Below are 142,223 nucleotides of genomic sequence, written 5' to 3'. Positions count from 1 at the left end.
CCGATACCTATGGCGTCTTTGCCTCCTAGATCTGGAGGTTGACGCAAAAAGGGAGCCCTTGCTTCTCCCACCCTGGCTGTGGGAGCTTCTATAGGAGCTCCTGTTGGACCTACCCTGGCTCCTAAAGTCGGTCTGTCTCCTAGAGAAGGGGCCTCTCCGAAAGGACTCGGGCCACTTAGGTTTTTCCTCTGGGAAACCATTATTTTTGTCGGATACTAGCTCTAAAATGCTATCTAGGGCTGGTCCTAACACCCTTAGGCCCGAAAAGGGGATGGAGCATAGTTTTGCCTTCGAAGCGTTATTCCCTGACCAGGATTTAAGCCAGACCGCTCTCTGAGCTGCATTAGAAAGAGTGCTGTTCCTGGCTGAAAACCTTACTGATTTGGCTGATGTATCTGGCAGGAACGCCGTGGCCGATTTCATGAGGGGAAGGGATGCTAGGATCTCGGTGTCTTGTTGGTTAGGTGCTCCTCCAACTGCCCCATCCATAAGAACATCAACCTGGTCACCGAGGTGGCTGCTATGTTAGCGTTAATGAGGGCTGCCGCCGTCTCCTATGTCCTCTTTAATAGAACGTCCGCCTTCCTGTCCATCGGGTCCCGGAGACTTGATGAGTCCTCGAACGGGAAGGCGGTCTTTTTGGTGACCTTAGCTACGGGAACATCGATTTTAGGAATCCTCTCCCAAAATCGTGTTTCCTCGGGGTCAAAAGGTAGTCGACTCTAAAAGTCACGGGATAGTACGAGTCGACGTTCTGCCTCCTTCCACTCCTCTAGGACCATCGTTTTGATGTGTTCGCTTACAGGGAACACAGTCTGTCTCCTAGCCACAAGTCTGCCGAACATCAGGTCCTGTCTGGATTGCGGCTTAGGAACTTCCTCGATCTGCATAGTGTTCCTCACCGCCTGGACCAACTCGTCCGTGTCCTCTAGCCTGAACAGGTATTTCCTGCCTTGGTCCTTCCTGTACGCCGAGATCTCTCCTTCCTTCTCTGGAGGAAGTCTGACCCTTCGATAGAGCTTGCTTCAGAAACTGTCTCTGCTTCCCACCTTGGATGCTTGCGGCTTGTCCCTGGACTCCGGGACTGCTGCCGTGCGAGGCTGGATCTGGAGGCTTGGACTTCCTCCCGTATCAGGTATCACATCTCCGAGAGGAGGAATGGTTCCTCATCTCTTATGACCCTTGATGTGCAGGGTCCAGAGGGTTTTGCTATGGGTGTCTGGCAGCTTTACCCTGCATACAAGGCATCTGACCGACTTGGATGTGGCCTTGGCAGGGTCTTTAGTCACTGTCGGGGGAGGGCTGCTGGGGTTCCCTTATCTTATTGATATAAGATAGGGATAGTCAGGTCAGACGTCCTGGGCTGCGGGGATGGCTGTGGGGAGGGTGGTCTGCGCCAAGCGCACTTACCCCTCTATTCGCCGGAGCTTCTGCATCCATTACTGCCGAGATCTGCGATTCAGGGCAGACGCTGAGCTTCTGGAGCACGCGCTGTGTTTCAAACCCGGCGCGTGACGTCACTGGCAGTGACGCGCGTCTTCTCGCGATATGGCGGGATTCGCACCGACCGCTTCGTGCCCAGACGCTAGCCCGAACTGTGCCTCTGAGGGCGCTCTGTTTGTGAAGCCGGCGCCCGCACCGCCAGCTGCCTGTGGGGGACCAGCTTTCGACTGCCACGGCGGCCGCTGACTGGAGCCGAGAGCCTCCCACTGGGAGGAGCGGCTCCCTCCAGGAGCGTCGTCCTGCTCCTGGCCTTTGAGGCAGAGGGACTCCCCACCGGGAAGTTTCGGCCCCGGGCGTCATGACAGGGGGAAGGTTTGGACTGGCCGCCCGATCCTCCTGGGCACCCCGGTAAGCTCTTGAGCAATCCTCTTGCGTGTCCCTCCATGCAGGGACAGGAAAGACACTGAGGGAAAGGGGGTGGGACGGGACCTTTTAACCTCTCGTGTGCTTTCCTGTCCCTGTAAGGAGGAGGAGGACGTCCTCCATGGTGCTGTCAGGTGGACGACCTGGAAAACAGTGTTACCAAGATGACCGCGATCCAGAACAAAAGGATATGACACTGTATCAGAGTGGGAACAGTCAGCAATGACACAGCGCATGCATCGCATAGGTCACAGAGACGCCCACAAATGTTGGTCACTTCACCTCTAGTTTCTGATCAGCGACCTAAAAGCTTCACCATTGTGATGCGATCTGTAAGAACAGGGGACGAAGACAATGAAGGAAATCATTCATGAGCCGCTCTGGATCTACCAATATTCTCTATTTTCCTGCTGAAAACGGAATCAATTTCAAAGAGAAAAATCTATACTGTGCATACACCGCATGTGACCACTAGGTGTCACTGCAGGACCACAAGCGCTCAATGTCAGGCGTGTGCGCACAAGTCCATATGTAAACGTGCACGTGGGAAATCCACAGTGGGTGGAGCCACACTACAGCGAGAACTTCCACGTTTACATTCAATTCCACGGAAGCAAAAAAACAGCTGTAAAATTAGTAATTTATTTACAATGGCGCCACCCAGGCGACAGACGCCAAACGCTTCACATCTCATTGCATTCGCATAGTAAACATATATTAAGGCCCAAGCTGCCATAAAGTGACATCCCGCAAGTGCTGCAAAATCTTTAGTGAAGTAAAAAAAAAAAAAAAAAATTTAACATAATTGACAAAAATAGAATTTTTTTTTTTTCAAAGAAAGAATTTCACCTCAAATTCTGTAGCTAAAGGTGACGGATCCCTTTAGTTATTTCTATGGTGAGTGATCAGATAGGTTGAGAACTATGGATTCGCTGTGGTTGGAAAAGCTGGTGATTACCGATATGGCCACCATTAAAGCACCTGTTGCACCAGGAGCATGGTACAGCATGAAATATTGGCAGTCACCCAGCTTTCCCAGGTTCTAGCTGTTATATAAGAGCACCATTCTAGAAATGCTGTTCCTGCAGATGGGGCATTTTTTGGGCTGGGGCAGGGCCTGGTAGCACTGGTAGCAGGAGCAGATGTGGCCACACTCCAGGAAGACGCAGGACTTCTGGCTGCTGAGGCAGATGGTGCAGGCGTTGCGTGCATCCTCCTCCTCCTCATCCCCTTCCTCTAACCTGGCACTGGACTCTTCGAATTCCCGCTGCAGCTGCTTGAGCCGTTGCCTCTCCTTGTGCCGCCGGTACTGGCGCCACAGGATGAAGAAGAGGGTGACGCACGTGGCCACCCCACAAATCACCACCAGGACCCTCCAGAGCCGGACCTGTGACTCCTGACGCTGCACCAAGGAGTCGAAATCCAAGCTGCTGAGGTAGAAGGGCATCCCGGCCTTGGGCGGCTGTAGCTTCACCATTTTGTTGTCCAGAACTAGCTCGCCCACGCCCGTCACGGTGGCACCAATCTTCAGCATCTCCTCTGTCTCCTGGATCCCTTTCGGCCTCTCGCCGGTGATGAAGTGTCCCAGGACGTTGGTGAAGGACTGCACCGCGGGGTGGAACTTCTCATACACCGTCTCCAGGTCCAACTCGGCCGCGTCCAGGGGTTTGATGATGCGGATGGATGGGCCAGGGGGGTCGTTGTCGCCGTCATCTCGTGTCAGGTCGAATGGCACGGAGTTGGTTCTCTGGTGGATGACTTTCTCCTGGTCGCTCCTGTAGGAGACACAGATCACTGACTGGCTTGGATACAGCTTTCCCAGACTAGAGAAAGGCTAAACTACATCCTACTGGGGAAGATGTGCTTTTTACAAATCTGGGAAGGCTGGGTGACAACACCTGTAGCTAATATAAGGGGATACAAAAGCACAGAGCTGCCTAGACTTGTGGCTGCTTCCCTATGGCTGCATATTTGCCTTTCTAGTCACTGGTAAAGCTGGGTAAAGCCTCCTCTATGGGTATAAGGCAGCCTCATCACACGAGCCTGGCGACTCCCCTGCCTTTTCCTAGGAATATATCCCGTTTCTGGGGGACAAGTAATTGTTCTAGTTTCCAAATGACTTTTGCAATTCTACATTTACCCGTCCTGAGTGTAGGAAAGCTGGGTACTAATCGATGGGGGCAGTAATAAGGGAGCTACATTACGGTCATCCAGCTTTCCTTAACAACTGAATGGATCATCTGCAGTAATGCACCTTCTGCTCCACCTATGGCTGTTTGACTATGCAGCTTTACCTTTCAGAGGCCTATGAGAGCTGGGTGAGTATCAATCACAAAGATATATTGTTGTCAAACTACTTTTTCAAACTCCTGAGTGGCCCATTTGCTGTTGCACATCCTTTGCGCCATGAACTGGTCTGACTGGAGAGTCTAGAAAAGCTGGGTCGCTTCAGATATGGGAGCGGTAAAAACCATAATGGTTACCAGCCAGATTAAACAGGACTCTTAAAGGGGGCTTTGCCCTCAGTGGTCTTGTGACTTCACCTCCAATGGCTGATCTGCCTAACCAGGTATTAGTTTGTGCTTTACTTTCCTTTTAGGACTCCTGGAAAGCTGGGTGACAATGTTGGTCTGTGCAGTTAATATATGCAGTATAACTCGGCATATTTACCTCTCCGGATCCTGGGAAAGCTGGGAGGTGTCAGCTGAAGTAGGTATGACAGCAGTTTTTAGCTGTTGGCGTCGAGTGTGGCGCCCGAACCAGGAGACAGCACAGGAAGCTCCGTCAGTGTCGCAGCAGAGCGGTGATTGCACCGGGATGATAGGTGATGTCGGAGGGGGGGAACTTACCAGAGGTGGGTGGTCCCGTTCCACACCATCTTGTGCTCCTTTAAAGAGAGTCTGTGGATGACGCCTCTGCAGTTCTCCACAAATTGACTGTGCAGAGAATCCTTCACCGACCGGACGACCCCTGAAAACAGAACAAAAAGTCACCGGCGAGGATGCAAAAATGGAAAACCGGAGTCGCATGTGCGACCCTAGAATCCCCAGACAATTCTGCACCATGCCGTCCCCTTAACATGGTGGATTAACCACTGACACTTCTCCTACCTTCGATTACTGCGTACGGGACGCACTTTCCCGGCAAATCCAGGAGGACGTTCTGTAAATCGTCATCCAGAGAGATTTTCTTTGCCCCCTTTAAAACACACACACACACACAAAAAAAAATCTCTTAAAGGGAAAGTGCCACATTAGCTAAAAACTCTAATCAAGAACTTTCATCTCCAGAGCTGACATTTTAAGAGGAATAAAAATATTGCATCAACCCCAAAGCGGGATAAGGGGAGAAAGAAATGGAAACCTCCCGGGTCTTAGCGGGTGATGGCCCGAGCCTGGGGGGGCTGCCGACCACCTCTTACCTTCAACGTCTGCACCCGGCGATATTTCTGGCGGTAAACCGAGTAGAAGATGGCAGTAATGGCGGAGCTGGAGGCCAAGAGGAGGATCTGTCCGAGGGACGGCCGCCCGTTACCCTCCATCTCTGCGGAAAAAGGTGACATTAAACAGACGGTTACGGGCACACGTCCGGTCATGTGACCCCAGCTGACCCCCTACTCACAGGCTGCAGGGGTCAGGCTTGACAATATGGAGGTCCTAGATGCAATGCTCCAATACTGTAACCGTCAGAGTTGTCATAGGGACATAAACCCATTGGTCAGGAATGACCGCATAGATAAGGTACAGCATTGCTTGACAACTGCCCCCACACTGGGGTATTAAACATGTAGGGTCCTCTATGTTATACCTTAACCCCCACAGGCAGCAGGACTCCCCCAGACCCGGAGTACAGGATTCACCCACCAACAGTCCAGCACCGTCCGGCCCTGTCTCCCTGCCACACTACTTCCTGCTCATGCGCAGCCAGCCACTGATGACGTCATGAGCGGGCGGGGAAGCTTCCAGTACATAGGGCGGGACTACGAATAAGGTCCGCTCAAAAGAAGTCATGTGACTGTAGTCACTAGTTGTATATGGCAGACACGTGACATCGGTGAGGCCGCGGCGATAGGCAGAGGTGTGTGGTGGGGAGGAGAGAGGGGCGGTACGTGCGCGCACATTATATATATAGCTAGGCAGAGCCTGGTATGTACTTATAGTGTGTCTGTGTCTCCATCAGTGATAACGCTCAGTGTCACCTACAGCACGTCCTGCACCAGGGAAAGCTGAGCGACGACCTGTGGGGTCTGTGGTGCTGCACAGGTGTGCCCATTATATGACGGGTCTTGCAGGACGTCCCCAGTCTACAGCGGGTCTTGCGGGATGTTCCCGCTATTCTGATGGTCTTGCGGGGTGTTCCCGGTATACAGCGGGTCTTGAGGGATGTTCCCGGTATACTGATGGTCTTGTGGGATGTTCCCGGTATACTGATGTTCTTGTGAGGTGTCCCCAGTATGCAGTGTGTTTTGTGGGGTGTCCGCAGTGTGTTTTGTGGGGTGTCCCCGGTATATGTAGGGTCTTGTGAGGTGTTCCTGGTATACGCAGGTTTTGTGGGGTGTCCCCAGTATGCGGCAGGTTTTGTGGGGTGTCCCCAGTATGCAGTGTGTTTTGTGGGGTGTCCCCAGTATGCAGTGTGGTTTGAGGGGTGTCCCCAGTATACAACGGGTCTTGTGGGGTGTCCCCGGTATGCAGTGTGCTTTGTGGGGTGTCCCCAGTATGCGGCAGGTTTTGTGGGGTGTCCCCAGTATGCGGCAGGTTTTGTGGGGTGTCCCCAGTATGCGGCAGGTTTTGTGGGGTGTCCCCAGTATGCGGCAGGTTTTGTGGGGTGTCCCCGGTATATGTAGGGTCTTGTGAGGTGTTCCTGGTATACGCAGGTTTTGTGGGGTGTCCCCAGTATGCAGTGTGTTTTGTGGGGTATCCCCAGTATGCAGTGTGGTTTGAGGGGTGTCCCCAGTATACAACGGGTCTTGTGGGGTTTCCCCGGTATAGAGTGTGTTTTGTGGGGTGTCCCCAGTATGCAGGGTGGTTTGTGGGGTGTCCCCAGCATACAGCGGGTCTTGGGGGGGTGTCCCCGGTATACAGTGTGTTTTGTGGGATGTCTCCAGTATGCAGTGTGTTTTGTGGGGTGTCCCCGGTATATGTAGGGTCTTGTGAGGTGTTCCTGGTATACGCAGGTTTTGTGGGGTGTCCCCAGTATGCAGTGTGTTTTGTGGGGTGTCCCCAGTATGCAGTGTGGTTTGAGGGGTGTCCCCAGTATACAACGGGTCTTGTGGGGTTTCCCCGGTATAGAGTGTGTTTTGTGGGGTGTCCCCAGTATGCAGGGTGGTTTGTGGGGTGTCCCCAGCATACAGCGGGTCTTGGGGGGTGTCCCCGGTATACAGTGTGTTTTGTGGGATGTCTCCAGTATGCAGTGTGTTTTGTGGGGTGTCCCCGGTATATGTAGGGTCTTATGAGGTGTTCCTGGTATACGCAGGTTTTGTGGGGTGTCCCCAGTATGCAGTGTGTTTTGTGGGGTGTCCCCAGTATGCAGTGTGGTTTGAGGGGTGTCCCCAGTATACAACGGGTCTTGTGGGGTTTCCCCGGTATAGAGTGTGTTTTGTGGGGTGTCCCCAGTATGCAGGGTGGTTTGTGGGGTGTCCCCAGCATACAGCGGGTCTTGGGGGGTGTCCCCGGTATACAGTGTGTTTTGTGGGATGTCTCCAGTATATGGCAGGACTTGTGTCGTGTCCCGTCCCTGGTATACTTCGGCTCTTGTGTGGTGTCCTCGGTGTAAGGCAGATCTTGTGGAGTTCCTGGTATATGCCGGGTTTTTTTTTTGGGTGTCCCTAGTGTACGCTGGGTCTTGTGGGATGCCCCCAGTATACAGTGGATTTTGAGGGGTTTTCCTCGAATACGCTTGGTCTTGTGTGATGTCCCCACTATAAGTTGGGTCTTGCGGGGTGTCCCCAGTGGGACTTGTGGGGGTTTGTGGTTGGTCAGGAATGATCGAAGGATTGAGGTGATTTGTTTCCAGATCTCGCCTGAGCCTCACACAAGATCTGCTGCCATGTACACAGGACTTCTATAGAGCAATGTGCAGCCCAGGCCTCAGAGAGGGAAGATGCTCAGGATGAGGCCGGTGGTATTAATGATAGTGGAAGTGAGTCTAGTTGTTCGTTCCTGAATGTTCTAGGTAAGCTGGGTGACCACCTACGTGGTGGTCTTGTCACTGGGCTTTCGTGTCTGCCTGGCTATGGAGGGAGACAGCCTTAGTCACTGACTATTCTGGGAGCCTCAGCATTCAGGTATACACACTGCACTGATGGGTGAGATTATCGCTGGACCGCTGTGCTGTTCTAGTGACCACACCTTCAGCCGCCATAGACCCTATACTGAATCACGGACGACTCAGGGATAAGAATATTTACTTCTAAGCAGGGCTGTGGAGTCGGTAAGCCAAACCTCTGACTCCGACTCCTCAATTTCCAATGCACCAACTCTGACTCCCTCATACATGGCTTATCTTTAATTTTAAGTGATAAATTTACTGTAGTAAAATGGTAACGCCAGGCTTTTAATCATTATGATACAATAATCAAGCCATTTAGAACATAAAATATATTTATTGTAATGTAACTTAAGAAAAAAAAACTTGCATATTTACAATTTATTCTACACTATGCAGTAAGTGGGGGGAAAAAAACAGTTTTCAACAAAAACGTATTGAATAAAATTTGTGCAGTCTATGAATTTTTTTGCAGCTTAAGGATGGCTTGTTTCACTTGCATGGAGAGCTCCTTTGACCACATGTTTCCTTCACAGCAAAACCTTCCAAATGCAAGCACCACACCTCAAATCAACTCCAGGCCTTTTATCTGCTTAATTGAGAATGACATAACAAAGGGATTGCCCACACCTGTCCATGAAATAGCCTTGGAGTCAATTGTCCAATTACTTTTGGTCCCTTTGGAGGCGGGGTGGCTCATGTTGGGGAGCTGGGGCTCCTGGACCCTTCATCCAATTTTGGTGTGGATGCCCTCGGATGGAAGCTGGAGGTCTGACCTTCGGCTGCATCTGAATTGTTTTGTTTGGCATTCGTTGTGGTGATGTCTGGAGCCAGATTTGGAGGGGTGTTGTCTCTGTCCAAATATATATGGACCTAACTGTATATAGTCATTACAAGCAGAATGATCTATTTCACGTGTTTATTTATGTTAATGATTATGGCTTACAGCCAATGAAAACACAAAAGTCATTATCTCAATAAATTAGAATACTTTATAACACCAGCTTGAAAAATTATTTTAAAATCCGAAATGTTGGCCTACTGAAATATGTGTTCAGTAAATGCACTCAATAATTCGTCAGGGCTCCATTTGAATCAATTACTGCCTCAATGCGGCGTGGCATGGAGGCGATCAGCCTGTAGCACTGCTGAGGTGTTATGGAAGCCCAGGTTGCTTTGATAGCAGCCTTCAGCTCATCTGCATTGTTGGGTCTTGTTTCTCTCATCTTCCTCTTGACAATACCCCATAGATTCTCTATGGGGTTAAGGTCAGGGGAGTTTGCTGGCCAATCAAGCACAGTGATACTCTTGTTTGTAAACCAGGTATTGGTACTTTTGGCAGTGTGGACAGGCGCTGGAGAATGAAATTTCCATCTCCAAAAAGCTTGTCGGCAGAAGGAATAATAATAATAATAATTTTTATTTATATAGCGCCAACATATTCCGCAGCACTTTACAATTAAGCGGGGACATGTACAGACAATAAATTCAATACAAGTTAAGACAATTCAAACAGTGACATTAGGAGTGAGGTCCCTGCTCGCAAGCTTACAATCTACAAGGAAATGGGGGGACACAGTAGGTGAGAAATGCTTGTTAATTCAGGTCTGGCAATTATAATAGGGATTTTCATATAAAGCTGCATGATCCGGTCATCAACCCGTGTGTTTAAGTGCAATAGACAAGTATCAAGTGCAGTTATCATGTGCATGAAGGGTGTGGAGACAGATGAATAGTAGGGTGCAGATTCAGAATAATATTTGGAAGGAGGGAACAGGGCAAAGTTAGCTTGCTTAGTAGTTGATGTGGTAGGCTTGTTTGAAGAGATGGGTTTTCAAAGCGCGCTTGAATAGGTCAGGGCTAGGTATCAGTCTGATCGTCTGGGGAAGTGCATTCCAGAGAGCTGGAGCAGCACGAGAGAAGTCTTGGAGACGGAGGTGCGAGGTTCGGATTACGGGGGATGTTAGTCTTAGGTCATTTGTAGAACGGAGGGCACGTGTAGGGCGATAGACAGAGACGAGAGAGGAGATATAAGGCGGTGCAGAACAGTGGAGAGCTTTGTGGGTGAGAGAGATGAGTTTATACGGGACCCTGTAGCGAATAGGTAGCCAGTGTAATGACTGGCACAAGATGGAGGCATCGGTGAAGCGGCTGGACAGAAATATGACCCTGGCTGCCGCATTCAAGATGGATTGGAGAGGAGAAAGTTTGGTAAGAGGGAGACCGATCAGAAGAGAGTTGCAGTAGTCCAGACGAGAATGAATAAGAGCGACAGTAAGAGTCTTAGCAGTTTCAAAGGTGAGAAAAGGTCGGATTCTGGAGATGTTTTTAAGATGCAGGTGACAAGAGCGACTGAGTGATCGGATGTACGGAGTAAAGGAAAGTTCAGTGTCGAATATAACCCCAAGACAGCGGGCATGCTGCTTGGGAGTTATGGTTGAACCCTCCAGGGTTATTTCGATGTTAGGTAGAGTGAGGTTAGTAGAGGGGAGAAACACAAGAAGTTCAGTTTTAGAGAGATTTAGTTTCAGATAGAGGGAGGACATGATGCTAGAGACAGCAGACAGACAATCCTTGGTATTTTGAATTAGGGTAGGGGTGATGTCAGGGGAAGAAGTGTATAATTGGGTGTCATCAGCATAGAGACGATACTGGAACCCAAATCTGCTGATTGTTTGTCCAATAGGGGCAGTGTATAAAGAGAAGAGGAGGGGGCCTGGGACTGAGCCCTGCGGGACCCCGATAATAAGGGGACGAGAAGAGGAAGAGGAGCCGGAAAAAGATACAGTGAAGGAGCGGTCAGAGAGGTAGGAGGAGAACCAGGAGAGGGCTGTGTCCTTGAGGCCTATAGAGCGGAGCATAGTGAGGAGGAGCTGGTGATCCACAGTGTCAAATGCGGCAGAGAGATCCAGTAGAATCAGCAGGGAGCAATGACCTTTCGATTTAGCTGTTATTAAATCATTAGAGACTTTAGTGAGGGCAGTTTCAGTAGAGTGTAAAGAGCGGAAACCAGATTGTAAGGGGTCGAGAAGAGAGTTATCCGAGAGATAGAGGATTAGACGGGCGTGGACCAGGCGTTCCAGGAGTTTAGAGATGAAGGGAAGGTTAGAGACAGGTTTGTAGTTAGCAGTGCAGTTCTGGTCCAGGGATGGCTTTTTAAGTAAAGGGGTTATGATGGCATGTTTAAATGAGGAGGGAAATATACCTGAAGAAAGAGAGAGGTTAAATATTTTAGTCAGGTGAGTGGTGACCACTGGTGAGAGAGACTGCAGGAGCTGTGAAGGAATAGGGTCACTGTTGCAGGTTGTAGGCCGAGCAGAAGCGAGGAGCTTGGAAACTTCTTCTTCTGAAACAGGCTCAAAGATGTCTAGTGAGCTTGAGGTGTGGCAGGGAAGGGGATCCAGGCACTGAGGAGATAGGGCTGAGATATCCTGATGTATGTGGTTGATTTTTTCTAGGAAATAAGTGGCCAGATCCTCACCGCTGAGGTTGGTGATGGGGGCCTGTACTTTAGGTTTCAGGAGGGAGTTTAAGGTTTCAAAAAGTCGTCTTGGGTTGTTGGATAGTGAGGTGATGAGGGTGGTGAAGTAGGATTGTTTGGCCAGATGAAGGGCAGAGTTATAGGTTTTGAGCATGAACTTATAGTGGATGAAGTCTTCTGCTAAGAGAGATTTTCTCCACTGCCGCTCTGCACAAAGGAAGCATGAAGTGCTCGAAAATGGCCTGGTAGACGGCTGTGCTGACTTTGGTCTTGATAAAACACAGTGGACCTACACCAGCAGATGACATGGCTCGCCAAACCATCACTGACTGTGGAAGCTTCACACTAGACCTCAAGCAGCTTGGATTGTGGCCTGTCCACTCTTCCGCCAGACTCTGGGACCTTGATTTCCAAATGAAATGCAAAATTAACTTTCCTCTGAAAACAACACCTTGGACCACCTGAGCAACAGTCCAGTTCTTTTTCTCCTTGGCCCAGGTAAGACACTTCTGGCGTTGTCTATTGGTCACGAGTGTCTTGACACAAGGAATGCGACACTTGTAGCCCATGTCCTGGATACGTCTGTGTGTGATGGCTCTTGAAGCAATGACTCCAGCAGCAGTCCACTCCTTGTGAATCTCCCCCAAAACTTTGAATGTCATTTTCTTAACAATCCTTTCAAGGTTGCAATTATCACAGTTGCTTGTGCACCTTTTTCTACCACACTTTTTCCTTCCACTCAAATTTCCATTAATATGCTTGGATACAGCACTCTGAACAGAAACAACACACAGAAAAACCACATGACGACCATCAGTCCCAGATTGGAGTACAGTATTTGTTAATGCAATCAGATGAAGATAAGGGATGTTAGAGCGGTATCGGTGTGTGGAGTGGGACAGGGACAGGTTTTTGGGCATGTGCTGAAGAGATATACATTTATTTTTTTTTTTTTTTTAAATGTGATTTTTGTATGGGCAGTGCCACCACAATGGGACATACAGTTCACGTGGTGGTGCAGGGATGGTTATGTGAGAAAATTGTGCATACAATTAATTTGTGAATTGTGGTTCTGTATATAGGCTTGTGGAGTGCATCATGGATGTGGATGGGGTGCTGTGCAGGTTTGCAGTGGGACAGTGGGTGTCAATATGTCTGTATGGACCATATGGGTGCGGTGCGGTTTTGCAGTTGGACGGTGGGTGTCGGTGTGCCTGTGCGGACCATGCAGGTGGTGCTGGGGGGGCACCGGAGGTGTCACAGAGTAATCCGTATCATAAAAAGAAAAATGGCAAACAGCACTTGCGGGATCAGGGGGATGCACGCTCGCCGTCCAGAGACCCAACAGGACAACAGAAATCCCAATAGAATGAAGAGGAGCAGCATCCAATCCAGGTGAGAAATATATAAATTTATTCAGCCATGATAAAATGCAACGTTTCAACCACCAAGTGGTCTTTTTCAAGCATACGTATGCTTGAAAAAGACCACTTGGTGGTTGAAACGTTGCATTTTATCATGGCTGAATAAATTTATATATTTCTCACCTGGATTGGATGCTGCTCCTCTTCATTCTAGAGTAATCTGTATGTCTGCTGACCAGGAAAGCAGTGTGACGTAGACATACGGATCGTTCTGTGGCACCTTTGGTGTCTTTTGGTGCCGCTTGTGTGGTCTGCGTGGGCGTGCTGGCACCTGTTGTTCAGTTGCAAGATGCACTGCACTTTGTCTGTATGGTTTGTCCGGACATGTTGACACTTGCTGTTTTGTAGATTTGTGCAGCGCTTTATTTGCTTTTGTGATGCACTTTGCAAGTTTATATACAGAATTATAATTTATGAATTGTGTACACATTTTTTTCACATGGTTATTTTGCGCTATTGTGTGAGTTGTGTGTCCTATTGGGGTGGTACTGCCCATGTGGAAGTCATATATATTTTTTTAAAGATGTGTATTTCTTCAGCGTATGCATGGAGGCTTGTCTCGTTCCATATATTGATACCTGTTTTCATATTTTTGATTTTCATCTGATTGTATTGATAGATACTGTATTTTAATCTGGGACTCTTTGGTCAGACATCATCTGGAATACTGTGTCCAGTTCTGGGCGCCACATTTTAAAAAAGACATCAACAAACTGGAGCAAGTTCAGAAAAAAGCGACCAGAATGGTGACCGGTCTGCAAACCCTGTCTTATGAGGAAAGGTTGCAGGATTTGGGAATGTTTAGCTTGCGGAAGAGAAGACTGAGAGGAGACTTAATAGCTGTCTACAAATATCTCAAGGGCTGTCACATTGTTGAAGGATCATCTCATTTGCACAAGGAAAGACTAGAAGCAATGCGCTGAAACTGAATGGGAGGAGACACAGATTAGATATTAGAAAAAACTTTTTGAGAGCGTGATCAATGAGTGGAACAGGCTGCCACGAGAGGTGGTGAGTTCTCCTTCAATAGAAGTCTTCAAACAGAGGCTGGACAGACATCTGTCTGGGATGACTTAGCGAATCCTGGTTTGAGCAGGGGGTTGGATCAGATGGCCCAGGAGGTCCCTTCCAACTCTATGATTCTATGAATTTGTTTTGAGAAATAGTATTGCCTCCATCAGATCTTCCTTCATAGATGACCTAATTAATTTAAGGGTAGAGAACAACCTCTCTACCCTAACTTGGGTTGGTGGCAAAGCAGTAACTTCATGGGCAACATCTCTAACAATTTCAGGGTATAAAGGAATTGCCTCGTGCACAGTCAGTTTTGATGAACGATTGAACTCTTCTACTTCTTTGAGAGCAAGTGAAAAACTTTGCTGAAATATAGTCAATTTGTTTTCTATGGGACTGGAATCTTTTTTGTCGTCCACATACTTTTCTAAATCAAACTCCTCATCTGATGAGGATGAAGAAATTGCAGCAGCAGCACTGGCAGGACCTGAGTCCTCTTGTTCTTGGCTGTCCTGTAGCCCACTCATCCTAACTGCTACCTCAATCAGAGCTTCTTTTCCTTTAGTAAGCTGTTGATCATCCAGCAATATACGATGACTCGGGTCCACATAAACAGCTGCCAGAAGAATTTTATGTTCTAATAGCAGTGTCTCTCTCCATTTCATTGAAGCAGCAGTGTCATCCGCGATTAAATCTCCTCTTTGGGACAGGCAAAACAACAAGTTCTTCCACTCCTTTATAAAAATGCCAGGAGTTAAATCCTCAGCCTGTAACTTTAGTCACTGTAAATGGGTGATGAAGCAATTCCTTCAATTCAGCCACCTGTGTCCATTGACCTTTATGTAGTGTTAGCTGAGGATCGGCCATATATACAAGTGTTAGGCATCAGGTTTCTGCGTCTGCTCTGCAGGAATCTAGAGCCTCACATCCTGCGGTCTCCTGCTGTCTACTGCAGAGAAGATTACTTTGCAGCAGACCGCTCCAGAGACTAAGTTCCTCTGTGCTCCTACTGGGCATGCTCACAAGGCGATCTCCCTTTGGAGATCGGGAGTCATGTGCCCAGATCCTGCTCCAGATCTCATTGGTCCATCTCGGAGATCTGGAAGGTCCCGCACGGCTATAAAAAGCGCGCATGACCATTCGGCCATGTGCTAGTATAGACTATACTTGCTATGTGTGAATGGTGACTGACTTATTATGAAACCCCTTCCCTCTGATATTACGCATGTGGATAGGGAATTAGTTTAGCAGTCAGCGCCAGTCAGTGGCAAGCCTTAAGCCACTGTGCACACCGCACCGCTACCCTAGCATCCGACATTGCGCTTGCTTTCCAGCCTTGTCGTTGAGCGGCAGTGTCCTATGTCGCGCTGCAGTTGCAGCCCTTCTTGGCGCTCGCAGAAGCGACGCCGCACACACGGTAGGTCTAGAGGGACGCAGCTCCTCTGTCTTAGGTCCTGTGACCAGATACCGTGTGTGCATTTACCTGAGGCCTGTGTCACTAACAGGTTCAGCATTTTGTATGTTTTTGTTGCAGCATCTCTGTGTGTGAACAGAGCCCGCTCTGCGCACTCCGGGTGAAGTTAAACCCGTGTACATTATACCGCCATATCGGCATCTGTGTGTGAACAGAGCCCGCTCTGTGCACTCCAGGTGAGGTTGAACCCGTGCGCATCATACCGCCATATTGCACCTCTGTCATTACCTAGCAGCAGTTGTTACACCTACTGCACGTGGACCCTGAGCAGCGAACGCACTTTATTATTTATTTTTATTTAGTGCGTTCCGCCGTTCCTAACATTATACTAGCGCCAGGGTCTGGCTAGTGATGGCAGATCAGCAACTCCTTCAATGCATTCGCCAGCTAGAGGGCCGGTTGGCTACTCTTGAGAGTGTTATCGCAGCGGCGAAGTCTTCGGAGGCTGCTGTACAGGCGATCGCAGAGGCGGTTTCTCGTATGTCCATGTCCTCCCACGCGCCGACAGTTACCCGCCTCCCGTTGCCTGATAAATTTTCCGGTGATGTCGCCTCCTGTAGGGGTTTTGTCAGCCAGTGCTCTATCCAGCTGGAGTTACTGGCTGCGCGATTCCCTACGGAGCGGGCCAAGTTGGGGTTTATTGTTTCCCTTCTGTCGGGCAAGGCGTTGGAGTGGGCTACGTCACTATGGGAGCGTGGTGACCCAGAGGTTCGGACCGCTGCTCAGTTTTTAACAGCTATTAAGCAGGTCTTCCTGGGACCACCGGTCACGCACGAAACCTTTCTACAGCTACTGGCTTTGACTCAGGGATCCCTCTCAGTTAGTCAGTATGCCGTTCGTTTTCGGACACTGGCTTCCGAGCTGGAGTGGTCTGACAAAGCCCTCATCCTTGTGTTTTGGAGAGGTTTAGCTGAGCATGTTAAGGATGCTCTATCTACCAGAGAGGTTCCTGCAAGTCTGGAGGAGCTGATTGCCATTGTCACCCGCATTGATCTCCGTTTTTTGGAGCGCAGGCTGGAGCGTGCTCAATTCAGATGGAGGGTTACTCCGGCTCCCAACCTCTTTGAACCTCTGGAACCACCCGAGCCAGAGTGTTCACTCCCAGAGCCCATGGAGGTGTCTCGAGGCACGTCCGGCACTAAGCTCCACTTGTGGCTACCACTGTCAGCACTCTTCCCCAGGATAACGGGGCCCCGCAATGGCCAAACTCTGTGCTGCCGGGCAAGACCTTTTGTCCCCCCTCGCCTTCGGCCGAAGCTTCTCATGTAGACACGTGTCCAGGGCGGGTGGTCATTGTGGCTACATGCAGACCACAAAACTCCTGGCAGTGTCTTATTGGTGGCCGCACAGGGCTCGGGACATTAAAAAATATATTCAGGCATGCGCCTCGTGCTCGGGTTAGCCTCCTTAAACAGAGTGGAGACGTCCGCCTACACACCGCGGCGTTCCACTTCAACTTATGCTCCGGGAGGTTTTGCCACTCCCGTTGTTTCCCACGTGTCCCTTCTTGAACCTGGCGATCTTGCCACCTCTGATACCTTCCACGTGTCCCAGTTTTCCGTGTCACCTACCGGGACATCAGACTTGTCTTCGGACGAGTCTGAGGCCTGTGCCTCTGATGGGCACAAGGTGGTGGATTGGAAGGCTCAGATGGGATGGGGCCCTAGGAGGGAGGGTAATGTTAGGCGTCAGGTTTCTGCGTCTGCTCTGCAGGAATCCAGAGCCTCACATCCTGCGGTCTCCTGCTATCTACTGCAGAGAAGATTACTTTGCAGCAGACCGCTCCAGAGACTAAGTTCCTCTGTGCTCCTACTCGGCATGCTCACGAGACGATCTCCCATTGGAGATCGGGAGTCATGTGTCCAGGTCCTGCTCCAGATCTCATTGGTCCATCTCGGAGATCTGGAAGGTCCCGCACGGCTATAAAAAGCGCGCATGACCATTCGGCTATGCGCTAGTATAGACTATACTTGCTATGTGTGAATGGTGACGGATGTATGACTCTGGTGACTGACTTATTATGAATCTCCTTCCCTCTGATATTACGCATGTGGATAGGGAATTAGTGCAGCAGTCAGCGCCAGTCAGTGGCAAGCCTTAAGGCACTGTGCACACCGCACCGCTACGCTAGCGTCCGACATTGCACTAGCTTTGTCGTCAAGCGGCAGTGTCCTACGCCGCACTGCAGTTGCAGCCCTTCTTGGCGCTCGCAGAAGCGACGCCGCACACACGGTAGGTCTAGAGGGACGCAGCTCCTCTGTCATAGGTCCTGCTCCTGTGACCAGATACCGTGTGTGCATTTACCTGAGGCCTGTGTCACTAACAGGTTCAGCATTTTGTATGTTTTTGTTGCGGCATCTCTGTGTGAACAGAGCCCGCTCTGCGCACTCCGTGTGAAGTTAAACCCGTGTACATTATACCGCCATATCGGCATCTCTGTGTGTGAACAGAGCCCGCTCTGTGCACTCCGGGTGAAGTTGAACCCTTGCGCATTATACCGCCATATTGCACCTCTGTCGTTACCTAGCAGCAGTTGTTACACCTACTGCACGGTGGACCCCGAGCGGCGAACGCACTTTATTTTTATTTAGTGCGTTCCGCCGTTCCTAACAACAAGGAAGGGTTTCAGCTCAAGCAATCGTGCAATCATTAATTAGGTGCTGCCCCACTGAGTGGCTTGAACCACAATTACCCCCTTTCCAGCGCCTCTCTTCAAGATGGAATCAATTTTTGAGGATCTGGCAGCAATAGCCAATTTCCTCACTTTGCTAGTCAGAGTTCCAGCATGCCCCTCTTGCAGACTATCTCTTATTGCCAGCTGCAGTGTGCCCAACACAGCACATGTGATGAATAGGAAAGAGGTGTGAAGCAGCTTCAACAAGATTATCAAATTGTAAATAATAATTTTGCTGTTCTTCTGTAGTAATATCTGTTTGTTCCTCCGTTATGGGAACAGGACTGTGGCCTTCTATCTCCAACATACTGAATGTGAAATGTTCTTCTAGCTGCTATTCACCTTCATTATTCTCATTCAACAGTTTAATTGTACTTATCATGTTTGAACCATTATCAGTTACAATAGCAAGAACCTGTTCTGTTTTTAGTTCGTAATCTTGCGGAACTTTTTCCACTAAGGCCTGGAGAAACTGGCTGCTGTGATGAGCTTTAGTATCTTTTACTGCCAGCGTATTAGTAACAATTTTTTTGTTGTCACAAACGTATCAAACGTTGATAGCAAAATAGTTCACTCTGACGTGTGCAGGCATCCATTTTAAGAAACACAAAGCGTCTCTTGAGAGTCTTTACGATCTTCCTTTTGGTTAAGGGCTTCTTCAATCACTAATTTTCTAATACTTTCTCTCTCCAGAGAAATACTAAGTTTGTGGTCCATTTTGTCTATTAAGAGCTTTAAAAGCTGGTCGTGGAAATAATGTTAATGGTACACTGTCCTTCACAACAAGCTCGATGAGCTGTCTTTTAAACACATCTGCTGTCATTGTTACAGTAACGTTGTCACTTATAAAATATCTTATAACTGATGTTTAAGACACTCTTTCCTCCTCCTTTGCCTGGTGGGAAGTTCTGGTCTCTGGTTTCTTGGTGCTGCTGTGATCTTTTTCAATCACAGCTTTGTAAACTTTTGGGTGGCAGCGTTGCAAATGTCTTTTTAGATTGGAAGCTCTTGAAGGAGCATTTTTACCACTGTCTGAGTATACACTGATTTTGGCATCACAGCATTTGTTTTTATCTGGGTCACTTATACACTGACACACAAAATGGTTTTTTTTTTTATCTTAAGTCACTGTGAAATGCTCAAATACAGCTGACTTCATAAGATGCTTCTTAGACATTTTGTAATTATGTAAATTCGCTCTCAAAATTTTGTCCTGTAAAAAAAAATAAGGTATATTGTAATTCTCGCAAGAATAGGGAATCATGCACTGTATTGTTTTATTTTTATCCTAAACTATCTTCGCATAAATCTATAGGACAGATAAGTATAAAGTTTGTAAAATATGTTGTTAGATAGCTTTACTCTGAACTTTCAGTGTCAGGCTTGTCTCAGTGTACAGCTCACTAAATGCTTCACATCATATTTCTTCACAGCCTATGAAGAGTGGAGGAGGGAGTATGTTTGCCGAATCATATTCCAGAACACACACAAAAATATATACACACGCGATCAAAAGTGTTGGTACCCGTCGTTTAACCCCTTCACTACCAAGGGTGGTTTGCACGTTAACTCCCGGGCCAATTTTTACAATTCTGACCACTGTCCCTTTATGAGGTCATAACTCTGAAACGCTTCCATGGATCCCGGTGATTCTGACATTGTTTTCTCGTGACATATTGTACTTCATGTTAGTGGTAAAATTTCATTCAAATAACTTGCGTTTATTTGTGAAAAAAAACGAAATTTGGCGAAAATTTTGAAAATTTCGCAATTTTCCAACTTTGAATTTTTATGCCCTTAAATCACAGCGATACGGCACACAAAAAACTTAAATAACATTTCCCACATGTTTACTTTACATCAGCACAATTTTGGAACCAAAATTTTTTTTTGTTAGGAAGTTATAAGGGTTAAAAATTGACCAGCGATTTCTCATTTTTGCAACACCATTTTATTTTTAGGGACCACATCACATTTGAAGCCACTTTGAGGGGTCTATATGATAGAAAATACCCAAAAGAGACACCATTCTAAAAACTGCACCCCTTAAGGTGCTTAAAACCACATTCAAGAAGTTTATTAACCCTTTAGGTGCATCACAGGAATTTTTTGAATATTTAAAAAAAATGAACATTTAACTTTTTTTCACAAAAAAAATACTTCAGGTTCAATTTTCTTTATTTTACCAAGGGTAACAGGAGAAATTGGACTGCAAAAGTTATTGTGCAATTTGTCCTGAGTACGCTGATACCTGATATGTGGGGGTGAGCCACTATTTCGGCGCATGGCAGACCTCAGTAGGGAAGGAGCACCGTTTGACTTTTTCAATGCAAAATTGGCTGGAATTCAGATCGGACGCCATGTCGCGTTTGGAGAGCCCCTGATGTACCTAAACAGTGGAAACCCCCCCAAGTGACCCCATTTTGGAAACTAGACCCCCCCCAAGGAACTTATCTAGATATGTGGTGAGAACTTTGAACCCACAAGGGCTTCACAGAAGTTTATAACGTACAGCGGTTCAATTAAAAAATCATATTTTTTCCACAAAAATGATCTATTCACCCCCAATTTTTATTTTTCTAGGGGTAACAGGACCCTAAAAGTTATTGTGCAATTTGTCCTGAGTACGCTGATACCCCATATGTGGGTGTAAATGACTATTTGGGCGCATAGCAGAGCTCGGAAGGGAAGCAGCGCCATTTAACGTTTTTGGCTAGAATTGAGATCGGACACCATGTCGCGATTGGAAAACCCCTGATGTACCAAAACAGTGGAAACCCCCCACAAATGACACCATTTTGGAATCTAGACCCCCCAAGGAACTTATCTAGATGTGTGGTGAGAACTTTGAACCCCCAAGGGCTTCACAGAAGTTTATAACATACAGCTGTACAATTAAAAAATCATATTTTTTCCACAAAAACGATCTTTTCACCCTCAATTCTTATTTTTCCAAGAGTAACAGGACCCTAAACGATATTGTTCAATTTATCCTGAGTGCGCTGATACCCCACATGTGGGGGTAAACCACTATTTGGGCGCATGGCAGAGCTCGGAAGGGAAGCAGCACCATTTGACGTTTTTGGCTGGAATTGAGATCGGACACCATGTCGCGTTTGGAAAGCCCCTAATGTACCTAAACAGTGGAAACCCCCCACAAATGACCCCATTTTGGAAACTAGACCCCCTAATGAACTTATCTAGATGTGTGGTGAGCACTTTGAACCCCCCAGTGCTTCACAGAAGTTTATAACGACCGGGCGTGAAAATAAAAATATCGTATTTTTTTCAACAAACATCTTTTAGTCCCCATTTTTTTTATTTTCCCAAGGGTAACTGGAGAAATTGGACCCCAAACGTTGTTGTCCAATTTGTCCTGAATACGCTGATACCTCATATGTGGGAGAAAACTACTGTATGGGCACACATCAGGGCTCGGAAGGGAAGTAGTGACGTTTTGGAATGCAGACTTTGATGGATTGGTCTGCGGGTGTCATGTGCGTTTGGAGAGCCCCTGATGTAACTAAACTATTGAAACTCCCCACAAGTGACCCCATTTTGGAAACTAGAGCCCCACGGAACTTATCTAGATGTGTGGTGAGCACTTTGAACCCCCAAGTGCTTCACAGAAGTTTATAACGCCTGGGCGTGAAAATAAAAAAATCATTTTTTTCCGCAAAAATGATATTTTTGCCCCCAATTTTTTATTTTCCTAAGGGTAACAGGAGAAATTGGACTCCAAAAGTTGTTTTGTAATTTGTCCTGAGTAGGCTGATACCCCATATGTGGGGGTAAAACACTGTTTGGGCACATGGCAGAGCTTGGAAGGGAAGGAGCACCATTTGACTTTTTCAACGCAGAATTGGCTGGAATTGAGATCAGACGCCATGTTGCCTTTGGAGAGCACCTGATGTGCCCAGACAGTGGAAACCCCCCAATTATAACTCCAACCCTAACCCCAACACACTCCTAACCCTAATCTGAGCCCTAGCCCTAACCCTAGCCCTAACCCTAATGGGAAAATGGAAATAAATACATTTTCTTTTAGTTTTATTATTTTTCCCTAACTAAGGGGGTGATAACGGGGGGTTTGATTTACTATTTATGGCGGGTTTTTATGTTTGGCGGCTGTCAGACGCTAAAAGACGCTTTTTATTGTAAAAATAGTTTTTGCATCACCACATATTGAGAGCTATAATTTTTCCGTATTTTGACCCACCGAGTCATGTGAGGTCTTATTTTTTGCGAGACGAGTTGACGTTTTCATTGGTACCATTTTCGGGTACGTGACATTTTTTGATCGCTTTTTATTCCGATTTTTGGGACGCAGAATGAACAAAAACCAGCGTTTCATGAATTTCTTTTGGGTGGTGCGTTTACGCCATTCCGCGTGCGGTAAAATTGATAAAGCGGTTTTATTCTTCGGGTCAGTACAGTTACAGCAATACCTCATTTAGGTCGTTTTTTTATGTTTTGTCGGTTTTTTGCAATGAAAACAATTTTATATAAAAAATAATTATTTTTGTATCGCTTTATTCTGCGAGCTATAACTTTTTAATTTTTTTGCGGATGACACTGTGTGGCGGCTCGTTTTTTGCGGGACAAGATGACGTTTTCAGCGGTACCGTGGCTATTTATATGCATCTTTTTGATCGTGCGTTATTGCACTTTTTGTTCGGTGGTATGATAATAAATCATTATTTTTTGCTTCGTTTTTTATTTTTATTTTTTAACCCCTTCACTACCAAGGGTGGTTTGCACGTTAACTACCGGGCCAATTTTTACAATTCTGACCACTGTCCCTTTATGAGGTCATAACTCTGGAACGCTTCCATGGATCCCGGTGATTCTGACATTGTTTTCTCGTGACATATTGTACTTCATGATAGTGGTAAAATTGCATTCAAATAACTTGCGTTTATTTGTGAAAAAAACGGAAATTTGGCGAAAATTTTGAAAATTTCGCAATTTTCCAACTTTGAATTTTTATGCCCTTAAATCACAGCGATACGGCACACAAAAAACTTAATACATAACATTTCCCACATGTTTACTTTACATGAGCACAATTTTGGAACCAAAATTTTTTTTTGTTAGGAAGTTATAAGGGTTAAAAATTGACCAGCGATTTCTCATTTTTGCAACACCATTTTATTTTTAGGGACCACTTCACATTTGAAGCCACTTTGAGGGGTCTATATGATAGAAAATACCCAAAAGTGACACCATTCTAAAAAATGCACCCCTTAAGGTGCTTAAAACCACATTCAAGAAGTTTATTAACCCTTTAGGTGCGTCACAGGAATTTTTTGAATATTAAAAAAAAAAATGAACATTTAACTTTTTTTCACAAAAAAAATACTTCAGGTTCAATTTTCTTTATTTTACCAAGGGTAACAGGAGAAATTGGACTGCAAAAGTTATTGTGCAATTTGTCCTGAGTACGCTGATACCTGATATGTGGGGGGGAACCACTGTTTCGGCGCATGGCAGACCTCAGTAGGGAAGGATGGCCGTTTGACTTTTTCAATGCAAAATTGGCTGGAGTTCAGATCGGACGCCATGCCGCGTTTGGAGAGCCCCTGATGTACCTAAACAGTGGAAACCCCCCAAGTTACCCCATTTTGGAAACTAGACCCCCCAAGGAACTTATCTAGATATGTGGTGAGAACTTTGAACCCACAAGGGCTTCACAGAAGTTTATAACGTACAGCGGTACAATTAAAAAAATCATATTTTTTCCACAAAAATGATCTTTTCACCCCCAGTTTTTATTTTTCCAAGGGTAACAGGACCCTAAAAGTTATTGTGCAATTTGTCCTGAGTACGCTGATACCCCATATGTGGGTGTAAACCACTATTTGGGCGCATGGCAGAGCTCGGAAGGGAAGCAGCGCCATTTGACGTTTTTGGCTGGAATTGAGATCGGACACCATGTCGCGTTAGGAAAGCCCCTGATGTACCAAAACAGTAGAAACCCCCCACAAATGACACCATTTTGGAAACTAGACCCCCCAAGGAACTTATCTAGATGTGTGGTGAGCACTTTGAACCCCCCAAGGGCTTCACAGAAGTTTATAATGCCCAGGCATGAAAATAAAAAAATCGTATTTTTTCCACAAACATGATCAATTAGTCCCCAATTTTTTTATTTTCCCAAGGGTAACAGGAGAAATTGGACCCCAAAAGTTGTTGTGCAATTTGTCCTGAGTACGCTGATACCTCATATGTGGGAGAAAACTACTGTATGGGCACACATCAGGGCTCGGAAGGGAAGTAGTGACGTTTTGGAATGCAGACTTTGATGGCATGGTCTGCGGGTGTCATGTTGCTTTTGGATAGCCCCTGATGTACCTAAACAGTGGAAACTCCCCACAAGTGACCCCATTTTGGAAACTAGACCCCCTAATGAACTTACCTAGATGTGTGGTGAGCACTTTGAACCCCCCAGTGCTTCACAGAAGTTTATAACGACCCGGCGTGAAAATAAAAATATCGTATTTTTTCAACAAACATCATCTTTTAGTCCCCAATTTTTTTATTTTCCCAAGGGTAACAGGAGAAATTGGACCCCAAAAGTTGTTGTCCAATGTGTCCTGAGTACGCTGATACCTCATATGTGGGAGAAAACTACTGTATGGGCACACGTCGGGGCTCGGAAGGGAAGTAGTGACGTTTTGGAATGCAGACTTTGATGGATTGGTCTGCGGGTGTCATGTGCGTTTGGAGAGCCCCTGATGTACCTAAACTATTGAAACTCCCCACAAGTGACCCCATTTTGGAAACTAGACCCCCCACGGAGCTTATCTAGATGTGTGGAGAGCACTTTGAACCCCCAAGTGCTTCACAGAAGTTTATAACGCCTGGGCGTGAAAATAAAAAAAACATTTTTTTCCGCAAAATTATATTTTTGCCCCCAATTTTTTATTTTCCTAAGGGTAACAGGAGAAATTGGACCCCAAAAATTGTTTTGCAATTTGTCCTGAGTAGGCTGATACCCTACATGTGGGGGTAAAACACTGTTTGGGCGCATGGCAGAGCTTGGAAGGGAAGGAGCACCATTTGACTTTTTCAACGCAGAATTGGCTGGAATTGAGATCAGACGCCATGTTGCCTTTGGAGAGCACCTGATGTGCCCAAACAGTGGAAACTCCCCAATTATAACTCCAGCCCTAACCCTAACCCTAGCCCTGACCCTAACCCTAGCGGGAAAATGGAAATAAATACATTTTCTTTTAGTTTTATTATTTTTCCCTAACTAAGGGGGTGATAACGGGGGGTTTGATTTACTATTTATGGCGGTTTTTATGTTTGGCGGCTGTCACACGCTAAAAGACGCTTTTTATTGTAAAAGTAGTTTTTGCATCACCACATATTGAGAGCTATAATTTTTCCGTATTTTGATCCACCGAGTCATGTGAGGTCTTATTTTTTGCGGGACGAGTTGACGTTTTTATTGGTACCATTTTCGGGCACGTGACATTTTTTGATCGCTTTTTATTCCGATTTTTGGGACGCAGAATGAACAAAAACCAGCATTTCATGAATTTCTTTTGGGGGGGTGCGTTTACACCGTTCCGCGTGCGGTAAAATTGATAAAGCGGTTTTATTCTTCGGGTCAGTACGGTTACAGCGATACCTCATTTAGGTCGTTTTTTTATGTTTTGTCGGTTTTTTGCAATGAAAACAATTTTATATAAAAAAAATTATTTTTGTATCGCTTTATTCTGCGAGCTATAACTTTTTTATTTTTTTGCGGATGACGCTGTATGGCGGCTCGTTTTTTGCGGGACAAGATGACGTTTTCAGCGGTACCATGGATATTTATATGTGTCTTTTGGATCGCGCGTTATTGCACTTTTTGTTCAGTGGTATGATAATAAATCATTATTTTTTGCTTCGTTTTTTATTTTTATTTTTTAAGGGGTTCGCTAAAGGGGTTAACTAATGGGACAGTTTTATAGGGCAGGTCATTACGGACGCAGCGATACCAAATATGTGTACTTTTATTGTTTTTGGTTTTTTTTATTTTGAAAAAATGGATTTATTGGGGAATATTTTTTTTTTTTTTTTACTAATTTATTTAGCGATTTTTTTTATTTTTTATTTTTTTAATTATTTTTAACACTTTTTTTTTTTTTTACTTTATTACCTTGTCCCAGGTGGGACATCACTGTCCTGTGACAGATCGCTGATCTGTCACATCACAGATCACTGTGACAGATCAGCGATCTGTCACAGGCACTGCTGCAGACTTCCTCATGCCTGCGCTTTGCAGGCACTGAGGAAGCCAGCTTCCTCAGGCCCCCGAAGGCCCCCGTCGCCATCTTGGATTCGGGGGCCTGGAGGAAAGGAGCCCCCCGCAGCAGCGCTGCACATTGCGCTGCTGTGGGGGGCTCAGGGAAGCAAGGAGGGAGCCCCCTCCCTGCCGATGCTTCCCTTTAACCCCCGGTACACCGCGATCGCGTTTGATCGCGGTGTGCAAGGGGTTAACGTGTCGGGGGCGGTCCGTGACCGCCCCTGACACATTGTGCCGGGTGTCAGCTATGATAATTAGCTGACACCCGGCCGCGATCAGCGGCGCTCACCACGTGGTGACGTAATATTCCGTCCATGGTAATTAGGTCCATGGTCACATGGACAGAATATTACGTCAATTGTAGGTAAGGGGTTAAGCGGTTCGCTAAAGGGGTTAACTAATGGGACAGTTTTATAGGGCGGGTCGCTACGGACGTGGCGATACCAAATGTGTACTTTTATTGTCTTTTTGTTTTGTTTTTTTATTTTGAAAAAATGGATTTATTGGGGAATATTTTTTTTTTTTTTTTACCAATTTATTTAGCGATTTTTTTTTCTTACCTTGTCCCAGGTGGGACATCACTGTCCTGTGACAGATCGCTGATCTGTCACATCACAGGTCACTGTGACAGATCAGCAATCTGTCACAGGCAGTGAGGAAATCAGCTCCCTACAGGCCCCCGTCGCCATCTTGGATCCGGGGGCCTGTAGGGAAAGAGACCCCCGCAGCAGCGGCCTGTCTATGCTTCCCTTTAACCCCCGGTACACCGCGATCGCGTTTGATCGCGGTGTACAAGGGGTTAACGTGTCGGGGGCGGTCCGTGACCGCCCCTGACACATTGTGCCGGGTGTCAGCTGTGATAATCAGCTGACACCCGGCCGCGATCAGCGGCGCTCACCACGTGGGCGCCGCTGATCGCTGGGACATAATATTCCGTCCATGGTAATTAGGTCCAGGGTCACATGGACGGAATATTACGTCCCTTGTAGGTAAGGGGTTGATGACAGAAAAATCCACAATGGTCACAGAAATAACTTGAACCTGACAAAAGCAATAATAAATCAAAAATCGATGTAAATGAACGAATGGAAGTCAGACATTGCTTTTCAACCAGGCTTCCACAGAATTTTTACAAAAATAAAACTCATGAAATATGCCTGGACAGAAATGATGGTGCCCCTGAAAATAATGTGATAAAAGGGACATTTTAAATCGCGGTGTGTCCACTAAGTAGCATCACATGTGTCTACAATCTTGGAATCGGTGAGTGGGCCTGTATAGAGGGCTACAGATACACACCATGTCACCAAACAGCACAGTGATTATCATACTCAACATGGACCAGAGGAAGCGATGGAAAGAGTTGTCTCAGGAGATTAGAAAGAAAATTATGGACAAACATGTTAAAAGTAAAAGTTATAAGACCATCTCCAAGCAGCTTGATTTTCCAGTGATTACAGTTGCTCATATTCAGATATTTAAGCTCCATTGGTCTGTAGCCAACCTCCCTAGACGTGGCCGCAGGAGCAAAATTGATGACAAATCAAAGAGATGGATAATACGATTGGTAACAAAAGAACCCAGAAAAACTTAACAGATTAAAGGTGAACTTCAAGCTCAAGGAACATCAGTGTCAGATCACACCATCCGTCGTTGTATGAGCCAAAGTGGACTTAATAGAAGACGACCAAGGAGGACACAATTGTTGAAAAAAAATCATTAAAAAGCCAGACTGGAATTTTCCAAACTATATGTTGACAAGCCACAAAGCTTCTAGGAGAATGTCCTATGGACAGATGAGACAAAAATTTAACTTTTTGGCAAGGCACATCAGCTCTATGTTCACAGATGGAAAAATGAAGCATATCAAGGAAAGAACACTGTCCCTGAAGTGGCCTTCTATGAGCCCTGACCTAATAGTATTTAGGCATCTTTGGAAAGAGCTGAAACATGCCATTTGGAAAAAGCAACCTTCAAACACGAGATAACTGGAGCAGTTTGCCTTTGAGGAGTTGGCCGAAATACCTGTCGAGAGGTGCAGAAGTCTCATTTAAAGTTACAGGAATCGTTTGACTGCAGTGATTGCCTCAAAAGGTTGTGCAACAAAATATTAAATTAAGAGTACCATCATTTCTGCCCAGGACTATTTTATGAGTTTAATTCTTGTAAAAATTCTGTGGAAGCATGATTGAAAAGCAATTTCTGACTTTCATTTGTTCATTTTAATAGATTTTTGATTATTGCTTTTGTCAGCTTCAAATTATTTCTGTGACCATTGTGGGTACCAACAATTTTGACCACGTGTGTATGTCCTCATCGATCCTGTTACTGTATTTTCGAATTTGAGATCATAGAAAACAGTTTTTCCCCTTATATTCTATGTATAGTGTGTATAAGTCATCAGAACAGCTAATTTCTCCAAACATGAGCTAAGAGGAAAAACAAACTAAAACATCAAGCATACAGAAACAACATATACTGGGCTATTGATTTATGGACAGTTTATTGAAAGTTTAGATATAATTTAAGAAGTACTTACCTTAATCCTTATTTCCTGTTCACTCCAGAAGTTCTGAGATGAATGCAGGCATTCCTTCCCTGTTTGTTTATTTTTTTTTCCCCTTATTTGTAGAGGAGGCGCTTCACTACTTATCATGAACATAAACTGCAGCACAGATTCAGCTCAGCTAAAAGTCTAGACCTTAGATCAAGAATAGGACAGACATTTATAGGACAGTTAATAACTTTCCCAAATTCTCATGAAAAAATATTCCCCATTATAACACAGGATTCTCTTAACAGATATTCCCTCTGTCTATATTTACAAAAACAAAATTTGATTTCAGAGGAGCTTATAATAGATCTTACAGTATATTTTATATACTTTACCAGTTATTCATTGTTTTACTGTACTGTGATACGAGATTTCGTACAAGTGTTGTCTTATTTTTCTCTTTAACCCCTTCACGACCTTTGACGCCACATAGGCGTCATGAAAAGTCGTGCCAAAACGACCCATGACGCCTATGTGGCGTCATGAATTTAAAGCCCCCCTGCAGGTCGGTTGACCTAGGTCACTGAAAGGTCACCCGACCCGCAGATACAGGGGGCTTTGTTCTTCACCACAGGGGACGTGGCTTTGCCCCCACGTGGCTACTATCGCTCTGATTGGCTGTTTCACTTTTAACAATCAGAGCGATAGTAATATTTCATTAATGAAAATTGATGAAATATTACAATCCAGCCATGGCCGATGCTGCAGTAGTGTCGGACATGGCTGGAGACCGTGATCCGACCCCCCCCTCCCCCCATCGACTCACGGGGCCGATCAGCCCCCGATACCGACTGACGCGGCAATGTGCCGCCGCCGTCATCAGCTAGTTTCCAAAATGGGGTCACTTGTGGGGGGTTTCTACTGTTTAGGCACATCAGGGGCTCTGCAAACGTAACGACGACCGCAGACCTTTCCATCAAAGTCTGCATTTCAAAACGTCACTACTTCCATTTTCAGCCCTTACTTGCGCCCAAACAATGGTTCCCCCCCCCCCACATATGGGGGTACCAGTGTACTCAGGACAAACTGGACAACAACTTTTGGGGTCCAATTTCTCCTGTTACCCTTGTGAAAATAAAAATTTGCGAGCTAAAATAATCATTTTTTGAGGGAAAAAAATGATTTTTTATTTTCACAGCTTTGCGTTATAAACTTCTGTGAAGCACTTGGAGGTTCAAAGTGCTCACCACACATCTAGATAAGTTCCTTGGGGGGTCTAATTTCCAAAATGGGGTCACTTGTGGGGGGTTCCACAGTTTAGGCACACCAGGGGCTCTGCAAATGTAATATGACGCCCGCAGACCATTCCATCAAAGTCAGCTACTTCCCTTCCGAGCCACGACGTGTGCCCAAACAGTGGTCCCCCCCCCACATATGGGGTACCAGCGTACTCAGGACAAACTGGACAACAACTTTTGGGGTCCAGTTTCTCCTGGTACCCTTGTGAAAAGAAAAAATTGCGCACTAAAAAAAAAATATTTTTTATTTTCACGGCACTGCGTTATAAACTTTTGTGAAGCACTTGGGGGTTCAAAGTGCTCACTATGCATCTAGATAAGTTCCTTAGGGGGTCTAGTTTCCAAAATGGGGTTATTTGTGGGGAGCTCCAATGTTTAGGCACACAGGGGCTCTCCAAACACGACATGGTGTCCGCTAACGATTAGAGGTAATTTTCATTTCAAAAAGTCAAATGGTTCTCCTTCCCTTCTGAGCCCTGCTGTGCGCCCAAACAGCGGTCCCCCCCCCCACATATGGGGTATCGGTGTACTCAGAACACAATGCACAACAACTTTTGTGGTCCAATTTCTCCTGTTACCCTTGTGAAAATGAAAAATAGCGTGCTAAAAAATCATTTTTGAGGAAAAAAAAATATTTTTTCTTTTCACTGCTCTGCGTTATAAACTTCTGTGAAGCACCTGGGGGTTCAAAGTGCTCACTACACATCTAGATAAGTTCCATAAGGGGTCTAGTTTCCAAAATGGTGTCACTTGTGGGGGGTTTTCACTGTTTAGGCACACAGGGGCTCTCCAAACGCGACATGGTGTCCGATAATGATTGGCGCTAATTTTCCATTCAAAAAGTCAAATAGCGCTCCTTCACTTACGGACCCTGCCGTGCGCCCAAACAGTGGTTTATGACCACATGTGAGGTATCTGTGCACTCAGGAGAAATTGCCCAACAAATTTTAGGATCCATTTTATCCTGTTGCCCATGTGAAAATGAAAAAACTGAGGCTAAAAGAAAATTTTTGTGAAAAAAAAAAAGTACTTTTTTTTTTTCCGATCAATTTGTGAAGCACCTGGGGGGGGGTTCAAAGTGATCACTATGCATCTAGATAAGTTCCTTGGTGGGGTCTAGTTTCCAAAATGGGGTCACTTGTGGGGGAGCTCCAAAGTTTAGGCACACAGGGGCTCTCCAAACGCGACATGGCAACCGCTAAATATTCCAGCATGTTTTCCATTCAAAAAGTCAAATGGCGCTTCTTCCCTTCTGAGCCCTGCCATGCACCCAAACAGTGGTTTATGACCACATATGAGGTATCAGTGTACTCAGGAGATATTGCCCAACAAATTTTAGGATCCATTTTATCCTGTTGCCCATGTGAAAATGAAAAAATTGATGTTAAAAGAAAATTTTTGTTGTAAAAATTAAAATGTCCATTTTTTCTTTCCACGTTGCTTTAGTTCCTGCAAAACACCCGAAGGGTTAATAATCTTCTTGAATGTAGCTTGATGGGTGTAGTTTTTAGAATGGTGTCACTTTTGGGTATTTTCTGCCATATAGACCCCTCAAAGTGACTTCAAATGTGAGGTGGTCCCTATAAAAATGGTTTTGTAAATTTTGTTGTAAAAATGAGAAATCGCTGGTCAACTTTTAACCCTTATAACTTTCTAACAAAAAAAAAATTGTTTCCAAAATTGTGCTGATGTAAAGTAGACATGTGGGAAATGTTATTTAGTAACCACTTTGTGTCACATAACTCTCTGGTTTAACAGAATAAAAATTCAAAATTTTGAAAATTGCGAAATTTTCGAAATTTTTACCAAATTTCTGATTTTTTTCACAAACGCAAAAATTATCGGACCTATATTTACCACTAACATGAAGCCCAATATGTCACGAAAAAAACTATCTCAGAATCGCTAGGATCTGTTGAAGCGTTCCTGAGTTATTACCTCATAAAGGGACACTGGTCAGAATTGCAAAAAATGGCCAGGTCATTAAGGTCAAAATAGGCTGGGTCATGAAGGGGTTAAAAATTTAATAATTACAAAAAAAAAAAACATATTCCCCACAAACTGCATTGAACTACTGTACCCAATTTATTATACAGTTCTGGCAAAAAATTGAGACCACTGCACAGTTTTAAAAATATCAGCTTTCCATTCCAGTGTCAGTTGAATTCCAACCAGACTGCACCTCTTTCTACTTAATGTGCTTCTGATTAGGTGATCACCTGAGCCAAATCTTATTTAACCCCTTCACCCCCAAGGGTGGTTTGCACGTTCATGACCGGGCCAATTTTTACAATTCTGACCACTGTACCTTTATGAGGTCATAACTCTGGAACGCTTCCATGGATCCCGGTGATTCTGACATTGTTTTCTCGTGACATATTGTACTTCATGTTAGTGGTAAAATTTCATTCAAATAACTTGCGTTTATTTGTGAAAAAAATGGAAATTTGGCAAAAATTTTGAAAATTTCGCAATTTTCCAACTTTGAATTTTTATGCCCTTAAATCACAGAGATACGGCACACAAAAAACTTGATGAGTAACATTTCCCACATGTTTACTTTACATCAGCACAATTTTGGAACCAAAATTTTTTTTTGTTAGGAAGTTATAAGGGTTAAAAGTTGACCAGCGATTTCTCATTTTTACAACACCATTTTATTTTTAGGACCACATCACATTTGAAGCCACTATATGATAGAAAATACCCAAAAGTGACACCATTCTAAAAACTGAACCCCTTAAGGTGCTCAAAACCACATTCAAGAAGTTTATTAACCCATTAGGTGCGTCACAGGAATTTTTTTGAATATTTAAAAAGAAATGAACATCTAACTTTTTTTCACAAAAAAAATACTTCAGGTTCAATTTTTTTTATTTTACCAAGGGTAACAGGAGAAATTGGACTGCAAAAGTTATTGTGCAATTTGTCCTGAGTACGCTGATACCTGATTTGTGGGGGGGGAACGACTGTTTCGGCGCATGGCAGAGCTCAAAATGGAAGGAGCGCCGTTTGACTTTTTCAATGCAAAATTGGCTGGAATTCAGATCGGACGCCATGTCACGTTTGGAGAGTCCCTGATGTACCTAAACAGTGGAAACCCCCTACAAGTGACCCCATTTTGGAAACTAGACCCCCCAAGGAACTTATCTAGATATGTGGTGAGAACTTTGAACCCACAAGGGCTTTACAGAAGTTTATAACGTACAGCGGTACAATTAAAAAATCATATTTTTTCCACAAAAATGATCTTTTCACCCCAATTTTTATTTTCCCAAGGGTAACAGGACCCTAAAAGTTATTGTGCAATTTGTCCTGAGTACGCTGATACCCCACATGTGGGGGTAAACCATTATTTGGGCGCATGGCAGAGCTCGGAAGGGAAGCAGTGCCATTTGACGTTTTTGGCTGGACTTGAGATCGGATACCATGTCGCGTTTGGAAAACCCCTGATGTACCAAAACAGTGGAAACCCCCCACAAATGACAGCATTTTGGAAACTAGACCCCCTAAGGAACTTATCTAGATGTGTGGTGAGCACTTTGACCCCCCCCCCAGTGCTTCACAGAAGTTTATAATGCTCGGGCGTGAAAATAAATAATTCGTATTTTTTTCCACAAACATGATCTTTTAGTCACCATTTTTTTATTTTCCCAAGGGTACCAGGAGAAATTGGACCCCAAAAGTTGTTGTCCAATTTGCCCTGAGTATGCTGATACCCCATATGTGGGAGAAAACTACTGTATGGGCACACGTCGGGGCTCGGAAGGGAAGTAGTGACGTTTCGGAATGCAGACTTTGATGGAATGGTCTGCGGGTGTCATGTTGCCTTTTGAGAGCCCCTAATGTACCTAAACAGTGGAAACCCCCCACAAGTGACCCCATTTTGGACACTAGACCCCCCACGGAACTTATCTAGATGTGTGGTGAGCACTTTGAACCCCCAAGTGCTTCACAGAAGTTTATAACACTCGGACGTGAAAATAAAAAAATCATTTTTTTCCACAAAAATGATATTTTTGCCCCCAATTTTTTATTTTCCTAAGGGTAACAGGAGAAATTGGACCCCAAAAATTGTTTTGCAATTTGTCCTGAGTAGGCTGATACCCTACATGTGGGGGTAAAACACTGTTTGGGCGCATGGCAGAGCTTGGAAGGGAAGGAGCACCATTTGACTTTTTAAACTCAGAATTGGCTGGAATTGAGATCAGACGCCATGTTGCATTTGGAGAGCCCCTGATGTGCCCAAACAGTGGAAACCCCCAATTATAACTCCAACCCTAACCCAAACACACCCCTAACCCTAATCTGAGCCCTAACCCTAGCCCTAACCCTAAGGCTGTGTGCACACGCTGCGGATTTTGCTGCGGTTCCGCAGCGGTTTTGGCTGCTGCGGACCCGCAGCAGTTTCTGCTGCGGTGTACAGTACCATGATTCCCTATGGGAATCAAAAACCGCAGTGCAGACGGTGCGGAATTTTCCGCGCGGATTATCTGCGGTTTTCAATCCGCAGAAAAAATTGACATGTCAATTCTTTCTGCGGATTCTCCTGCGGTTTGCCATCTCCTCTATTGAGGAGATGAAAAACCGCAGGACAAAACCGCAGAGCAATCCGCAGGTAAAACCGCAGGTCTTTTGACCTGCGGATTTTACAAAATCCACGCGGATGAATCCGCACCTAATCCGCAGCGTGTGCACACAGCCTTACCCTAACGGGAAAATGGAGATAAATACTTTTTTTTTAGTTTTATTATTTTTCCCTAACTAAGGGGGTGATAACGGGGGGTTTGACTTACTATTTATGGCGGTTTTTATGTTTGGCGACTGTCACACGCTAAAAGACGCTTTTTATTGTAAAATAGTTTTTGCATCACCACATTTTGAGAGCTATAATTTTTCCGTCTTTTGACCCACCGAGTCATGTGAGGTCTTATTTTTTGCGGGACGAGTTGACGTTTTTATTGGTACCATTTTCGGGCACGTGAAATTTTTTGATCGCTTTTTATTCCGATTTTTGGGACGCAGAATGAAGAAAAACCAGCGTTTCATGAATTTCTTTTGGGGGGGTGCGTTTACACCGTTCCGCGTGCGGTAAAATTGATAAAACGGTTTTATTCTTCGGGTCAGTACGGTTACAGCGATACCTCATTTAGGTCTTTTTTTATGTTTTTGTCGGTTTTATGCAATGAAACCTATTTTATATAAAAAATAATTATTTTTGCATCGCTTTATTCTACGAGCTATAACTTTTTTATTTTTTCGCTGATGATGCTGTGTGGCGGCTCGTCTTTTGCGGGACAAGATGACGTTTTCAGCGGTACCATGGATATTTATATGCGTCTTTTTGATCGCGCGTTATTACACTTTTTGTTTGGCGGTATGATAATAAATCATTATTTTTTGCTTCGTTTTTTTATTTTTATTTTTTAAGGGGTTAACTAATGGGACAGTTTTATAGGGCGGGTCATTACGGACGCGGCGATACCTAATATGTGTACTTTTATTGTTTGTTTTTTTATTATTTCCAAAAAATGGATTTATTGAGGGAATATTTTTTTTTTTCTAATTTATTTGGTGATTTTTTTTTTAGTTTATTTTTACATTTTTTTTTTAATTTTTTTTTACTTTATTACATAGTCCCAGGTGGGACATCACTGTCCTGTGACAGATCGCTGATCTGTCACATCACAGATCACTGTGACAGATCAGCAATCTGTCACAGGCATTGAAGAAGACTTCCTCTTGCCTTTGCTTTGCAGGCACTGAGGAAGCCAGCTTCCTCAGGTCCCCGAAGGCCCCCGTCGCCATCTTGGATCCGGGGGCCTGGAGGATAGGAGCCCCCGGCAGCAGCGCTGCACATTGCGCTGCCGTGGGGGGCTCAGGGAAGCACGGAGGGAGCCCCCTCCCTCCCGATGCTTCCCTTTAACTCCCGGTACACCGCGATCATGTTTGATCGCGGTGTGCAAGGGGTTAACGTGTCGGGGGCGGTCCGTGACCGCCCCTGACACATAGTGCCGGGTGTCAGCTGTGATAATCAGCTGACACCCGGCCGCGATCAGCGGCGCTCACCACGTGGGCGCCGCTAATCGCGGTAGACGTACTATCCCGTCCACGGTCATACGGGCCCGGGTACCGTGGACGGGATAGTACGTCGGATGTCAGGAAGGGGTTAATGAAGGAAAATATAAAAAACCCTGCTGTGGTTTTCCCAATCCTCTTGCAATAGGAAAACCTGGATTGCAAAACAAGTGCTAGTAATATCCCAAAAGTAATAGGAATGAAAAAATAACTTTTAACCATGCCAAAGGAGTTGAAAAGAAAAGTATTGAGTGAGGAAAAGAAGGGCTCAATTCTGGCTTTACTAGCAGAGGGATACAGTGAGTGTCATGTTGTCTCCATCCTTAAAATTTCTAAGACGGCAATCCATTACAACAGGGTCAAGCATCAGACATTGGGGACAACAAAGCTACAGATCGACAGAGGACAAAAACGACCCTCCACTGACCGAGATGACCGTCATCTTAAGCACTGTCTTGCACCCACTGTGAAATTTGGCAGAGGATCGGTGTTGATCTGGCGATGTTTCAGCAAGGCTGGAATTGGGCAGGTTAATCTTTGCGAACGACTTATGAATCAAGCCGCATACAAGGTTATCCTGGAAGAACAGTTGATTCCTTCTGCTCAGGCAATGTTCCCCAACTCTGAGGACTGTTTTTCCCAGCAGGACAATGCGCCATGCCACACTGCTAGGTCAATCAATGTGTGGATGAAGGACCACCACATCAAATCCCTGTCATGGCCAGCCCAATCTCCAGACCTGATACCCATTGAAAACCTCTGGAATGTAATCAAGAGGAAGATGGATAGTCACAAGCCATCAAACAAAGAACTGCTTAAATTTTAGAACCTGGAGTGGCATAAGGTCACCTAAAAGTAGTATGAGAGACTGGTGGCAAGCATGCCAAGACGCATGAAAGCTGTGATTAACAATCATGGTTATTCCACAAAATATTAATTTCTGAACTCTTCCTGAACTAAAACATTAGTATTGTTGTTTCTAAATGACTATGAACTTGTTTTATTAGCATTTCTGCAAGCACTGCATTTTTTTTTTTTTTTTTTATATTTTGACCGTTTCTCATTTTCTGAAAATAAATACAAAATTTAGTGCTTGGAAATTTGAAGACATGTTGTCAGTGGTTTATAGAATAAAAGAGCAATTTACATTTTACTCAAAAATATACCTATAAAGAGAAACATCAGACAAACTGAAAATCTTGCAGTGGTCTCTTAATTTTTACCAGAGCTGTTTATTTTAGGAGTCGGACTCGGTCCGTTTTATACCGACTCCGACTCCACAACCCTGCTTCTAAGTTTTCCTGTGACTTTTTGACCTGGTGTAATTCTCTCTCGACCTGACTTGTTATGTAAGACCCCCGTCTGCACTGAACTGGGGTCACAATTTCTTGTATGTTTCTATTCCAGATCCCGGCGTCACCTCTTTTCCATTAATTTCCAGATTCTGCCGTCCTGTTGTGGAGTTGTTAATCAATATCCCGGCGCCGCGTGCGTCACCAGCCACATAGATAAGAAATCAGGTTACTGTGTCAGGACCCAGCAAGGGAGGGGGAGCGCGACAAAGCGGCCGCCACGTATCAGGTTTGTATTGTGTTCTCTAATTATGATTCTGCTTACAGTAAATATTTGACTTTGTGACCACAAATCCTGCAGCTCCGGAGTTCTTTGCCGCAGTCACCGTACGTCGCACGTCACACTACAGCTAAACCAACAATGGCTGGATGCAATATCACATTGCCATTTTTATTGCTGCTCGACGATCAGGCCAATTCTCAGCCCAGGACTCCCTTCTGATATATGTCAGAACAATTAAATCTGTGTTTTTTGTTTTTAATGACCACCACTAGGGGGAGCTCATTGTGTTGGAGTGATCTCTTAAAGGGAATCTGTCACCTATATTTAGTGATATCATGTAAAGATATCACTAAATTGTGCGTCCCATAAGGATTCTAGTCGGGCCTTTGACTCCCCCCGACCCCGCACCTTTTAGGCATAAATACCTTTTTTAGCTTGTTGTGGATGCATGCAAATCGCCACGGTCTGGTCCGATGGGCGTGGCTTAGGAGTCTTCCCCCCCCCCCCACCTCCTCGGCTTGCTTCACGTAATCTTCGTCTGTGAATACCACAGACACCGTTGGTTTCCGCGCTTGCGTAATGTAAAGGCCCCCGGCGCCTGCGCAGTATGCTTTGCCCGACTGTGGGCGAAGCATATAATCATTACTGCGCAAGCGCCGGTATTTTCCAGCACGGTCTATGCCCCGGAAGTGTGTCTTGCATGTGAAGACTTCCGGGGCATACAGCCATTGTATTAGGCTATGTGCACACGTTGCAGATTCTGCTGGGGATCCGCAGCGGATTTGGCCCTGCGGACCCCCAGCGGTTTCCGCAGCGGTGTACAGTACCATGTTAGCCTATGAAAAACAAAAACCGCTGTGCAGATGCTGCGGATTTTTCTGCGCGGTTTTGCCACGGATTACAATCCGCAGCATGTCAATTGTTTGTGCGTATTCCGCAGCGGTTTCACACCTTATCATTATGAGGTGTGAAACCGCAGATAAACCGCAGGACTTTTGTCCTGCGGATTTACCTGCGGATTTCATAAAATCCGCGCGGAAAAATCCGCAGTGCAATCCGCAACGTGTGCACATAGCCTAAGTTGTATTAGGTCTCTGCTAGGTCTATTCCATATATGGTCTTCAGTGTATCCAACTCACATTCCAAGGATCCCAGGGCGTAGTTCCAGGATGTAGACACCATCTTGCCACACCACATATATTACTAGCTTATGTAAGGTTAATAACTGATTTCATTAGCCATTTTCTCTTTCACAAATGTATACTGACTTATTATTGCAGCCAGCATTTGGTGCCCTCTAGTGGTTGTGGACAGTCACTTTACAGATGTTTCTTGCAGAATTAGCTCCTCTCTGTGCCTATGGCGACTTCAGGTACTGCTGTTCAACCCTTTTTCATACCGTGCTTTCAGAAGGAAAGCGGACAGTTTTTTTCTGTATCCTGTATACCCATTCACACGCCAAGGGAGGGTATATGGAACGGGCACCCATCTCTAACAGCAGCATTTTAAGTCACCCCATTTTAAGTCCGTTTGGGTGCATCCTACCAAGTGATCGAAGAGGTAACGATGGGTTGAAATTCCCAATTACTGCCATCTTGGTACTTCTATGAAGCCCAGCACATAACCACAGGCACAGGAGATGGTTAGTACTATATATATGCAGTGTATAATACAAGCGCTCAGACGATCGCAGGTTCCTGCCCCCTAAACACTTCAGTCTTTTTGCATCAGTCATAATCAGTCAAAGTGTGAAAAAAACGGATCCAGTGAAGATTGCAAGAAACTGATGCATCGGATCCGTTTTTTCGACGGATCTGTTGAAGCTGCAGCTTTTGGAATTTAAAATAATTTGCTGGATCCGTTTTTTTCACACTTTGACTGATTGTGACTGATGCAAAAAGACTGAAGTGTGAAACGGGTTTAAGGGAACTATGAAAGAAAAAAAAAAGTTGAAAAATAAATATAAATACAATTTTTAATCAACCCATTTCTCCAGTTAAAAATGAGGTAATTAAAAAAAAAAAAAGAGCTTATTTGGTATCACCGCGTTCATAATAGTCAGGACATATAAAATTATGTATCCCGTAACGAAGAAATTAGCAAGATGCTGTCATTTTTGCGCTTCACCCATAACCACACACTTGAGAGGGATCCAGCCAGGACAGGAAACCTACTGAAATAAAACGGTGGTACCTCTCCCCCGCTTCAGTTGGGTTTCCTGTCCTGACGGGAACCCTTGTGCTGAGACCCAGGCGGGTTGAAGATTTTATTATTTTTATTCCTACTTACCCACTCCTGCCTAGGTACTGGAAGAAGAAGCACATTCCTTCATGCCAGCCTTCAGGTGCTGGAGGCGGCATCCGCAGGTCCAGTGGGCCTTGGAGTATGTGCGGGCGTGGGCGGCGCAGACACGGGCCGGGTCTTGTCTTCTGGATCTGCTGTGCCGCTCTCCCATATCCGTGTTCCAGCTACAGCTTCATAGTGAGCAGGGTTTTCGGGGGCGCGCTCCGCTGACGTTACGGGTAAGGTATGCTGGCAATGGGCGTGTCCGAGTGACGTCTGAGGGGGTGCTCCGGAGGAAAAATGGTGGCGCCCTTGGTGAAAAAGCTGGCCGTAGCGCATGTAGACTTGGCGCGACATGGAGGGGCATCGTTTCGGGAATCGGAGGATGCGGTTCATGTATTTTTATGCAGCCGCACACTGCGGTCCGAGTGCCGGCGGCAATGCCGAGTATTGATGCGAGAGACTCGCATCACACTCGCAAGTGTGACCCCAGCCTAAAGCTAATGATCGTGTCTGATCCATGGATCCTACCAGAGATCCCTGACCTTCTTACCCAGGGACCAGTGTGCCACTCTCAAGTGAAGGGCTTCCATACAGCAGCATGGAATTTGAGAGGGCATTACTTAATCGGCAGGGGTTCTCACCAGGGCTAGTCTCCACCCTGTTTAAGAGTAGGAAACCGATTACATCAAGGATCTATGGTAGACAATTGAAGAGATTCCTAGATTTTTTTTTTTATTTTTTTTTAGGGCAGCCATTAGGGGATGCCCTGCTTGCGTCCATTCTAGAGTTTCTGCAGTCGGGGTTGGAACTAGAGTTAGCAGCTAACACTCTCAAAGTACAGGTATTGACCCTGGGTGCCTTGTATAATTGCAACCTAGCAGCAAATAAATGGGTATCTCGGTTGATAAGATTCTGTAATAGATCCAGACCGGTAATAGTCCCAAAAATTCCATCATGGGCCATGAACCTAGTTTTAGAGGCGCTAATTAGAGACCCATTTGAGCCCTTACAGGATTTATCTGCGAAGTTCCTCACACTTAAGACGGTTTTACTAGTGGCCCTAACATATGCCCGCAGGGTGAGCGATATACAGGTCCTGTCCATATGTCCCACTTACACACAGGTGTATAACGGCAGAGTTATTCTAAGGCCGGACCAGGCATATCTCCCCAAGGTGTTTCTTAAATTCGATAGGATCCAAGAGATTATTTTGCCATCCTTTGTAATAACCCTAGAAATCCAGGGGAAGAAAAATTCCATACTTTAGATATGAGAAGGTCCATGTTAGGCCAGGATCACACATGCGAGAAACTCTGACAAGTCTCGCATCTTAATACCCGGTACTGCCGCTGGCACTCGGGAGTGGAGCGTGCGGCTGTATGTATTTCTATGCAGCCGCATGCTCCGCTCCCGGGTGTCGGCGGCAGTCCTGGGTATTAAGAAGTGAGACTCATCCAAGTTTCTCGCATGTGTGATCCCGGCCTTAGAGTATATCTCCATGACCAGTCAGTGGAGAGAGGACCAGTCCCCTACTTGTAGCCTTTCAGGGTAGCAGAAAGGGGTATGGGTTATTTAGCAGTACCATTGCCAGATGGATCAAGAAGCCATTAGTTTGTTACACTCTGAGTGGTGCCCTGATTCCTGAAGGTATCAAGGCTCACTCCACCAGAGCTGTGGCTACCTCCTGGGCAGAAAAGGCGGAGGTATCAATTGATCAGATCTGTAAGGCCGCTAACTGGTCCTCACCATCTACTTTCATTAAGCACTACAGACTGAATCTGTCCTTCTCTGCTGACTTGACCTTTGGTAGAAGGGTGCTGCAAGTGGTAGTCCCTACCTAAGGTGTTTCAATTCTACAAAAAACTCTCAGGTGTGCTGTCATGGGTGAAGGGAAAACACCAAGGTTACTTAACGGTACCTGTTTTTTCCGGAACCCATGACAGCACACGTATATTCCCTCCCTTCTCGCTTTTTCGGTGTGCACTATAGCTTTGGGTGTCTTTTTTTTTTTTTTTTTTTAATAATGTGTTGTTGGTGTTGTGTAAATTAAACGGAGGTGCTCTGTACCCCAACAGAACCAGGGAAGAGGTACCGCCCTTTTATTTCAGCAGGTTCCTGTCCTGGATGGACGGAGCCCTCAGTTGTGCTGTCATGGGTTCCGGAAAAAATGGCTATCGGTAAGTAACCTGGGTGTTTTGTTTTTTTATCAATGTGAAAACAAAGTGACATATGGACCCCAAAATTGTATCAATACAAACTAAAGCTGTGCGCAAAAAAAACAACTCGCACCTAGTTCCCCGGAAACCCCCCATAGTTTTCATGTTTTACTTTTTTTTACAAAGTTTAGACATTTTAAATATAATAATAATAATAATAATAATAATAATTATAAATCTCTGAGTTTGGTATGGCCATAATGGCACTGACCAGGAGAATCATGTTGTTAGGTCACTTTTTTGTGTGCAATGATCGTTGTAAAATAAAAAATAAAGGTTTTTTTCTTTGTTCTTGTTTTTCAGTGAATTGTATGGTAAAATGAATGGCAGCATTAAAAACTACAACTTGTCCCACACGAAAAAAGCCGCCATATGGAAATGGGGATGGAAAAACAAAAAAGTTATGGCTCTTGGAAAAAAGAAAGGGGGAGAGGAATAACACAAAAGAAAAAGAGAAATAGGCGAATTTAAGGGGTTAAGGATTTGCTATTATGTGGTAATTTCAGGGTTTTGCTCTCCCTGGACAGATTGCCCCCCCAGTCGGATGTTTGGCCGTCTGCTGCTTTCTGAGGGACGACTGAGGAGCAGAATTTATTCAGATATTAATTTTTTGTCTCCTTTCAGTTTCCATGGCAACCTTGTGAAGTTCGTTACTTGACATCATTTTCAGAACTTCAGTTGCCGTAGAAACGGAACGCAGCTTATAAATATAGAAAGGTTTCTGATGCGGAGGCATTAGTATTCATCTGGTTGGAAGGTGAGGGGGATTAGTTGAATATTTAGCGCTGACTTCATTCATGTTATGACATTGGCGCCAATGTAACGATAACGGATGAATGAAACGTCATGTGACTGAGGGAGGCGGCGGGTGCACTCCCTCAATAACTGGGTTATGGAAATGGCCCCAGTAGAGGGGATCTCTGGTGATATATTTTACTGTTAGGTCCATATATATTTGGACACAGACAACATTTTTCTAATTTTGGTTCTAGACATTACCACAATGAATTTTAAACAAAACAATTCAGATGCAGTTGAAGTTCAGACTTTCGGCTTTCATTTGAGGGTATCCACATTAAAATTGGATGAAGGGTAGTTTCAGCTCCTTAACATGTGCCACCCTGTTTTTAAAGGGACCAAAAGTAATTGGACAGATTGCATAATTGTAAATAAAATGTTCATTTCTAGTACTTGGTTGAAAACCCTTTGTTGGCAATGACTGCCTGAAGTCTTGAACTCATGGACATCACCAGACGCTGTGTTTCCTCCTTTTTGATGCTCTGCCCAGGCCTTCACTGCGGTGGTTTTCAGTTGCTGTTTGTTTGTGGGCCTTTCTGTCTGAAGTTTAGTCTTTAACAAGTGAAATGCATGCTCGATTGGGTTGAGATCAGGTGACTGACTTGGCCATTCAAGAATATTCCACTTCTTTGCTTTAATAAACCCCTGGGTTGTTTTGGCTTTATGTTTTGGGTCATTGTCCATCTGTAGTATGAAACGACGACCAATCAGTTTGGCTGCATTTGGCTGGATCTGAGCACACAATATGGCTCTGAATACCTCAGAATTCATTCGGCTGCTTCTGTCCTGTGTCACATCATCAATAAACACTAGTGACCCAGTGCCACTGGCAGCCATGCATGCCCAAGCCATCACACTGCCTCCGCCGTGTTGTACAGATGATGTGGTATGCTTTGGATCATGAGCTGTACCACGCCTTCACCATACTTTTCTCTTTCCATCATTCTGGTAGAGGTTGATCTTGGTTTCATCTGTCCAAAGAATGTTCTTCCAGAACTGTGCTGGATTTTTTAGATGTTTTTTAGCAAAATCCAGTCTAGCCTTTTTATTCTTGATGCTTATGAGTGGCTTGCACTGTGCAGTGGACCCTCTGTATTTACTTTCATGCAGTCTTCTCTTTATGGTAGATTTGGATATTGATACGCCTACCTCCTGGAGAGTGTTGTTCACTTGCTTGGCTGTTGTGAAGGGGTTTCTCTTTACCATGGAGACTATTCTGCGATCATCCACCACGGTTGTCTTCCGTGGGCGCCCAGGTATTTTTGCATTGATGAGTTCACCAGTGCTTTCTTTCTTAGGATGTACCAAACTGTAGATTTTGCCACTCCTAATGTTGTAGCAATTTCTTGGATGGGTTTTTCTGTTTTTGCAGCTTAAGGATGGCTTGTTTCACCTGCATGGAGAGCTCCTTTGACCGCTTGTTTCCTTCACAGCAAAAAACCTTCCAAATGCAAGCACCACACCTCAAATCAACTCCAGGACTTTTATTTGCTTAGCCCCTTAAGGACCGGGGTTAGTTTCGTTTTTGTTTTTTGCTCCCTTTCTTCCCAGAGCCATAACTTTTTTTTTATTTTTCCGTCAATATGGCTATGTGAGGGCTTATTTTTTGCGGGACGAGTTGTACTTTTGAACAACACCATTGATTTTACCATGTCGTGTACTACAAAACGGGAAAAAAATTCCAAGTGCGGTGAAATTGCAAAAAAAAGTGCAATCCCACACTTGTTTTTTGCTAGGTTCACTAAATGCTAAAACTGACCCACCATTATGATTCGCCAGGTCATTGTGAGTTCATAGACACCAAACATGTCTAGATTCTTTATCTAAGTGGTGAAAAAAAAATCCAAAGTTTGCTGAAAAAAAAAAAAAAACAACACCATATTCCGAGACCCGTAGCGTCTCCATTTTTCGTGATCTGGGGTCGGGTGAGGGCTTATTTTTTGCGTGCCGAGCTGATGTTTTTAATGATACCACTTTTATGCAGACACGTTCTTTTGATCGCCCGTTATTGCATTTTAATGCATTGTCACAGAGATCAAAAAAACGTAATTCTGGGGTTTTGACTTTTTTTCTCGCTATGCCGTTTAGCGATCGGGTTAATACTTTTTTTTTATTATTGATCGGGCGATTCTGAACGCGGCGATACCTAATATGTGGGATTTTTTTTAATTTTTTTATTTTGATTGGGGCGAAAGGGGGGTGATTTGAACTTTTAGGGTTTTTTTTATTTTTAAACATTTTTTTTTTTTTTACTTTTGGCATGCTTCAATAGCCTCCATAGGAGGCTTGAAGCATGCACAACTCGATCGGCTCTGCTACATATGGGCGATGAGCAGATCGCCCATATGTAGCAGATTTACTCCTGTGTTTTCAGTGCCGACCACCGGGCGGCGCTGAAAGCCATCAGCCTGGAACAACCATAGAGGTCTCTGAGACCTCTGGTTGTCCAGGCAACATGACGCCGCCTCCCGATCACGTGACGGGGGTCGGCGATGAGCTCACTTCCGGCCCAGCGGCCGGAAGTGCTATTTAAATGCCCGCTGTCAGCTTTGACAGCGGGATTTAACAAGTTAATAGGCGCGGGCGGACGACGATTCCACTCGCGCCTATTGCGAGCACGTCAGCTGTTCAAAACAGCTGACATGTCCCGGCTTTGATGCAGGCTCAGCACTGGGGCCCTCATCAAAGCAGGGGAGATGTCTAACATTAAGGGGTTAATTGAGAATGACATAATGAAGGGATTGCCCACACCTATCCATGAAATAGCCTTGGAGTCAATTGTCCAATTACTTTTGGTCCCTTTAAAAACAGGGTGGCACATGTTAAGGAGCTGAAACTCCTAAACCCTTCATCCAATTTTAATGTGGATACCCTCAAATGAAAGCTGAAAGTCTGAACTTTAACTGCATCTGAATTGTTTTGTTTAAAATTCATTGTGGTAATGTCTAGAACCAAAATTAGAAAAATGTTGTCTCTGTCCAAATATATATGGACCTTACTGTATACACTGAGGGGGATATTGACTCAAATTTTCTGTCAAAAATGCCTGAAATGTTACACAGGAGCCTCAGGCCAAGGGCTGGGGGAGATGTCGGCATCGGCTCTGCTGCCAATAGCAACCAATTACAGCGCAGAGCCTTGTGAGGATAAAAGCTGAGCTCTGGTTGGTTGCTATGGGCAACTGAGGCCTAGATTTCTGATGACTTCCTGGATCCTCATGGTGGCAACGATTCTCTCATGGGATACATTGAGGCTGTGATAATGTTGGTAGTATTCATTCATCGAGTATTGCCTCATTATCATATACGAGAACAGTCTGTGCTCATACACCCATCAGCCATAACATTTTGGGGTGGGTTACCCGGTGCGCAGCACCTTTTCTAGTGGGGTGCCTCTGTTCACAGCAAATTTGGTGTGGGTGTCTCTGGTGCGTGGCAGATTTTGTGGTGGTGTCCCCGATGCGCGGTGGCTTTTGCGGTGGGGTCCCCCAATGCGCAGCACCTTTTGTGGTGGGGTCCTCGGTGCTCAGCTGCTCTTGTGGTGGTGTCATCGGTGCGCAAGGGCTTTTGTGAGGGTGCCCCTGGTTCCCAGCAGATTTGGCAGGGGTGCCTCTGGTCACAGCAGATTTGGTGGGGGTGTCTCTGGTGGGTGGTGGATTTTGTAGTGGTGTCCCCGGTGCGCGGTGACTTTTGCGGTGGTGTTCCCAGTGCGCAGGGGCTTTTGTGGGGGTGCCCCTGGTTCCCAGCAGATTTGGCAGGGGTACCCCTGTTCAAGGCAGATTTGGTGGGGGGTGTCCCTGGTGCGTACTGTATCTGGTGGGGGTGTCCCTGGTGTACGCCGGCCTGGTGTGCTGATTCCTGTTTTGCATCATGTGGACGTCAAGTGTCATTTTATCTTGGTAAGAGATGAGTGCACTATGGGAAGGAGGCAAATCAGGAGAGGCAAGTTGACGGGGCGACATTCTTTAAGGTGTTAAGATGACGTTCTGCGTGGATCAAAAACATGCTGCCTCCCTAAGGCCTCTTTCACACATCAGGTTTTCGCCGTCAGGCGCGATCCGGCGCTTTTGACAGAAACCGGATCCGGCGAAATGCAATGCCGGATCCGGTTTCCCCCCCATTGACTTGCATTTGCGCCGGATCGCGCCGGATGGCCATGCGTTTCATCTGGTTATCGCCGGATCCGGCAATGTGTCGCAATGTGTCGCGATCCGGCGTCTGGAAAAAACGTCTACTGTAACGTTTTTTGTCTACGGCGAAAAAGCCGGACACGCCGGATCCGGCGCGTCCGGCTTTTTCACACAATGAAAGCCTATGAGCGCCGCAATGCGCCGGATCCGTTTTTTTTGGTCTGAGCATGCTCAGTAGCTCTGCCCACAGGAGATATATAAAAGCAAGACAATGGGACCCTCAGCCACACCCAACATGCCACCCAAGACAGCAACCAGGCGCAGGTGAAGGCAGCAGACATCTGCAGCAGCAGCACCATCAGCAACACCCCAAATGGAGCAGCATGCTGAACGGGAGGGGAGTCCAGAAGCAGATGAGAGACGGTAATTATCAAATCCCCCATTCCTCCAAACTAGGGCCATGGAATATCAAGATATTCATTGGCCCTTTGTTTCTCTTTATTCAACAGCCGCCAAAGAGATGCAGCAGCAGCACCATCAGCAACACCCCAAATGGAGCAGCATGCTGAACGGGAGGGGAGTCCAGAAGCAGATGAGAGACGGTAATTATCAAATCCCCCATTCCTCCAAACTAGGGCCATGGAATATCAAGATATTCATTGGCCCTTTGTTTCTCTTTATTCAACAGCCGCCAAAGAGATGCAGCAGCAGCAGCAGCAGCAGAAATGGCATCACTGGCAGCAGCAATACCCACAGCCATGGAGTCTGGCCATCAACAGGACAGCACATCTTCTTCTGGGAGCCCTCCCTCGCATCGTCAGCGTTTGACGGTAAGTTTTTATTTCCAAAATCCATCATCTCTGTAATATATGTCTATTCATTGCCTTTTATTTCAAAACAGGAATCACAAGATGAAGAGGAGCTCCCAGAAGAAGAAGGAAGGGGTGGACAGACGCTTGGAGTGGGCTCACAATTCGTAAGTTTTTTGCATCAAACGCAGAAACACAACATCACACTACACACAACACATAGAAAACAATGTTCTGCAGACCACACACAGCAAACAAATGCCTACATCCAAACTCATAACATTTTTTGTTTTCTTCTCTAGTCTTCCCAATCTGGTGCTCGGCCAAGAGGTCCTCGCAGTGCCTCCCAGGGTCGTCGGCGACAGCAACGCGGCGGTCACCAGCGTGTAAGTATAAATATTTTTGCTTTGTTTTTTGGCACTTTTTATTTCATTTCTTTTGTGGAGGCTAATTATGTTATTTTTGTCTTTTTCTTTAACAGCCTTCACAGCGTGCTCCTGACTCTGACGGTGAGGATGGAGGGATTGATGTGGACCGCCTCATCGATCTCGTCAGAGAAAGGGAGCCGCTCTGGAATATGGCTGACCGCCGCCACGCTGACCTGATCATTACCCGACGACTCTGGGAGGAAATCTGTTCTCTCCTTGTGGGCCGCTGGGAGGACCTCGAAGCTCGGGACCAGATTTAAAGAGCGTAAGTATATACAGTAACGGTTGCTTGATGTAAACCAGTGTTTCCCGAACTCCAGTCCTCGTGGTCCCCACGGATCATGTGTTCAGGATTTCTATTTACTATTGAAATCCTGAAAACATGACCCCTGGGGACCATGAGGACTGGAGTTTGTGAAACACTGATGTTGTATACTAACCACTCCTTTCTTGTTTCAGGGAACAGAATTGTGAATCGGTGGCGGTCTGTGAGGGATCGTTTCAAGAAGGAGTTCAATAAAGAGATGCGGGCCCCGAGTGGATCTGGAGGACGCAGGAGCAAGTACAAGTACGCACAAGCCCTGTCGTTCCTCCGGGAAACAATGCTCACCAGAAGGTAAATATTACACACCACATGTGAAAAAGATGTAACTTTTTTTTTTCAGCCAGGGCCATACCATGTCAGTATTTTAATTGTTTTTTTTTCTCTTTATTCCACAGCACGGTGAGCAGCACTCGGGAGCCTGCACGATTGGACCCTTCTGAGGCGATCCCTGAGGAGACCGGCACCGAGGGACACTTCGACCGCCCCGGTACATCTGCACCTTCCCTGCCTTCCCACACATTCGACCCATCTGTCCCATCCACCAGCACAGGAGCATCGTGGCCGCCTACATTACATGAAGCTGCTGGTGAGGAGATCGCTTTCCCTTTACCCCACCCTTCTTCCCCTGCCGCCTCTAGTACACCTGCGGGTACTGGGCGGCAGCGGCAGAGGGGTCAGGAAAAGAGTTATGCGCAAGAGTTATTGCATCTGAATGCATCTTTCCAGAACTGTCTCAAAGTCTTGTCAGAGCAAATCTCCGCAGGCTTTCAGCAGATCAACTCCAGCATTCTGGAGGTGAAGACACTTCTGCAAACCATGCATTCAGAAGCAAAATCTTCGCCAAACCACACCTTTTTCAGGTCTGTTGTGGAGCGCATGGAAACGCTCTCTCCTGCCCAGCAGATGCATGTAATGCATTCGTGCCACGGTGCTCTACAGCAGGTTACCTCCCAACCTCCACCTCCCACCACTGTAGTTCCTCCACCTGCACCCCCTCCAGCCACTTTCCATCCTCCCCCTTCTATTACATCTGCACCCCCTCCAGCCACTTTTCATCCTCCCCCTCCTACTACATACCAGCAACCTCCCCAGTACCAGCAACCTCCCCAGTACCAGTCATCTCCCCACTTCCAGCAACCTGCCCCGTACCAAACTCCTTCCCCGTACCAAACTCCTTCCCCATACAACTTTCCATCAACATCATCTGCTCCTACAGTCCCTGCCCAACCCTCCACTCCACCACCCACCACCTCTTCTGCTTCCCACATGTCAACCCATTCTGTAGTTTTTTCCACACCTTCACCTCTAACTGTTCCTTCCCCACCACGATCCCAGTCCTCTCTCCACACACCCAGTGTCGAAGTGTCCCGCAGCCCCTCCAGCAGTATTTCCACCCCACAATACACAGATTTGTAATGTGTGTTTTTTAATAAAAATGCCCATTGGGTTTAAAACCTTTATTAAAAAAGTTTTTTGCACTTTAAAAACATTTTACAAAAAAAAAAAAAATTTTAAATAAAAGTTAAATTATCGTTTCACAATGGTTGTCTGTCTTTTCTTTCTGCGGCGAACTATGTTTAAAAAAAAGGTTAAATACAGGGTATTTCAAAGGTAAAAAGGTATTCAAAACCAGGTATAACTGTGGGTAAATTTTAGCTTTTTGCCACAGTTGTGTTCCTGGTTGTGTTTGAAGCAAAGTATTTCACCTAAAAAGTTGTGTTTATTGTTGGTGATTTCCTAACAATGTACACAACTTTTGTTAAAAGGTGAAATACTTTGCATAAAACACAACCAGGTACACACCTGTGGCCTAAAGCTAAAAATAGTAAGACCATGACAAGATAGCCAACTTTGGTTGGCAAAGGTATATACTGTTGGTCCAGAAGGTACACAAGTTTGGTTAGGGCACAAATCTTTCACACTCTGTCATCCTGCCAGTGTACTCTGCCTTGAGGGGCCACAAGGGTCAATTTTAAAAACCGGATCCGGCGTAATCCGTCGAAAAAACGGATAGAAAAACGGATGAACCGGATGAGACGGATCCGGTTTTGTCTGTCAAGAACAAGACGGATCCGGCAGAAAACCGGATCCGGCACATCAGGTTTTACAAAACATTTGCCGGATCCGGCATTCCGGCACGACGCCGGATCGCGCCTGACGCCGAAAACCTGATGTGTGAAAGTAGCCTAACATTGTACAGTTCCGTCGTCCTGGCAGTGGAGTCCATAATGGAATGTGGAGTCCGGACCACAGAGAGGGGGGAAATGCACAGAGTATGGGTGGTATTAATGATATGGCTAATGGTGAATATCAATGGTGTGGCATTTGCGGGTGGTGATTGCCCTGTGCTGAGGTTATAGTGTGTTGTCTGTGTTGTGAGACGTTCTCAGGTGCTCGTGATCCTTCCAATCAATAGGTTTCCATCATACAATGTCTCCTCGGAGATCACGTCCTACACAGATACAGCGAAGCAATTTTGTGGAAACTCAGGAGCAATAAATTATCTGATGGACATATTCAGTAAATCAATTATGACCTTTCCCTCAATGGATTCCTTTTCCGATGACCCTCTGCTGCTCCCGGCGGGGCTGTCACTCAGCTTTCCCAGACTCCTTATTGGCGAGTGTACCAAATAAAAACTGTAATAAAGTTTATTGAAAAGCTGACTGAGAAGAAACGTCTGCCAATGCCACTTGCACTCAGTGTCCTCCTGCGTTTCCAGACTCTCATAATGAATAACGCCTAGTGGTGCAGGAATTGATGCCCCCTGATGGGGCAGGTGGGATCACTAGATGCTGTAGTATCATCTAATGGTGTCAATCAGCTTTCTCTCTCTACAGATTGTCTTGTAGGGGAAAAAAAAGCTGCTTTCCTGAAGGGCAAGTGTATTTTTTTGGAGAGGGCACTCATTCTTAGGAATATTTGACATGAAAAAGTTGCATAAATAGCAATTCCGTAATCTGCATGCTGTGTGCATGTATGGGTAGCTTTCTGTTCTGGTGACGATTGGGGCACTGCCTGTGGGCGAGTGTGCGCGCCCGCTGCCTGTGGGCGAGCGTGTGCGCCCGCTGCCTGTGCAAATAACGGGGCTGTGGTTTTCTAGCAGCAGTGATGAAGTTGTAATAGCAGAGGTGTGTCAGAGGAAGAGGGAGGCAGCCACAGCCTTCTCCTCCTCACTCCTCCAGCATCCAGACTCCCTGCTACACAGCACAAGGCTCCTGCACTGGAGATCGCACCATGCTGCCCTGGAGGAAAAGCAAGTTTGTGCTGGTGAACGAGGACAAAAAGGGGAAGGGGGTGAGTTACTCTTCCCTGCTGTCCTCCTTCCTTCACTCCTGCCCTGACCTCCTGCCCCTGGAGCGCCTGGGCAATGTCTTCAGCAGCCGGAGGCAGAAGGTAGTCCTAAACCAAGAGGACCCATCATACACAGTGTGGTACCTGGGCAATGCCGTGACCCTCCATGCCAAGGGAGAGGGCTGCACAGTAGAAGCGGTCAACAAGATCTGGCAGAAGAGCGAAGCAGGGGGCTGCAGCACTAAGATGAAACTATCTTTGGGGTCTTATGGCATCCGGATGAGCCCCTCCAAAAGGGGCTCTAGAAAAACGGTCCATGCCTACCTCCTGCACCGTATCACCTACTGTGCAGCGGATGCCGGGCATCCCAAGATCTTTTCCTGGGTCTACAGACACCAAATTAAGAACAAGGCAGTGGTCCTGAGATGCCATGCCGTCCTGGTCTCCAAGGCAGGGAAGGCTAAAGCCATGGAGCAGACCCTGTGCCAGACCTCCATGGTCGCCTTCAACGAGTTCAAAAGGCTAAAGAGGCAAAATGACTTTAGGAGGGAACAGAAGGTGCTTCTGGGGGAGTCAGCGGTCCCCAAAATCCCCCTGAGGAAGATTCTGAATGGGACCTGCTCCTATAACCCACCTGTGGAGAGGAGCAGGACTGTGCCCAGGCTGAGCTCAATATTGGAGGAGGAGGAGGGTGGTGAGGAGGACTGGACGGACCCCCAGAGGGTGATCCTCCATCAGCATCTACACTGTGACATCATCTTGGGACTTGCCCAGGACCTCCGGAGACTAAACATCCAAAAAGCTTTGGCACAAAAACTCTTTTACACCCCAGGCACACAGCTGTCCGACTGGAAGCGCCCCATGAGGACTATCTGCTGAACCCCTTCCCGAGCACCTCCATATCCCAGTCTTGTCCAGACCACATGTGACACAGGGACAGTCATGCTCGGACACCGGGGCAAAAAGTCAACTGCCTTGTATCTAATTACCCTGGCTGGAGCAAAGTGGCTTGATGCCACCCGCTGGCGCTCTGCTCCCTCCCTGATGGTGGGCACAGAATGGGCTTGGTCCTCATAGAAGGTGGTGACTTCTTGCTATGTCAGTGAGGGCTGATAACTGCGAGTTAATTGTGAAGGCTGCATTGTTAACTGACCTCTGTCTTCCCGGCTGGTGGTCCCCATAGACAGACATAACATTCAGTGGCCACCTCGTAGTTTCTTTTGCATATGCCCAGGAGTCTTGTCATCTCAAGAGGTCAGGAGCAGCTGAGGCTGTTCACTAAAACAATTGCCTTGGTGCAATCAGTGGTTTCCAGGAAGCGTTAACTATGGGAAATATCTGATTATAACCTGTGCCAATAAACCGCACATCCCAGCATTTGTGTCTCTTGCGTAAATTCACCCGCGACCCGGTCTGTAAATTAAAGGGACGGTATACCTTCTGCTTGTGAATAAGTTTGTCTATTGTTTCCTGTTATCAGCCGTTTCAGGTTGTAACTTATGCTCTTGCTGTGCCCGATGCTGGTGATGTGATGACGGCTTCTTGGTTTTATTCTGTTCTGCAAATTTTAGATAGAAATGAATAAATTTCTGTTTTATCTGCACCTGGGAAAGCTGGGTGACAACCAATATGGCCATCTTTTCTGCTCACATTCTGCCACGACTTGAGCTCTGACCTTTGGATCGCTGCTGCTCATCTGCTCAATTATATGCCCCATTTTTAGTACCAAGGATGGGGAAGAGATTTATCCTCAGCTTTTCCTTAACGTTTCCAATGCATTGTGGAAACACCGTTCATATGCATTGGATGCTCAAAATACACTTGAGTCCGTTACGGTTGATTAGAGTTTGGGAAAGCTGGGTTACATAGAATCATAGAATCATAGAATCGTAGAGTTGGAAGGGACCTCCTGGGCCATCTGGTCCAACCCCCTGCTCAAAGCAGGATTCGCTAAATCATCCCAGTTAGATGTCTGTCCAGCCTCTGTTTGAAGACTTCCATTGAAGGAGAACTCACCACTTCTCGTGGCAGCCTGTTCCACTCATTGATCACTCTAACTGTCAAAAAGTTTTTTCTAATATCTAATCTGTGTCTCCTCCCATTCAGCTTCATCCCATTGCTTCTAGTCTTTCCTTGTGCAAATGAGAATAAAGTTGATCCTTCTACAATGTGACAGCCCTTTAGATATTTGTAGACAGCTATTAAGTCTCCTCTCAGTCTTCTCTTTTGCAAACTAAACATTCCCTACTGGAAGCTGTAGTTGCAGCCGTGATGGTTGTGGCCTTGATTTGCCAAACCCTCAATAAGCAAATTACACAGTGACAACCCGAGTGAGAGCAATAATGGCAGCAATAGTGGTTGTCAGACAGCAAAGGTTGCAGCTCAGATTTTTTATTGTTTTATTATATGTTTCTATTTTATTTTTTTATTTTACCATTATTATTCATTTTTCATATTATTTATAGGTTTTCTGGGAATTTTTCTTCTACTTTTGTCCTTTGAGTTGCTGGTGTGGATTTTGTGCCTGCAGTAGAAATTTTTCCTTCCGTGTGACTGTAAGTGATTGTTATTAACCCTGCGCTGATTGTCTGTGATGACATCACGCTGCCGCTCTCATGTTGTGTGTACACAATGTACACAAAGGAGGATTGTCCGCGTGACCCCGAGCTCAAGTACAACACCAGACTCCAGATTCCCATTCACACAGGTTATAAATATAGAAAGCCTCTATTTTTGCACAATCTCTGCTTGCTGTCGCTGATTGCAACAATCTCATATCCAGAGATTTGCGCTGCTTTCCATTTATTGACAGGATGCAGAGGTCTTTAAAAAGTGACAGTATGAATAAAATGAATTGTCTTGTGTGTTTGACATTGCCACAAAGAGCCCTCCAATGTAAGAAAGAATGTGTCAATTCAATCCCTTCAAGAATAGATCTTGAAAATGATGCAACCGTATTGAACATTTGCTTTTAGGGTCACATCCTAGACCTGAGCCCCAGATAAATGTCACTGATGACTCTGACATCTGGTGACTGCAGACAGGATCTTATCATGTATCTCTGTGTACAGGGAGCTCCCCCTAGTGGTGACTGCAGACAGGATCTTATGTATCTCTGTGTACAGGGAGCTCCCTCTAGTGGTGACTGCAGACAGGATCTTATGTATCTCTGTATACATGGAGCTCCCCCTAATGGCGGCTGCAGACAGGATCTTATCATGTATCTCTGTATACAGGGAGCTCCCCCTAATGGCGGCTGCAGACAGGATCTTATCATGTATCTCTGTGTACAGGGAGCTCCCCCTAGTGGTGACTGCAGACAGGATCTTATCATGTATCTCTGTATACAGGGATCTCCCTCTTGTGGTGCCTGCAAACAGAATCTTACTATGTATCTCTGTATACAGGAGCTCCCCCTAGTGGTGGCTGCAGACAGAATCTTATCATGTATCTGTCATGGGCTTACCGTGGCAGTGTGGAGCCAAAAGACCGCAGCGTCTGATTGCTCTTACTCCGGCGCTGAGAAGAAGCACTTTTACTTCTTTTTAAATGTTTATTTCTTCTGGCAGAACAGGGGTTAATCGGCCATGTTGGGAATCCCTGTGCTCATAGCTGAGCTCGGTTAGCCACTCCTTTCCCCTTTATAATCTGGGCTCTGTTAATAATCCTTGTCAGAGCTAGCATTTGCTGCATGGCTAACAGAGGGAGAAGAGCACATATGAGGAGAGTTGGAGGAGTTATCTGTGACTGTTGCTTGGTTTGAATGGGTGGTAATTCCTTATCCTTCTCTATTTTGTTTTATTCCCATACCTCCACACCCTGGTGCATTCCTCTGTTATATGTGAGTGAATATTTTGTATGCCTGGAGTTTTCTGTTAACCCTTATCTGTGTTGCCTTGTTTGTCGGGTTGGTGTACTACGGTGCACAGTAGTGCCCCCTCTTCCCTGGGAGGGGGAAGAGAACAGATGGAGGGATAACTCAGGAGATAAGACATCTTCGCCATCTGGAATATCACGGGGAGCAGGGCACGGCCTAGATTTAGGTACAGCGAAGGAGCCCCTGGTCCCAGGTCACCTGACAGTTGTGTTGTGACAGAATCTCTGTATACAGTTAGCTCCCCCTAGTGGTGGCTGCAGACAGGATATCATGTATCTCTGTATACAAGGAGCTCCCCCTATTGATGGCTGAAGACAGGATCTTATCATCTATCTCGGTATACAGGGAGCTCCCCCTAGTGGTGGCTGCAGACAGGATCTTATCATATATCTCTATATACAAGGAGCCCCCCCTAGTGGTGGCTGCAGACAGGATCTTATCATGTATCTCTTTATACAAGGAGCTTCCCCTAGTGGAGGCTGCAAACAGGATCTTATTATGTATCTCGGTATACAAGGAGCTCCCCCTAGTGGAGGCTGCAGACAGGATCTTATCATGTATCTTTGTATACAGTGAGCTCCCCCTAGTGGTTGCCACAGACAGGAGCTTATCATGTATCTCTGTATACAGGGGGCTCCCACTAGTGGTCACTGCAGACAGGATCTTATCATGTATCTGTATACAATGAGCTCCCCCTAGTGGTGGCTGCAGACAGAATCTTATCATGTATCTCTACCATCTGTATTTATCCTATCGCAATGTCTTAAGGTACTGTCACACTTAGCGATGTACCAGCGATCCCGACCAGCAATATGACGTGATCAGGATCGCTGGTACATCGCTAAGTGGTCGCTAGTGAGCTGCCACACAGGCAGATCTCACTAGCGACATTGCTGGGGACGGGGATCGCTACTTACCTGTCACACCAGGCGATCCTGCGTCCTCCCGCCCGGCTCCACGCGTCGCTCGTCCTCACAGCAGGAAGCGCCACAGGAAGCAGACGACGAGAAACAGTCCAGCCTGTTCTCGCGCCATCAGCGATAATCAGCGGGGGAGCCGGTTGTAGGTAAGTATCAGACACAGAGATATCGCTAGCAATATCGCTATAACGTCACTAGTTATAGCGATATTGCTAGCGATATCTCTTAGTGTGACAGGCCCTTTAGTCATGAAGGAGCCTTGAAACTTGTTAAGGAATGAGGTTAATGTCCAAATTTGCCCCCAAAAAACAAGTAGGAAGTGATCACACTTTTGGATACATTGTTGCTTGAGAAACACATTGAATACATTGAATTCTTAATCCGCCTGATGTCACCAGTGTTACTATGACAACAAGTTACAATTTCTATAGTCTCTGCAGAAAAGAAAAACGTAGAAGACGCTGATCAATGAATGGAGGGAGGGAGAGTTCTAACCCCATGTCCTAATACTCCTCTCCCCCACCTGCCTAGGAGGAAAATCAGTATATGTAATAAGGGCTCCCTCCAGGCCGATTCTGGCAGGTCACTGTGTCATGGCAGCCGTTAGCTGGAGACATCTGCACTTCCGTACAGCCAGTGCCCCTTCTCTTCCTTCACTATATTTCAACCAAAAAATAGTCATTCCTTTCATTTCTGTTCCTGGGAAAGCTGGGTGACCACCAGTAGCCAAAGAGGAGTTTACATATTGAAGACCTTGCTGTATACCAGGGCCCCCCCCTATAAGACCAGTCACATAGCGGGAGCACCCTCAAGACGCCCGCCGTATACTGGGAGCATCTTCACAACGCCTGCCGTATACCCGGTGCATTTCAAAAGACCCACCGTATACCATAACCAAAAAAGGGGGGCCGTTGTATACTGGGAACACCCCACAAGACTGGTATACCGAGACAACCCCCACAAGACTTGCTGTATACTGTGGACAAAGCATGAGACCCTCTGTATACCAGAAACATTCCACGAGGTCTGCCGTACACTGGGGACATCCCACGAGGTCTGCCGTACACTGGGGACATCCCACGAGGTCTGCCGTACACTGGGGACATCCCACGAGGTCCGCCGTACACCGGGGACATCCCACGAGGTCCGCCGTATACAAGGGACACTCCATGAGACCTGACATGCACCGTAAATCTGTCATCTATGTAACGTTACTGAGAACTTATGGCCACAGGTCCAGAAGTGTTTATAACTGCTGTAGAGAAGACTGCCTCTTCATGCTTCACAGGTTTGCAGATTTCCCACCCAAAGAAACACAAAAATGATCAGACAAGAGAGTAAAGGCACAGGCTGACACCAAGACCATTGGGAGTCATCGGTTGTATAAATTGCTTCAAACTTGGGGTGCAGATACACTTTGAACATTTGAACCCCAGAATTCTTTTTTTTTTGTTCCCCTGCACCAAAAGAAATTGCCCCCAATGGTTATGATTTTCCTGTTGAAGATGAAATGTAACCCATGCACCACCGGTGTGCTGGCCAAGCACCATTATACTGTGACAGATGGTATCGGAGGGTGGGTCAGAAGTCACTGTGTCCATGAACCCCACTTTCCACCCCCCGTTTTTTTGGCTGTAGCACCCCGAGGTCATTAGTCACAACATTTCAGCACAGATGTTGAATTCCTTTAAAATATTGTCCTGTAAATCCACTTCTGGAACTTGGCCACGGCGGTATACACCCCAGGATATTTGGGGTTTGCACAGCTGTGACCCCAGGATACAATGCCAAACACTCGCCCGTCACAGACGAGGGGTCCCCCGGAGTCGCCCTGTAATGAAGAAGGTGATAAATTACTCAAAGTGTCCGTAATACATGTCCACATAGTGAGGGGTTAAAAGGGGCCGAGGGGTGAAACAAATGTAACCAGAAGTACTGGACAGTACTATTATATAGGAACAGTACCTCAGTATTATGTGTGGACTAGATGGCAGTATTATTTATGTACTGTATGACAGTGCTAGATATGAACCTCTGTATGGTAGCATTATGTGTGAACTGGCTGATACTGACATCTAGCACTAAATGGCAATATTACTTGGGTACTGTATGGCGGTATTACGGTGATACTGACATCTAGCACTATATGGCAATATTACTTGGGCACGATATGGTGGTATTACAGCTGGTACTGACATCTTGCACTATATGGCGATATTACTTGGGTACCGTATGGCGGTATTAAATCTAGCACTATATGGTTATATTACATGGGCATGGTATGGCTTTATTACAGCTGGTTCTGATATCTATCACTATATGGTGACATTATTTCGCTACTGTAGCACGTTTCTATTTTCTCCCATATAGAGCTGATTGGTTCTCCTGCCCCCTGCAGGCCGAGCAGGGGTATGACTGTTACCTGGCAGGAGTCTTTGCCCCCATTGTTATAGCCGGCACAGATCATGTTCCTGGTGATGTGTCCGGAGTACGAGGCGGAGCTGTTGCACAGTCGCACGGGGACGATGGGTAGTTTGACGCTGCGCAGAGTGTCAGAGGCTTTGCCGCTGACTGCACTGGTGTAGCCCCAGCCGGATACCTGACACAGGCGACCCTCAGTGGGCGAGACCCCCTGGGCTGGAAGAGGCACTATGGACACAAAGGAGTTGTACACCGCGGCACGATTCAGCTGTGAAAACAAATGGCGATGGCATTACGTTTCATGCATTTACATTACTCCTAGTCATCATTAAATATTTGCTCTGGATTCTGGGGCGGAAACCTCTGTTCTGTTCTGTTGCTTTGAATCTTCGTCCTTTACACAAAAATCACAGAAATTTCTGCAGCAAAATCTGCAACTTGGGAATTTACATGTTGCATATTTGGTGTGGAAAACCCTCAATGTTAATAATACAGAACCAGAGTCCATGAGAAGCCAACAAGTCTCATCTAAGCTTTACTGACAACTTCTGTACAGAAATAGAGCTGCAGAGTGTCTAGTGTGTGTGTCGATACCCTGTGTGCGGCAGTTTTTTGTGTGGCTATACTGTGCGTGTCGGTGCTCTGCATGGGCATGTCCATGCTCTGTGTGCGCGTGTTTATGCTCTGAGCATGCGTGGCTATCCTCTGTGTGAGGCTATGCTCTGTGTGTTTGTGGCTATGCTCTGTGCAAGTGTGGCAATCCTCTGCATGGCTGCGCTCTGTGTTCATGGCTATGCTGTATGTGTGTTGGTGGCTTTGCCCTGTGAGTGTCTATGCCCTGTGTTGCTATCTTCTGTGGTCTGTGTGCGTGCGGCTGTGCTCTATGTGAGTGTGCACACGGCTGTCCTCTGTGTGAGTGTGCACACAGCTGTGCTCTATGTGCGCTGCTATGTGAGCAGCAGTTGGACATTGTATGACTTTCTTGTTGCGGTGTCTTGTGGGTCGCAGTGTGACCTATGTCACACGCAGTGTTACATTTGCTCACCTTGATCAGCATGATGTCGGCGTTCTTGGAGGATGAGCTGTAGTCGGGGTGACACACGAGCTTCACGGGCCGGAAAATCTGCTCCGTCCCTTCGAAGATGGACAAGGAATATTCCCCGGCGACGAGCACCATCTGGTTCTGTCTTTGGACACGATGAATGATTACCACGGTTTATACTTAGATCTGTCTAATGTCACATCGGGAAGACTGTACAGGTTCTGGCCTCTAGTCACATCCAGAGCTGCATTTACAGACCAGCTGGCTGCACCTTGGGCTCAGCAGAAATGTCACTATGGTTTACAACCACCATCAGGGGGCAGCAAAGAGATGAAGTACAAGATTTGTAATTGCAGCTTTGGAAGTGACTGGAGTATAATGACAGCATTCACTGCTTTATAGATCGGGGTTCAGATCACATCCCCGCCCGCCACCAGCAGCCATATTTTCTCCCAACTTTCCTCTACTTACTCGATCTTGCAGTGGGCAGCGGTGAGGACCCAGAACCTGCTGACCAGCGACCCCCCACAGAAGTGGAGCCCAGTATTCCTCCTCAGAGACACCAGGAACCGCGTGGAGTACGGCGACACTGAATACCCCCCGATAATACGAGGCATGGTCTTCTTCCCCCCACCTGGAACATCACAAAACAATCATTACTGCAGTGTTCCCTCTTCTGGTCTCGTAAGCTGACAATCATTGCATCAATAACATATAATGGAAAGTGCCACAGATTCTGGTGTTTTATGTTTCTATCGCGCACTCTTTTCAAGATCTCTGCTTGCTGATAGCTCAAGAGGCTGAAAAAACTAAAAGGCCTCACAGCTGAAGGTTTGTCACAGTTATGTCCAGTCTGCACAATTCTCTGTGATACATTTACTGCACTGACACATTGTAACAACATCAGCCTTGTCTTTGCACCAGTGATACAGCTGAAAAGGAGCAGACTAAATACTCTAAATGGTATCTAAACTGCAGGGTAAAAGGGATGGGACCCGTCCTCTGCTCGGTGTCAGTGCGGCTCTAGTAGTACATTCATGCACCAGAAAGCTCAGAATGAGCAGAAGGCTGAGAAAATGAAGGTAAATCTGCAATGATCATGAGTCATGGCTCTGGGATCTATGGGGGTCCCTGAGAAGCCCTTTACACGATTTTCTCAACATGTTACGCTGCATTTATTGTAGTCTCCTCGGACCCTTGTGACAATCCATCCTTCTCTGTCGCAGATTCTGTGCCGCTCAGGATTCTTGGAAGTGCAGGTGATGAGCCAAATCCTGCCTCGTGTTCCTGGAAATCCCCATTAAGCTGATTATTCGCTCGCTCATGACCTGTCCACCCTAGGATGGGACAGCGCTGGCAAGGAAATGGTTAATGATGGATTATACTGCATGTAGGGAACGGGTTAATGATAGACTATATTGCAGGTAGGGAACAGGTTAATGATGGACTGTATTGCAGGTGGGAATGGGAAGGGGTTAATGATGGACTATGTTGCAGGTAGGGAATGGGTCAATGATGGACTATATTGCAGGTAGGGAACTGGTTCATTATGTACTATACTGCCGGTAGGGAACGGGTTAATGATGGACTATATTGCAGGTAGGGAATGGGTTAATGATGAACTAATGATGAACGCAACCCACCAACCTACTGTCGCCTACCCCACCATCCTGTAGCATGTAAGCCTGAAAGGGCGGGGTCTTCTCTACACTCTGTATCAGTCTGTCATTGTTAAGGCCCCGTCACACATAGCGACTTACCAGCGATCCCGACAACGATATCAACGTGTCAGGATCGCTGGTAAGTCGCTATGTGATCGCTGGTGAGCTGTCAAACAGGCAGCTTCACCAGCGATTAGCACAGCGACGCCGCGCGCGGCATCGCTGTGTTCAGCGCTGATTCATGTCAAAAATAGAATTAAAATAAAAAATATAGTTATTCTCACCTTCCGACTTCTCGCGCAGCATTCCCGCCTCTCTCCACGGTCCGGTCCCAGTAATCCTTTGCGAGAATTACCGCGATGATGTCCGTTCTCGCGGTCATTCTTGCAAAAGATTACTGGGACCGGGAGTGTGGAGAGAGGCGGGAATGCTGCGCGGGAAGTCGGAAGGTGAGAATAACTATATATTTTTTTTTTATTTTATTGCTGATCACTGGTCTCCCGCCTGTCACACGCAGCGATGCATGCTGGCCAGCGGGAGATCAGCGACCAAAGAAATGTCCAGAGATTTCCCAGAGCAATCAGCGATACCGGCAGGGGGGCCGCTCGCTGATCGCTGTCACACACAGCAATCTCGCTGGTGAGATCGCTGTTGTGTCACAAAACTTGTGCTATGTGTGACGGGGCCTTTAGTTTGTTTACTGTAAGTGATATCTGTAATTTGTATGTAACCCTCCTTCTCATGTACAGCACCATGGAATCAATGGTGCTATATAAATAAATAATAATAATAACTATATTGCAAATAGGAAAGGGGTTAATGATGGACTATATTGCAGGTAGGGAACGGGTTAAAGATGAACTATACTGCCGGTAGGGAACGGGTTAATGATGGACTATACTGCTGGTAGGGAACGGGTTAATGATTAAAAATTTTGCAGGTAACCAAACGGTTAATGGTGGGCTATAGCAGGGGTAAGGAAAGCGTTCCTGTTACAGTTAAGGAAAGGGTTAATGATGGGGCATATTGCAGGATATTAAAGGGTAAATGAATGACCGGTTAATCATGGACGATATTACAAGTAAGTGATGGGTTAATAATGATTGCCACTATTTGCTCAGATATTTCTCAACTAAAACATTACCGAGGCCCCTCCCTGCTGCACCCCTAATATACGGCTGACCTGTCCGGGGATCGGTCATCCATCGCATCGGAGACCCCCAATAATGCTCTAGCAAGACGGGGTCATCATGACACTAAACTTTCCAAATGATCTTCCTATGGTAGAATCACAAATGGCCGAGTCCATGAGGGAAGACCCCCAGTAATCTCTGCGATGGACTGTCACAATGCAGTTCCGGAACACAGCAATGCCCCCCACAAGTACACCCTTCACTGCTCAGTACCTCTTTCTTGCCCCATAAATCGCCGCAGCGCGCGCGGTCGCATAATGTATAGTCCTCGTTATAAGCAAATGGCGTCTGAAAACAGACAATCGCTTAAATAGCAATTACCCGACAAGGGTGGGACTGGTTCCCCGACACAAGCAGATGTGATATCATATAGATGGCAGTTGCCCCCATCTCAGGAGTAGGAGAGGTCCCATCATTGTAAGGAAATTATAGCAATTCCCCAACGTCCGTTCAGGAAACTCACCGATCAGTGCAGGAAGTTGCAGGAGGAACAGGAGCCGCAGCTGGTGACAATCCATCGTATAGTGATGGGCTCAGAAACAACTCGGCTTGTGACCCACACAACTCTGCCGCTGGTACCCGCGTCCTTCCCTGGTCACCATGGCAACGCTACAACCGGGTAGAAAGGGCTATTATGTGCCACAGAGGAGGCAGCTCATCTTACCCCCCACCCGGCAGATCATGCCATGGAGCTGTAGGTGGCATCTCTGGTTTCGCTGGCACCTGCCGGGATAACAGGAGACGGTTCATCACCATGTCATGTGCATCCAGGTCGTCACCCGGACATCCGAATCCTGACAGCTTGGAACTGTAAAATCTCTGTTAACTTGGTGAAAACTGGGTAACGGCTGAAGGAAAACTCTGAAGCACCAGAAGGGGTGTAACTAATGTAAAATATCGTCTCCCCCAAAATCAAAAACTCTGAAGTTATTTTACTTACCTATTTCATACTATTCAGCCATTATTGGGAGAGCTGTGTGACTACTATGGCCATTACTTCAGCTCCCACCACATGGGGTTAATCACTCCGCTTCCCAGTCTCCGAAAAAAAAAAAAAAATGTTGCAGTTGTAGAGTCTGTGCAACTCCTGTAAATAGCTGGTTGTCCTGCTGAATGTCATATAATTCAGGCTGTACACTGTTCCTAGAAAAAGGAAGAAGATCCCCCTCAAACTTCCAGAATGTTTTGGCCACTGATGAACCCCCTGAATATCTGCCTTTCCAAAAAGTTCTTCATGTTGGTGGTGGCCTGTAAAACTCCTTCTCTGTGCGTGCCACATGCTGTGTCCTCCCAAAAGAGCTTACCTGGTTGTGGGTAAATATGGCGTCCGCAGTGCCAGCAGGGAGGAGGGCGATGTAGGGAAAGTGTTGCAGAGGGCAGAGGCTGTGTCACTGAATATAGGGGTCACTCCAGGAATGAAGCTCTGCTGATACTTGAGAGCCAGTTAAGGTGGCACCCTACATCTAGCAGTCCCTGAAAGGGACACTTCCACATAGAGAATCACAAAACTAGGAGCAACATGTGAGGTCTGAAATTGAGTGTGAGAGAGACTGGATCCTGAAACTTAGTGCAGCTTTTTTAATTAAAGGTAATCTCTAACATTGTGAGAGAGATGGCGGAGTGGTGCTTTAATATTGTAGAATATTCTGGTTCTTGTTAGTAGAGCGCTTCCCTACTTACGACAGGCAGTAGTGCACATAAAGGACAGTTCAGCAATTTTACTTAGATGTGGGAGAAAAGGTTGAGGATTCTATGAGGCAATGAACTTGATGGTTGTATGGTCTGTCACAGGGGAATTAACTGTCTTGATGGTTACATGATCTTATATTGGTAAGTTGATGTGACACACTTCTATCTGCTGGCAATGTCTTCAGCAGCACCTCCTGCGCTTTGGCATGGTCTCCAGCTCACACAACCGGCATGTTGTAGCAGCAGTGTCCTTTGGTCTCGCAGTTAAATGTATCGGTCTCTCACATTCAGACACCGGTCTCCAAATCGTGAGTCCTGTTCACACTCATCAGCTTTCAGAGCCGTTCCTCCTGTCGGCAGCTAATCTATTCCCTCTTGGAGTGCACTCATCCCTTATAAACTGAGTGGCCTCTCTCGTGAATGTTGGCAGCGGCGCCCCCTGCTGCATATTTCCTGCTATATGGCCGATGATGACACTTTCTTGCTCTGCCACTTCCTGTTTAATTTCCTTCATCACCAGCATGAGTGAATATACGGCAGGTGATCTTGTATATACATCGACCAGGTAATACACCCAGACGGATGAGGAATGACAAGTCCCGGAAGACTATAGACAGATCGGTTGCATTACATGTTGAGTCACAGAATGCTGGGAGTAGTAGTCCGGCAGCAGTGGAGGTGCTGCAGATTAATCTGCTAATAACGCCAAGAACAAACAAAAGCCTTGCACCATCTAGTGGCCATTTTCTTCCTCTGTCCCCTTAAATGCGTGTGTTTGTTACTTTGTAACATACTGCGTTAGTTTGCTTCCTGTTAATGATTCTTTTTTTTGGTTCTGACCCGGCTTTCTTGAAGTCCTGCACATCAGGTATGTACCTGGGGGCGGCAGCGCTGTGCTGCTGGGCAGGTTTGCGCGTGAGGCCCCAGTAAATGCTCAGGTACTGGCGTGCTGCCCGCGGTGTCGGTGACCCTGAAAGCGATGGGGCTCACGTTTGGCGTTGACTAAACCTGAGTTTGCACTTTTTCGTGTTTACATGATCTGTACTAACGACCCGACCTCTGTGCCCCTAAATGTATGGCCACCAGGGACGTCAGCCCTGGTATTAGAAAGCACAGAGGCCCATACTGTCCCTGCCCCTGAGCCCCACATATACGTGTTACTAACATTACCTGGCCTGGAGGACACCAACATTTACTAATAGACCAATATAATACCACCATTTAAGACTGAACAATAATACCGCCATACTGATCGTTAACCAAAACCTCTATGCTAGAAGGGATATCACCGCCGTACAGTGAATGGATAATAGTAATATCAGGTCTACACCAGTGCTCTGCAGACCATACAGTGGGTACAGAAAGTATTCAGACCCCTTTAAATTTTTCACTCTTTGTTTCATTGCAGCCATTTGATAAATTCAAAAACGTTCATTTTTTCTCATTAATGTACACTCTGCACCCCATCTTGACTGAAAAAAAAACAGAAATGTAGAAATTTTTGCAAATTTATTAAGAGAAAAACTGAAATATCACATGGTCATAAGTATTCAGACCCTTTGCTCAGTATTGAGTAGAAGCACCCTTTTGACCTAGTACAGCCATGAGTCTTCTTGGGAATGATGCAACAAGTTTCTCACACCTGGATTTGGGGATCCTCTGCCATTCTCCCTTGCAGATCCAGCTCCGTCAGGTTGGTTGGTGGACAGCCATTTTCAGGTCTCTCCAGAGACGCTCAATTGGGTTTAGGTCAGGGCTCTGGCTGGGCCAGTCAAGAATGGTCACAGAGTTGTTCTTAAGCCTTTGTTATTTTAGCTGTGTGCTTAGGGTCATTGTCTTATTGGAAGGTGAACCTTCGGCCCAGTCTGAGGTCCAGAGCACTCTGGAAGAGGTTTTCATCCAGGATATCTCTGTACTTGGCCGTGTTCATGTTTCCTTCAATTGCAACCAGTCGTCCTGTCTCTGCAGCTGAAAACACCCCCATAGCATGATGCTGCCACCACCATGTTTCACTGTTGGGATTGTATTGGGCAGGTGATGAGCAGTGCCTGGTTTTTTCCACACATACTGCTTAGAATTATCTCCAAAAAGTTCTATCTTCGTCTCATCAGACCAGAGAATCTTAGTTCTCATAGTCTGGGAGTCCTTCATGTGTTTTTTTAGCAAACTCTATGCGGGTTTTCATATGTCTTACACTGAGGAGAGGCATCCATCGGACAACTCTGCCATAAAGGCTTGACTGGTGGAGGGCTGCAGTGATAGTGGACTTTGTGGAACTTTCTCCCATTTCCCTACTGTATCTGTGGAGCTCAGCCACAGTGATCTTGGGATTCTTCTTTACTTCACTCACCAAGGCTTTTCTCCCATGATTGCTCAGTTTGGCTGAACGGCCAGGTCTAGGAAGACTTCTGGTGGTCCCAAACTTTTTCCATGGATTATGGAGGCCACTGTGCTCTTAGGAACCTTGAGTACTGCAGAAATTCTTTTGTAACCTTGGCCAGATCTGTCACAATTCTGTCTCGGAGCTCCTTGGCCAGTTCCTTTGACCTGATGATTGTCATTTGGTCTGACATGCACTGTGAGCTGTGAGGTCTTATATAGACAGGTGTATGCCTTCACAAATCAAATCCTATCAGTTTAATTAAACACAGCTGGACTCCAATGAAGGAGTAGAACCATCTCAAGGAGGATCACAAGGAAATGGACAGCATGTGACTTAAATATGAGTGTCTAAGCAAAGGGTCTGAATACTTATGACCATGTGATATTTTTTTCTTTTAATAAATTTGCCAAAATTTCTACATTTCTGCGTTTTCCATCAAAATGGGGTGCAGAGTGTACATTAATGAGAAAAAAATGAACTGTTTTGAATTTACCAAATGGCTGCAATGAAACAAAGAGTGAAAAATTTAAAGGGGTCAGAATACTTTCCTGTACTGATACTGTAAGATATGACATAAGGTTCCCTGAGTATTACACTGCAGATGAGATTTTTGCCTGTCAGCAGCTGCGACCCCCCCCCTTCTTCCCCCTCAGTTCACACACACAACCAGTCTAACCTGAATTACCAGCGTGGGCTCCTTCCTGCCTCACGGCGGGGGTCCCTTTTGTCTGTTCTACCATGTGTAGCTACTTTCATAGACAGTAATGGGGATCTAATCATTTGTTCATAAAACGCGCCGCGTTTATTGTAAAAACATGAACATTACATTTCTGCGATGTGCGTCGACCCAGCTTCCTAGCCCATGTTTTTCACGGTCCAAGCACCCACAGAACCGGAGAAACAGATTTCTCCTGAACCATGTAAAGTAATTACTGCGTGTTTGGTTTTGAATTAATGCCAGCGACGAGCTGGAAAATATGATACTATGTGCGTTTCTGTACGAGGTACCCTCTGCTAATTATGGCTATTAGAAGTTTCAGAACCAGATTCTAAATCCAAGAGCAGGGGAGGACCATCGCCAGACAGCCCCTTTTGTGATGTCACTAGCCCAAAGCTATAAGGCATTTTCCCCTAAACCTTCATTCATTCTAACTGGAGATTCCGTTCTGATAGGATCTCCAATGCAGGGAGACGTCTGGCCCCGCCTCCCCACATGGTTTGCCTAAGACCATCTAAGCAAATATAAGTTTGATTTCTGCTTTTAAACCTTTTATTTTATATTTGCATTGTACATATCTTAATGTCTCAACTTTGTAAAACCTTTTTTTAGCTTTGTAAACACTGTCCGTCTTTGGGAATAAACTATAAAACTTATTAGCTCCATCTCCATGCTGTAAAAAACGAATTTACGTGCCTCTAAGATAAGATAAATTACGCTACTGATATGGGTTGGCTCTGAACCCCTCTTAAGTTTAAATATTAATGAAAGAAAATCTGGAGCTGGTGGCGGCGGAGTGTGGTCTGGGTCCTGGGTACTGCTGACAGTGACGGAAGGGGTTTTATAAGCTAATTGTGTGGCTGCGGCCAGAGCATTTATAAATCCCTCACTGCAGCGTACCAGGTTGCCAGTCCACATTGAAGCAGCCGGCCGGCGACCAATTATCCCAGGTGCAGTTCCCTGACTGACCTGAGGGTAAGGGGGGGTGCCGCAGAGCTGCGAGTTCCAAAGTGGAACTGAAAAGTGGGATATACATAAATCTCTGCAGTTCATGAAGTATTGTTGGCAGTGGTGGGACACCCAAAATAACCCCCCTGCGTTAAATTGTTAGGGCAAGGCTAGCTTGCTGTTTTTATCACATTGTGGCAGCGGTGGGCTAACTAAAATAAGCGCCCCTGTACATGTGATAGCCGTGTGCGGCCAAAGGTCAGATCCCCCTGTCCGTGACATACCGGTGTCAGCGGTGGGATCGCGACATTTCCATATCCACTGTATATGTGTGTACTGTGCAGTATCTCACCGGTGCTGTACAAACCATATACAGGTGCATCTCACAAAATTAGAATATCATCAAAAAGTTAATTTATTTCAGTTCTTCAATACAAAAAGTGAAACTCATATATAGAGTCATTACAGACAGAATGATGTATTTCAAGTGTTTATTTCTGTTAAATATGGCTTAGGGTATGTGCACATGTAGTTTTTAGGTGCTGTGGATTTTATAAAATCCTCAGGTAAATTTCAGGTCAAAAGACCTGCGGTTTACCAACGGATTAGGCTGCGGTTTAGCCCTGCGGTTTATCACCTCTACAATGGAGGAGATGGTAAACCACAGCGGAATCCGCAGAAAAGAATGACATGTCAATTCTTTCTGCGGATTTTAAACCGCAGCAAAACTGCGTGGAAAATTCCGCAGCATGTGCACAGCGGTTTCCATTTTACATAGAGTAAAATGGTACTGTACAATGCAGCAGATTCTGCTGCGGATCCGCAGCAAAATCCACAACGTGTGCACACACCCTTACAGCCAATGAAACCCCAAAAGTCATTATCTCAGTAAATTAGAATACTTTATAACAAAAGCTTGAAATAATGATTTTATAATCAGAAATGTTGGCCTACTGAAATGTACGTTCAGTAAATGCACTCAATACTTGGTCGAGGCTTCATTTGCATCAATTACTGCATCAATGCGGCGTGGCATGGAGGTGATCAGTCTGTGGCACTGCTGAGGTGTTATGGAAGCCCAGGTTGCTTTTATAGCAGCCTTGAGCTTGTCTGCATTGTTGGGGTCTGGTGTCTCTCATCTTCCTCTTTACAATACCGCGTAGATTCTCTATGGGGTTAAGGTCAGGCGAGTTTGTTGGCCAATCAAGCACAGTAATACTGTTGTTTTTACACCAGGTATTGGTAATTTTGGCAGTGTGGACAGGTGCCAAGTCCTGCTGAAGAATGAAATTTCTATCTCCAAAAAGCTTGTTGGCAGAGGGAAGCATGAAGTGCTCTAAAATTTCTTGGTAGATGGCAGCTTGGATTGTGGCCTCTCCACTCTTCCTCCAGACTCTGGGACCTTGATTTCCAAGGTCTTGTGTGAAGTATCCACAATCAATGATGGTTTGGCAAGCCATGTCATCTGCTGGTGTAGGTCCACTGTGTTTTATCAAGACCAAAGTCAGCGCAGCCGTCTACCAAGAAATTTTAGAGTACTTCATGCTTCCCTCTGCCGACAAGATTTTTGGAGATAGATATTTCATTCTCCAGCAGGACTTGGCACCTGTCCACACTGCAAAAGTACCAATACCTGGTCTACAAACAACAGTATCACTGTGCTTGATTGGTCAGCAAACTCGCCTGACCGTAACCCCATAGAGAATCTATGGGGTATTGTCAAGAGGAAGATGAGATGCCAGACCCAACAATGCAGATGAGTTGAAGGCTGCTATCAAAGCAACCTGGGCTTCCATAACACCTCAGCAGTGTGTGAGGTAGCGCTGTCATTCAAGTAGGGGATACTCGCTCAGCAGCCATAAAATCAGATCTGGCACAGGTTTTCATAAAGCATAACACAGTCCATGCGGTTTATCCCTCCTTCATAAACCCATAGAAGCAACATAAACAGCATTACAGCATAGCGTCCATTATAGCTTCACTCTGAGTAACCTGTGTGACCACAGGCTTAACCAATGTCCATACTCAGGGTCTTCAGCCTCATCATTATCTCACCCACGTCAGGGTTTCCTCATGGCTGTTTCCCCACGCTGCAGACATCCACTCTCTTCTCTGGGACACACAGCCACTCCACAGGCTGTTAGCCAGGAGATGCTTCTCCTAGCGGGACCTTCCACACTGGACCAACCGGGTCCCAGCATTCACCCCATGTGACCTACCCTGGCCACCTTATATGGTCCGTAGCCACGCCCACCGGGTCACATGGCTATGACCTCATCACAGGTCCTTCACACACACACACACACACACACACACACACACACACATATACACTTTACAATAGAATTAATAAACACACCCCCTGGGTGGGTTTGGAGGTAACTAGTTCCTGACACATTGAACCAGCACCTCAGCAGTATCACTGCTGATTAACACACACATAAATCTCCATCTCAAGGCCACCCACCTTCAGATACATAACGGTCATTCCGTATTTCGCCATTCATCCACTCTCCTGGGACATCCATACAGCGCCCCCTAGCGGACAAACAGTGGTCACTACACCACATACCTCCCCCTCTGTTCAAACTTGTGGTGTTGAACACGCAACCTTACACCAGGCTCTCGAGACCGGGCACTCACTACACCTTGCCCCACAGGTCGAGAGAATTGTTTCCATCCGTCATACGGCCTCATCTCTACGTTAGGCCTCCCCCGCCCCCAGCGGTCATAATTCTTAGTTAAGCCTGAGTCTGACTCATTCTTCTTCTCACAGGAACTACAGTCTCTCAACGTCGTCCTGCCAGTCGAACTACCACTTGCTGACATTCTTCGGCCACCTGCCATGTCACTTTTTGGAGGAACCCTTCGGGTCCTTACATCTTGGGTTGAAGGCGGCCGCCACCTGGTATTCCGTACTTTATTGATTTGCCGACGGTCCAGCCTCAACTGCTCAAACTCTTGCAGGTACCCCACTCGATACTCCAAGAGCATCCGAAAGTTTCTCAGGCTTTCCATGGAGCCAACCACCAGGACGGGAATCCTACCCTCTTCACTGGATACCTGGTCTTCATCATCAGGAGGGATCCTCACCCTCACCACACCGGAGCTATTTACAAGGTCTTGCATTACCTTCCCGAATCTTCCAATGATTCTCTCAATCAGACCTTTGGGAACCGGAACTACCTCTTTCCACAAACCCAACCGATCCATAGCCTCTCTTGCTAACTCTAGGCGTCGAGCAACTTTCATATTACTCCGCCTAACCAACTGTTTGACATGGAGACACTGCAGATGCATGTTTTTCAGGGCAGCCACCCGCTTTGCTGTGTCTTCCCTGGCTGACATTATTACCAACTGCCGAGTCTCAGGCGCCCAGTGCACCTTACACACTTTGACCGCCTCTTTGAAAGCTTCCTCAGCGCAGGCCTCTTGCATGTCTTTTGGTACATCAATCACAATCTTGAAGGTCGTGGTCTTGCTCTCTTCCTGACCAGAAGGCTCTGGCTTTACCACGGACACTTCCCTCACTACAGTTGCCCCGACCGGGTAACTGTCTTCTTCAGTTCTCAGCTTCTCAACTGCACGAGATCTCATCTCTTCACGACCGTCTGCCAAGACGGGCACCGGCAGCTCCGTTCCACCACTAGTCAGATCCGGACACTGTTCATCACTGTCCAAGTTCTCCCGCAGAAGACCACTTACAGTTTCTTTGAGCTCTAAGACCTCTTTCTCGAGCTCCTCAACCCTCTGCTTGGCTATTTGTCTCAGGACTCTTTCCCGTTTGACATGTTCTTCCACTTCTTCCCTAAGTGTCTTGTCCACGTTTTGCCACGTTGACAGGTGACCTCTGAGCTCAGAGACTTCCTTCTCTAGCCCTTTCATTCTGTGCTCTCTTTCTCTCTCAGAACCACAGTCACCCCGGCCTGTCGAGTAACCCTTCCAGTTACCCACTAACCGTGTTTTTCCCCCAGTCGTCTCATCTCCCAGCCTACCATCCGTCATATCACGAGACATCAGGTCCGTAAGTTGGGCAGATGTACTTCTTCCGGTCAGTTCCACCTCTGACCTGTCCACGTCAGGAGCAGTCACCGTCTCAATATCTGTTAGCCCAACAGTAGAAATGTCTCCAACCTCCTACCATATGTCATCAAATGCGACAAAGTCCCGGCCCCTCTCCAAGGCATAGACTAAGTCCTGTGGTATCCCGCTCCCTTGGCACGCACCACCTATGGGCCCCTCAAACATCACTCTGTCTATCGCATAGTTCACCGTGCCCCCGTGTTTACAGCGAACCTGGACCATTCGGTCAGACAGAAAGTGAGAGGAGACCCTGTCAGAATCACCTGACACCTTGAGCCCAGACGCCCCGAGACTCCTTCTCGGTGCAGCATTACAGTACACACCTGTGGCCTGTCATTATCCGGAAAGAATATTCCACACTCCTCAAAACTCATACAGACACACTGTGGTTCCCCAGACATACCCACTGAGGCAACCAGAGCTGCCATTTCCTGAACCACCCCGTTTTGGGTCGCCGCCCCCTCCCGGGACTCCTCTTTTTGGGTTACCACCCCAATTTGGGTCACCGCCCCCCTCTGGGACTCCACTTCTTTTTTGGTTACCACCCCGGTTTGGGTCACCCCCCCCTCTGGGACTCCACCCCCTTTTGGGCTACCACCCCGATATGGGCCACCGCCCACTTTCGGGACTTCCCCATGTCTGTTATACCGGTCTCCTTAGACCACAATTCACACAACACAGTTTATGTCTTTTAACGATACCACACAAGTCCTTGCTGGCACCACCACAGCTCCTGCTGTCACCGATCACCGACACCACCGGCTGCTGTTCACACACAGCGGCTGGTGTCCTCTTCGTAACCCTGCCGAGTTACCGGAAGCCGCTTGTCGCCTTCGTAACCCCGCCGAGTTACAGGAAGCCGCTTGTCACCTTCTTGACTCCCACTGAGCCATCGAGTTGAGAAAAGAAGAAAAAAAACACCACAAAAAACTCACGTGTCCTTTCTGTGTGCTATTCAGGCCTGAGACCGTCCACACAGGGCGCACCGGGTGCTATTCAGGGAGTGACCCTCCTCCCAGGGTTTCCCAACACACCGGCCTCACCAAGTCCAGGGGCTTAGCGGGTGCTCTTCAGGACATCCATCTCCTCCTGAGACTGCCCAACACTCACGCCTCACCAAGTCCAAGGTCATACCACGTGCTCCAGGGATCCGATTCTTCTCCCAGAACCTGTGCCACAGGCTGATCGCCTCCATGCCACGCCGCATTGATGCAGTAATTGATGCAAAAGGAGCCCCAACCAAGTATTGAGTGCATTTGTTGAACATACATTTCAGTAGGCCAACATTTTGGATTTTAAGGCTATGTGCCCACGCAGCGTTTAAATCCGGACACTGAAAACCGGACTCCTTCCCAGAAATCGTGCGTTTTTTTCCGCACGATTTTACCGCGATTATGTTAGCGATTTTGCCGTGATTTTCGCGTGTGGTATTCAAGCACTTTCCAAGCGATTTGAAGCATCGCTTGGAAAGTGATTGACAGGTTTGTCACACTCGTCAAACAGTGTTTGACAAGTGTGACCAGGTTTTTACTATTGAGGCCGCCTATGCGGCATCAATAGTAAAAGAAAGAATGTAAAAAATAATTAAAATATAAAAAATCGGGTATATTTACCTTCCGACATCCCACGCTGCCATCCCGGGCCTCAGCGTTCCCAGTAATGCCTTGCGAGACCTGTAATGACGTTGGTCTCAAGTTGCTATAGCGATCTTACGAGACCGCTAGAGTCATGTGAGACTACGTCATTACAGGACCTTGCCGCAAGGCATTACTGGGAACGCTGAGGCCCGGGATGGCAGCGCGGGACGTCGGAAGGTAAATATACCCTGATTTTTTTATTTTTTATTATTTTTTTTACAGGGGTATGGTACCCAGGGCCTGGAGGACAGTCTCCTCTCCTCCACACCATGGGTACCAACCGCACATGAGACGCTTAACTTCGCGCATGGTGGGCATAACCACATGCGGTAAGTAAGCGATTCTCATGCATCCCTATGGGTGCGGAATCGCGGCAACTCTTTGCGATTCCGCACAATAGAATGAGCATGCTGCGATTTTTTTCCGTAATGCAATTCCGCCGCGGAAAAAAGCGCAGCATTAGCACAGCATTTGCGGAATGCCATAGGAATGCATGGGGGGCGTTCTGTACAAGATTTTTAAACGTTTTTGCAGCGTTTTCGCTCCGAAAATCGCAGCAAAAACGCTTAAAAATCGCATCGTGGGCACACAGCCTAAAATGATTTTTTCACGCTGGTGTTATAAAGTATTCTAATTTACTGAGATAATGACTTTTTGGTTTTCATTGGCTGTAAGCCATAATCATCAACATTAACAGAAATAAACACGTGAAATAGATCACTGTTTGTAACGACTCTATATAATATGAGTTTCACTTTTTGTATTGAAGAACTGAAATAAATAAACTTTTTGACGATATTCTAATTTTGTGAGATGCACCTGTATGTGTGTTCTATGCAGCATCTCACTAGTGACGTCTCGCTGATTGTTATCGTTCATTTTCTTTTTCCTTTGCAGTCAGCCATAACCGCGAAGACCTCTTCTCTTCTTCCATCTATAATTATTCACTGTACAAGGTACCACACAGATGTCTTCGCTTTCCTGATTTTTCCAGGACCCTCCTCACAATCTACCATCTCTAGGTAAATCACAACTTGTGTTGCTTTGTAATAATTCCCTTGTGCCCCCTTTCATAATACTCCTTCTTTGACCCTTTATAACACCCCCTGTGCTTTCTTACAATAATCATGCCTGCTTGCTTCCCCTATAATGATAGCGGCCCCTGGCTGTGCCCCTCATGAGGCCTCGTTCACTCTGGCGTATAACCTGGGCTAGTGTTGTTTTATCGGATAGCCCTCTGCCATGTCATAATATGGGGCAGCATAGACCTGCCATCATGTTCTCATGCCGATTCGGTAGCAAGCTGCGAGTGCCTCCAAAAATCAGAACGCACTCGCCTGTACAAGTCTATGGATGCGAGCAAAATACCAGACTGTGCTCAGATGTCTTCACAGTCCGATGTATATGTACAGACTATGGAGAAGATGGATAAATTATGTCCACCATATTCTCCACACCTGTGCTGTGACTCTCTCAAGCGAGAAAATCAGATGGCAGCATTTACAGTTATTTTGCCCCTACTACAGCCCTAAGTGTTCTCACCAACTACGATACCCGTTTCATGACCCCTGTAGAGTATGATGCCCCCAGAAACTCTACATAAAGTATAATGCCCCACAGCCCCCCATACAGAATTGTATTCTCTGTAACCCCTAATAACAGTATGAGCTGCACCACAGACCCCTATATAAAGTATGATGTCCACCAATGCCCCATGTACAGTATGATTGACCCATATATAGTATGATGTTCCCCCAACAGCACCCTATATAGTAATGATTCCCCTATATAGTTTGATGCGCCCTCAACAGCTTCCTATATAGTATGATGGTCCCTCAACAGAACCCTATATAGTATGATGCCCCTATATAGTATGATGATCTCCCCCAACAGCAACCTATTTAGCATGAAGCTGTGAGAACTAGAGGAACTCCAGGCGTGGACCTGCTGGACCGCGGCAACGAACCTCCCTCGGGCGAGCTGACCAGGTGGACCACCCCCTATACAGGGAGCATTAGGGGCAGGCCCAAGGGAGACTATCACCACAGCAGCTGGTACCCAGGGGTGAACAACAGGAGTCACAGTGGGAGACAAGGCGGACTGGCGGGAGGACTGACACGGCTGAGACACAGGAACACGGGCAGGACTGAGATATAGGTTGACACGGCTGTGACACGAGAACATAGACGGGATGGAGACACTGGCAGACAAGCATGGCTGAGACACGGGAACAAGGGCAGGACTGAGACACTGGCTGACAGACACAGCAGAGACATGGGAGCACGGGCAGGTTGAAGACACTGGCTGGAAGACACTGCAGAGACACGGGCTGGATGGAGACACAGGCGGGCAGGCACTAGGAGAGAGCAAAAAAGGAGGATGTAGGTAAGGTGAGAGGCTAGGCAACAAGGGCTTGCGGCAGGGAGCGCAGGGAGACGAGGGGCCAGAATCACTTGTGGGGCACAAACGGCAGTCAGGCACAGCCAGGAGGAAGAGGCGGCCTGATAAGCAGAGTGCGCGGCGGGACTTCCAGGTCAGGGTCCTCCAGGGCATAGAGAAGGCTGGAAGGAGCGGCAGACATTACAGAGGGCGGTGTGCGGGTGCGCCGCAGAACCCAGTGCGCGCGCGCACCTGACGTGAGACAGGAGCTGGAGCCAGGTGACGAGCGGGAGCGAGCCGGGACGCCGAGGACCGGTAAGTGGTAAGTATGCCGGGGATCGTGGGGCGGCGGCGTGACAGTACCCCCCCACCTTACGCGCCCCCCTCCCATAGCTGGAAAGAAATCTGGCCAAGACTCGGGGAACCTGGATGTTCTCCTGAGGCTCCCAAGATCTCTCCTCAGGACCAAAACCATTCCAATCAACTAGGAAAAAGGTCTTTCCTCTTTGCTTTTTCATGGCGAGGATGTCCTTAACCTCAAAGACATCATCTGCGGAAACAGGCTGAGGCGAATGAGCAGTAGAGGCATGGAACTGATTGAGGACAACTGGCTTCAGGAGAGAAACGTGGAACGAATTGGGGATGCCGAGCGAAGCGGGTAGCCTTAACTTGTAGGAGACATCATTGATGCGAGCCAAGACCTCAAAGGGTCCAATGTACCGGGGACCCAGTTTATGCGAGGGGATGTTCAGGCGGACGAACTTGGAAGATAACCACACCTTATCGCCAGGATGATATAGTGGAGGATCTAAGCGCCTCTTGTCCGCGTGTCTTTCCTTCTGTCACGCACTTGCTCGAGAGCGGTCTTGGTCTCCTGCCAGATCCTGGAGAACTCCCCGGATAGTCGATCAGCTGCTGGCACACCCAAGACAGGAGGGACCGCCAGAGGTACGCCAGGATGTTGCCCGTAGACGACAAAGAAAGGTGACTTGGAAGAAGATTCGCTGGTGTGATTGTTGTATGCAAATTCAGACCACGGGAATAAGTCTGTCCAGTCGTTCTTGTGGGCGTTAGAGAAATGACGGAGATAAGTTACAAGAATCTGATTAGTACGCTCCACTTGACAATGGGTCTGCGGGTGGTAGGCAGAGGAGAAGTCAAGCGTGATGTTCATAAACTTACAGAGAGCTCTCCAGAACCGAGAGGTGAACTGGACTTCCCTGTCTGAAACGATATGTTGAGGAAGGCCATGGACATGAAAAATATGGTGGACGTAAACTTTCGCAAACTCAGATGCCGAGGGTAAACCAGGGAGAGAGATGAAATGAGCCATCTTGGAGAATCTGACCACGAGGATGACGATGCTGCCCGAGGCAATCATATGGACGATACGGGGGCAGGCTCTCCGCCTCCTTCTTATTGAAGACGTCCGCGAACGACCAGTAGGCCGATGGCAAATCTGTAGGTACCGTGGTGGGCCGAGAAGACTATTGGCTGAACGGGAAGCATGCCCTTAGTCTGGCAAGATTGACCCCAACGTAGAATGTCACCAGATCGCCAATCAAGGATGGGTTCATGAACTCTTAACCAAGGAAGGCCTAGGAGTAACGTATGGGACGACGAGAGCAGCACATAGAAGGCTATCTTCTCCCGATGCAAGGCTCCGATCTGTAGCTAGGCTTGCCGTCGACCGAAGCTGTCCGCCGAGAAGTCTCCTGGGACCTGACAGGAATCTGAAATTGTTTGACTGCCTCGAACTGAATGAAGTTCCTTGCTGCTCCAGAATCAATGTAGGCCACCTCCGAGAAGCGACTAGAACCCAGATTCAGTAAGACAGTGAGGGTCAAGGGTTGAGAGATATCACTGACACCTAGGGACGCCTCTCTTACCTGTCCTAGGCGGAGACGTTTCCCGGCCTCTCCTGATCGTAACGCTGAAGATGGGAGGCCCTGCCGCAATAGAGGCAGAGGCCCTGTGCGAGTCTCTCTTTGCGGCGCTGCTCTGCTGGCTTGAGACGATCTACCTGCATGGGCTCTGGTGCCGAGGCCGCAGAAGCAGAGGCGAGTAGCGACGGGGGAGGACTGCGTGTAGCTGAAGATAGACGGGGAAGTCTCTTCTCCCTGGCAGCTTCACGGGAACGTTCCTGGAAGTGCAAGTCAATGCGAGTCGCCAGGGAAATGAGATCCTCTAAAGACGTTGCTGCGTCTCGACCCGCCAGCTCGTCCTTAATTCGGGCAGACAAACCCCGCCAAAAAGCTCCCACCAAGCCCTCATTGTTCCATCCCAGCTTGGAGGACAAAGTACGGAATCGAATGGTGTACTGGCCAACAAAGAGAGTGCCCCGGTGGAGGTTAAAAAGGGACTCAGTATTAGAGGCCAGGTGTCCGGGCTCGTCGAAGACTTTGCAAAAGTTCTCCAAAGAGGTGGAGAGCTGGGAGACCAGAGGATCGTCTCGCTCCCAGAGGGGGTTCAACCAGGCCAAAGCCTCGCCCTACAAGTGGGACACCAGAAAGGCCACCTTAGCCCGGTCGGTGGGGTATTGTTGTGGCAGCAATTCAAAATGCAATTGGCACTGGTTTAGGAACCCCGACATAATTTGGGATCTCCGCTATACCGCGGAGGTTTAGCCAAACGGGGCGGTGGGTGTGGGTGTGGAGCCTGAGCAGAGGGGTCTAGGCGACGGACTGTAGGGAGAGAAGTCGGTTATCCACCGAGGTCATATAAGGATGTGGGCTTGGGTATCGCGTTGCTGGGCGAGTTACTGCTGGAGACTAGCCAGCTGGGACGTGTTCCCCGGATCATTAAGGCTGTAACTCAGATAAACAGGACTCCATGGTCTTTAAAAAGGCCATAATCCTGGTCTGATTTTCCCGTAGGAACACTAGTTCATTTTGGGCGGAGGCTGAGGTACCAGTGGGGTCAATGGCCTGACTCTACTGTGAGAACTAGAGGAACTCCAAGGGTGGACCTGCTGGACCGTGGCAACGAACCTCCCTCGAGTGAGCTGACCAGGTGGACCACCCCCTATACAGGGAGCATTAGGGGCAGGCCCAAGGGAGACCATCACCACGGCAGCTGCTACCCAGGGGTGTACAACAGGAGTCACAGCGGGCGACAAGGCGGACTGGCGGGAGGACTGACACGGCTGAGACACAGGAACACGGGCAGGACTGAGATGCAGGTTGGCACGGCTTTGACACGAGAACACTGACGGGATGGAGACACTGGCAGACAGGCACGGCTGAGACACGGGAGCACGGGCAGGTTGGAGACACTGGCTGGAAGACTCGGGCAGGATGGAGACACAGGCGTGGGCAGGCACTTGGAGAGAGCAAAAACGGAGGACGTAGGTAAGGTCAGAGGCTAGGCAACAAGGGCTTGCGGCAGGGAAGGCAGAGAGCGCAGGGAGACGTGGGCCCAGAATCACTTGTGGGGCACAAATGACAGGCACAGCCAGGAGGAAGAGGCGGCCTGATAAGCAGAGTGCGCGGCGGGACTTCCGGGTCAGGGTCCTCCAGGGCATAGAGCAGGCTGGAAGGAGCGGCAGGCATTACAGAGGGCGGTGTGCACGCGGGACGCCGAGGACCAGTAAGTATGCTGGGACTCGGGGGGCGGCGGCGTGACAGAAGCCCTCTATATAGTATGGTGGTGAACCAAACAGCACCCTAAATAGCATGAAGCCCCTTATATACTATGATGGTTCCCCAAACAGCACCCTATGTAGCATAATGGTCCACCTCACAGCCCCCTTTGTAGTTTGATGGTCCACCTCACAGCCCCCTATATAGTATTATGGTCACCCAACCACGCCATATATAGTATGATGGTCCCTCCCCCAACAGCACCCTATATAGTATAATGGCCCACCTGACAGCACCCTATGTAGTATGATGTTCACCTCACAGCCCCCTATATTATATTAGGCTATGTGCACATGTAGTGGAAAAATCCGCAGGGAAATCTACCTGCGGATTAGCCTGCGGTTTAGCCCTGCGGTTTCACACCTCTACAATGGAGGTGTGAAACCGCTGCGGATTCCGCACAAAGAATTGACATGCTGTGGATTTGAACCCGCAGCAAATCCGCACGGAAAAATCTGCAGCATGTGCACAGCGTTTTTCTTTTTACCATTGTTGAAAACAATGGTACTGTACAACGCAGCTAAATCTGCTGCGGTTCCGCAAAGCCAAAAACGCTGCGGATCCGCAGCAGAATCCGCAATGTGTGCACATAGCCTGATAGTCACCCAACCACGCCCTATATAGTATGATGGTCCCCCCCCCCCCAACAGCACCCTATATAGTATAATGGCTCACCTGACAACACCCTATGTAGTATGATGGTCCACCTCACACACCCCTATATAGTGTGATGCCCTCTATATAGTATGGCAGTCCCCCAACAACCCCCTATATAGTATGATGCCCTCCCATCAGCCCTCTATATAGTATGATGCTCCCATAGCCTCTCAAAAATAAAAAAATCTTTATACTCTCCTAATCTAGACACCTCATTGTACGTAGCCTCCGTCTCCTCTTCTATCTGATTGCTCAGTTGCCATGGCGGTGAGATACAATGATGTCATCACACCGCTGGCGTCCTCTGCACATGTTTGCCTCCAGCAGACCACAGAACAGAAGCCCGCTACCTGCTGGGGTGCGTGGCGGAGCCTGCGGCTTTGTGCGCCGTCACAATTGTTAATATTTTTGGATTTCTTAGGATGCCGATACTGTCAACAGTGTAGCAGGTAATGGCAAATTGGCCCCTCTGGTATTTGCCAGAATTACCAGATGCCCAGTCCAGCCCTGATTGCCACTCCCGGCCCATGCTGATCCCACCAGTATCAGTGCCTCATCGAGGTCTGTGACCTGTGGCCCTGCAGCTGTTGTGATACTACAATTCCCAGCATGCCCTCACACATGCACTGGCTTATATTCCACCCTGCGTCCCTCTGCACAACAGCTTCTGTAATCTTCATCCCTATTTTCTAGATCTCCGCTTGCTGTAAGTGAATTGTAGAGTTCTTGTTTTTCTTACTATTGTATCCTCCGTGAGCCGCACAAACCTCATTCTGAGCAGATGCTTTGTTACAGTGTACCCGTTTGGAGTCCAGGCTGTTTGGAATAGACTGTAGAGAAAAGGAGAATATTTCTATTCATTGGCAGAAAGTGAAGATTTTTACAGGTAACGATTCATTATGGCACAATGGAGTCCTCACAGAGGATCACCTAGACTGGATGCAATTGTGACAAATATCAGCTGTGAAAAGCATTAGGGTCACTGACCGCAAGCAGAGATCTTTAAAAGTCTGATACACTGAAACACAAAGTTATGAGAGTAGTAGAAGTTCATTGTGAGGGAGGTAGATATTCACTAAAACCCCCCATTGTTTCCACTCCCATCAGCTGTGACCGGAGGCTGCACAATGCTGTCACTGGCAGCCAAAGACTATTGTGATGTCCGGGGACGGCTCAGCTGTTTGTCACTCGTCATCCAATGAGAACCGCGGACGGTGGACGGGCGTATGCCGTGACCTGCTGACATCTGCTGCCGGCCCCGGGACGTCTCAGTGCGAGAGCAACACACGGGGTGAGAGCAGGCGGTACGGACAGGTGAGCATGTAGGTATATATGTATACACGGGGTGAGAGCAAGCGGTATGGACAGGTGAGCACATAGGTATATATATACACGGGGCGAGAGCAGGCAGCACGGACAGGTGAGCACGTAGGTATATATGTATACACAGGGTGAGAACAGGCGGCACAGACAGGTGAGCACGTAGCTATATATGTATACACGGGGTGAGAACAGGCAGCACAGACAGGTGAGCATGTAGGTATATATGTATACATGGGGCGAGAGCAGGCGGCACGGGCACGTGAGCATGTAGGTATATACAATATGTATACACAATGTGATAGCAGGCGGCACGGACACATGAGCATGGAGGTAAATATATACGCGGGGCGAGAGCAGGCGGCACGGACAGGTGAGCATGTAGGTATATATATGTGTGTGTGTGTGTGTGTGTGTGTGTGTGTGTGTGTGTGTGTATATATACTTGGGGCGAGAGCAGGAGGCACGGACAGTTGAGCATGTAGGTATATATGCATACATGGGGCGAGAGCAGGCGGCACGGACACGTTATCATGGAGGTAAATATATACACGGGGCGAGAGCAGGCGGCACGGACAGGTGAGCATGTAGGTATATATGCATACATGGGGCGAGAGCAGGCGGCACGGACACGTGAGCATGGAGGTAAATGTATACACGGGGCGAGAGCAGGCGGCACGGACAGGTGAGCATGTAGGTATATATGTGTGTGTGTATGTGTGTGTATATATATATATATATATATATATATATATATACTTGGGGCGAGAGCAGGTGGCACAGACAGGTGAGCATGTTAGTATATATGTATACATGGGGTGTGAGCAGGTGACACGGACAGGTGAGCATGTAGGTGAATATATGTATGTTCACACACGCAATCCTGGATTTCCGGGTGAATAAGAGTTTAGCTGGATTTCGATACAAACCTGTGAGAAGTGGTAAAATCCGTCCTACACTGAAGGGCGACGCATTTCTAGGGACTTCTCAGTCTCGTGTGACACATTAGACTTTAGGGGTCTCCTCTCTTCGTCTTCACTGGTTTTAATGCGTTTTGCAGCTTTGGAAAGTGCGGAAAGACGAGGGGCGACAGCCAAGGGTTTTGGCGCATATGGGGAAGAGCGCAGAGGCGAAGCCCCGCCATTAGTTTTGGCAAATCTCACTCTTTTCCCATCCCCAGATTGCAGGATTTCCCGTCACTAAAAAGATGAATGACGATTTGCACGTCCGTGAAGATGGCGTCCATAACTGCTCTTCACACCGCGATGATGGTGACTGCAGCCTGGGGCCCGAACTGATCCAGAGTCTCATCCAGAAGAGCCACGAAGCCAAAGCCTTTGCCCACTGCCCCTACAGCAGGTTTCGGGTCGGCGCGGCGCTGCTCAGCCCAGACGGGAGGATCTTCCTGGGTAAATAAGAGACCTCAAACATCCTCTCCACGGGCAGAGACCGCGACATGCATCATAGGGGTCGCAATGCCCCCCCAGTCCTCAGCTGTGAACGCCATCTGGAGATCAGGGACCCTGAAATGGCCATGCTTGTACCCGTTACATTGCTGCGCAGAATTGCTGCATACTTCCCAGGGCTAGGATGTAGATGTGAGATGGAGCCACACTGCTGCACTACATCCCACCCCACCTGCACACGGCCAACAACTATTTGGAGTTACAGAAGTGGCGTCCGATTACCAATCATCTGGTGACATTTACAGGAAATCATTAATTCTGCGAAAATTTCCCAATTTTTGTGCAATAATTATTACAGAAGTCATTTTTAGGGATGGGTGAGGGGAAATGTCTCTAAATTGTTTCATGTCCGTGAATCGGACTTGTAGGAAGCGTCGGGCGTTGTGTAATATGAACAGGACGCAGCCCTGGCTGAGACATTTCCTTTACATGCCCATCCTCGGCTCCATGAGCCGAGTGTACTTACTGCTGCTGATTGCTCCATCTTTGATTTTTTTTTTCTTGTAGGTTGCAATATAGAGAACGCCTGTTACACGCTGGGGATCTGCGCCGAGCGGACCGCCATCCAGACTGCCGTGTCCGAGGGATCCAAGAAGTTCACCGCCATCGCTATAGCCAGGTAGGTAAAAAAGTATGGCGTTCATAAATGCTCAGAAACGGCGCCAATCCAGTGCACAGTTTGTTTCTGGTATTGCAGATTGGCCACATTCATTTCAATGGAGCTGCAATACAATATGCCGCCATGATCAGGAGAGGGGCACTGTTTCTAGAAAGAAGCAGCCATGTTTTTCTGATCCTAGACAAAAGTTGTCCCAGTGGCCGATGTGCTGGGAATATTCCATCGTCCAGGCCCAGAACGGTCTCCGTCCTCCTCTCACTATCAGCGCAGACTGTAGATCTGATATTCTGTTCATGAACCAAGAGGCTCAGGATGAGCTTAGTTACATGAGATCACACGGGTGAGGGGACAATAACCCAGATGTCAGCACAACGGTGACTTCTAACCCTGTGACCCCCATAAATAGGATCCGGGTACCCCCAGCAGATCCAAGGTCTCGATAAACTTTACGCTTCACATCGTAAATTCTAACCATCCTATCGGATAGAAGATAAGAATTTTCAGATTTTAAAAGGTTTTATTGACATTTTCACAAAACCCTTCTGACGATTTCCCGTCGCATCCGCGAGTCCCCAGGGGGGCAGATACAGTACTTTGCAAACCTCAACGATTTAGAATGTTGGAGGCACCACTGACCTCGTGTTCTCGTCACCCAACTTTCCCTGGGCCCAGAATAGCCTAACGGCCGAGTACCATTCTCTGTGTATAAATCGTCTAATTCCTGAACCAGGCAGCTCAGGATGAACAGATCTATGTATCTGGGTGTGAAAACGGATCCCAAAGCATAAGAGTTGATGCGCTGATACACTGTAACGACCACAGCTTTGTCAGCAGGAGGCAGTCGCTGAAATGTTAGACACGTACGACTGACTGTTCCACCGCGATAACCCATTCTGGAATGGCTGATAACAGAGAACAATAGAATGCATTCCACTCAGCCTAAAGATGGCAGATAACAGAGAACGGTAGAGGAAACCTTCTTGCCCTGTTAATTATGTACCAGGGACTCACATGGGGTAAATGATTGCAGCCTCAGACCTGACCCCACGGATTAATGATTGAAAGCCGAGCTTCTGCCGCATGAGATGTCGGTTACTTATTAACAGGAAGAGCCGGATCGTGCGATTATATTATAACCGATCTGTTATAGCATGAAAATAATCACCTGCCTCGATAGGTGAAAGAACTACCCCATTATTATAGAGCCGCGTCCGCACTGCTGCTGTCGCTCATCCTGCCTATCCGATTCCTGCAGCACTCCACATCTCAACACTGCTGCCCTCTGGTGGCCGTTGTGAAAAGTGCAATCATTTTAGATTTCTTTATAGATTTGATTGTGTTTTTCCGCTTTTTTCTTACAGTGACGTGGAAGACGAATTTATAACTCCGTGCGGGGCATGCAGACAGGTCATGAGGGAGGTACTAGTGATCGTTACTAAGCAGCTTGTTTATCTGGTGCATTGGTCGACTTCATTTCAGTTTGACAAGTAGCCGATCTGATTCTGGGGTATGCAAGGCGGGCAAGAGAATAGGGATTGTAGGGGGTGCATGCATGTCAGGATGTAGGGGGTGCACGCATTTCAGGATGTAGGGGGTGCACTCATGTCAGGATGCAGGGGGTGCACTCATGTCAGGATGCAGGGGGTGCACTCATGTCAGGATGCAAGGGGTATTGTTATGAATGAGTCGCCGAGGAGGAAAGCTAAACAAGCTAAGTCACAGAAAACCAGAGAGTTTGGTAACTATGCAGATTGCAGACCCCTGATCCTAACCACATAACCAGCAGCAGCCGTGGAGCGTTCCTACAATGAATCTAGACGCCTCGTCACAGCCGGAGGACTAAATAAGCCTAAAGCAAGAAAAGGGGAAAACTAACTGCCCCAGAGCAGACCCCAAAGGAATAGACAGCCCCCACACATGTATTGACTGTGAAACAAGATGAAAACACAAACACAGGCAGGAAAATAGGCTGCGCAAACGATGGGGCCCAAACTAACTAGAAAGGACAGGAAAGGAAAGACACCGTCTGCAATCTGCCCAAAAAACCCTACAAAAATAATGTCCAACACTTCTGATAACAAAATTAACCCTGAAGTCACTAGACTTCTCCCACTATATCAGCACTCTGAAATATTCTGAGACAGAGCCAAAAAAGAGGCCAATCTAATAAGGGACAAAAAGCAAATTGGCAAATACAGATACATAAGATTGGAAATTCAGCACAGCCCCAGCCAGGGCTGGCTGACCACACAAAAAGCTGAATAGACCAGCAAAATCAAGTGTGAACATTAGCAGAAACACTTAGCTTAAAATGACTGGAACAGAGCTGAAAACCAAGACCTGAAAAGCCAGAAGGAATCACCAGCACCAGAATAGGGCGTCGGCTGTCTTAAATCCAGTCTGAGATTCCAGAAATCCAATCGTTATCCTCATCATCAGGTGGCAGATCTCTACTAATTAAATCAACCTCACTACCTCCTGTTACCACCAGAGGGAGCCAGGAAGGAGAACTCACAACTGGTAGACCAGAAAATGAGTTCACAACAGTACCCCCCCTTGAGGAGGGGTCACCGAACCCTCATCCACGCCACCAGGCCGATCAGGATGGGCCCGGTGAAAAGCACAAACCAATCTATTGGCATGAATATCAGAGGCAGAGACCCAAGAATTATCCTCCTGGCCATAACCCTTCCATTTGACCAAGTACTGGAGTCTCTGTCTAACCAAACGAGAATCCAATATTTTCTCTACCTCATATTCCACATTGCCTTTAACCAATACAGGGTCAGGAGGTGCTGCCATAGGAACTACTGGCTCAACAAACCTCTTCAACAGTGATTTGTGAAATACGTTATGGATCTTGAACGTAACTGGAAGAGCCGATCGAAAAGAAACAGGATTAAGAATCTCCAAAATCTTATAAGGTCCAATAAATCTTGGCTTAAATTTTGGAGATGCAACCTTCATAGGAATATTCTTAGACGACAACCAAACCATATCACCCACTTTAAACCGGGGACCAATGGTCCTATGCCGGTTGGAAAATCGCTGGGCCTTTTCCTGAGAGAGTGACAACTTATCCACCACTTGGTCCCATATCTGCTGCATTCTCTCAACCACAGTGTCCACACCTGAGCAGGACGAAGATTCCACTTGCCCTGAAGAGAATTGAGGATGAAACCCAAAATTACAGAAAAAGGGTGACATCAAAGTGGCAGAACTAGCTCTATTGTTCAGCGCGAATTCGGGCAAGGGCAAAATTGAGACCCAATCATCCTGATCAGCAAATATTAGAGTTGAGCGATACCAGCCGATACTTGAAAATATCGGATCGGAATGGATCGGCCGATCTTAAAAAAAAGTATCGGTATCGCCGATTCCGATACCGGGAACCAATGCAAGTCAATGGGGCCAAAATATCGGAATTAAAAAAAACCCTTTCTTTCCTTGTAGGTTAATTCTACATGAAGAAAAACAACTAAGAATAATGTAGAATGTATTGTGGGAGGTGGAGGAGACATTAAAGCCATAGAGGTTTAGCCCAATCAAATGGAATAGCAGGAATTAAACTTTTTTTTTAAAGACGTTAGGAGTTACAAAGATATTGACTATGTTAGCCTTATTTATATTTTGCCAGACATGTATGTCTTCTTCTTCTTTCTTCTTTCTTCTTCTTTCTTATTCTTCTTCCTTTTTTTACCTTCTTCTTCTTATTCCTTTTTTTACATTCTTCTTCTTCTTCTTCTTCCTTTTTTTACATTCTTCTACTTCCTTTTTTTACATTCTTCTTCTTATTCCTTTTTTTACATTCTTCTTCTTCTTCTTCCTTTTTTTAAATTCTTCTACTTCCTTTTTTTACATTCTTCTTCTTCCTTTTCTTACATTCTTCATATTCTTCTTATTCAACAATTATTATTCTACATATTCAACTTCTTCATCTTCTTCCTATTCTTCTTCATCATATTCTTGTTTGTGTCAGGCATTCCTGTAGTTGTTATCTAGAAAAGTTAGAAGTTTACACCTTCCGTTCTGCCTGTCACAAAAGATTTACAACAGGATTTGTCCGCGTTCAGTTTGGCCTGCAGCAGCAGGCCTTTTCCAGGGGCACCACGAGGAGGAACGGACTCACCCCCATACACTGCTTAGTCTTCTTCTGCTTATAAATAAGATAATATCATTTGCTCAGAGTATTAATCTTATGCTTACTGTTCTTCTGCTTGGTTTTTTTATGCTTCTTTGTCTTCTCTCTCTTGTTGTTCTGCATCTTGGTGGTTGTCTTCCTGTTCTTTGTCCTCTTGAACCAGCTGATGGTACTGGCACCCGGAGGGGCAGCAGAAGGAACAAGAGCCAATGGCACTACCGAGGACCAGCTGACGGTGCTGGAACCCGGTTACTAAGCAGGAGGTACCTGTGCTACAAAGCACTACCAAGGACCAGCAGACGTTGCCGGAACTCGGATACCGAGATGGAGGCACCTAGGCCAAAGGCTCTGACGAGAACCAGCTGACGGTGCTGGAACCCGGAGGGGTAGCAGAAGCTGCAAGAGCAAATGGAAATAGCGAGGACCAGCTGACAGTGCTGGCACCCGGAGGGGCAGCAGAAGGAATAAGAGCCAATGGCACAACCGAGGACCAGCTGACGGTGCTGGAACCCGGTTACTAAGCAGGAGGTACCTGTGCTACAAAGCACTACCAAGGACCAGCAGACGTTGCCGGAACTCGGATACCGAGATGGAGGCACCTAGGCCAAAGGCTCTGACGAGAACCAGCTGACGGTGCTGGAACCCAGAGGGGTAGCAGATGTTACCCCTGAAAAGCAAAGTTGGCATGCCGCAAGCTGGCCGCAGTTACCGAATCACACAGTCCTACAGGGGGTGCTTGTCCTACTGGCACTACGGAACAAGCCTATCTTACCAGAACCCGCAGTCCACATAGGAAGCACCTAAACTGCTGGCACCCTAGCCTCGGCTAACCCAACCGCAACACGACATGGCAACTTGGGGTGGCAAACTGACATTGACACTTCCCGGAAACAGCAGGCAGGGCTGGAACCAAGCTGGGCAGGAGGGAGTACCCGTGCCAAAGTCAGTTATGAGCAGCAACTGGCGATGTTGGAGCCCAGGGACAAGCACTTAGCAGGCTGAGGCCTGATGTGCTGTCAATTGGGAGGCAGCAGGACAGATTGCCATCAAAACAGCAGGGGAACAGCTGACGTTACTGAACCCCACAAACACAGGAGCTAGTGTTTTACTCTGTGAAGACGGCACTTCCGAGCAACAACTGGCTGTGTTGAAGCCCAGGGACAAGCACGGAGCAGGCTGAGGCTGCATTGAAGAAATTTTAAGATCGGTTGTAGACTTCTACTAATTTTAACCAAGCTCCACTTAGGCCTGTGGCTTCACTGATTTTCGTATTTCCCCTGTCCTCCAACCCCGCCAGTTACAGCTCCGAAGTGGCGTCTGCACAATCCACACTTGTTCCTGTGTTACAGGTGTTCAGTCCGGTCAGTTAATCCCCTGATGTGTGTCCGGCAATGTCGCCTGCTCTGTCCACATTCCCATAACTAGTTATGGGAATGTGGACAGAGCAGGCGACATTGCCGGACAGTGGAGAGACAGTGGAGCCATAGGCCTAATTGGAGCACGGTTAAAAATCAGTAGTGGTACGACTGTGTAGGCAGCAGGAGACTTTGCCATCCACACAGCAGGGGATCAGCTGACGTTACTGAACCCCACTGAGACACGGGAGCAAGTGTCTCTTTCCGTGTGGACGGCACTTCCGAGCTACAACTGGCTGTGTTGAAGCCCAGGAAATAGGAGGGTGTAGGCAGAGGCCTACTGTCTTTGGAATGTGGTGACAGCAGGAGAGACTGCCATCCACACAGCAGGGGATCAGCTGACGTTACTGAACCCCACTGAGACACGGGAGCAAGTGTCTCTTTCCGTGTGGACGGCACTTCCGAGCTACAACTGGCTGTGTTGAAGCCCAGGAAATAGGAGGGTGTAGGCAGAGGCCTACTGTATTTGGAATGTGGTGACAGCAGGAGAGACTGCCATCCACACAGCAGGGGATCAGCTGACGTTACTGAACCCCACTGAGACACGGGAGCAAGTATCTCTTTCCGTGTGGACGGCACTTCCGAGCTACAACTGGCTGTGTTGAAGCCCAGGAAATAGGAGGGTGTAGGCAGAGGCCTACTGTCTTTGGAATGCAGAGACAGCAGGAGAGACTGCCATCCACACAGCAGGGGATCAGCTAGCGTTACTGAACCCCACTGAGACACGGAAGCAAGTGTCTCTTTCCGTGTGGACGGCACTTCCGAGCTACAACTGGCTGTGTTGAAGCCCAGGAAATAGGAGGGTGTAGGCTGAGGCCTACTGTCTTTGGAATGCAGAGACAGCAGGAGAGACTGCCATCCACACAGCAGGGGATCAGCTAGCGTTACTGAACCCCACTGAGACACGGGAGCAAGTGTCTCTTTCCGTGTGGACGGCACTTCCGAGCTACAACTGGCTGTGTTGAAGCCCAGGAAATAGGAGGGTGTAGGCTGAGGCCTACTGTCTTTGGAATGCAGAGACAGCAGGAGAGACTGCCATCCACACAGCAGGGGATCAGCTAGCGTTACTGAACCCCACTGAGACACGGGAGCAAGTGTCTCTTTCGTGTGGACGGCACTTCCGAGCTACAACTGGCTGTGTTGAAGCCCAGGAAATAGGAGGGTGTAGGCTGAGGCCTACTGTCTTTGGAATGCAGAGACAGCAGGAGAGACTGCCATCCACACAGCAGGGGATCAGCTAGCGTTACTGAACCCCACTGAGACGGGAGCAAGTGTCTCTTTCCGTGTGGACGGCACTTCCGAGCTACAACTGGCTGTGTTGAAGCCCAGGAAATAGGAGGGTGTAGGCTGAGGCCTACTGTATTTGGAATGTGGTGACAGCAGGAGAGACTGCCATCCACACAGCAGGGGATCAGCTAGCGTTACTGAACCCCACTGAGACACGGGAGCAAGTGTCTCTTTCCGTGTGGACGTCACTTCCGAGCTACAACTGGCTGTGTTGAAGCCCAGGAAATAGGAGGGTGTAGGCTGAGGCCTACTGTCTTTGGAATGCAGAGACAGCAGGAGAGACTGCCATCCACACAGCAGGGGATCAGCTAGCGTTACTGAACCCCACTGAGACACGGGAGCAAGTGTCTCTTTCCGTGTGGACGGCACTTCCGAGCTACAACTGGCTGTGTTGAAGCCCAGGAAATAGGAGGGTGTAGGCTGAGGCCTACTGTCTTTGGAATGCAGAGACAGCAGGAGAGACTGCCATCCACACAGCAGGGGATCAGCTAGCGTTACTGAACCCCACTGAGACACGGGAGCAAGTGTCTCTTTCCGTGTGGACGGCACTTCCGAGCTACAACTGGCTGTGTTGAAGCCCAGGAAATAGGAGGGTGTAGGCTGAGGCCTACTGTATTTGGAATGTGGTGACAGCAGGAGAGACTGCCATCCACACAGCAGGGGATCAGCTGACGTTACTGAACCCCACTGAGACACGGGAGCAAGTATCTCTTTCCGTGTGGACGGCACTTCCGAGCTACAACTGGCTGTGTTGAAGCCCAGGAAATAGGAGGGTGTAGGCAGAGGCCTACTGTCTTTGGAATGCAGAGACAGCAGGAGAGACTGCCATCCACACAGCAGGGGAACAGCTGACGTTACTGAACCCCACTGAGACACGGGAGCAAGTGTCTCTTTCCGTGTGGACAGCACTTCCGAGCTACAACTGGCTGTGTTGAAGCCCAGGGACAAGCACGGAGCAGGCTGAGGCTGCATTGAAGAAATTTTAAGATCGGTTGTAGACTTCTACTAATTTTAACCATGCTCCACTTAGGCCTGTGGCTTCACTGATTTTCGTATTTCCCCTGTCCTCCAACCCCGCCAGTTATAGCTCCGAAGTGGCGTCTGCACAATCCACACTTGTTCCTGTGTTCCAGGTGTTCAGTCCGGTCAGTTAATCCCCTGATGTGTGTCCGGCAATGCCGCCTGCTCTGTCCACATTCCCATAACTAGTTTGTGCAGACGCCACTTCGGAGCTGTAACTGGCGGGGTTGGAGGACAGGGGAAATACGAAAATCAGTGAAGCCACAGGCCTAAGTGGAGCACGGTTAAAAATCAGTAGTAGTAGGACTGTGTAGGCAGCAGGAGACTTGCCATCTCCACAGCAGGGGAACAGCTGGCAGTGCTGAACCCCACTAACACTTGAACGAATGTGTTTGGCTCTGTGGAGACGACACTTCTGAACACCAACTGACGCTGTTGGAGCCCAGGATTAGGCGAGGAGCAGGCTGGGGCCTGTTGCTTTTGGCAGGTGAAGGCAGCAGTAGACTTGCCATCTCCACAGCAGGGGAACAGCTGGCAGTGCTGAACCCCACTAACACTTGAACGAATGTGTTTGGCTCTGTGGAGATGACACTTCTGAACACCAACTGACGCTGTTGGAGCCCAGGATCAGGCGTGGAGCAGGCTGGGGCCTACTGGATTTTGGCTGGTGTAGGCAGCAGGAGACTTGCCATCTCCACAGCAGGGGAACAGCTGGCAGTGCTGAACCCCACTAACACTTGAACGAATGTGTTTGGCTCTGTGGAGACGACACTTCTGAACACCAACTGACGCTGTTGGAGCCCAGGATTAGGCGAGGAGCAGGCTGGGGCCTGTTGCTTTTGGCAGGTGAAGGCAGCAGTAGACTTGCCATCTCCACAGCAGGGGAACAGCTGGCAGTGCTGAACCCCACTAACACTTGAACGAATGTGTTTGGCTCTGTGGAGACGACACTTCTGAACACCAACTGACGCTGTTGGAGCCCAGGATCAGGCGTGGAGCAGGCTGGGGCCTACTGGATTTTGGCTGGTGTAGGCAGCAGGAGACTTGCCATCTCCACAGCAGGGGAACAGCTGGCAGTGCTGAAACCCACTAACACTTGAACGAATGTGTTTGGCTCTGTGGAGACGACACTTCTGAACACCAACTGACGCTGTTGGAGCCCAGGATTACGCATGCCGCATGCAGAGGCCAATGGGCAGCGGTTTTTATGGAGGTTGTTGACTACTACTGATTCTAACCATGCTCCACTTAGGCCTCTGGCTCCACTGTCTCTACTATTTACCCTGGCCTCCAACCCCGCCAGCTACATCTCTGAAGTCGCGTCAGCACAATCGACACTTGTTCCTGTGTTACTGGTGCTCAGTCCCGTCAGTTGATCCCCTGATGTTTGTCCGGCAAGTTCGCCAGCTCTGTCCTCATTCCCACTACTGGTTATGGGAATGTGGACAGAGCAGGAGACCTTGCTGGACACACATCAGGGGATAAACTGATGGGACTGAGCCACAGGAACACAGGAACAAGTGTAGATTGTGCTGACGCCACTTCAGAGATGTAGATGGCGGGGTTGGAGGCCAGGGGAAATAGTAGAGACAGTGGAGCCAGAGACCTAAGTTGGGCACGGTTAAAAATCAGTAGTGGTTTGAATGTTGATGGAGCTGGTGACTTTGCCGTCCACACAGCAGGGGATCAGCTGGCGTTACTGAACCCCACTAACACAGGAGCTAGTGTGTTTCTCTGTGCAGACGACACATCTGAGCGACAACTGGCTGTGTTGAAGCACAGGGATTGTAGTTCAGGTGGTAGAAAAATGAACACACCAGCAGACCTGGATACAGTTGCCAACCACTAATTTAGTCTGTAAGAGGAATGGCAAAGTCTTTGGAGATCCAGGCCTTGTTCATTTTCAGAAAAGTCAGCCGGTCAACATTATCGGAAGATAGTCGCGTGCGACGGTCTGTTAGTACACCACCTGCGGCACTAAAGACGCGTTCCGATAATACACTGGCAGCAGGGCAAGCCAGCACCTCCAATGCATACTGGCTAAGCTCTGGCCATGTATCCAGCTTAGAGACCCAAAACTTGAAGGGGGAAGAGCCATCTGGGAGTACAGTGACAGGGCAAGACATGTAGTCTGACACCATCTGACGGAAGTGTTGCCTCCTGCTGACTCGAGGCGTCGCTGATGGTGTAGACAATTGTGGTGGACACACAAAACTTTGCCACATTTGGGCCATAGTGGTCTTGCCTTGTGCTGCGGCGCTGCCTCTGCTCCCTCTTTGTGCAGGGTTTCCTCCACTGCCTCGATGCACAGAGCTGCTTTGTAAAGCACTAGCAACAATGCTGTCGGGTGGAATGGAAAACATTATGGACTGCACCAGTGACTCTTCATACTCCCGCAGTTTACGCTCCCGGTTCAACGTTGGTATGAGCCTTTGTACGCTGTCCCGGTAGCGAGGATCTAGGAGGGTGTACACCCAATAATCAGCCGAGACAAGAATGTGGGCGATGCGGCGGTCGTTTCTCAGGCACTGCAGCATGAAATCAACCATGTGCTGCAGACTCCCAACTGCCAAAGAACCGCTGTCCCCTGTTTGAGGCGTGACCTCGGCCTGCTCTGCATCACCCCACCCTCGCTGTACATACTGAGTAGAGGTTTGTGTACCTCCCTCCTCTGGAGAGATGTCTTCCTCCTCCATCGACTCCTCCTCATCCTCCTCACAAAGTGTCCCCTGCCTAGGCCTTTGTGAGGAAACACGTAGCGCAGACTGTCCAGAAGCAGATGGCATTTGGGACTCCTCATCCTCCACCTCTTCCGAAACCTCATCCCTTAGTGCTTGCAGTGTTTGTTGAAGCAGGCAGATAAGGGGGACAGTCATGCTGACTAGTGCATCATCTGCACTCGCCATCCGCGTGGATTCATCGAAGGCACGCAAAACGAGGCAGATGTCCTTCATAGAGGCCCACTCAATGGTGCTGAAGTGTGAACGGCGCACAGTGCGACTTGTTTGCGCCTGATGCAGCTGGTACTCCATGACTGCTGCCTGCTGCTCACACAACCGCTCCAACATATGTAACGTTGAATTCCACCGGGTGGGTGGGTCACATATGATGCGATGTTCCGGAAGGCCAAATCGTCGCTGCAGAGCAGCGAGGCGCGACCTTGCTGTGCTGGAACGCCGCAAGTGAGCGCACTCTATGCGGACCTTGTGCAACAGTGCATCAAGATCCGGATAGTCCCTCAGAAAGCTCTGCACGACCAAGTTAAGCACATGTGCCAGACATGGGATGTGTGTGAGGTTGCCTAGGCCAAGAGCTGCCACCAGATTTCGGCCATTGTCACACACTACCAAGCCCGGATGGAGATTCGCTGGCCCAAACCACACATCGCTCTCCAGCTTGATAGCATTCCAGAGCTCCTGCGCTGTGTGGCTTCGATTCCCCAAAGAAATTAATTTGAGTACAGCCTGTTGACGTTTGGCCATGGCTGTGCTCATATCGGTCGTAACAGGCTCCTGCTCTGCTGTTTCTGAGGAACTTGAGTAGGAGGAGGAGTCTATGTGTACAGACTGGAGTCCTGCAATCCGTGGCGTTGGAAGAACAAGTACAGCGCCACTCTCCAGATCTGTACCAACAACATTGACCCAGTGGGCAGTGAGGGAAAGGTATCGTCCCTGTCCATGGTTACTGGTCCACGCATCGTTGGTCAGGTGGACCTTGCTACTAACGGCGTTTAGTAGCGCATGTTTTATTTTGCCCTCAACATGTTTCTGCAGGGCAGGGACGGCTCGCCTGCTGAAATAAAAGCGGCTGGGCACGTTGTATTGGGGGACTGCCAATGCCATTAAGTCCCGGAAGGTGTCAGTGTCCACCAGCCTGAATGACAGCATTTCAACTGCCAGAAGTTTGGCAATGCCAGCATTCAGAGACTGTGCTCTGGGATGGTTTGCCGAGTAAGGGCGCCTTTTATCCCATGCCTGTGCTACCGATGGCTGTGATGGATGGGAACGTGCTGCTATGGGTGGAATCTGACAGGGTCTCCGGACAACAGTGGCAGAGGTTCTTCCTTGGCGATCCTGTGAGGAAGCCGAACCAGCAGTGCGTGAGCTGGAGGAAGAGGCCCCAACACGAACTGAAGAGGTGGTAGGTGGTGCTGTACGTTGGCCTACGTCTTCAGGGTGTCTCTGCAACTCCAACTCGTGCTTGGTGCGCACATGTTTCCACATATTTGTGGTATTGAGGTTGCTGACATTTCTCCCTCTTTTGACTATCTGATGACACAGCTTGCATTTGACAAAGCAAATATCATCTGCAACTGTGTCAAAAAAGGACCACGCACTGCAACTCTTGGGAGCGCCCGTTTTGCCTTTGGAATGAGGAATGCTCCTAACGGGTGCCGAAGTGGAGGGTACAGGCAACCAAGTCTTCCCCCTCCCTCTGCCTCCTGTTTTGGCCGGTAGGGGAATCTCTTCCTCCGAGCTGCTCCCACCACCTTCATGTTCCTCACGCCATGATGGGTCAAGGACCTCATCATCTTCCCTCCCCTCTTCAAACAGCTGCTTCTCCGGGGTTGTCTCGCCAGCACCGTACGCACCAGAAAGTGGCAACTGAGTCTCGTCATCATCTGATGCGTACTGAGGTGTGCTGACCATAGGCACTGGCCCACTCGCCTCTTCAGATTCAGAGGGACAAAGAAGTTGCGCATCACTGCATACTCCCTCTTCTTCACATTCAGGAATGCTGCTTGGCTGTCCCCCTCTTTCCAAGCCAACAGATTCCGAGAACAGAAGTAGAGACTGTGATGGCTCCTGTCCATGTCTCTCTGACGGCCTGGGCACTTTGGCAGGTGGTGAAGAGACAGATGGTTGCTCTTCGGTGCTCTGGCCCTGAGAGGATGTGAAAGTAATTGAAGTCGATGCGTTAGCTGCCATCCATCCGACAACGGCTTCAATTTGTTCCTCCCGCAGCAGTGGGGTACGTTGAGGTCCTACAAAGCTGCGCATAAAGGACTGTTGCCTGCTAAAACTGGGGGATGCTGATCCACTGGTGCCCGCAGCAGGCCCAGAATCCCCACGTCCTCTACCTGCAGAATCCCCACGTCCTCTCCCTGCAGAATCCCCACGTCCTCTCCCTGCTGAAACTCCACGCCCACGCCCACGCGCCTTACTCCCTGCCTTCTTCATCTTGCCAGACTGCTTAAGATAGGCAGAAAAGTACAAAGGGGGGCCTTAGTGTGCTTATTCCTGAACAGCTGGTTACAGGTACAAGAAACACTAATTTTATGAAGTGTGTGTGTGTGGACTACACTTTAATAGGAGCTGATGTGGCCTACACAAGTTCCAAATGTAGTGTTTGGTGAACTTTTTTGTGGTTTCTTTGTTGGAAACAAACTCAAAGTATGTGAACAAAGAATTGAAACTGATAGTATCACCAACTTTTTGGAGCTATTACAATGCAGGCAGGTAACGTACAATGCAAAAGATGAGGCTCCAAAAAAATTGGGTAATACTAATCTGGCTGCGCCGGCAGGGCACAAGCCAGAAAAAAAGGCTCCTCTATCTACTCCTATATAGTGTTTGCAACCAACCAATGTTGATGGATACGGATGGATGCACACTAATAGGAGAAGAAAAAATGAGCTGCACTCAAAGACAAATATGTGTGAGGCAGTGACGCACGTTGAGCGTCCTACAACCAGACGTAGCTGCAGGACACTCTACTCTGCGTGAGCTGCACTCACACACAGTCAGAGACCTCTCAGACAGCCGTGAACAGTGCAGCTAAGTGGGCACTGGCACTGACAGGCTGCAGAAAGGCTCCGCTGTGTACTCCTATATAGTGTTTGCAACCACCGTAGATGGAGACGGATGGATGCACACTAATAGAAGAAAAAATGAGCTGCAATAAAAGAAAAATGTGTGAGGCAGTGACACGCTGAGCGTCCTACAACCAGACGTAGCTGCAGGACACACTACTCAGCGTGAGCTGCACTCACACACAGTCAGAGACCTCTCAGACAGCCGTGAACAGTGCAGCAAAGTGGACACTAGCACTGAAAGGCTGCAGAAAGGCTCCGCTGTCTACTACTAGTGTTTGCAACCAACGTATATGGATACGGATGGAAGCACACTAGATTGAAATTATGTAAAAAATGCAGCTCAAAAATTAAAAGATGTATGAGGCAGCAGTGATCACACTGGGTGGCCTACAGCCTGACGTGGCTGCAGGACCCACTCCACAGCGTGAGCTGCACTCACACAGCCCTTGCAGACAGCTATTAAAACAGCGCTGCTGGGCTAAAAAAATGCTACTGTGGTGGATTATGTAGCCTGGGTAGAGCAATAGATATGTTTGATGATCGCTATTTCTAACTGTCCCTCACAGTCTTCAACAGCAGCCTGTCCCTAACTGAATTCACAGCAGAGTGAACCAGAAATGGCGGCTGCAGCGCTTTTTATAGTGCATCATGACATCATTTCGGCAGCCAATCACAGCCATGCCAATAGTTAACATGCCTACATGCCTAACAGGATGTGCCCACACTTCGGAGGATTCCCATTGGCTTAATCAAAGCAAGCAGGCTCATAGCATGATGGGAACTTCCGATTCCGATTCCGGAATCCGATATGACAAAAGTATCGGAAGTCAGTATCGGAATTCCGATACCGCTAATATCGGCCGATACCCGATACTTGCGGTATCGGAATGCTCAACACTAGCAGATATAAAACATCTTAAATAAGACTCCAAGGTCTGGTTTGTTCTCTCAGTCTGCCCATTGGTCTGGGGATAAAATGCGGAGGAGAAGGATAACTGAATTCCCAGATTGGAACAAAAGGCTTTCCAGAATCTGGAAACAAACTGGACACCTCTGTCCAACACAATGTTCTCAGGAATCCCATGTAACCGAACCACCTGTTGTAAAAACAAGGGCACCAACTCAGCGGAAGATGGCAACTTTGGGAGTGGTACAAGATGGACCATCTTCGAAAATCTATCACAAATCACCCAGATAATAGTCATTCTCTGAGAGACAGCAAGATCAGAAATAAAATCCATTGAGATATGGGTCCATGGCCTCTTGGGCACGGCAGGGGCATCAGAAACCCACTAGAACGAGAACAGGGTTTAGACCGAGAACAAGTCCCACAGGACTGTACAAAATTCCTGACATCACGAGATAAGGCAGGCCACCAAAAAGACCGACTCACCAAATCTCTGGTACCAAAAATACCTGGATGACCAGCCAATGCGGAGCAATGAACTTCAGACATCACTCTCTTTCTCCACTGGTCAGGAACATACAGTTTTCCCATAGGGCAACGCTCAGGTTTATCCTCCTGAAATTCCTCCAGGGCGTGTCTCAAATCGGGCGAAATGGTAGAAAGAACTACCCCCTCACCTAGGATGGTAGTAGGCTCGGTCACATTAAGAGAATCAGCAAAGAAACTCCTAGAAAGGGCGTCTGCCTTAACATTCTTAGTGCCCGGAAGAAAAGAGACCACAAAATTAAAACGCGTGAAAAACAAGGCCCATCTAGTCTGTCTAGGATTCAAGCGTTTGGCCGACTCCAGATAAATCAAATTCTTGTGATCGGTGAGGACCACAACTTGATGTCTAGCTCCCTTCAACCAATGTCTCCACTCCTCAAATGCCCATTTCATGGCCAACAATTCCTGATTCCCCACATCATAGTTGCGTTCAGATGGGGAGAACTTTCGAGAAAAGAAGGCACAGGGATTCATCTTAGAAGTCACAGGGTCTTTTTGGGACAAAACAGCTCCTGCACCAATCTCAGAAGCATCTACCTCCACCTGAAATGGAAGTGAGACATCAGGTTGCCGTAAAACTGGAGCTGAAGTAAATCTCCGCTTAAGCTCCTGAAATGCTGAGACAGCCTCAGGAGACCAATTCAGCACATCAGCGCCCTTCTTGGTCAGATCAGTCAGTGGTTTGACAATACCAGAAAAATTACCTATAAATTTACGATAGAAATTAGCAAAATCCAAAAACTTCTGGAGAGCCTTCAAAGAAGTAGGCTGAACCCAATCATAAATGGCCTGTACCATGGCCGGTCCATTTCAATAGTCGACGGAGACAAGATAAATCCCAAAAATGAAATCCTCTGTACACCAAAGAGGCATTTCGATCCCTTAACAAACAAGGAATTCTCCCTCAAAATCCGGAACACAGTCCGGACGTGTTCCACATGAGAATCCCAATCACTAGAAAAGATCAAAATATCATCCAGATAGATGATCAAAAACTTATCCACAAAGTCTCGGAAAATATCATTCATAAAGGACTGGAAGACAGAAGGGGCATTAGTGAGCCCCAAAGGCATCATCAGATACTCAAAATGTCCCTCCAGAGTATTAAACACCGTCTTCCATTCATCCCCGGGCTTGATACGAATAAGATTATACGCCCCCCTGAGGTCAAGCTTAGTAAACCAGCAGGCACTCTTAACTCTGGAGAATAAATCAGACATCAAAGGTAATGGGTACTGATATTTAACCGTCATCTTGTTAAGGGAACGATAATCAATACACGGTCTTAATGAACCATCTTTCTTGGCCACAAAAAAAAAACCAGCACCTAAAGGTGACGAGGATGGTCTAATATGACCCTTCTCCAACGACTCCTTAATATAGGATCGCATAGCATCATGTTGAAAAGCTGACCCTTGGGAAATTTACACCCAGGCATCAACTCAATTGCATAGTCATAACTCCTAGGAGGAGGCAAAGACACAGACTTAAGGCCCCGTCACACTAAGCGACTCACCAGCGATCCCGACACCGATATGAAGGTGTCAGGATCGCTGGTAAGTCGCTATGTGATCGCTGGTGAGCTGTCACACAGACAGCTTCACCAGCGATCAGCACAGCGATGCCGAGCGCCCGGCATCGCTGGCTATCGCTGTAGAAAATAGAATCAAAATAAAAAATATAGTTATTCTCACCTTCCGACGTCCCGTTCAGCCATCCCGCCTCTCTCCACGCTCCGGTCCCAGTGATCCTTTGCACGAATGACCGCGAGATGTCACGGTCTCCCGGGATAACAAAGTCTCGCGGTCATTCATGCAAAGGATCACTGGGACCGGAGCGTGGAGAGAGGCAGGATCGCTGAACGGGACATCGGAAGGTGAGAATAACTATATTTTTTATTTTTTTGTATTATTTTTTTTACACCTGATCGCTGGTCTCCCGCTGTCACACACAGCGATGCGTGCTGGCCAGTGGGAGACCAGCAACCAAAGAAATGTCCAGAGGTTTCTTCCAGCGATCAGCGATACCGGCAGGGGGGCCGCTCGCTGATCGCTGTCGCACACAGCGATCTCGCTGGTGAGATCGCTGTTACGTCACAAAAGTTGTGACTCAGCAGCGATCTCGCTACCGAGATTGCTTAGTGAGACGGGGCCTTTACTCTCACTAAATACATCAGAAAAATCGGCCAGATAATCATGAATATCATGAGACTGAGGAGAGGTGGAGAAAACAGGAGTGTCCCTAAGAACACACTGACAACCCCAACTCACCACAGACCCAGACTTCCAATCCAAAACAGGATTATGAGTTTGCAACCAGGGAAAACCCAAAACAATAGTATCATGCAAATTATGCAGCACCAAAAATTTACAATTTTCTTGGTGGTCTGGGGCAACTCGCATTATCACCTGGGTCCAGAACTGAGGTTTATTCTCCGCCAAAGGAGTAGACAGCCCTCACACATGTATTGACGGTGAAACAAGATGAAAACACAAACACAGGCAGGAAAATAGGCTGAGCAAACGATGGGGCCCAAACTAACTAGAAAGGACAGGAAAGGAAAGACACTGTCTGCAATCTGCCGAAAAAACCCTACAAAAATAATGTCCAACACTTCAGATAACAAAATTAATCCTGAAGTCACTAGACTTCTCCCACTATATCAGCACTCTGAAATATTCTGAGACAGAGCCAAAAAAGAGGCCAATCTAATAAGGGACAAAAAGCAAATTGGCAAATACAGATAAATAAGAGTGGAAATTCAGCACAGCCCCAGCCGGGGCTGGCTGACCACACAAAAAACTGAATAGACCAACAAAATCAAGTGTGAACATTAGCAGAAACACTTAGCTTAAGATGACTGGAACAGAGCTGAAAACCAAGACCTGAAAAGCCAGAAGGAACCACCAGCACCAGAATAGGGCTTCGGCTGTCTTAAATCCAGTCTGAGATTCCAGAAATCCAATCGTTATCCTCATCATCAGGTGGCAGATCTCTACTAATTAAATCAACCTCACTACCTCCTGTTACCACCAGAGGGAGCCAGGAAGGAGAACTCACAACTGGTAGACCAGAAAATGAGTTCACAACAGGGTATATGCATGTAGGAATTTATGGGGGGGTCCATGCATGTAGAGGTACATCCTGACGGGATCATACACGTCTCTTTAGTATATTAAACACGAAATAAGCCCAATGGAATAAAATGTTCTTAAGCTTTTTGAGCTAAATATCCAAAGATTGGTTATAAAATAAAGTAACCACCAAAAAGTATAACCCATAAAAATATTATTTTTATTATAATCAATCAATATTAAGGCTGTGTGCCCACGTTGCGTTTTTGTAAGCGTTTCCACAGCGTTTGTGCCGGATCAGATGCTGCAGAAACGCTTACAAGATGCTTCCAATTAATTTGCATGCATTTTTGGCTTTTTGTGCCAATGCATGCGTTTTTAACCGCTCAGGAATCGCTTAGCGGCTAAAAACGCAGCATGCTCATTCATTTTCGCATAGCTGAGCGTTTTTAGCATTCCCTCAATGTTCCCAGAAAACGCGTGTCAAAAAACGTGTCAAAAATGCGTGGCTTTTTGGCAAAAACCGCGCTAGAATCGTGCGGAAAAAGGCGCGTTTTCTGGGAAAGGGGATGCGATTCCTGAGTGTTTAAAAACGCTAGCGTGATGATTTTTGTTTATTTGTGGAGCCATGTTGTTTGTAGGCTCAATTTATGCAAATATCTGTGTTTTGAGATTTTCTTCTTTTTATTTATTCTTACACAGGAGGAGTTTTACCCTTTAAATAATATCTGCTTTCAATGTAATTTTTACTAGCTATATAAGAGGTCATATTCTTTCTGTATTGATTACAGAATGTTTAATAAAAAAGATCTGATTAAAAAAAAACAAAAAAACGCTAGCGTGTGCATATAGCCTTAAAAAGTTTTTATAGTGCATAAATACTACTTGGCATATCACAAATATTAAGTACATGCCTCCTGAAGAAGTTTTAATACGAAACGTGCGTTGGGGCGGTGGGGACCTGTCTCATTTTATATACATGTAAGTGTTGCCATCTTGCTTGTTTTAACTATTTTTATGCCTTTTAATATATGGGAAATGTGATACCTTAATATTTGTGATATGTAGTCTTTGGCTATAACTTGCTAGATAAGGCTTGAAAACACTACTCAATACTATATATGATGTTGGTTCCCTTATTTATTTGTTTAACCCCTTCCTGACATCCGACGTACTATCCCGTCCACGGTACCCGGGCCCGTATGACCGTGGACGGGATAGTACGTCTACCGCGATCAGCGGCGCCCACGTGGTGAGCTCTGCTGATCGTGGCCGAGTGTCAGCTGATTATCACAGCTGACACCCGGCACAATGTGTCAGGGGCGGTCACGGACCGCCCCCGACACGTTAACCCCGTGCACACCGTGATCAAACATGATCGCGGTGTACCGGGGGTTAAAGGGAAGCATCGGCAGGGAGGGGGCTCCCTCCGTGCTTCCCTGAGCCCCCCACGGCAGCGCAATGTGCAGCGCTGCTGCGGGGGGCTCCTTTCCTCCAGGCCCCCGAATCCAAGATGGCGACGGGGGCCTTCGGGGGCCTGAGGAAGCTGGCTTCCTCAGTGCCTGCAAAGCGCAGGCATGAGGAAGCCTTTTGCACTGCCTATGTCAGATCGCTGATCTGTCACAGTGATCTGTGATGTGACAGATCAGCGATCTGTCACAGGACAGTGATGTCCCACCTGGGACTATTTAATAAAGTAAAAAAAAAAATAAAAAAAGTGATAAAATAATTAAAAAAAAATCGCCAAATAAATTAGAAAAAAAAAAAATATTCCCCCAATAAATCCATTTTTTGGAAATAATAATAAAAAAAAAACAATAAAAGTACACATATTAGGTATCTCCGCGTCCGTAATGACCCGCCCTATAAAACTGTCCCATTAGTTAACCCCTTTATCGAACCCCTTAAAAAATAAAAATAAAAAACGAAGCAAAAAATAATGATTTATTATCATACCGCCAAACAAAAAGTGTAATAACGCGCGATCAAAAAGACGCATATAAATATCCGTGGTACCCCTGAAAACGTCATCTTGTCCCGCAAAAAACGAGCCGCCACACAGCATCATCAGCAAAAAAATAAAAAAGTTATAGCTCGCAGAATAAAGCGATGCAAAAATAATTATTTTTTATATAAAATAGTTTTCATTGCATAAAACCGACAAAAACATAAAAAAACGACCTAAATGAGGTATCGCTGTAACCGTACTGACCCGAAGAATAAAACCGCTTTATCAATTTTACCGCACGCGGAACGGTGTAAACGCACCCCCCCAAAAGAAATTCATGAAACGCTGGTTTTTGTTCATTCTGCGTCCCAAAAATAGGAATAAAAAGCGATCAAAAAATGTCACGTGCCCGAAAATGGTACCAATAAAAACGTCAACTCGTCCCGCAAAAAATAAGACCTCACATGACTCGGTGGGTCAAAATACGGAAAAATTATAGCTCTCAAAATGTGGTGATGCAAAAACTATTTTACAATAAAAAGCGTCTTTTAGCGTATGACAGCTGCCAAATATAAAAACCGCCATAAATAGTAAATCAAACCCCCCCCGTTATCACCTCCTTAGGTAGGGAAAAATAATAAAATTTAAAAAAAAAGTATTTATCTCCATTTTCCCGTTAGGGTAAGGCTGTGTGCACACGCTGCGGATTAGGTGCGGATTCATCCGCGCGGATTTTGTAAAATCCGCAGGTGAAACCGCAGGTCAAAAGACCTGCGGTTTTACCTGCGGATTGCTCTGCGGTTTTGTCCTGCGGTTTTTCATCTCCTCAATAGAGGAGATGGCAAACCGCAGGAGAATCCGCAGAAAGAATTGACATGTCAATTCTTTCTGCGGATTGAAAACCGCAGATAATCTGCGCGGAAAATTCCGCACCGTCTGCACTGCGGTTTTTGATTCCCATAGGGAATCATGGTACTGTACACCGCGGGTCCGCAGCAGCCAAAACCGCTGCGGAACCGCAGCAAAATCTGCAGCGTGTGCACACAGCCTTAGGGTTAGGGCTAGGGTTAGGGCTAGGGTTAGGGTTAGGGCTAGGGTTAGGGCTAGGGTTAGGGCTCAGATTAGGGTTAGGGGTGTGTTGGGGTTAGGGTTGGAGTTATAATTGGGGGTTTCCACTGTTTGGGCACATCAGGGGCTCTCCAAATGCAACATGGCGTCTGATCTCAATTCCAGCCAATTCTGAGTTGAAAAAGTCAAATGGTGCTCCTTCCCTTCCAAGCTCTGCCATGCGCCCAAACAGTGTTTTACCCCCACATGTAGGGTATCAGCCTACTCAGGACAAATTGCAAAACAATTTTTGGGGTCCAATTTCTCCTGTTACCCTTAGGAAAATAAAAAATTGGGGGCAAAAATATCATTTTTGTGGAAAAAAAATGATTTTTTTATTTTCACGTCCGAGTGTTATAAACTTCTGTGAAGCACTTGGGGGTTCAAAGTGCTCACCACACATCTAGATAAGTTCCGTGGGGGGTCTAGTGTCCAAAATGGGGTCACTTGTGGGGAGTTTCAATAGTTTAGGTACATCAGGGGCTCTCCAAACGCACATGACACCCGCAGACCATTCCATCAAAGTCTGCATTCCAAAACGTCACTGCTTCCCTTCCGAGCCCCGACGTGTGTCCATACAGTAGTTTTCTCCCACATATGGGGTGTCAGCGTACTCAGGCCAAATTGGACAACAACTTTTGGGGGTCCAATTTCTCCTGTTACCCTTGGGAAAATGAAAAAATTGGGGACTAATTGATCATGTTTCTGGAAAAAATACGATTTTTTTATTTTCATGCCCTGGCATTATAAACTTCTGTGAAGCCCTTGGGGGTTCAAAGTGCTCACCTCACATCTAGATAAGTTCCTTAGTGGGTCTAGTTTCCAAAATGGGGTCATTTGTGGGGGGTTTCCACTGTTTAGGTACATTAGGGGCTCTCCAAAGGCAACATGACACCCGCAGACCATTCCATCAAAGTCTGCATTCCAAAACGTCACTACTTCCCTTCCGAGCCCCGACGTGTGCCCATACAGTAGTTTTCTCCCACATATGGGGTATCAGCATACTCAGGACAAATTGGACAACAACTTTTGGGGTCCAATTTCTCCTGGTACCCTTGGGAAAATAAAAAAATGGTGACTAAAAGATCATGTTTGTGAAAAAAATACGAATTTTTTATTTTCACGCCCGGGCGTTATAAACTTCTGTGAAGCACTGGGGGGTTCAAAGTGCTCACCACACATCTAGATAAGTTCCTTGGGGGGTCTAGTTTACAAAATGGTGTCATTTGTGGGGGGTTTCCACTGTGTAGGTACATTAGGGGCTCTCCAAAGGCAACATGACACCCGCAGACCATTCCATCAAAGTCTGCATTCCAAAACGTCACTACTTCCCTTCCGAGCCCCGACGTGTGCACATACAGTAGTTTTCTCCCACATATGGGGTATCAGCATACTCAGGACAAATTGGACAACAACTTTTGGGGTCCAATTTCTCCTGTTACCCTTGGGAAAATAAAAAAATGGTGACTAAAAGATCATGTTTGTGGAAAAAATACGAATTATTTATTTTCACGCCCGAGCATTATAAACTTCTGTGAAGCACTGGGGGGGTCAAAGTGCTCACCACACATCTAGATAAGTTCCTTAGGGGGTCTAGTTTCCAAAATGGTGTCATTTGTGGGGGGTTTCCACTGTTTTGGTACATCAGGAGTTTTCCAAACGCGACATGGTGTCCGATCTCAATTCCAGCCAAAAACGTCAAATGGCGCTGCTTCCCTTCCGAACTCTGCCATGCGCCCAAATAGTGGTTTACCCCCACATGTGGGGTATCAGCGTACTCAGAACAAATTGCACAATAACTTTTACGGTCCTGTTACCCTTGGAAAAATAAGAATTGAGGGTGAAAAGATCATTTTTGTGGAAAAAATATGATTTTTTAATTGTATTGCTTTATGTTATAAACTTCTGTGAAGCCCATGGGGGTTCAAAGTTCTCACCACACATCTAGATAAGTTCCTTAGGGGGTCTAGTTTCCAAAATGGTGTCATTTGTGGGGGATTTCCACTGTTTTGGTACATCAGGGGTTTTCCAAACGCGACATGGTGTCCGATCTCAATTCCAGCCAAAAACGTCAAATGGCGTTGCTTCCCTTCCGAGCTCTGCCATGCGCCCAAATAGTGGTTTACCCCCACATGTGGGGTATCAGCGTACTCAGGACAAATTGCACAATAACTTTTAGGGTCCTGTTACCCTTGGAAAAATAAGAATTGAGAGTGAAAAGATCATTTTTGTGGAAAAAATATGATTTTTTAATTGTATGGCTTTATGTTATAAACTTCTGTGAAGCCCATGGGGGTTCAAAGTTCTCACCACACATCTAGATAAGTTCCTTAGGGGGTCTAGTTTCCAAAATGGTGTCATTTGTGGGGGGTTTCCACTGTTTTGGTACATCAGGGGTTTTCCAAACGCGACATGGTGTCCGATCTCAATTCCAGCCAAAAACGTCAAATGGCACTGCTTCCCTTCCGAGCTCTGCCATGCGCCCAAATAGTGGTTTACCCCCACATGTGGGGTATCAGCGTACTCAGGACAAATTGCACAATAACTTTTAGGGTCCTGTTACCCTTGGGAAAATAAAAATTGGGGTGAAAAGATCATTTTTGTGGAAAAAATATGATTTTTTAATTGTACCGCTGTACGTTATAAACTTCTGTAAAGCCCTTGTGGGTTCAAAGTTCTCACCACATATCTAGATAAGTTCCTTGGGGGGTCTAGTTTCCAAAATGGGGTCACTTGTAGGGGGTTTCCACTGTTTAGGTACATCAGGGACTCTCCAAACGTGACATGGCGTCCAATCTGAATTCCAGCCAATTTTGCATTGAAAAAGTCAAACGGCGCTCCTTCCATTCTGAGCTCTGCCATGCACCGAAACAGTGGTTCCCCCCCACATATCAGGTATCTGCGTACTCAGGACAAATTGCACAATAACTTTTGCAGTCCAATTTCTCCTGTTACCCTTGGTAAAATAAAAAAAATTGAACCTGAAGTATTTTTTTTATGAAAAAAAGTTAGATGTTCATTTTTTTTTAAATATTCAAAAAAATTCCTGTGACGCACCTAAAGGGTTAATAAACTTCTTGAATGTGGTTTTGAGCACTTTAAGGGGTGCAGTTTTTAGAATGGTGTCACTTTTGGGTATTTTCTATCATATAGACCCCTCAAAGTGGCTTCAAATGTGATGTGGTCCTAAAAATAAAATGGTGTTGTAAAAATGAGAAATCGCTGGTCAACTTTTAACCCTTATAACTTCCTAACAAAAAAAAATTTTGGTTCCAAAATTGTGCTGATGTAAAGTAAACATGTGGGAAATGTTACTTATCAAGTTTTTTGTGTGCCGTATCTCTGTGATTTAAGGGCATAAAAATTCAAAGTTGGAAAATTGCGAAATTTTCAAAATTTTCGCCAAATTTCCGTTTTTCTCACAAATAAACGCAAGTTATTTGAATGAAATTTTACCACTAACATGAAGTACAATATGTCACGAGAAAACAATGTCAGAATCACCGGGATCCATGGAAGCGTTCCAGAGTTATGACCTCATAAAGGGACAGTGGTCAGAATTGTAAAAATTGGCCCGGTCATGAACGTGCAAACCACCCTTGGGGGTGAAGGGGTTAATGCCCAGTAGTATTTTTGCACTGTAAAAAAACTTTTTTAACATTTATTGATTATAGTACAATTAATATTTTTATGGGTTATACTTTTTTGTGGTTATTTTAATTTATAAGCAATCTTTGTTCTTGATCCTACATTCAGCCTCCTAGAACTCCATCCCATTGTCATTTCTGTGATGTTGCACGTGGTTGTGTGACTTTTGTGTCCGCTCCGTGGAGCCCCTCTCTCCCCTGCAAATCCCCGACTCCCGTCCGGTGCACGCGCGCTGCCTTGGCGCTGTTGTCCTCCTTAGTTTAGGGCTCCACAATGATAAGCGATCGGTAACGGGTTGTGGCGGCTGCAGCCCCTCAGTGAGACCTCATTTGACTTCTATCGCTCTGCTAGGTGTAGGGAACTTTGTCCACATGACGTTTTGTCGCCGATTAGCCCCGGCCCCATACAGATGGATTATACGGTGTACGGTCTGACCTCGTGTCTCTTTTTTCCAGTTTGGCTCGGAGTGGCAGATCATCCTCACCAAGCCGAGTGGCTCCTATGTCATCACGACCCTCCAGCAGCTGCTGCCAATGTCCTTTGGACCCGAGAACTTGACCGTGATGAACGTTCATCAGATGTAAATGGTTATTTATTAAATGAAGATTAGATATTGCAGGAAGCTGGACCCTGCGTGGACCCCCGGAACATAGCCGTGGGGAAGATCAAAGGGTCTGGGGTACAGCCTCCCTCAACCCCACCCCGGGGCTGACACGTCACTTGTCCCATACGCAGCCGTACGACCCGTCCCATGTCGCTGTGTAACTAGACAACATGCCATTCAGGATCAGGAAAAGCTGAGTCCCAGCCGCAGAAGAGAAATAACGGTGGACGTTCCGGGGGTCATTGTCACGGAGAAGTAGACGTTCTAGCTCGATGATGGCCGACGTTGAGGTCGGGATTGATTTGTGCTGATGATTTTAATGTACCAATAAATCTGCATTACAGACGAACATGGATGTGGCCTGTACACATTAATCACAACTAAATCTGACTTCGTCGTTCTCCCCCCTCACAGGCCGCGGCATTATTGGCTGTGGAGCTAGAGTGGGTCGGCAAGAAACCTTTATGGCCGCGCTGGGCAAGGGTCACTTTCTGCACCATGTTCCAGTGCAATCCCAGATGTCACTAGACCCTGAGGGCCACATCCAGGGCCTGCTGTCAGGACATGATGGGAGTTGAGGCTTTGCAGGTTGGAGACCACTGATCTACAGTCTGAATTGGTTAGGGATCGGGCTCATTTTGGGAGATTCATACAACTGTGGGAATTACGGGAAATCCCATTGAGACGACCCATAATTGCATTGAATGTAATGTCCAGGGTGGTCTGCTCACATAGGGGGCTCTCAATTTATTGTGTCCACCATTTAAAAGGGGAAATATGCAGGTGCTGTGCAAAGACCACTGCACTCGCCGGTCCAGACCCCAATATTACGCAGAAGTGTATCACCCGCAACTCCTGCAAAGGGTGCCAAGCATCGCATCCACTGAGCGTCGTAAACATCACCGAGGACAAATGTGTTAAAAATACCCCATGGGCTGGAGATGTCCAAACTTAGGGGAGGGAGAAGCCTTTTGGCTGCTGTCACTAGAGGGGCGGAGAGCGCAGCAGCACCAGGAGTCGTCCGCACCTTGAACTCTAGGACCAGTGTCTCATCATGGCCAAGGTGATCGCAATCTGCAGAGCCTCCACTCCATGCGTCCGAACACTGCGCCCCCTCTGGGCCTCCCGCTCTGTCTTGGGGACCCTGCCGGATTGTGGGAGCAGGAAGCTCCAGTGCCCCCCTGAGCGCGGGATGTCAGGCACGAAGCTTAACGAGCCGCTGAGCGCTGAAGAGGTGGCTCGGATGGCCGGAATCTGCACAATGTGTCGTCTTCCCTACCAGGAGTCTGCGGATGGGCTGGACGCAGCGTTTATCGGAGTCCCCTTGGATACAGGCACCTCAAATCGACCCGGAGCAAGGCAAGAAGCGCAGTGTAAAGTCTCCACCGCAGCACGGGGCTGCGGACCATGCTGGGAAATCCCGCAATCACAGGGCAGAGGGGGAAGACGGGGCTTAGGCTGACGTCAGTCTCCGTTATGTGTGATACTGAGCCGTGTATCTAATCCTCTCCTATGTGTTACTGACTGCTGAGCCGTGTATCTAATCCTCTCCTGTGTGATACTGTCTGCTGAGCCGTGTATCTAATCCTCTCCTGTGTGATACTGTCTGCTGACTGAGCCGTGTATCTAATCCACTCCTGTGAGATACTGTCTGCTGAGCCGTGTATCTAATCCTCTCCTATGTGTTACTGACTGCTGAGCCGTGTATCTAATCCTCTCCTGTGTGATACTGTCTGCTGACTGAGCCGTGTATCTAATCCTCTCCTGTGTGATACTGTCTGCTGACTGAGCCGTGTATCTAATCCACTCCTGTGAGATACTGTCTGCTGAGCCGTGTATCTAATCCTCTCCTGGGTGATACTGTCTACTGAGCTGTGTATCTAATCCTCTCCTGGGTGATACTGTCTGCTGAGCCGTGTATCTAATCCTCTCCTGTGTGATGCTGTCTGCTGACTGAGCCGTGTATCTAATCCTCTCCTGTGTGATACTGTCTGCTGACTGAGCCGTGTATCTAATCCTCTCCTGTGTGATACTGTCTGCTGACTGAGCCGTGTATCTAATCCACTCCTGTGTGATACTGTCTGCTGAGCCGTGTATCTAATCCTCTCCTGTGTGATACTGACTGCTGAGCCGTGTATCTAATCCTATCCTATGTGTTACTGACTGCTGAGCCGTGTATCTAATCCTATCCTGTGTGATACTGTCTGCTGAGCTGTGTATCTAATCCTATCCTGTGTGATACTGACTGCTGAGCCGTGTATCTAATCCTCTCCTATGTGTTACTGTCTGCTGAGCCGTGTATCTAATCCTCTCCTATGTGTTACTGTCTGCTGAGCCGTGTATCTAATCCTCTCCTGTGTGATACTGACTGCTGAGCCGTGTATCTAATCCTCTCCTGTGTGATACTGTCTGCTGAGCCGTGTATCTAATCCTATCCTATGTGTTACTGACTGCTGAGCCGTGTATCTAATCCTCTCCTGTGTGATACTGTCTGCTGAGCCGTGTATCTAATCCTATCCTATGTGTTACTGTCTGCTGAGCCGTGTATCTAATCCTCTCCTGGGTGATACTGTCTGCTGAGCCGTGTATCTAATCCTCTCCTGGGTGATACTGTCTGCTGAGCCGTGTATCTAATCCTCTCCTGTGTGATACCGTCTGCTGAGCCGTGTATCTAATCCTATCCTGGGTGATACTGACTGCTGAGCCGTGTATCTAATCCTCTCCTGTGCGATACTGTCTGCTGAGCTGTGTATCTAATCCTCTCCTGGGTGATACTGTCTACTGAGCTGTGTATCTAATCCTCTCCTGGGTGATACTGTCTACTGAGCTGTGTATCTAATCCTATCCTGTGTGATACTGACTGCTGAGCCGTGTATCTAATCCTATCCTGTGTGTTACTGACTGCTGAGCCGTGTATCTAATCCTCTCCTGTGTGATACCGTCTGCTGAGCCGTGTATCTAATCCTCTCCTGTGTGATACCGTCTGCTGAGCCGTGTATCTAATCCTATCCTGGGTGATACTGACTGCTGAGCCGTGTATCTAATCCTCTCCTGTGCGATACTGTCTGCTGAGCTGTGTATCTAATCCTCTCCTGGGTGATACTGTCTACTGAGCTGTGTATCTAATCCTCTCCTGGGTGATACTGTCTACTGAGCTGTGTATCTAATCCTCTCCTGGGTGATACTGTCTGCTGAGCCATGTATCTAATCCTCTCCTGTGCGATACTGTCTGCTGAGCCGTGTATCTAATCCTCTCCTGACAGTCTGAGCCATGTATCTAATCCTCTCCTGTGTGATACGGTCTGCTGAGCCGTGTATCTAATACTATCCTATGTGATACTGTCTGAGCCATGTATCTAATCCTCTCCTGGGTGATACTGACTGCTGAGCCGTGTATCTAATCCTCTCCTGTGTGATACTGTCTGCTGAGCCGTGTATCTAATCCTCTCCTGTGAGATACTGTCTGCTGAGCCGTGTATCTAATCCTCTCCTGGGTGATACTGTCTACTGAGCTGTGTATCTAATCCTCTCCTGGGTGATACTGTCTGCTGAGCCGTGTATCTAATCCTCTCCTGTGTGATACTGTCTGCTGAGCCGTGTATCTAATCCTATCCTGTGTGATACTGTCTGCTGAGCTGTGTATCTAATCCTCTCCTGTGTGATACTGTCTGCTGAGTCGTGTATCTAATCCTATCCTGTGTGATACCGACTGCTGAGCTGTGTATCTAATCCTATCCTGTGTGACGGTCTGCTGAGCTGTGTATCTAATCCTCTCCTGTAATACCGACTGCCGAGCTATGTAGCTAATCCTCTCCTGTGTGATACTGTCTGCTGAGCCATGTATCTAATCCTCTCCTGTGATACCATCTGCTGAGCCGTGTATCTAATCCTATCCTGTGTGATACCATCTGCTGAGCCGTGTATCTAATCCTCTCCTGTGTGATACCATCTGCTGAGCCGTGTATCTAATCCTCTCCTGTGTGATACCGTCTGCTGAGCCATGTATCTAATCCTCTCCTGTGCGATACCGTGTGCTGAGCACTGTATCTATTATGTGATACTCTCAGCTGAGATGCCCCCACAGCACTACTCTCCCCATCATCTTGCGGAGTTTACTTTTGCGCAGGTTTGGTCCTCGTCACATCAGAGCAGAGTCCTGCATGGTGCGGAGATACAATGTATCCACCAGGGCGGCGCCGTACAGATCGCTCCAGGTGGCGGATATCGGTGACGTCAGTGTCAATCTGTACAACCTGCCGGACAGCTGCCGCCGGATCAGAGACGCCTACCAGAAGATCATGGCGGCCGGCTGTATCCCACTGACCCTGGGTGAGGCTGTGGAGGACAAGGGAGCCTCGCTGCGGTGGCTCACCACGCAGTTTCAGCACCTCTGCTTTCTTTTCCATAGGTGGAGACCACACCATCACCTACCCCATCCTGCAGGCTGTAGCTGAAAAGTAAGTGACCACCCCCCCGCTACTGAAGACAACTGACTAGAACAATGGCTGTCACATTTCATTATCATGGATTGCTGTCAGTGAATGGTCTGAATAACCAACCTGACCTAATCCAGCTGAGGGCTCATTACCGTGTATCGGTCCAGATGATTGCCCATCAGCTGCATCAATCGCTGCTGTCCTGATGGTTTGTTACAATGTGTCAGCGCAGGTAACATTTCTCGTAGGCATGGACCTGTCGGTCTGATCCACGTTGACGCGCACACCGACACTGGGGAGCAGGCGTTGGGCGAGAAGATCTATCATGGGACCCCATTCCGCCGCTGTGTGGATGAAGGTCTCTTGGACAGACAACGAGTTGTGCAGATCGGGATCCGTGGGTCTGCCTACGACCCCGAGAGATATGAATTCTGCCGGGAGCAGGTGATGAACCGCATGGGCTGTGCTCCAGGCGCATCTAGAGCTGCAACACAGAGTTCAGCTCTGGAGGTGACCAGAGTATAAGACCTGATGGAACAGCAGGATAGTGACTGCAGCTCTTGAGGTGATTGGAGGACAAGACCTGATTTAACAGCAGAATAGTGACCACAACGCTGAAGGTGACTGGAGGATAAGAGACGATGTAGTAGGCCAGGATCACACATGGGAGAAACACGGCCCAGTCTCGCACATTAATACCCGGCACTGGCACTCAGGAGCGGAGCGTTCAGCTGCATGTACTGCTGTGCGGCCGCACACTCCGCTCCCAAGTGCTGGCAGCAGTGCCAGGTATTAATGTGCGAGACTCGGCCGTGTTTCTTGCATGTGTGATCCCGGCCATAGCAGAATTGTGAGTGCAGCACTGGACGTAACTAGAGGATAAGACCTGAAGTGACAGGAGAATAGCGACCGCACCTCTGGAGGTGTCTGGTGATAAGACACAATGTAACAGCAGAATACTTACCGCAGCTCTGGAGGTGACTGTAGGTTAATAGACGATGTAACACCAGAACAGGGAGTGCAGCTCTCGAGGATAAACAATAACAGGAGAAGTGAGTGCAGCTCTGGAAGTGACTGGAGGATAAGACAGCATGTAACAGCAGAATAGTGACCGCAGCTCTGGAAGTGACTGGAGGTTAAGACACCATGTAACAGCAGAATAGTGACCGCAGCTCTTAAGGTAACTGCAGGATAAGAGACGATGTAATGGCAGAATAGTGAATTCAGCTCTGGAGGTTAAGAGATTATGTAACAGCAGAATAGTGATTGCAGCGCTGAAGGTGACTGGAGGATAAAAGACAATGTAATAGCAGAATAGTGACTGCAGCTGTGGAGGATAAGACATGATGTAGCAGCTGAATAGTGAGTGCAGCTCTTGAGGTGACTGGAGTATAAGAGACAATGTAACAGTAGAACAATGAGTGCAGCTCTGGGGGATAAACAATAACAGGAGACTAATGAGTGCAGCTCTGCAAGTGACAGGAGGATAAGACACAATGTAACAGTAGAATAGTGATTGCAGCTCTGGAGGTGGCTGGAGGATAAGACACGGTGAATTTGCAGCGTTGACCGATAAGAGATTGGAATCCCATCATCTGGAGGAGTACTCTAACCGAACCCGTTCCCTGCAGGGTTTTCGGGTGGTTCTGGTGGAGGATTGCTGGTTCACGTCTCTTGTTCCCCTCATGTCAGAAGTGAGACAACAAATGGGAGACAAACCAGTCTACCTCAGCTTCGACATTGATGGAATTGACCCCTCGTTTGCCCCTGGTACCGGGACCCCGGAGATCGCCGGCCTGACAACCCCCCAGGTAGGAAGTAGGTCTCATGTCCCCTCCCTGCTATTTTCTTTTTGTTGATCTTTCCATACACCTTGCTGCAGTGTAAAGTATGGGGTATGACAGGAGTAAATGTCAGACTATTTGAACCTCAAGTATACGCAAATGGAGCAGAGCTGCAGGGTAAAGCATACAGCTGCAACAGGATAGAGCAGCAAACTTGAGCGTGGGTAAGGCCGTTGTGTTCTCCAGTAGAGCAATGTGGTGGTATAAAGCAGAGCAGCGCAGACTGACCGTGTGATGTCTGTCCTGTGGTCAGGCACTGCAGATTATTCGAGGAAGTCGCGGCTTGAACCTCGTGGGCTGTGACCTGGTGGAGGTGGCGCCTGTGTACGATCAGTCAGGTGAGTACTACAACTCTCCCAATGCCCAGCAGCAGAGCATGCTCAGTATACATGATACAAACCATCTGTTTCACGCTTTCCCAGGTAACACTGCGCTGCTGGCCGCTAACCTGCTGTTTGAGATGCTGTGTGTGCTGCCCGGAGTCCCGACCTACTGAACCCAGTGGGGGCGCCACTGCGAGGACACAATCACAGGAGCCACAGATCAAGTCCGGGTCCTCCCCACAGTCCAGAAACCAGAGACCTGCAGCTCTGCCGAGCAACGCCGCTCAAAGGTCCACTCCCAACCAGACACTGATAATACAGCTCCGCTAACTCCCATCCATGGCTAGATGCTGTCAGACCCCGCCATTACTGCAGCAGAAGACTGACATTTTACAGTCGGAATTGTGATAATTGTAACTATTAAAGGGCAACACCACCCAAAATCTCTCTCCCACAGATGAATATTGAGAAGGAAATAACATTAGCCACACCTGTGTTTTCCAGAGGGTCTTTGCTGTAGCTTGTCAGTTCTTAAAGGGCAAGTCCACTTTTGAGAAGTCTCCTGCTCGTGGCATTCAGTGGACAGCAGGAAACAGGATCATCTACGACCCCTGCTTTATTTAAAACAGGAGACTCCATAAAAAGGAGTACTGGCCCTGTATTTAGCCTGCACCTACAGAATGCAGTATCCAGCAGGGGGCATCACTGTGCAAGTCATTCTGAGTGACGGGTGCACAGACTGATGGGTGGAGCATATGTAAAATAGCACCCAGAAAGCTCTGCCTCAACACCTTCCACCAGTCATAAATAGGCCCTTAAAGGGAATGTCCTTGATTAGAAAACAGGGTAGTTTTCTCCTAGCGTTGCTGTCAGCCAGCAGCTCATCTCCACTGACGGGAATAGGACCGTGCTGCAAATGCCACGTACAACCTGTAACCAGACGTGGCGCTGCTTTTCTATCCCAGACAATTCCTTTAAGTCCCCCCCCCCCCCATCCCCGTCCCGCTCCTATAACAGGATGCGGCGTTTACGTCACACAGTAAAATAGTTTATTTCCGTTTCCAATGCAGTAATAAAAACAAAGATGACGATAAATATTAAAAAAAAAAAAAAAAAACTTAAATAAATTATTTTCTTCCTACAAAAGAAAAAAAGTGCAAACTGATCGTCCAGATGGAAGTTACAGAATCCCGGGGGTTTCTTTTTTTTCTTATTCAAGATTTCAGCACGAGGTGGCTTAACCATTTCAGTGCTGCAGGAGTAGGAAAATATCATGCAATATGACAACCTCTTCAGCCAGGGCTGACGGACACGGAGGGGTGGGGAGAAAAGGGTCAGGGCCTTACCAGTAGCTTACAGGACATGGCATAAAGGGGCGCCACCGCTAAAGCCACCGCCAGGATCCTCTCCGATCGCTACAGCTGCACTCCCTGCCCTGATTCCCGCCTGCAATTCCTAAACTGTCCTGGTGGCAGTAATTAATGCAAGTACCAGCTTTTGGAAGAAACAAACAATCGTGCGCTCTTTAAAGGAGAAGTACATGAAAAATTCATGTAAGTTAAAAACTAGAAAAAAAAAATAAATATATATCAGCAGCAACATTTCCAGGAAACATCTACAGGACAAGACGTTACATTTAGGAAGGAAGGGGCGAGAGTCTACGTCTGAAATGTCATGAGCTTATGAGAACCTGACGCCTGATAACAGAACACAAGACTATAATACGCAGCTTTTCACAGGAATCTGGAAAATTGGGCCCTTTAAGGATTTCATCTATCACTGTGGGGCCATAAACAAGAGCTTCAAGGACATGCGCATTTCGTAGGGTTCTTCCACTGTGACAGAAACGTTGGCATTGAACATGAAATTCACAAAAAAACCTTAATTATCAAAATGGGGAAAAAAGAAAAGTAATGACAGCAGATAAGTATGTACCCCCCTCTCCAATAGAAGGAAGTACAGGAGTAATCTGCTACATTCACTGGCTGTGTACAGAAATATAATGACCGCTAGTCTGGATATCACCTGGTTCTACTCATCGGGGGGCGACTCAGGGGCTAATAATAATGCACCGGGTATTAAATCCGCAGGTCTGACCATTGTTCCTTGATACAAAGAAAAATGCAGCGAGGCGTCATTCTGCATGTGCCCGCCAGATGGCGCCACACTTAATAACTAGGGAAAAATACAGAAACTTTCAAAAAAAAAAAAAAAAGTTTGCACACCCTATTAATGTCGGCCGTTACTAGTGGGATGGCTCGATGATTGTGTGACTGTTTAGGGATTATTAGTAAGTATTGGTGTGCGTATCATCCCACAGAACGTGGGGTTGTCAGAGTGCCTTATTGCTAAGTCCACAGTTGTCAGGATTGGATGCAGGTGGTGACCACGTCGATTACTCACTAGGGACCTCTAGTTGTCAACATTAAGAATTGTGGGTTAATGAGCCGGTGGGGGAGAAGGTTGTCAGACCAGGGTCCTCCGAGGCAGCGTAAAGCTCTGATGTAGCTGAAGAGAACTTAAGACTTAAGCAGGCAGTATGTGATCTAGTCAATGGCGTCATTCTGGAGGCTCTCACGGCCCCGTTTGCCCCTGGCAGGACGCCATGACGCGCACCGGGTCCTGAGGTCAGGGCAGACCTGTAATGTTCACAGTTTGGTGCGGTGTCAGTCCAGTAATGGCCAGGAGGGGATGTAGAACCTCTGTAACGAGCCCTCTAGGAGGCGCTCCATCCACAGCGATAGCTTATTTAATTTCTTTTTAATGTGTCCCGCCCCGGAGCCAAGAGAAATCTTCCGTAAGGAGTCCCCGTTGGCCGAGCAGAGCTCCCCCTCATCGCAGAACTTCTCGTCCTCCAGCGTGGACTGCGCTTTAAAGAGACAGAAGTATTTTTTGTGCCCGTTCAGCGCCAGCACATACCCGGTGTGATCGCGCTCCAAGAAGTGCTCGTCGTACTGGTAGGCGATGGGCGCCGCGTCCTGGGCGAACTCCAGCAGGTACTCCAGCCACTCGCGGTGCTTGTCCAGGTTCAGGAAGGAGAAGTGCAGGGAGCTGCTCCTGTGACAGAGGACACGAGCACTTATACACACATCTACCAGCAGGGGGAGACCCACAAATAAGCAGTGAGGGGCTGCAACGGCTGCTGACTGCAGCATGTGAATGGTGACAAGGCCAGTATCAGACATGTAACGATATCCGGCTACGGACACTAGTGTCTTCCCCACACTACACATGTAGCAATGCTGGAATGGTCATGGATTGTCAAACGAAAAAACCAAGTCGTCTCTGCTGCATCTGTCCCAATAGGTTGTGACTGGCACAGCAGGTGCGGTGTCATATATGGAGCATTGGCCGCTGCTATACATAGCCTGTGACGGCGCATGTCAGCGATATAACCACGGATAGAATTACCCAGTGAACGTGTACACCTCCTGGGCAAACTTCTGCAGCAGGCTGGCCTTGGTGGAGCTGGAGAGGATGAGGACGACATTCATGTGACCCGGGCGCAGCCGGACCAGGTTACTCATGTAATTCACATCCGTTAACTCAGTCACCTCCACAAAGCCTTTCTTAGGGACCCTGTGATAGCGAGATAATGGTTACTGGCACTGATAACGGAGGGAGCAGCAGATATTCCTCATCTCATCGCCGCACACTTACCTGGTGTTCTCCCTGGTGAAGCTGGCCTCACTGCTCCTTTCCTTGTTGCTTGTCTCTTCTTTATCAGATGGCACGGAGTCTCTCTCATCGCTGGAGTCACTGAAAGATGGGTGAAGGGTTAATCCTAATCCCAAATGAACAGGCATGGCCCCCCAGGAACCCACGTGTACCTGAATGCCTGCACGATAACCGTCCCGAAGAGGATGAAGAGGGCCGAGAAAATCAGGGACAGCAGCGGCATCATCTCACGCCTGCACAGAAACATTAGGATCGGCCAAATATTAACATTTTCAGTAAAAAAAAGTCCATTATGGAAGCAGCAGAAAACTATCAGACGGTGATCACTCCCCAACATGCAACCATATATGTGCGGGTAAATATAGTGGGCCCAGAAGCTGCGTCAAACAGCCATCACCCACCGCTGCCATCAGTCACTGAATGCACACTGAATATATGCATCACCTTTGTGTTCCAATGGAGCCTGGACACAGGCTTCCTAGGAGAGCAAGAAGTCGCAGGTTCCAGTCCCCAAGGGGCATGATGCCTCAACAGGGAAAAACTTCCCAGGTGAGTAATTCTGATCACCCCCTGCCCTGGTGAAGAACAACTTACCAGTTATTATGGAGAACACTCTCCCATAAATCCGACCAGTAGTCAACCGCGGTGTAAAACCAGCGTAGGAAAAACACCTGACAACAATAAAAGGATGCAAGCAGTTATAGTGAGTGTGTGGACATAGCGGAACTTTGAGGGGTCGTCTGGTACAGGGCTAACACATACTGCACATTATGTGTACATAGGCCGGTTTCACATTAGCGCTTTTTCAGCGCACGCACGGCCGGGGGTAGCTCCGCCCCCGAGCCAGCTCTCTGCCCGGCGTGCCCGCCCCTTCCTTGTAGCGCCGCCTCCGATCGGCGCACCCTATCTTTAGCATAGGGTGCGCCGATCGTGCGCAGGCCGTGCGCTAGTTGCGCTTTGACCTGCGCTGCGCACTTTTGACGGTGCGCCGTGCGCGCCAAAATCCGAAAAGTTTGATTTTGGCGCGCACGGCGCACCGTCAAAAGTGCGCAGCGCAGGTCAAAGCGCAACTAGCGCACGGCCTGCGCACGATCGGCGCACCCTATGCTAAAGATAGGGTGCGCCGATCGCAGGCGCCGCTGTCCGCTAGGAGGCGGCGCTACAAGGAAGGGGCGGGCACGCCGGGCAGAGAGCCGGCTCGGGGGCGGAGCTACCCCCGGCCGTGCGCGCGCTGAAAAAGCGCTAATGTGAAACCGGCCATAGAGAGACCTCGAAGGGTCGCACAACATGGGGCTAATCCTTCACAGACCCCTCATTATGAATATCGCACGTTGTGTGGATCCCAGTTTCCGCGTCGCTTTCTTTGCCCTACTAGTGATGAGGGGTGGCCAGTAGCACCGTACAAGTAACCAAACTGGACTGAGATTTCTACACCACAAATCCAGGAACGTACCGGTGCCAGCTCATCATTCAGATCGGACAGGATGGTCTCGGCGGACAGCAGACTGGGGTCTTTCCTCAAGCGATCCAGGAAATCCAAGAGGGCAAACTTGTTATCCTCGCTGCCGCTCCAGACGACGGACAGGCTCTTGTACACGATTCTGCCGGCCATGTTCCGTCTTTCCAGGATCACCACCTGCCAGGGGTGAATATAGAAGAAAAGATTCAGCTATTGACCCTTATACTTTGTGACGGCACTAATCCCATACGTCCGCTGATCTCTACGGAGCAGGAGGCGCAGCGGCAGTATCACATCCGGCAGCGGACACCCCCGGGTCATAGAAATCAGGGTCAAGTTCGGGGTGTAAGCAGATGACTAATTCCCGCCAAGAAGAAATCTACGATTGCTGCGGTACATACAGAGGAGTCTGCAGGCTTTATATATTCTCCTAGCAGCGAGCTGGCAAGCTCTTGTTGACGCTCCTTGAAAACATGGACAAATCGCACCGTGTCCTTGGTGTTGGCAGAGGCAAAAGCCAGGAAGGATCCGTAGGTCTTTTGGAAGGATTCTCCCTCTCCCGTCAGCAGGACGACACAATATCTACAAAAAGCAAACGACTTCTTCACCAAAAGCAAAATGTGATGTAGGGAAAGCGGAAAATAGCACAACGAGCCCAAAACTGCATTTAAGCGGAATAGCTGGGAGTGGGAGTGCTGCCTTTTACCTGCCACGATTCCTCTGATAAACCGGTAGGAGGCAGTAATCCAGCATCCATGCCAATAGAATATCGAATCCAGATAAATAGAGCGTGCCCGTAGTGCTGGGACTTACTTGCGCTGACGGTGAGATTTCCTCACAGGGCACAGTTCCTGAAATAGCTTCTGATTAGTCAGCCGGGCGGCCAGCAGGAACTTGTTGGTAGAGATGAAGTCGTCGATTACTTGTTTCTTCATCCCACGTGCCTAAAGACAAAAAGTATTCAAGAGATCCAATTACTCCAGGGTCCAGTCGGGGGTGCAGACATGGCCCCCCATAGAGTTTCCAGTGTGGATTTCCAGCTCACCCATAGAACAGTACAGAGGAACAGAGAAGAGTGACTGCTCTTCATTGCCCCTCTCCATAATACACCAGTCCTGCTTATTACATTCAGCGTGCAACACCCTCTTGGGGCATCTGACCTTCTGACTTTTACTATTCCTAGGCAGACAAGTCATGACATCAGAGGCTCATTATTTGCCAAGTCATGGTATGGTATAGCTGCCCGAAGAGGATGTTGTGCCCCGAAAGAGATCAGACCGGTATGCTGCGGTGCCAAGAGCGGAGGAGATGTGAGTATCAATTTTTCATATATTTTTTCCTCCTTTCTTGACCCCAACAATTCAGCAAAAGGACAACCGTACAAACAAAACCACCAGGGGGTCTCCAGTCCCCCCCAAACCCACGTGCCCTATAGTAGCTTGGCATCATAGTTACCTGCACCACGTCGGCCGGCTTGTGAATGTGCTCCTTGAAGACCAGCATTGTGGGCGCGTACATGTTAATATTGTACTGACTGCTCATCTGCTCCGTCTCCCTCTGGCCTAGGTCCACGTATCCAAACGACAGGTAATCCTTGTAGGCGAAGGCAGTCAGCTGCAGAAACAAAGGTGATGGGGAGAATGGCAGGAATTTTATGCCCGCCATTATCAGCAGAGGCAACTGCACATCATTGCTCCGGTCCAGGGACATACAACACATCACCATGGAGGACCAGAAAATGCCAAAAAGTCTGACGCCCAATGTTATTCAGACTGGGAGCTGACCCAGAGGTCGGACCTCGTATTACAGTCCTCTGTCACATCATCATACAGACAGGACTACTGTGGCCCTCACCTTGTAGATCAGTGGCACAGGAGACATCTGATCGAACAGGAGGACGTGCGGCTTATTCTTCTGCTGCCAGCCAGACAAGAAGTGGACGTAGTTCTTATCTGTGATCTGGAAGAGACAACAGGAGAGTGTGGGAATATTCCAAGTACGTCCGGATATATCCCACCCCCGGAGCAGCGCTCACCTTGTCCACCAGATTCCCTGGTAGTAAACTTTCTACAAAGTGTCGCAGGTTCTCTCGTAACACGGCATTGTGAAAGAAGGAGATCTTCCCATTAATCACTCCCAAAATGGATGGGGTACTGTGTGCGCCAAGATGGTGAGCCAGCCGCCTCTCGTACCCAGCATGCACCACTCCTATGCCAACACCTGGAAACCCAAAACGTCAGCCGCATAAGAAATCACTGCATGTGTGTACGACTGCTCCAGCAGAATAGTGAGCGCAGCTCTGGAGCATAATACAGAACGTAACTCAGGATCAGTAATGTAATGTATGTACACAGTGACTGCACCATTAAAATAGTGAGTGCAGCTCTGGGGTATAATACAGAACGTAACTCAGGATCAGTAATGTAATGTATGTACACACTGACTGCACCAGCAGAAAAGTGAGTGCAGCTCTGGTGTATAATACAGGATGTAACTCAGGATCAGTAACGTAATGTATGTACACAGTGACTGCACCAGCAGAATAGTGAGTGCAGCTCTGGGGTATAATACAGGATGTAACTTAGGATCAGTGATGTGATGTATGTACACAGTGACTGCACCTGCAGAATAGTGAGTGCAGCTCTGGAGTATACAGGATGTAACTCAGGATCAGTAATGTAATGTATGAACACAGTGATTGCACAAGCAGAATAGTGAGTGCAGCTCTGGGGTATACATACCTATCCCTTCCAATTCCTGAACCACCTCCTTCCACACGGGCTCGATGTGGATGCAGCTGAAGCACCAGTCGGAGGTGATCTTGATGAGGTAAGGTTTGCGGAAGCTATCGGGGACCACCTCGTTGATGTAGTGGGAGAACTGCAGGAGATACTTTTCATCGGTGGAATCCCTGTGCTCCGAATTAAAGGGAAAGTGGAAGAACGACTCATCAAAGTAGAAGCTGTCGTGAAAATGGCGGAAGTGATGGTGCTGCTGCTGGGAGTAACCCTGGTTCTCTCCTACGTCTCCATAACGGTCATAGTTCGTCCTCTTTTCTTCGTTTGAAAGAATCTAAATAATCGGAGGTTACAGAATATTAATGCTACAGATGTGTAACTCTACAATCGAGCAGTGGAAACTACAGACCCCAGTATGGATCAGAAAATCATGGCAGCTTCTCAGAGGACACAGACTACTGTCCTGCGAGGTCTCACATTACAGCTCAGCTCCAGTGATTGAGCATCGCGCCACGCTGATGCGCCCTGTGCAACGTTACATCGCTGCGCTACGCACTCAGTCTCGTACCTCATACGCTTTGCTGACTTGGATGAATTTATCTTCCGCTCCCGGGTTCTTATTCTTATCCGGATGCCTGAAATGAGACATTTATTACAAATAAAGTAAGCTCCAAACTCAAAATAGCAGGTAGAAAACCGGAGACAACCCAGCGCTGCCGCAATATTGATAATGGTCAGACATTTCTGACTTTTATAGGCTCTACTATAATAATTATGGAGAGTCCAGGACAGACGGAGTCCCAATATGGCGGAGGTCATTACAGGGGGTGTGCTATAAAGACACGGCCGCACTGATGGCACCCACCACTCTCTGGCCAGCTTCTTGTAGGCTTTCTTAATGTCCGCCTGGCTCGCCGTCCGGCTCACGCCGAGAACTCGGTACGGGTCAAAGTCGGCTGCTGACAGGATCTTGAGAGCGAGGATTAGAAATACCAGAAACTGCCAGAGGAGGCGCAGTTTTCGGTGGCCCATGTCTCACAGTCACTGGAAAAGAGAAGTCACAATTTGTAATAAAGCTTCAAGTCACAGCAGAAATGACCCTGCTCCAGTCATATCCAGAGCTGCAGAAAGGAAATGTGCGGTTACATCATGGCTCATGCCCCAGTTACATCCGGAGCTACATAAAGGAAGTATCCAACAGCGATAGGTGCTACGCGCCGGGGACAAGCCCCCCCACACACACACACTGCCAGAGGTGCCACGCCGGGGACAAGCCCCCCCCCCCCACACACACACTGCCAGAGGTGCCACGCCGGGGACAAGCCCCCCCCCCCACACACACTGCCAGAGGTGCCACGCCGGGGACAAGCCCCCCCCCCCACACACACTGCCAGAGGTGCCATGCCGGGGACAAGCCCCCCCCCCACACACACTGCCAGAGGTGCCATGCCGGGGACAAGCCCCCCCCCCCCACACACACTGCCAGAGGTGCCATGCCGGGGACAAGCCCCCCCCCCCACACACTGCCAGAGGTGCCACGCCGGGGACAAGCCCCCCCCCCCCCCACACACTGCCAGAGGTGCCACGCCGGGGACAAGCCCCCCCCCCCCACACACTGCCAGAGGTGCCACGCCGGGGACAAGCCCCCCCCCCCCCCCCACACACACACTGCCAGAGGTGCCACGCCGGGGACAAGCCCCCCCCCCCCCCCACACACACACTGCCAGAGGTGCCACGCCGGGGACAAGCCCCCCCCCCACACACACACTGCCAGAGGTGCCACGCCGGGGACAAGCCCCCCCCCCCCCCACACACTGCCAGAGGTGCCACGCCGGGGACATGCCCCCTCCCACACACTGCCAGGAGGTGCCACGCCGGGGACATGCCCCCTCCCCCCCACTGCCAGGAGGTGCCACGCCGGGGACATGCCCCCTCCCCCCCCCACTGCCAGGAGGTGCCACGCCGGGGACATGCCCCCTCCCCCCCCACTGCCAGGAGGTGCCACGCCGGGGACATGCCCCCTCCCCCCCCCCACTGCCAGGAGGTGCCACGCCGGGGACATGCCCCCTCCCCCCCCCCACTGCCAGGAGGTGCCACGCCGGGGACATGCCCCCTCCCCCCCCCCACTGCCAGGAGGTGCCACGCCGGGGACATGCCCCCTCCCCCCCCCACTGCCAGGAGGTGCCACGCCGGGGACATGCCCCCTCCCCCCCCCACTGCCAGGAGGTGCCACGCCGGGGACATGCCCCCTCCCCCCCCCACTGCCAGGAGGTGCCACGCCGGGGACATGCCCCCTCCCCCCCCCCACTGCCAGGAGGTGCCACGCCGGGGACATGCCCCCTCCCCCCCCCACTGCCAGGAGGTGCCACGCCGGGGACATGCCCCCTCCCCCCCCCACTGCCAGGAGGTGCCACGCCGGGGACATGCCCCCTCCCCCCCCCCACTGCCAGGAGGTGCCACGCCGGGGACATGCCCCCTCCCCCCCCCCACTGCCAGGAGGTGCCACGCCGGGGACATGCCCCCTCCCCCCCCCACTGCCAGGAGGTGCCACGCCGGGGACATGCCCCCTCCCCCCCCACTGCCAGGAGGTGCCACGCCGGGGACATGCCCTCTCCCCCCCACTGCCAGAAGTGCCGCGAGCTGGGGACATTGTATATCAGGAGTTACCCGCACAAGATGCAGATAATTATTGCAGACATTGTGCCGCGATGGTCGGGGCAGCCGTGCACATCGCCATATTCTGATGCAGTACATGATGAATGTCTGTGTGTTACTATGGACTTCGCTGCCCCCCCCATAGTCAAACTGCACCCAAAAAAACAAAATGCACAAATCCCCTGCAGTAAATAATAATAGCGCAGGAAATAACCAAGGGCTTAGGGATCACAAAAGAGTAAAAGCTGCAACAGGGATAGACGGCGACGCCGTGGTAGAACGGGTAGACGGCGACAGTTATAGGACGGGTACACTGTGACGCCGTGGTAGAACGGGTAGACGGCGACAGTTATAGGACGGGTACACGGTGACGCCGTGGTAGAACGGGTAGACGGCGACGCCGTGGTAGAACGGGTAGACGGCGACAATTATAGGACGGGTAGACGGTGACGCCGTGGTAGAACGGGTAGACGGCGACAATTATAGGACGGGTAGACGGCGACGCCGTGGTAGAACGGGTAGACGGCGACGCCGTGGTAGAACGGGTAGACGGCGACAGTTATAGGACGGGTACACGGTGACGCCGTGGTAGAACGGGTAGACGGTGACGCCGTGGTAGAACGGGTAGACGGCGCCAATTATAGGACGGGTAGATGGTGACGCCGTGGTAGAACGGGTAGACGGCGCCAATTATAGGACGGGTAGACGGTGACGCCGTGGTAGAACGGGTAGACGGCGACAGTTATTAGACGGGTAGACGGTGATAGGACAGGTAGACAGTGACAGTTATCTGGTTATATAATATCATTGTTCGGTGCAGCCATGGCCCCAACTCTGTGTCAGCCGACAGCAGTGTGAATGAGGACAGAGCAGGACACGACCTCACTGCAGGGATCTGCTCCTCCTGCGGTCTTCTTGCGTTTTGTCTGTGAGCTGTCCATAGTGTGACCGCGGCCCTGCACTGTCACATACACACGACCGTGAACGACACCCGGGACAGGCGGCTGCAGGTGACATAACCGGACATGATGTAACCGGCGCCGCGGCTGCTCCTCCGCGCTCAGACCCCGCCTCACCTCCTCCCTGGCCGCTCGCTGCGTCCTCCCGTGTGGGGGCTGCTCCTGACTCCGCTCCCGGCTCCGCTCACCGTCCCATCACGGCCTGAATCTCACCTCACAGACGGAACCGGAAGGCAAACCGCAAGCCCCGCCCATCAACCGTCTCCGAACCCGGCTGACTGACAGCGGTCTCCTCCAATCAGCGGCTACCGTCCTTGACTGGCAGTCCGGTCTCCCTGTCAGCATAGCTATGGATACCTTCTAGAGCCCGCCCCTAACGCCTCACGTGATCTTTCCCCTAACGCCCTGCGGTTGCTATAGCAATGAAGCCGGCACACCGTGCGCTCTGCGCTGCCGCTTAACCCCTTCCTCCCCTCTGCCTGTCATCCTGTATCCTCACCCCACAGCCGGGACATTCATTCTCCCCCTCCACAAGTAAGTGTCACTGTGCAGGTATGCCTGTGTGCTGAAATACTCTGTGCTGCCGTGAGCCCTGCTCCAGAAGATTAGCTCTCTTGTCCCGAAATACTCTGTGCTGCTGGGATACTTTTCTTCAAACATGGGAAGAAGGCGGAGCCAGGAAATTACAGGCCAGAGAGCCTTACTCCTATACCAGGAAAGGTCTTTTAACACATTATTACACAGCCAGTAAGTAGCCATGCCAGACTAATCTAATTTCCTTCTATGATGGAATCACTGACTGGGTGGATAAGGGAAATGCGGTAGATTTAGTATATGTCAATTTCAGCAAAAGCATTAATAAAGATTGATAAGATAAAGTATCTCATACTTATACTATCCTTTTTAAAAAAAATGGTCAAGTATGGGATTGACAAGGCTACGGTTAGGTGGATTAATAACTGGCTCAGTGAGCGCACTCAAACAGTGATAATAAATGGTTACACATCCAATTGGAAGTGTTTCAAGTGGGGACCACAGGCTCTGTCCTGGCCCCAGTATTATAAGTGGGGACCACAAGGCTCTGTCCTGGCCACAGTGTTGCAAGTGGGGACCACAAGGCTCTGTCCTGGCCCCTCTGCTACATGTGGGGACCATAAGGCTCTGTCCTGGCCCCTCTGCTACATGTGGGGACCATAAGGCTCTGTCCTGGCCCCTCTGCTACATGTGGGGACCATAAGGCTCTGTCCTGGCCCCAGTGTTACAAGTGGGGACCATAAGGCTCTGTCCTGGCCCCAGTGTTACAAGTGGGGACCACAATGCTCTGTGCTGGCCCCAGTGCTACAAGTGTGGTGCCACCAGGCTGTGTCCTGCCTCCAATGTTTCAAGTGGGGTACCACAATGCTCTGTCCTGGCCCCAGTGTTTCAAGAGGGGTACCACACGGCACTGTACTGGCCTCAGTATTACAAGTGGGGACCACAAGGCTCTGTCCTGGCTCCAGTGTTACAAGTGGGGTACCACATGGCTCTGTCCTGGCTCCAGTGTTACAAGTGGGGTACCACATGGCTCTGTCCTGGCCCCAGTGTTATAAGTGAGGACCGCAACGTTCTGTCCTAGCCCCAGTATTACAAGTGGGAACCACAAGGCTCTGTCCTGGCCCCAGTGTTACAAGTGGGGACCACAAGGCTCTGTCCTGGCCCCAGTGTTACAAATGGGGTACCACAAGGCTCTTTCCTGGCCTCAGTATTACAAGTGGGGACCACAAGGCTCTGTCCTTGCCCCACTGCTACAAGTGGGGTGCCACAAAGCTGTGTCCTGGCTCCAGTATTACAAGTGGGGTGCCACAAGGCTTTGTCCTGGCCTCAGTATTACAAGTTGGGTACCACAAGTCTCTGTCTTGGCCCCAGTGTTACACTTAGGGATCACAAGGCTCTGCCCTGGCCCCAGTGTTACAATTGAGGTACCTCAAGGCTCTGTCCTGGCCCCAGTATTACAAGTGGGGTACCCACAAGGCTCTGTCCTGGCCCCACTGCTACAAGTGGGGTGCCACAAGACCGTGTCCTGGCTCCAGTATTACAAGTGGAATACCACAAGATTCTGTCCTGGCCCCAGTGTTACAAGTGGGGTACCACAAGGCTCAGTCCTGGCCCTAGGGTTACAAGTAGGGACCACAAGTCTCTGTCCTGGCCCCAGTGTTACACTTGGGGATTAGAAGGCTCTGTCCTGGCCCCATTGTTACAAATGGGGTACCCCAAGGCTCTGTCCTGGCCCCAGTATTACAAGTGAGGTACCCACAAGGCTCTGTCCTGGCCTAAGTATTACAAGTGGGGACTACAAGGCTCTGTCCTGGCCTCAGTTACAAGTGGGGACTACAAGGCTCTGTCCTGGCCCCACTGCTACAAGTGGGGTGCCACAAGGCTCTGTTCTAGCCTCAGTATTACAAGTTGGGTACCACATGGCTCTGTCCTGGCCCCAGTGTTACAAGTGGGGTACCACAAGGCTCTGTCCTGGCCCCAGTATTAAAATTGGGGACCACAAGTCTCGGTTCTAGCCCCAGTATTACAAGTGGAGACCTCAAGGCTCTGTCCTGGCCCTAGTACTGCAAGTGGAGTATCACAAGGCTCTATCCTGGCCTCAGTATTACAAGTGGGGTACCATAAAACTCTGTCCTGGCCCCAGTATTACAAGTGAAGTACCCACAAGGTTATGTCCTGGCCCCAGTGTTACAAGTGGGGACTACAAGGCTCTGTCCTGGCCCCACTGCTCCAAGTGGGGTGCCACAAGGCTGTGTCCTGGCTCCAGTATTACAAGTGGGGGACCACAAGATTCTGTCCTGGCCCCAGTGTCACAAGTGGGTTACCACAAGACTCTGTCTTGGCCTCAGTATTACAAGTGGGGTACCACATGGCTTTGTTCTGGCCCCAGTGTTGCAAGTGGGGACCACAAGGCTCTGTCATAGCCCCAGTGTTACACGTGGTGACCACAAGGCTGTGTCCTGGCTCCAGTATTACAAGTGGAATACCACAAGATTCTGTCCTGGCCCCAGTGTTACAAGTGGGGTACCACAAGGCTCAGTCCTGGCCCTAGGGTTACAAGTAGGGACCACAAGTCTCTGTCCTGGCCCCAGTGTTACACTTGGGGATTACAAGGCTCTGTCCTGGCCCCAGTGTTACAAATGGGGTACCCCAAGGCTCTGTCCTGGCCCCAGTATTACAAGTGAGGTACCCACAAGGCTCTGTCCTGGCCTAAGTATTACAAGTGGGGACTACAAGGCTCTGTCCTGGCCTCAGTTACAAGTGGGAACTACAAGGCTCTGTCCTGGCCCCACTGCTACAAGTGGGGTGCCACAAGGCTCTGTCCTAGCCTCAGTATTACAAGTTGGGTACCACATGGCTCTGTCCTGGCCCCAGTGTTACAAATGGGGTACCACAAGGCTCTGTCCTGGCCTCAATATTACAAGTGGGGTGCCACATGGCTTTGTTCTGGCCCCAGTGTTGCAAGTGGAGATCCACAAGGCTCTGTCCTGGCCCCAGTATTATAATTGGGGACCACAAGTCTAGGTTCTAGCCCCAGTATTACAAGTGGAGACCTCAAGGCTCTGTCCTGGCCCTAGTACTACAAGTGGAGTATCACAAGGCTCTATCCTGGCCTCAGTATTACAAGTGGGGTACCATAAAACTCTGTCCTGGCCCCAGTATTACAAGTGAGGTACCCACAAGGCTCTGTCCTGGCCCCAGTGTTACAAGTGGGGACTACAAGGCTCTGTCCTGGCCCCACTGCTCCAAGTGGGGTGCCACAAGGCTGTGTCCTGGCTCCAGTATTACAAGTGGGGGACCACAAGATTCTGTCCTGGCCCCAGTGTCACAAGTGGGTTACCACAAGACTCTGTCTTGGCCTCAGTATTACAAGTGGGGTACCACATGGCTTTGTTCTGGCCCCAGTGTTGCAAGTGGGGACCACAAGGCTCTGTCATAGCCCCAGTGTTACACGTGGTGACCACAAGGCTCTGTCCTGGCCCCAGTGTTACAAATCGGGTACCACAAGGCTCTATCCTGGCCCCGGTGTTACAAGTGGGGTACCACAAGGCTCTTTCCTGGCCCCAGTATTATAATTGGGGACCACAAGTCTCAGTCCTGGCCCCAGTATTACAAGTGAGGAACCTCAAGGCTCTGTCCTGGCCCCAGTGTTACAAGAGGGACCGCACAGCTCTGTCCTGGCCCTAGTACTACAAGTGGAGTATCACAAGGCTCTATCCTGGCCTCAGTATTACAAGTGGGGTACCATAAAACTCTGTCTTGGCCCCAGTATTACAAGTGAGGTACCCACAAGGCTCTGTCCTGGCCCCAGTTTTTACAAGTGGGGGCTACAAGGCTCTGTCCTGGCCCCACTGCTCCAAGTGGGGTGCCACAAGGCTGTGTCCTGGCTCCAGTATTACAAGTGGGGGACCACAAGATTCTGTCCTGGACCCAGTGTCAAAAGTGGGTTACCACAAGTCTCTGTCTTGGCCTCAGTATTACAAGTGGGGTACGACATGGCTTTGTTCTGGCCCCAGTGTTGCAAGTGGGGAACCACAAGGCTCTGTCCTGGCCCCAGTGTTACAAGTGGGGACCACAAGGCTCTGTCATGGCTCCAGTATTACAAATGGGGTACCACAAGGCTCAATTTTGGCCCCAGTGTTACAAGTGGAGTACCAGAAGGCTCTTTCCTGGCCCCAGTATTATAATTGGGGACCACAAGTCTCGGTCCTGGCCCCAGTATTACAAGAGGGACCGCACGGCTCTGTCCTGGCCCTAGTACTACAAGTGGAGTATCTCAAGGCTCTATACTGGCCTCAGTACTACAAGTGGGGTACCATAAAACTCTGTCCTGGCCCCAGTATTACAAGTGAGGTACCCACAAGGCTCTGTCCTGGCCCCAGTGCTCCAAGTGGGGTGCCACAAGGCTGTGTCCTGGTTCCAGTATTACAAGTGGGGGACCACAAGATTCTGTCCTGGCCCCAGTGTCACAAGTGGGTTACCACAAGACTCTGTCTTGGCCTCAGTATTACAAGTGGGGTACCACATGGCTTTGTTCTGGCCCCAGTGTTGCAAGTGGGGTACCACAAGGCTCTGTCCTGGCCCCATTGTTACAAGTGGGGACCACAAGGCTCTGTCATAGCCCCAGTGTTACACGTGGGGACCACAAGGCTCTGTCCTGGCCCCAGTGTTACAAATGGGGTACCACAAGGCTCTATTCTGGCCCCAGTGTTACAAGTTGGGTACCACAAGGCTCTTTCCAGGCCCCAGTATTGCAATTGGGGAACACAAGTCTCTGTCCTGGCCCCAGTATTACAAGTGGGGAACCACAAGGCCCTGTCCTGGCCCCAGTGTTACAGGAGGGACCGCAGGGCTCTGTCCTGGCCCTAGTGCTACAATTGGAGTATCACAAGGCTCTGTCCTGGCCTCAGTATTACAAGTGGGGACCACAAGACTCTGTCCTGGCCCCAGTGTTATAAGTGGAGTACCACAAGGCTCTGTACTTGCCTCAGTATTACAAGTGGGGTACCACAAGGTTCTGACCTGGCCCCAGTGTTACAAGTGTGGTGCCACAGGGCTCTGTCCTGGCCCCAATACTACAAGTGGGGTGCCACAAGGCTCTGTCCTGGCCCCAGTGCTACAAGTTGTGACCACAAGGCTCTGTCCTGGTCCCAGTGTTACAAGTGGAGTACCACAAGGCTCTGTCCTGGCCCCAGTGCTACAAGTGGGGTACCGCAAGGCTCTGTCCTGGCCTTAGTATTACAAATGGGGTACCTCAAGGCTCTGACCTGGCCACATTTCAACAAGTGAGGTACCACAAGGCTCTGTCCTGGCCCCAGTTTTACAAGTGAGGACCACAAGGTTCTGTCCTGGCCCCAGTATTACAAGTGGGATACTACAAAGCTCTGTGCTGGCCCCGGGTTACAAGTGGGGTACCACAAGGCTCTGTCATGGCCTCAGTGTTACAAGTGGGGACCACAAGGCTCTGTCCTGGCCTCATTGTTACAAATGGGGACCACGAGGCTCTGTCCTTGCCCCAGTGTTACAAGTGGGGTACCACAAGGCTCTGTCCTTGCCCCAGCGTTACAAGTGGGGTACGACAAGGCTCTGCCATGGTCCAAGTGTTACAGGTGGGGTACCAAAATTCTCTGTCCTGGCCCCAATGCTACAAGTAGGGACCACAAGGCTCTGTCCTCGCCTCAGTGTTACAAGTGGGGATCGCAAGGCTCTGTTCTGGCCTCAGTGTTACAAGTGGGGTACCACAAGGCTCTGTCCTGGCTCCAGTGTTACAAGTGGGATACTACAAAGCTCTGTGCTGGCCCCGGGTTACAAGTGGGGTACCACAAGGCTGTGTCCTGGTTCCAGTATTACAAGTGGGGGACCACAAGATTCTGTCCTGGCCCCAGTGTCACAAGTGGGTTACCACAAGACTCTGTCTTGGCCTCAGTATTACAAGTGGGGTACCACATGGCTTTGTTCTGGCCCCAGTGTTGCAAGTGGGGTACCACAAGGCTCTGTCATAGCCCCAGTGTTACACGTGGGGACCACAAGGCTCTGTCCTGGCCCCAGTGTTACAAATGGGGTACCACAAGGCTCTATTCTGGCCCCAGTGTTACAAGTTGGGTACCACAAGGCTCTTTCCAGGCCCCAGTATTGCAATTGGGGAACACAAGTCTCTGTCCTGGCCCCAGTATTACAAGTGGGGAACCACAAGGCCCTGTCCTGGCCCCAGTGTTACAGGAGGGACCGCAGGGCTCTGTCCTGGCCCTAGTGCTACAATTGGAGTATCACAAGGCTCTGTCCTGGCCTCAGTATTACAAGTGGGGACCACAAGACTCTGTCCTGGCCCCAGTGTTATAAGTGGAGTACCACAAGGCTCTGTACTTGCCTCAGTATTACAAGTGGGGTACCACAAGGTTCTGACCTGGCCCCAGTGTTACAAGTGTGGTGCCACAGGGCTCTGTCCTGGCCCCAATACTACAAGTGGGGTGCCACAAGGCTCTGTCCTGGCCCCAGTGCTACAAGTTGTGACCACAAGGCTCTGTCCTGGTCCCAGTGTTACAAGTGGAGTACCACAAGGCTCTGTCCTGGCCCCAGTGCTACAAGTGGGGTACCGCAAGGCTCTGTCCTGGCCTTAGTATTACAAATGGGGTACCTCAAGGCTCTGACCTGGCCACATTTCAACAAGTGAGGTACCACAAGGCTCTGTCCTGGCCCCAGTTTTACAAGTGAGGACCACAAGGTTCTGTCCTGGCCCCAGTATTACAAGTGGGATACTACAAAGCTCTGTGCTGGCCCCGGGTTACAAGTGGGGTACCACAAGGCTCTGTCCTGGCCTCAGTGTTACAAGTGGGGACCACAAGGCTCTGTTCTGATCCCAGTATTACAAGTGGGGTGCTACAAGGCTCTGTTCTGGCCCCAGTATTACAAGTGGGGTACCACAAGGCTCTGTTCTGGCCCCAGTTTTACAAGTGGGGACCACAAGGCTCTGTCCTGGCCTCATTGTTACAAATGGGGACCACAAGGCTCTGTCCTTGCCCCAGTGTTACAAGTGGGGTACCACAAGGCTCTGTCCTTGCCCCAGCGTTACAAGTGGGGTACGACAAGGCTCTGCCATGGTCCAAGTGTTACAGGTGGGGTACCACAATTCTCTGTCCTGGCCCCAATGCTACAAGTGGGGACCACAAGGCTCTGTCCTCGCCTCAGTGTTACAAGTGGGGACCGCAAGGCTCTGTTCTGGCCTCAGTGTTACAAGTGGGGTACCACAAGGCTCTGTCCTGGCTCCAGTGTTACAAGTGGGGTGCTACAAGCCTCTGTTCTGGCCCCAATATTACAAGTGGGGTACCACATGGCTCTGTCCTGGCCCCAGTGTTACAAGTGGCGACCACTGGGCTTTGTCCTGGCCCCATTGTTACAAGTGGGGACCACAAGGCTCTCTCCTGACTCCAGTGTTACAAGTGGGGACCACAAGGCTCTGTCCTGGCCCAGTATTACAAGTGGGGTACCACCTGGCTCTGTCCTGGCCCAAGTGTTGTTCAACATTTTTATAAATGATCTAGACAAGGGAACTGAAGGTAAACTGATCCAAATTTATAGATAATGTAAAGCTAGGATGGATAGCTAACACTAGAGAAGACAGAGAAAGGATTCAGCAGGATCTAGAAACGCTTGAACAATGGGCAGCGACTAATAGAATGGTATTTAACAGGGGGAAATGCAAGTTTCTATATCTGGACAAGAAAAACGAAAATTACATCTACAGAATGGGAGGAATAGACCTAAGCAACAGCACGTGTGAAAAAGACTTGGATATAGTAAGAGATCACAGACTGCACATGAGTCAACAGTGTGAGGCAGCAGCAAAAAAGGCAAACACAGTTCTAGGATGTATTAAGAGGAGCATAGAGTCTAGATCACGTGAAGTAATTATCCCCCTCTACTCCTCCTTTTTCAGGCCTCATCTGGAATACTTGGTCTAGTTCTGGGCACCACATTATTTCAAAGACATTGAAAAACTGAACAAGTTCAGAGTAGAGCGACCAGGATGGTGAGCGGACTGCAGAGTATGTCCTATGAGATCTGGGAATGTTTAACTTGTAAAAAAGAAGCTAAGAGGAGACTTAATAGCTGTCTTCAAATATCTGAAGGGCTGTCACAGTGTAGAGGGATCATCATTATCATCTACACATGGAAACACAAGAAGCAATGAAATGAAACTGAAAGGGAGAAGATACAGATTAGTTATTAGAAAAAAACTTTTTGACAGTGAGGGCAATCAATGAGTGGAACAGGTGGCCACGAGAGGTGGTGAGTTCTCCTGCAATGGAAGTCTTCACACAGAGGCTGGACAGACATCTGTCTAAGATGGTTCAGTGAATCCTGTATTGAGCAGGAGGTTGGACACGGGGAACCTGGAGGTCCCTTCCAACTCTAACATTCTATGATCCCTGCTTCACAAGATCTGCACACTCCTTTGCTGAAATTCTCTGTTGTGCTGTGAACCCTGCTCCATAAGCTCAGCTTCCTGCTTTCCTGACATACTCTGTGCTGCTGAGTTGACATTCCAGGTCTGGTCCTTAGTGGATTTATCGCTGCCGGCTGCAGTGAAGATGAGGGGAGAGGATTGCACCGAAATTGCAACAAAGTCATCGACTTTCACCAAACTTTACTGAAAATTGAACAGAGACGATCTGTGGACGAAGCCGATGTTTCCGATTTGGTGCAAATGGGGCAACCGCAGCCCCGGCCCGAAATAAAGAAGCGTCTGCTGGACATGAAGTGCAGGGACAGCACAGATAACCCTGTGTTCCTAGGACAACTCCACCCATCATTTATAAGATGAAGATATGCAGCTGGATCGTGTTGGGGTCCTGGCACCACCCAGAGATGAAATATTCATCATTTATCTGTCACATTTATATTTCTTTTTTCTACTTTATCCTTTTTTGTATCTGGACAATGCTGTCCATGCTCCACAGTCCTGCGCCAGTCTGGCTTCATCTTTCTGCAGTCCTGCATCAGCTCGGCTCTATCTTCCTGCAGTCCTGCGTCAGACCAGCTCTATCTGTGAGACTTTAGAAGTACTCCTGGAGTGGACCCGCTGGACCGTGGCAACGAACCTCCCACGGGCGAGCTGACCAGGTGGACCACCCCCTATACAGGCAGTGTTAGGGGCAGACCCACGGGTAACTATCACCACGGCAGCTGCTACCCAGGGAAAGGACACAGGAGACACGACAGGAGGCCGGAGAGGCTGGCGGAGGGTCTCCCTAGGACAGGAACACGGATGGCGGACAGGACAGGAACACGGGCAAGACGGCAAGGACCAGGCACGGACTGGAGGACACAGCTGGGAGACCAGAACAGGACAGAACGGAACCCCGGACTTCCAGATCCTAAGAGAGAGAACAGCGGAGATGACGGATAAGATATAGGCAGGCTGAAAGCAGGGGTACGCACAGCGGAAGTGGGGCCAGAATCACTAGCAGGGCACAAGTGATAATCAGGCACCGCCAGGAGAAAGAGGCGGCCTGATATAGGGAACGTGTCAGGGACTTCCGGGTCACGACCCCTCCCAGAGCAGAGTGAGGAGAGCGCGTGCCTTCAGGGGGAATGGAGGGTGCGTGCGCTCCTGAATACAGTGTGAGCGCGCGCCCGACGAAGAGCAGGAAGCCGGGCAGGAGCGTGTGCTGGGTAAGTGTGCCGGGGGGCGGAGAGCCGCGGTGAGGAGCGAGGTGGCTGAGACCGCGGCGTGGAAACAGACAGTGACTGGGACGGCTGCAGCAGCGGTGTGGAAGCCGGCGGGGACCGCGGCAGCAAGCGGGAGGGACGCGGCAGCGGCGTGACACTACCTCCCTGCAGTCCTGTCTGTGCCGTGTCCATCTCATCATCATGTCGGAGCCTCCAGGCCGGTCAGGATGGGTCCAGTGAAAAGCACGAACCAATCTTTCAGCATAAATGTCAGAAGCAGAGACCCAAGAATTATCCTCCTGGCCATAACACTTCCATTTGACCAAGTACTGGAGTCTCCGTCTAGCCAAACGAGAATCCAATATTTTCTCTACCTCATACTCCAAATTACCTTTAACCAATACAGGGTCAGGAGGCGCCACCATGGGAACTACTGGCTCTACAAACCTCTTCAACAAGGATTTATGGAGCATTTTATGAATCTTAAACGTAACTGGCAAGAAACGGGATTAAGGATTTCCAAAATCTTATAAGGTCCAATGAATCTTGGCTTGAATTTTGGAGACGCAACCTTCATAGGAATATTCTTTGAAGACAGAAGACAACCAAACCATATCACCCACTTTAAACCGGGGACCAATGGTCCTATGCCATTTGGAAAACCGTTGGGCTTTTTCCTGAGAGTGGGACAACTTATCCACCACTTGGTCCCAAATCTGCTGCATTCTCTCTACCACAGAATCCACACTTGGGCAGGCCGAAGATTCCACCTGCCCTGAAGAAAATCGAGGATGAAACCCAAAGTTACAGAAAAAGGGTGACATCAAAGTGGCAGAACTAGCCCTATTGTTTAGCGCAAATTCGGCCAAGGGCAAAAATGAGACCCAGTCATCAGAAAAGTCATTCAGAAAAGAGCGACCAGAATGGTGACCGGTCTGCAAACCCTGTCTTATGAGGAAAGGTTGCAGGATTTGGGAATGTTTACTTTGCAAAAGAGAAGACTGAGAGGAGACTTAATAGCTGTCTACAAATATCTAAAGGGCTGTCACATTGTAGAAGGATCAACTTTATTCTCATTTGCACAAGGAAAGACTAGAAGCAATGGGATGAAACTGAATGGGAGGAGACACAGATTAGATATTAGAAAAAACTTTTTGACAGTTAAGGGCCTGTCACACTAAGGCTGGTTTCACATTAGCGCTTTTTAAGCGCACGCACGGCCGGGGGTAGCTCCGCCCCCGAGCCGGCTCTCTGCCCGGCGTGCCCGCCCCTTGCTTGTAGCGCCGCCTCCTAGCGCACAGGGGCGCCTGCGATCGGCGCACCCTATCTTTAGCATAGGGTGCGCAGATCGTGCGCAGGCCGTGCGCTAGTTGCGCTTTGACCTGCGCTGCGCACTTTTGACGTTATAGCGATATTGCTAGCGATATCGCTGTGTGTGATACTTACCTACAACCCTCTCCCCCGCTGCTTATCGCTGATCGCGCGAGAACATGCTGGACTGTTTCTCGTCGTCAGCTTCCTGCGGCGCTTCCTGCTGTGACGACGAGCGACGCGTGGAGCCGGGCAGGAGGACGCAGGATCGCCTGGTGTGACAGGTAAGTAGCGACCCCCGTCCCCAGCGATGTCGCTAGTGAGATCTGCCTGTGTGGCAGCTCACTAGCGACAACTTAGCGATGTAACAGCGATCATGACCGCGTCATATCACTGGTCGGGAACGCTGGTACATCGCTAAGTGTGACAGTACCTTTAGGGTGATCAATGAGTGGAACAGGCTGCCACGAGAAGTGGTGAGTTCTCCTTCAATGGAAGTCTTCAAACAGAGGCTGGACAGACATCTGACTGGGATGATTTAGCGAATCCTGCTTTGAGCAGGGGGTTGGACCAGATGGCCCAGGAGGTCCCTTCCAACTCTACGATTCTATGATTCTATGATCAGCAAATATGAAACATCTCAAATAGGATTCCAAAGTCTGGTTTGTTCTCTCAGTCTGCCCATTAGTCTGAGGATGAAATGCAGGGGAGAAAGATAACTGAATTCCCAGTTTGGAACAAAAAGCTCTCCAAAATCTGGAAACCAACTGGACTCCTCTGTCCGACACAATGTTCTCAGGAATCCCGTGTAACCGAACCACCTGTTGTAAAAACAAGGGCACCAACTCAGAAGAAGATGGCAACTTTGGGAGTGGTACAAGATGGACCATCTTAGAAAATCTATCACAGATCACCCAGATAACAGTCATTCTCTGAGAGACAGGAAGATCAGAAATAAAATCCATTGAGATATGAGTCCATGGCCTCCTGGGCACCGGCAGGGGCATCAACAAACCACTAGAACGAGAACAGGGCTTGGACCGAGAACAAGTCCCACAAGACTGCACAAAATTCCTGACATCACGAGATAAGGCAGGCCACCAAAAAGACCGACTCACCAAATCTCTGGTACCAAAAATACCTGGATGACCAGCCAACGCGAAGCAATGAATTTCAGACATTACTCTTTTCCTCCACTGGTCAGGGACATACAATTTTCCCATAGGGCAACGATCAGGTTTGTCCTCCTGAAATTCCTCCAGGGCACGTCTCAAATCGGGTGAGATGGCTCGGTCACATCAAGAGAATCCGCAAAGAAACTCCTAGAAAGGGCATCCGCCTTAACATTCTTAGTGCCCGGAAGAAAAGAGACCACAAAATTAAAACGAATGAAAAACAAGGCCCACCTAGCCTGTCTAGGATTCAAGCGTTTGGCTGATTCAAGATAAATCAAATTCTTGTGGTCGGTGAGGACCACAACTTGATGTCTAGCTCCCTCCAACCAATGTCTCCACTCTTCAAATGCCCATTTCGTGGCCAGCAATTCCCGATTCCCCACGTCATAGTTACGTTCAGATGGGGAGAATTTTCGAGAAAAGAAGGCATAGGGATTCATCTTAGAAGTCACCGGATCTCATTGGGACAAAACGGCTCCTGCACCAATCTCAGAAGCATCTACCTCCACCTGAAATAGGAGTGAGGCATCAGGTTGCCGTAGACCCGGAGCAGAAGTGAATCTCCCCTTAAGCTCCTGAAATGCCCAAACTGCCTCTGGAGACCAATTCACCACATCAGCGCCCTTTTTGGTCAAATCAGTCAGTGGTTTAACAATACCAGAAAAATTACATATAAATTTACGGTAGAAATTAGCAAAACCCAAAAACTTCTGGAGAGCCTTCAAAGAAGTGGGCTGAACCCAATCATAAATGGCCTGTATCTTGGCTGGGTCCATTTTAATAGTAGACGGGGACAAAATGAATCCCAAAAATGAAATCCTCTGTACACCAAAGAGGCTCTTCGATCCTTTAACATACAGAGAATTTTCCCTCAAAATACGGAACACAGTCCAGACATGTTCCACATGAGAATCCCAATCACTGGAAAAGATCAAAATATCATCCAGATAAACGATCAAAAACTTATCCACAAGGTCCCGGAAAATATTGTTCATAAAAGATTGGAAGACGAAAGAAAGGGGAAATCTAAACTGCCCCAGAGGAGACCGC

At 48.2% G+C, this 142,223-nt stretch overlaps 6 protein-coding genes across 20 annotated transcripts; 3 read left to right on the top strand and 3 right to left on the bottom strand.

The window, feature by feature from the left end:
- Positions 1-2,494: 2,494 nt before the first annotated feature.
- Positions 2,495-5,887, bottom strand: MUL1 (mitochondrial E3 ubiquitin protein ligase 1). Of its 3 annotated transcripts, none has more exons than XM_073570354.1 (5): positions 5,730-5,887; positions 5,288-5,409; positions 4,977-5,064; positions 4,716-4,836; positions 2,495-3,641 (listed from the first exon to the last, which is right to left on the bottom strand). In XM_073570354.1, the coding sequence occupies exons 2-5, from the start codon at positions 5,405-5,407 to the stop codon at positions 2,909-2,911; spliced, it is 1,062 nt and encodes a 353-aa protein (XP_073426455.1). In that variant the 5' UTR covers positions 5,408-5,409; positions 5,730-5,887; the 3' UTR covers positions 2,495-2,908. The 3 variants fall into 3 exon arrangements, with proteins under 3 accessions (XP_073426455.1, XP_073426457.1, XP_073426456.1); XM_073570356.1 differs by having other exon boundaries at positions 5,674-5,874; XM_073570355.1 differs by lacking the exon at positions 5,730-5,887 and adding an exon at positions 5,488-5,658.
- Positions 5,888-37,836: 31,949 nt separating this feature from the next.
- CDA (cytidine deaminase) lies at positions 37,837-110,741 on the top strand. 9 transcript variants are annotated; one of them, XM_073570345.1, is made up of 8 exons: positions 37,837-37,947; positions 75,696-75,820; positions 82,271-82,361; positions 82,583-82,789; positions 83,976-84,204; positions 84,769-84,880; positions 86,242-86,299; positions 110,244-110,741. In XM_073570345.1, the coding sequence occupies exons 4-8, from the start codon at positions 82,634-82,636 to the stop codon at positions 110,370-110,372; spliced, it is 684 nt and encodes a 227-aa protein (XP_073426446.1). In that variant the 5' UTR covers positions 37,837-37,947; positions 75,696-75,820; positions 82,271-82,361; positions 82,583-82,633; the 3' UTR covers positions 110,373-110,741. The 9 variants fall into 9 exon arrangements, with proteins under 9 accessions (XP_073426446.1, XP_073426445.1, XP_073426448.1 ...); XM_073570344.1 differs by lacking the exon at positions 37,837-37,947 and adding an exon at positions 65,534-65,594; XM_073570347.1 differs by lacking the exon at positions 37,837-37,947 and adding an exon at positions 65,534-65,594 and having other exon boundaries at positions 82,257-82,361.
- FAM43B (family with sequence similarity 43 member B) lies at positions 52,049-53,667 on the top strand. Its single transcript, XM_073570336.1, has one exon. It carries the CDS (start codon positions 52,170-52,172, stop codon positions 53,103-53,105), a length of 936 nt encoding a protein of 311 aa, XP_073426437.1. The 5' UTR covers positions 52,049-52,169; the 3' UTR covers positions 53,106-53,667.
- LOC141085161 (trypsin-3-like) lies at positions 58,096-117,972 on the bottom strand. Of its 4 annotated transcripts, none has more exons than XM_073570343.1 (5): positions 117,487-117,972; positions 60,958-61,120; positions 60,490-60,631; positions 59,446-59,712; positions 58,096-58,854 (listed from the first exon to the last, which is right to left on the bottom strand). In XM_073570343.1, exons 2-5 carry the CDS (start codon positions 61,101-61,103, stop codon positions 58,711-58,713), a joined length of 699 nt encoding a protein of 232 aa, XP_073426444.1. In that variant the 5' UTR covers positions 61,104-61,120; positions 117,487-117,972; the 3' UTR covers positions 58,096-58,710. The 4 variants fall into 4 exon arrangements, with proteins under 4 accessions (XP_073426444.1, XP_073426442.1, XP_073426441.1 ...); XM_073570341.1 differs by lacking the exon at positions 117,487-117,972 and adding an exon at positions 115,793-116,462; XM_073570340.1 differs by lacking the exon at positions 117,487-117,972 and adding an exon at positions 110,224-110,315.
- Positions 111,389-118,129, top strand: AGMAT (agmatinase (putative)). Of its 2 annotated transcripts, none has more exons than XR_012231222.1 (7): positions 111,389-111,751; positions 114,519-114,721; positions 114,801-114,849; positions 115,077-115,272; positions 116,460-116,836; positions 116,926-117,010; positions 117,095-117,111. XR_012231222.1 is itself a non-coding variant. In XM_073570338.1 (7 exons), exons 1-7 carry the CDS (start codon positions 111,447-111,449, stop codon positions 117,166-117,168), a joined length of 1,092 nt encoding a protein of 363 aa, XP_073426439.1. In that variant the 5' UTR covers positions 111,390-111,446; the 3' UTR covers positions 117,169-118,129. The 2 variants fall into 2 exon arrangements, 1 of the variants encoding a protein (XP_073426439.1); XM_073570338.1 differs by having other exon boundaries at positions 111,390-111,751; positions 116,460-116,639; positions 117,095-118,129.
- On the bottom strand, positions 118,031-128,805 carry DNAJC16 (DnaJ heat shock protein family (Hsp40) member C16). Its single transcript, XM_073570337.1, has 15 exons — positions 128,602-128,805; positions 125,736-125,914; positions 125,439-125,505; positions 124,874-125,204; positions 124,168-124,352; positions 123,987-124,091; positions 123,588-123,746; positions 122,946-123,076; positions 122,534-122,714; positions 122,127-122,309; positions 121,268-121,344; positions 120,826-120,906; positions 120,656-120,754; positions 120,407-120,574; positions 118,031-120,052 (listed from the first exon to the last, which is right to left on the bottom strand). Exons 2-15 carry the CDS (start codon positions 125,900-125,902, stop codon positions 119,662-119,664), a joined length of 2,325 nt encoding a protein of 774 aa, XP_073426438.1. The 5' UTR covers positions 125,903-125,914; positions 128,602-128,805; the 3' UTR covers positions 118,031-119,661.
- Positions 128,806-142,223: the final 13,418 nt, after the last annotated feature.

Source organism: Dendrobates tinctorius, unplaced genomic scaffold (genome assembly GCF_039654945.1).
Source record: "Dendrobates tinctorius isolate UK_male_01 unplaced genomic scaffold, ASM3965494v1 ptg000028l, whole genome shotgun sequence".
Classification (NCBI taxonomy): domain Eukaryota; kingdom Metazoa; phylum Chordata; class Amphibia; order Anura; family Dendrobatidae; genus Dendrobates; species Dendrobates tinctorius.
This window is presented reverse-complemented; position numbering and strand designations above follow the sequence as displayed.

Excerpts from the sequence above, each read along its gene's own strand:
- CDA (XM_073570345.1), top strand. The coding sequence starts at position 82,634 with ATGTCCGGGGACGGCTCAGCTGTTTGTCACTCGTCATCCAATGAGAAC. Across the intron at positions 84,205-84,768 it reads AGACGGGAGGATCTTCCTGG|GTTGCAATATAGAGAACGCC; the intron begins GTAAATAAGAGA and ends TTTTTCTTGTAG. Across the intron at positions 84,881-86,241 it reads ACCGCCATCGCTATAGCCAG|TGACGTGGAAGACGAATTTA; the intron begins GTAGGTAAAAAA and ends TTTTTCTTACAG.
- DNAJC16 (XM_073570337.1), bottom strand. The coding sequence starts at position 125,902 with ATGGGCCACCGAAAACTGCGCCTCCTCTGGCAGTTTCTGGTATTTCTA. Across the intron at positions 120,755-120,825 it reads GTTATCGTGCAGGCATTCAG|TGACTCCAGCGATGAGAGAG; the intron begins GTACACGTGGGT and ends CCCATCTTTCAG. Across the intron at positions 120,575-120,655 it reads TTCACCAGGGAGAACACCAG|GGTCCCTAAGAAAGGCTTTG; the intron begins GTAAGTGTGCGG and ends TCGCTATCACAG.
- FAM43B (XM_073570336.1), top strand. The coding sequence starts at position 52,170 with ATGCTGCCCTGGAGGAAAAGCAAGTTTGTGCTGGTGAACGAGGACAAA.
- LOC141085161 (XM_073570339.1), bottom strand. The coding sequence starts at position 63,858 with ATGGATTGTCACCAGCTGCGGCTCCTGTTCCTCCTGCAACTTCCTGCA. Across the intron at positions 60,632-60,957 it reads GCTGCCCACTGCAAGATCGA|ACAGAACCAGATGGTGCTCG; the intron begins GTAAGTAGAGGA and ends TCGTGTCCAAAG. Across the intron at positions 59,713-60,489 it reads CCGACATCATGCTGATCAAG|CTGAATCGTGCCGCGGTGTA; the intron begins GTGAGCAAATGT and ends TTGTTTTCACAG.
- MUL1 (XM_073570354.1), bottom strand. The coding sequence starts at position 5,407 with ATGGAGGGTAACGGGCGGCCGTCCCTCGGACAGATCCTCCTCTTGGCC. Across the intron at positions 4,837-4,976 it reads CCCGTACGCAGTAATCGAAG|GGGTCGTCCGGTCGGTGAAG; the intron begins GTAGGAGAAGTG and ends TTCTGTTTTCAG. Across the intron at positions 3,642-4,715 it reads AACGGGACCACCCACCTCTG|GAGCGACCAGGAGAAAGTCA; the intron begins GTAAGTTCCCCC and ends TGTCTCCTACAG.
- AGMAT (XM_073570338.1), top strand. The coding sequence starts at position 111,447 with ATGGCCAAGGTGATCGCAATCTGCAGAGCCTCCACTCCATGCGTCCGA. Across the intron at positions 116,640-116,925 it reads CCGGCCTGACAACCCCCCAG|GCACTGCAGATTATTCGAGG; the intron begins GTAGGAAGTAGG and ends TCCTGTGGTCAG. Across the intron at positions 117,011-117,094 it reads GCCTGTGTACGATCAGTCAG|GTAACACTGCGCTGCTGGCC; the intron begins GTGAGTACTACA and ends ACGCTTTCCCAG.